The 142965-nt window shown below is 50.1% G+C and overlaps 1 protein-coding gene across 1 annotated transcript; it reads right to left on the reverse strand.

Annotated features, from left to right (window-relative positions):
- Positions 1-3578: 3578 nt before the first annotated feature.
- HS6ST1 (heparan sulfate 6-O-sulfotransferase 1) lies at positions 3579-47867 on the reverse strand. The gene is made up of 2 exons (XM_032354025.1): positions 47013-47867; positions 3579-7090 (listed from the first exon to the last, which is right to left on the reverse strand). The coding sequence occupies exons 1-2, from the start codon at positions 47537-47539 to the stop codon at positions 6382-6384; spliced, it is 1236 nt and encodes a 411-aa protein (XP_032209916.1). The 5' UTR covers positions 47540-47867; the 3' UTR covers positions 3579-6381.
- Positions 47868-142965: the final 95098 nt, after the last annotated feature.

Here is a 142965-nt window from a genome sequence, read left to right on the forward strand (position 1 = left end):
AAAAAAAAAATTAAACCCATGTTAGAGGGAATGGAGACGTGAAGAAGTCAGGATGTGAACAGTTTCTTTACAAAGAGCATGTTTTGGGGCACGTTTGGGCAGTGCCACGTAAATTCCTCTCCTGGGCCTGCCCAGGAGACTGGTTTCTGTCTGAAGCCTAGAGCCACAGCCAAGGAGTCCCCAGGACTGGGTGGGCTGTACTGGAAATGGAAGGAAAGGAGAGGTCCAGCCGGTGTGGAGCCTGGAAAGGCAGGGAGAGATGGCAGGCTGGGGGACCCACCCAACTTCTAGGAATGGTAAACAAGATGGAGCTGACCAGGTGGGGATGGATGGGGTGGGTGGGCAGGGGACCTGGAAAATTGTCACAGTCCTTTGAGGAAAAAAAAGGGAAAGGAGAAAACAGGTCTTAGGTGTGCCTACAGGCTGGGGCCCTTGTGGCTTTGCTCTATGGAGGGCGGCATGGAGAGTGTGATCAAGCTGGTGGTGGGAAGGGTCAGGAGTCTGCACCCTCCCCAGTGGCATGTTCTGGGTCAGAGCTGGAGCTGGAGATAAGGGCCCAGTCTGAGATGTGCCCTGCCTGAGTCTGGCTTTTCCTCTGGAAGCAACCTTCCCATTGCGTGGAGAGGGGCTGAGGGCAGGTCAGTGGTCCAGCTGGAATCCAAACCCTGATCTGACAACAGGCTGTAGGTTTCTCTGCTGCCACAGCAGGGAGAAGAGCCAAGACCAGCTCCTTGTAGCAGGGGGTCTCCTGGGCCATGGCAGTGAAACACTTCCAGCTAGGTCTTGTCAAGAGGGCTGGGTGCCCACCCCAGTGCACTAGGGCAAGAGCTTGTGGTGGGGGGTGGGCTGGTCAGCCAGAAGGGGATGCAGGGCAAAGGGTCCCCAAGACATCAATGCACATGGGCTTCCTCTGGAGGCCTCCTAGGCTTGGAGGTCCCTGAGACCAGTGTGTACTCCCAGGAGGGGACTGTGGGCTGCCATTCCCATGGTGTTGTATTGACCTTTGGCCCCCAGGGAGCCTGTGTATTCTGGGCTGGGAGCATGGGGGGTGGAGGACGGACTCCTTCCTGTGCCATTGTAAAGGGGACGATGCCCAGGTGGGGTGAGTAGGGACAACTTTTCTCCAGGAAGAGAATTGGAGCTACACAGAGCACCGTGTGAGGACAAGTGACTGGTAGAAGGTTTTTGGGGTGAGGATCCAGGGAAACCAAGTTAGTAGCAGGCCTGCCCCAGAAAGTGGCAGTTGTTGGTCCCTGTAGGAGTGTTGGGAGTGAAGAGGGGACAGCAGGGAAAGCAGATGTGGGCTGGATGGGGCTGAGTGGCCACTGGCCATGATGAGGAAGGGTGCTGGTCCAAATCCAGAGATCAGAGGAGCTCGCTCAGCAGTGAGGGAGGGGCGGGGTCCACAGTGGGTAGATGCTGTCTACTTGCTGCGTCACACAGGGGAGGCTACTGCTGTGTACAGGGAGGGCGTAAGGGGCTGGGCAGGACCTAGGAGCCTCCCCAGCTTCAGGGTCAGGAAGGCTTAAGAGGGGTCTCCAACTTTATTTTTATGTATTCTTTCTTTTTTTCACAGAGAGAGAGAGAGATAGCAGTGCTAGGGGGGTGGAGGGAGAGGGGCAAAGGGAGAGGAGGACAGAAAGGATCTTAAGCAGACTCCAAGCAAGCCCCACTAGGGCCTTGATCCCACGACCCTGAGATCATAACCTGAGCTGAAATCAGAAGTCGGATGCTTAACCAACTGAGCCACCCAGGCACCCCAAGGGGCCTCTAACATAAACAGAAGTAGGAAGATGAAAACTTTTTTCTTCACGGGAAGGTATTCTCGGGACTGACTCTGTCTTTGTCTCTCATCAGGACCCTGGTCCTGGAGCGCAGTGGCACTGCCAGGAAATGGAGGTCACTTCCATCCTGTGTTCCCTGATGGGCAAATCAAGCCGCAGGCTCCAGATGAAGTGTTCAGAGAAGGCCAAAGCTGGGGGCAAGGGTGTGGGGGCCATGGGTTTTGGGGGTACGGGGGTATGGCATGCCACACAAGTCTTTCCACACTGGGGTTCCACTGGAAGGGCTCTCTTGTAGGGCTCTGTTACTAAAGAGATGCTCCCTCACAGATTCAGATGGTCAAGAACGCTCTGTTTGGATCTGAAGGTTGGGGTTTTAAGGCTCAGCTGTGTCTGTCCCTCACCGTCTCCCCTACATGGGACATTTCTAGCAACGAGGCAGCGGCCACCTTTGTGTCCTGGGACTGCTGTCGGAATCAGCGGTGATCCCCGTCTCCTGGGTTTCTGTTCCACCCCTCAGCTGCTCAGGGGCTCCTCTGGGGCCAGGGAAGCCTCCGCTACCCTGCCCTTCCCCCTCATCCCTCCCTCTACTTGGACAGGATGGAGGAAGAGTGTCCAGATACAGAATCTGGGAGGCGGGGGGAAGGCCTTGAGGTCTGAACGACAACCTCCAACATGGCTTTCCTAGAGTCTTGTAGGTGAAGTCACTGGGAACCGACAGCCTGCTGGGTCTTCCAAGACCCTCGCGGAAATGCAAAGTTGGTGCACTCCGGCCCCTGGACCTAGCACCATCCAGTGACAGCTAGCTCCCTGCTCTGAGCAGAACAGATCCAGTTCCCTGAAGAAAAGGCAGTGAGCTGCTTTTTACCAGCCCTGTAGTCGCATCAAAACCCAGAAGTTAAGCACGGGCTCTCCCTCCCTGTCTCATCAGGAGAACTAAAATCCATCAGTTAGTGGCCAGAACAATGTTTATTAAGAGACAACTGGTCTATGTTAAAATGTCAGCGCTAAGAAACGAAAAAGTGGGTGGTGCAGGGTGGGACAGCGCGGGGGAAAGGAGACGGGAGCGGCAGGACAGCACAGCCCTCGGCTCAGCAGTCCGGCCTGAAGATATTGTGGGGACAATGGGGAGCTGTAGAAATGGACTGTACATTAGCTGATTTTAGTGAATTTATGTTAAATTTGGGGAGATGATAATGGGTTGAGTTTTATAGCAGAATGTCATTTCTTAGGAGCTATAGTGTGCTGTGGTTAGAAGTATTCTGAGGATTGCAACTTATTTTCAAATATTTCAGAAAATTGTGCGTCTGAATGTATGTAAGAGTGTGGACACCTGTGTCTGGGCTCATGTGTGCACATGTGTACACAGAACAAGTGTGAGTGCAGGACAGTGAAAAAGGACAGAATGTTAATTAAAGCAAATCTAGGCTCAGGGTTGGTGTTCTTTTGCTTTGTCGTTTGTGATCTTTCCAAATTAAAAGTTGAGAAAGAGGTCACCGAGAAGCACATGGTGTCTGGTTCCTCAGCCTGACTTTGAGCTGGGGTCCTGTTTTCAGGTGCGGCTGTGGACTATTACCAAATTGAGCTTTGGGGTGAGGACAGCTGCCTTTCACAAAGCATTGTGTAAGTGGAAAAGTGCGTGAATGCCTCCTTCGGGGTCTGCCTACTCCCGAGGGAGGGCCCCCGCCACCGCTTCCATCCCTCTGCTCAGATGCTCCCTTTGAAAATCAAACCCTGAAGGTCTGGCCACACGATGCTGAACGGATGGCTGTCACCACAGACCACAGCAAACCCACACTCCTTGTCAAGGGTTTATTTCATCTGCTAACATTCATTCTTGACCTAGACAAAAACAATTAGATGATTATGACTTGCTTTTCCATCACCAACTTGTCTTATATGAATAACCAAAAGATTTCTTCTCAACATTTTTTTTTTTTTAATAAGAAGCTATAAATAAATAAAGCTTTAAATGCTCCTGGGTTCAAGTTAAACACTTCCAGTTCCCAACAAGGTCACAGACTCATTGCTCGGACAGTTCTGCTGTCCCTAGTTCCTCCTCCAGGAGGGTATGCTGCAGGTCTGTGTGGGGAGTGGGCTGTTTGCTCACTGCGTGCTGCCTCTGTCCTTGTGGCCCTAGGCAGAGCCCCTGGGTGAGTTGCCCCTTCTGTGGAGCCCCAGCAGGTGACAGCATCGGTTGAGATGCTGCAGGCACGAGGAACCTTCACCTCCACAGAGGTGGCCTGAGTGGAGGTGCTGGACTGGAGGCCCGAAGGGCCTCGGGGCACTGGCAGCTGCTGCTGTCTCTGGGCACCTCAGCCTGAGTGCTGGCCCCGGATGGGACCGGTTTCCAGATGCAGCAAATAAACCAAGGAGAGACCCGTGTTTCCGTGTGAACTGGGACAACGGATCATAAGTTAAAACATTCCAATATGTACAGAACAGATCCTACACCCAAGCCTACATACACAGGAAACCCACCTTGAGGAGGGCCAGGTGCCCAGGGACTGGGGCAGAACACGGCCGAGCTTTCCATGTATGCCCTGAAAATGACCACCTCTCGATGGAGGCCACAGAAAGCCCCCAGCACCTGATGTGCTTGTGCGAGACCCCCAAGTTCTCATGAACGTGTCCCACCCTCCTCCCTGGAGCATGCCCATCTCAAAGGATGAGTGTTGGAATGGATCCCCCATGCTGACCTTCACTACCCCAAGAGAACCACTGTATCTCCTGGATGCTTGCCTGCTCAGCATGATGCACCCACTCTGGCAGTGGTCCCAGGCTGGGTGAGCATGGTGCCTATTCCAGGCTGCGGACCACTGCCCTGGGACTACAAGATGAAGTGGTCGTTGTAGGAAGCAGGAGGTATGGTCACCATCCCACCGCAGGCAGGCAAAGATCAGAGGCTGCTTCCTCTTGGTGGCTACCTCATTTGACAACACATTAGCATTTCTTGTGCTATAGAAGGTTCCCTGCTTCCACACCTCTCTGGTGGGACAGTTGTGATGGCTGAAGACAACCTGGGGCAGGGAGGAAGGCCCCTGGTAGAATCTGCCCGCGAGGCTGCCGCCCTCCAACATGCTAGCCCTGGCCCTCACCACCTTTGTGCCTGCAGGCACGTGTGGGTCCTCTCCTGGAGAGACAGGGCACTCAACTACCTTGGGCGTGGGACTCACACTCTGCTCCCCAGAATCCAGGTTTTGGGCCTCATGTGGGAAAAACACCCCCACAGGAGACAGTGGCCTGACTTCCTAGAGCACAAGAGGGGTAGGGCACGGAGGAAGGGTCTACAACGGATATGGAACATGGCTTCTCCAAACTGTAGGGCTGTCAGGAATAGGGTCTGACCTGCTGGTGGGCAGGGGGCGGGCAAAGGGCAATGCAGGGAGAGCCTGGGGTGGGAAGGGCTGTGTATCTGGGTACTAGGAAGCCACCGAGAGCATTTCTTCCAACTCTAGTTGAAAATCTGAAAGTCTGAGGCCCCTCTCCTGGCCATATAGAACCACCAAAGCCCCAAGATATGGTTCATGAGCAGCAGGTACAGTTTGCTGTGTTCTAGCCAGTGGAGGCTTGATTGTACTTTTGCACATGGGGTTGTGGGAAAAGGGTATGATCCCGGGGCCCAGGGACAGTCTACTGTATCTCAGAGGGTCAGAAAGGTATATGAGGCAGGGGAAATTCTCCTCCTGTGTGGTTGGTATGGCTAGCCATACCATCCTCAAAGGCATCCCCAAAGGCAAGGGGGGTGGTGCTTGGACACAGGTGGCAGCATCCTTGGACACAGACTTCCCACTCCTGGGATGCACTCTGCCCTCAGAATGGGGGGCAGGGCATGTGGGCCTATCTCCCTGCAGCCTTCCTCAGCCTGAGGACTGTGGGAAATGGGGGGGAGGGGCTCCAGAGGTGTGCTTTGATCTCCTGACCCAAAGCGTAAAGCTAGACTATGTGTTTCTACCTTGGGCCAGAGAGAGTGGGCTTCCCAAGGAGGGAAGGACTATAGTCTTCTCGGCTTTAGGTGAGGTGGGCTCTGACCATTGAAGATGGGTGAGCTAGGAGCTCCACTCCTGAGGACACCTCAAGGGGCTGCCTGTGTGCCCAGGGACCAGGGACCAAGGGACTGCCTGGGTGGCCCGAGCCTGGGAGGGTATCTAGAGCTGGTGTCAGGCCGCTGCTGGCCTGCAGTGGGGAGAGAGCAAGCAGGGGTGCACAGTGGGTGTAGGACGCGATCCTGGCGGGGTGAGTGTTGTCTCCACTCTGCTTTTTCTTGTCTTCAGAACTTCGGCCACTGTGAGTGAGTGGAGGCCGGGAAAACACGGACGCCACCTGCCTGCGGCCCTTGCCTGGGGCGCCCCTCAAGCATAGCCCCCTTCTGGAGGGTTGCACTGGTTGACTCCTCACATGGTGGTCTGGGAGGAGCAGTGAAAACTAGCCCCGCTGGCGACACGTCCCACTCGTCATCCTTGTTCAGCACGTATCTGCCTCCTGGTGAGCGCACCTGGGACCCTCTTCCCAGCAGAGGTCTGCGTGGGTTCTCTGTCTGGTTTCAGCTCCCCATCCCACCCCCCGCCCCCAAGGGGGCATCCCCCATGGCTGGCCACCACTACCACTTCTCGATGATGTGGCTCATGTAGTCCTCGGTGGGCACACGGCCGGGCTCCTCGGTGTCCTCCCGCGGCAGCGCCTCCTTGGCGCGGTGCAGCAGACGCTCCTCCCGGCTCTTGAGGCGCTGCTCCCTGCGCTCCAGCTGCCGCTTGTACTGGTAGCGCTGCTGGAAGAGGTCCTTGGCGTAGTCGTAGAGCTGCATGTCCAGATCGTTCAGCTCCTCGATGCGCCGGATGGTGTCCTCGTCCACCTCCACGCCACCCGCCCGCGTGCTATTGTACTGCATGAAGGGCCGGATGAACTTGAGGTTGAACGTCCGCTCGAACAGGTACTGCGTCTTGCGCTGGAACTCCGTCAGGCCGAAGAAGGCCATGCCCCGCAGGTTCTTCTTGGCGCTCTCCAGCAGCAGCTGGGCCCGCTTACCCTCAGGGATGAAGGACAGGTTGTAGCAGCCCACCAGGCTCAAGTCGGCCAGCATGCGCACCTGGCGGTTGTTGGCCAGGTTGTACGGGCAGTCCATGAACTCCTGCAGCGTGCAGCCCGACCAGTCTGTGCCCTCGTAGCAGGGTGGCAGCTCCTCAGGTGTGGGTGTGCGCCCATCACACATGTGCAGAGACGTCTTCCATGTGGCCCCCCGCTGCACGTGCCGCCACTCGCTCAGGTAGCGGGACACGGGGTCTCTCAGCAGGGTGATGTAGTAGAACTTCCTGGAATGAGACGGGGACAGGTGGTAAGGTAAGGACACAGAGGGGGACTGTGTGGAGTACCTGGGGACCATGGGGATGAAGGGTAGAGGAGGCCAGAGTCCCAAAGCTGACTGCTTTGGGTGTATCCTGGGGGGATCCTAGGCACCTCTCATACCAACCGTTATGTCCTCCTAACAGCCACTTTTGAATGAGAAACCCAGGATCTGAGATGTGACTGAACCTCCAAAGGGCACATGGCCATGCTCGTGCTGGCCAGCCATGATGGTCATGGTGTTGTCCCTCAGGCCTCAGTGCCTCCTGAACCCCGGCCCAGGGTCTTCTCCTGAACCATAAGGGTGCCCTCCTGTTTTCACCCTCCTCAGGAAGAACACCCTGTCTTTGCCCTGTGGGGTTGCAGAATACGGGGCCCCAGAGCCAATGCCATCTGGAACCAGGGGTTTAAGAGCTGCTCACAGTGGCCGGCTAGGTGCTACTCAAGGGGCCACTCAGCACAAGTCACTCACAGTCCCAGGCTGCATGTGCAGGCCTACTTGGGGCCTCCAGGAGGCCCATGCCACCTCCTGCTCCAGCGGGGGAGGGGTGCCAGTAGACCACCCAATCCGGGACCACCCCCCCTCCCCCACCGGGTGACCCATCAATTACTATCTTGTCTTCTAGGAACTGCTTCCACTGCAGGAAGTCAGGGATCCCTCCAGATGCCACTCTCCCTGCTGTATGCAAGGGGCATCCGTACCATGGCAGAAATGACTCTCTATATGACAGGCACCCAGATGACTCATGTCCCTGCCCAGCAGGATGACTGGCCTGATGGCACCAGGACACAGTGGGCAGTGGGGCGGCTGCCAGATGTTCCTGTGACGGGCCTGGTGGCTGTGGGTCAATGCCAGAGAGGTTATTCTTGGAAGCCTCTCCTCTAGGGCTGGGGAAGCTCCAGGAAGGAAGTGCCCCCCTCCACCCCCGGTCAGCAGTGTGAAAGCACATCCACAGCACCCCCTCCTCACTGAGGCCCAAAAAGAGCACCCAACTAATCTACTACCCTTCACTCCAGCCTCTGGGAGAGCCCCAGGGATGCAAAGCTCCTTGAGGGCTGCTGACAATGTGCTGATCTGATTGCACATCTCCCAGGGGGCCCTGGGGCACAGGCATGGCGACTGGCAAAAGGTGGTGGGGAACCACTACGGGCCACCCCAGGCTGAGGGAAAAACATCTAGGAAACTGCAGGGGGGCAGCGCTGGAGCACCTTCCTTAGGGGCCTTGGGATCCCCCAAACAGAGCCTGGCCAGAGGGGAAACCAGTCGAAGGCTTGGGGCGGGGGTGAGGGGTGGCAGTGGGCAAGGCGGGTCCTTCCATGCAGACTGCTGAGGAGACAGGGCAGCAGGTAGCCACCTGACATTCCCTGTGGCTTCCAGGGGCTGGGGCTTTGTCACCCCGGCGGTAGGGCAAGGGGACAAGGCAGTGGAGAGCACCTGGGCAGTGGGGTCGGGGCCACTTTCTCAGCAGGGAGTAGAGATCCTGACTGCCAATTCCTCCCTGATGCCTGGGTTCCACTCTGTGGTCTCTGCCTCAGGCCCTGGTTCACTCTGAAGTGCCTTTCCCATGTACGGTGCCCCAGCCCCCTCACGGACCTGACCATTCCACTCGCTTCGGGCCTCTGCAGGCAGCTCACGTTCCAGCTCCCTGTGTCCCACGCCTGACCCCAGCTCCTGTGGAACGCACTCAGTGCCTCTTGCTGCCCTTGGAAGATGCGCAACGGTCCACCTGCACCCTCCCAGGCACTCAGTGACTGGCAGACCTCCTTTTGACCCTCTTGCTGGCTCCTGGGGAGAGACTCCAGGGCCCTGGCACAAGCTGTATTCTCTTCCCTCTCTGCTTCATCAGCTGACTCTGGCTCACCCTTCAGAACTCAGGCAGGGCCACCTCCCAGGAGATCCTCATGCTGCAGACACGACACCCCCTCAGGCTTCTTTCACAGCCATAACTTTACACTGACCTCTCAGCTCCCTTGACCAGAGCCTCCCTCAGGGAAGGGAGTGGGCAGGAAGGAAGCCAGCTCCTGCGTGTGTGCTAAGCAGTCCAACATGACTCCCCGCGTGTGTGCTAAGCAGTCCAACATGACTCCCCAGGGTCAAGACTGTAATAGTCAGAGGAGCCAGGACAGAAGGTGCCTCAGGGAGGTCACCTCACACAGCACCTCAGCCCCTTGTGGAGGACACTCCCCCCCCCCCCCCCCCCCCCCCCCACGGCGCAGCTCTCCTCTGCAGACTCTGGCTCAGTGAGAAAGCCCTCAAATGTGGTCAGTTCATTTAAGGGTCAACTTTCTAGAAATGCAGTAGAAGACACTGATAAATCCTGACCATGTCAAGTGCTTCTGAAGAGGCCTAGACACACAGGGAAGCACCCGGAAACATGTCTATGAACAGAGGCAGCCCCAAATGCAGGTGTCTGTGGACTGCTCTGTTGGGTCCTGCATGTGCCCTTAGGCCCCACGTGGAGGCTGAGGGTTACCTGGACTTCCTCCACTCCTGTGGGGTCCTGACCACTCACATGGAAATGGGCTAGCCTGGTAGTTCCTCCTGAGCACAGACAGGCAGCGTTTGAGGTGTCCATTGCAGAGAGGCTTGTCTACTTGGTGCCACTCAAGGCCAGATGGAGTTCAACATGGCGCCAAGGTGACCTCTGAGGGCAAGAACACATTGTGCGTACAGAGCACAGGCACCCCTCTCAGTGTGTGCCCCCCAGTCTTCAGGCTGAGGTCCTGTGTCAGCACTCACCTCCATCCTACCATGGGGACAGGCTTGGTGGAGCCTTAGCTTCTCCTACACCCTCATTGGTCCCTGTGATGGGAACAGGGCCATCAGTTCTCTCACTGCTGGTGCCTCCAGGTGTGGTCGTCTCTGAAGCCCTTGCCTGTGAGTCTCTCCTGTTGTACTGACTTTGGTCAGACAGCTAAGGTGATGCAGTGACCTACAGCTGCCATCTGGCCAGCCACAACTGATGGGAATCCTGGCCACTGAGGCAGGCCTACCTGCTTTTCAAGTTCCTCTGCTCCTAGCCTGAGAGGGTGTGTGACCTCCCCAGGGTCACACAGTAAGTCATGAGGCAGGAGGAGTTCAGGCTGCTTCTTCAAAGCCTGTGGTACAAGCTGCCCTGTGGCTGGTGAGATAGCTGGGCTGATTCCGGCAGAGATGCCAGGGTGGTGGAGGGCTTAGGGCCCCATGGGTGGGGTCACTGAGGGGTCTCCAAGGGTACAGCATGTGCTCGTGTATCTGGAGGTTCCAGAAGATGCACACGAGTCTTCCAGTCTTTGGGGATTCCTGTTTGCGCTGTCTGGGGAAGCTGGAGAAGCTGACTTCCCCTGAACCTCAGGCTCACGCTGACCCCATGGCACCGTGGGCACCACATGCCCGTGTGAAGTGGAGTCGCTTCTCTCCTTGCTGCACCCCTGGGTGCTGGCCCAGGTGGACAGGAACAGAGGCTCACTGTGCTAGGATAACTCAGAAGGGCATCAGGATGGAGTATGTGACACCTTCTCTGTGCCACACGATTGTGACATCATGACACTGCCATGCCCTGAGCGGCGTGTCCCCTTCCTCCATTCTGTCCTCCCAGACATGGCTTGTGGTGGAGAAAAAGTGCTCAGGCAGATTCTGCATCTGCTCAAGGGGCCAGCAGCCCTGGCCACTCCCCAGCTCTTGTCTGGACAGTGTGAGAGCCCCTGCAGAGGCGCACACCCAGAGTCTGCTGTCCTCTGTGAGCCTGACGCCCACTTCCACCTTGTCCACCCTGGTCCTCACTCTCACTGCTGCCATGACACAGCAGGCACTCTGGCTACAGGCCTGTACCCCGGCCATCCTCTGCCCAGGAGTCCTGCTCCCATCTCCCTCCCTCTGATCTCTGCTGGGACACACTGGCTATTTATGTTCTGGTTTATTGTTGGGTGAAACAGGGAATGGGGGCCCTGTCCAGAAATGAAGAGAGAGTGCAGTGTGGGGCAGAAGAACCCCCACGCCCCCCCCACAGATGACCGACCACACCCCAGATCAGGCAGCTTCCTGCCCAAGATGTGACCTGATGTACATTCTGTGAAGGTGCCAAGGGGCTCATGACTCAGGCATATGAGTGTTTGGCAGGGGCCAAACAACAGTGTGCACCCTCACTGGTATCTCCAGCACCTGCCTTCTCGTGTCCAGACAGCTGCCACCAGGCTAATAGAGACCCTGCTCCAGAGCAAAGTTCTTCTTGCACTGAAATCTGGGGTCCCTCTCAAACAGGGGCTTTCTGCCTATCACTCTCCAGCAGGATCTGTCCATTCAGGTGGTCCAAATGCCAAATGACAAGGCTTCCAGAAAAAGGGAAGTATGGAAGCAGAGGGGAGGAGATGAGGAAATAATGAGAATTGGAGTATATAATTCACTTAGACTGAAATGGCTCCCCAAGTGCCCAGCAAGTGAATGTGGGGACCAGACCCAGGATTAAAAGAAAGATGACCCATACAGTACCTGCACAGAAAAACAGAACACATGCAGAGGACTGGTTGTCAGAAAGGGACCCACTTTGTGGCAATACCATATGCGACAAATCAGTGGCTTCAAATAATACAAATAATGGCTTCAAAATGCTGAGGGAAAACGACCAGTGACATGTCAGACCCCACCAAACCATCAAGCAAACATGAGGGGAGACTGGAGACCTTTATTTTCTATAATCTTATTTTAGAAAGACATTGGACTAGGTATCTTATACAGTAAATAGTAACAACAAAAAGTTTAGCATGGGAGATAGGCACTCCAATCCAGAGAGAGATTGAGAAGGTAAAATTGTACACCCCACTGGGTCTCCCAGGAGGAGACGAGCAGGGGTTCCAGGAAAAAGGGGCATGGACAGATTACCTGCTGTAACAGAACATTTGTGGAAAAAAATTCACTTGGAATAAATTATGAAGATGAAACACAGAGGAAGTAAAAGAAATTGGGCTAACATTAATTCTAGGAAAAAAGAAGTAATATAAAAAAGAAAACAAAGCATTCAATTAGGCAAAGGAAGTAAATAATGCTTTTAGAGACATCATAATGTCAACAGTGACTATTGATTTAATAAAAACTCAAGCTTTTCACTCTACTTGGAGTATGGGTGGGCTACGGAGAAGGATGTGCAAAAGCTTAGGAACATTTAATTTTCATCTACCAAAACATAAAGCAAACAGATAATGTTTAAATCAGTAAATCAAGAAATAGCACCATAAATTATTTAGAAATACAGAAGTAAATATGTGAAGAATACTGAAGAGAGCTTCAAGTGATAATCTGGGGAGGATGGAAAGCAAAAGCAGATTGTTGGTTTTTACTATAAGCCTCTTGGAACTGTTTGTCCTGAAGCCTATATGTAGACTATTTTATTTTATTTATTTTTATTTTTTTAAAGATTTTATTTATCTATTTGACAGAGAGAAATCACAAGTAGACAGAGAGGCAGATAGAGAGAGAGGGGGAAGCAGGCTCCCCGCTGAGAAGGGAGCCCGATGCGAGCCCGATGCGAGCCTCGATCCCAGGACCCTGAGATCTGAGCCGAAGGCAGAGGCTTTAACCCACTGAGCCACCCAGGCGCCCATGTGTAGACCATTTTAACTAAAATATTAAAAATGTAGCAAGGAGGAAACTGGCCAAAAAGCGTATGGAAAAATGCTTCCCTTCATTAGTCATTGAGAAAATGGCACACTGAGCCCCAACGTGATATCCACCAGACAGGCAAAACAGAAGCAGGGCAATGCTACCTTCAACACCTGCTCATGCAACGTGAATTGGGGACAGCTGTTATGGAGTGTCTTCACTGGAAGGCTGAAGGTACACACATATCCTGGGACCCAAGATGCCTCTCACAGGCACAGGACCCAGGAAAACCCTGTTGCAGCATGCTGGAAGGTATGGGAAAGACTGTCCCTAGCTGCACTGTTGGTGACAGCCCCTAACCTCTGCCACAGTGGCCCGGGTACAGAAGCAGCTGTGGAATACTGCCCAGCAATACAAATGGACGAACTGTTTACAAAAACTCTGGTCAATCTGACGAATAAGATGTTGCAAAGAAAAGGCAAATTAAAAAAATTTAAGAGTATGATACTGTTTATAGTTTCCAAATATAAACACAGCCAAAGAAAGTACTATTTAATGATGCACACATAGATGTCAAAATTATTTTTTTTTTTAAAAAAAGGTGATGAGGTGATACAAAAATTCAAGGCAGAAGTCGGCCTCAGTGTGTGCTGGGCTGGGAGGGGTGCTAAGTTCATGGCGGCTTCCAGGGCAGTGATAAATGTCCTTCTTAAGGCAGGCAACTGGGGTGTGGGGGCTTGTTTTTTGTTTTGTTTCTTGCAAATGCTATGCAAATTCCTTTGTATGTTTATAAAACACTGTGATAAAATAGCAGTTTAAAAAAGTTTAACAAAACAAACCCCAAGATTCTCCCTTGCTGGCTTTGCAGGTGAAATAGCATTTCTGCCAAAGAAGGAGGCTCAGTTCCCCAAAGTGTACTAGTCCCCTCTATCTTTGCTCCCATGCTCCCTCTGCCTGCATCCCCCCTGCCCCCCACCTGTTAACACTGCCACAGAGAGTAGGGGGTAGGGGAAGTTCCTGGAGTACCCTGTAGGCATCAACTTTGGGGATGGTGAGGGCGGCCAGTTTTCCAGGCCAGTGGGGGCTGCCTCTGGCTTGCGAGCTAACCATGCATCAGTGGGCTGGCTGCTCTGTGGCCTTTCTAGGAAGGAACCACAACTTCTCCCAAGCTGGAGCATCCAGTTGGTGGTTAGCTTCCCGACCAGGAGGGCCTTAGGGTACAAACAGGGTCAGCTCCACTCTTGGGGCTCCCCTTCAGTGCTGTCAGTCCCAATGCAGGGACCTTGTTTGGTGACTTGGCTGGCAAGTTATGCTCTTTTGGGGTGGCAAGTTTCTGGCACAGCCCTAAACCATGTGCTGGCCTAAGTGGGTGGCCATGGTACCCTGACCTCCAGGACAGGTCTCTATAGAGCACAGCTGCCTGCTCTGCCCTGGGACAGGCCCGGGAAGTTGCCCAGACCCTCCTGCCTATGGCGAGGGAGCAGGGCTGACAGCACTATCACCCCCAAACAGAGCACGTACTGGAACTAGAGGGGTGACGAGGAAGCCCTGCCCACATCTTCTCTGAGGCCTAAAGCACAGGAGGTGCTCACCGCCACTCATCCAGTCAGTGCCCTGCACAGCAAAGACACAAACTGGCAATGCCCCTATGTCCCTCACACCAGCAAGGGCCGCCATGGTTACTGAGGCTCACAGTCTGCTAGGCACAGCCCAGGGGGGCAGGCCCGTCTCCCCTTTCATAGAGGACAAATTCCAGGCTTAGAAGAGGGATATGGCTCTGTTATTCAGTGTCCAAGTGCTCTGGGCTGGGTGGCGTGGGACCCACAAGGACAGTGGGAGGTGACAAATGGGAGGGTGGAGGGCCCTTGGAGGGGCACTACTCCCAAATGGGGGCAGGGTCGGGGGGCTTCTCAGAGATGGTGAGTGACTTGAGGAGGGAGACAGTGGAGGCTCAAGGTGCAGGCAGGGCCAGACCAAGAAGGGCCTTGTTCATCTGTCAGAAAAAAACCAGCTCAAATGGTAACGGCATGGAGTGCAGCATGCACATGGATTTCAAAGATAAAACGCAGGACTTCAAAGAAATTTTATGCTGTGAAGTAATTCTAGTCCGCATGGGCTGCAATCACTCCTGACAGCCCACAGGATTTACTGCCTGTACCATGCATTTTTGTGTTTGATGACTCAGGGTTAGCGCTTTCTGTGCACTTAGCTGGCTCTGCCATTTTTGTGTGCACAGTTTAGTGCATCTCACAATCGTGTAAGATCCTAGTGGGCAAGGAGAGTTTCTCGTTCCTGGGTCCAGACACTGCTGTCAGGCAGTGGCCGACTCTAAAGTTTTAAGTCTGAGTTTTTATAGGACAGCTCTACCTCTGGTCTGGAAGCCCTGCTTTGTTGACAACATAGCACACAGAAAATTCTGCAAGGACCAGCAAATGAGCTTTGAGTACCATCCTGGAGGAGGAAGTGGGGGGCAAGTGGGTGGCAGCCGAGAGGCAGCTCCTGCTCAGGTCCTGCTCTGCTCTGGGGTTTTTGGATCAGGGTGATGGCACCTTTTCACTGTCCTCAGAAGTCATTCCCCCTCTTGCCACCTGCCCGTGGGCATCAGGCCAGTCAGCCCACAACCATCTCTGTATAGCTCACTTTATCAGTTATGTGACAGCTGGGCTCACAGGGGTGAAGTGAATGGTCAAAAGCCAAAGCCCACACCTGCCCTGTTGCACTGGAAGTTGCTGGCAATAAAGCCCTGCCTTCTTGCCCCTCCCACGGATAACACCAGTGGCCAGAGGAGGCTTTATCTTCCTTTTTCTGCCCTGAGAGTATGGGTTTGATCTGAACCCCATGCCTGAACCCACCCACTCCCGACCCTCCCCCGGCAGCCCAGGGCTCTGACCAGAAACCAGACTTTGAAACTGGCTCAGGCAGAGCTGGGTGAATGCACAGGACCCTGTGGCTGGGAGAGGGGCCGGTAGGGCTTTAGCTCTGTGCCCTAACAAGAAGGGCTGGGATGCGGCGAAGCCACTGCAGAATGTTGGCTGCACGTTAGCTACCCAGGACACATGGAAGTCAGGGAGGGAGGAGATCGTAGCTGCCCACTGCACACTGTGTCAGAGCAGAGCCTCTCGGAGGCGAAGATGCGTGGAAGAGCCCTCGCCAATCCCCCAGCTGCACTCCATGACTGCTACTCAGCAGGCAGGCGTACAATTAAGGGGCTGCCTCAGAATGGTGAGGTTATGGATTCTTTCTAGCATTTTATTATAAACATTTTCAAACTCACAGCAAAGCTGAAAGTCTGGGGAACATCCATTCACCTAAATGGGTTACTTTAACATTTTTATAAATCTCTGCATTGTCTACAATGAATGCATGCTGTTGAAATAACTGAAATAAAGGAATGGGGATTATAGAAACATCTCTGCTGCTTGGTACGGGGCGCTGGGGTACACAGAGGCCACAGGAAAGGGCCAGGTTTGTGATGTTCATCCTCTATGACAACATGCCAGCTGTCTGGCATCTCAGAGTGGCAGGCTCACTGCCACTCACCTGCTTCCTGGGCCGTGGGCTCCCATGGCAGGGGTTCTGTGAAAGAGGGCCCAACCCACCAGTCTGTAAACTCACATCCTGAAATAAAGGCAGATTTTTCTAACCAGTGCCAACAGAGCTGCAGCTCCCTAATTGTGGGTGAGGACACTGTCATTTACAGCCAGAATTATAAAGTCTTTAAAAAAAAAAACAAAAAAACGACATACCGCTGTATTACTCCTGGATACACAGTCATTGGAAGAAAATTGATGCCATGGGTCACAAGAAGTGCCCTTGGAGGACCAGCCCCTTTCTCCCTCCTGAGGGTGATCTTGGGGGTGGTCCCAGACTGGTCAGGGAAGCTCTGTGTGGGGTACTCATGCCCCTTTCTACCCCAGTTGTGTACTTTGGCCTCCTAGGGTCCACGAATCCCCCTTCGTGGGGACAGAGGCCACACCATGAGGCCAGGATCTACTCTGAGAAGTATCTGGGAATTCAGAGGGAGGACTCAGAAGAACTTGCTGGGTGGGTGAGAGCTGACCACAGCACTCCAGCCCTCACTCATGGGCTGGCTGGGGCTGGTGTGCCAGGAGACCTGCCTCCCCAAAGTCTTGCTTGATTACTGTCTCACCCCAGGGCCTGTGGGCACAGCAGGCCAGGGCAGCCAGGGCTGTCACCAAGGCCTGGGTCTACATTACAGGAAGGAAATGACAAACTTTAGGGGTGGCCAGAACCAGGAGCCATGGCCTGACCTGCTGTGGTTAGCTTACTGAGCAGAGTCCCATCAGGACTGCTTGCTGCCAACTCTAAGCCAGGTGCTGGTGGCCCCAGGACCCATGCCTGACAGCACCCAGTAGCCCGGTCCTACTGTTCTTGGGGGTCTTGGAAAGGGGTGCATGCGCACTAGGCCAGCTCTGGGGAATGTAGCTCGTGCAGTAAAATGACCCAGCACAGAATCCAGATGGAGGATTTACCACCTTACAAAAATGCAAGTCTGAATTTTGGCTCTGATTCCCCTCGAATGCCCTAGGTGGGGCTGTAACAGGAAGAGGGCTGCAGGTGCAGCTCACCAGGGGGAGCACCTGGCTGGCTGTCAGCTGGGTCACCCTTCCTCTCTGACCCAGGATCCCCACGTGCATCATTAACAGAGCTGGTTGGTGAGCAGTGCTGGCTGAAGGGAGGGAGCCGAGTGCGAGGGAGAGTTGAGGCCCTTTCAGTGCTGGCATGGGCAGCGGGAGGATGGGCAGGAGGAGATGGACCAGTTTCTAGGCAGTACAAGAGGGAACCAGCACCAGGCTCTGGCCATGACTGACCTCCTGCACCATACCCAGTACCGTGGGAGCAGGCCCCACCTGGTACCTTCAGGAGACCTAGATCACCAGATGCTGAGCTGGTGGTGGCAGGCTGGAACCCCCTCTCCAAATGCACTGTACAAAATGCCTGTGGAAGGCCATCCCTTCTAGGGTAACATGTCCACAGAACAGCTGTGGTCAACTCACTCTGTTTCCCAAAATACCAAGGTCTGTGATCAGGGGCTATGTGAGTGCAGGCCAGTTCCCGCCCCTCCACCTAGTACAGGTACAGCCAACAGTTGACATTGTCCTTGGCGAAACACCAGAATATGAGCTCGGGGTTAAGTGAAGTCTGACTGAGCCCCCGCATCGGTCTGTGTGTTGGAGAGGATGGGGAGGGTGTGGCTTACACAGACACAGAAGACTGGCCCCTGAAGGCTGAACTGTGCTTGGGCAGGGACTGAGCAGCAGGGCTTCCACACGTGTCCTGGCGCGCCTGTCCAGCAGGGGGGCGCACACTGGACTGGCCGGCAGTGCCCACCTCCAGGAAAGTGAGGAGGGCCTCCTTGACTCACCTACTGAAGGAGTCTGGCTACAGGGATCAACACTTACTCCCGCCCCCAGATGACTCCTCAGGCTTAGGAAACAGTAGGGAAGTCCTGAGGAGCAAGAAGCCCAGGAACTGTTCTGTAGCCAGGTGTGGCTGTGTGACTAAGTCTGGCCATCAGCATGGGTGTGGAGGTGCCGTCCTTCCCCCCGTTCTCCTGCTGGCTGGAGTGTGGATGTGACTGCAGAACACCAGCAGTTACTTGGGATCATGAGGCAGAAGCCTTACTCTTCGGATGGCAGGACTGACAAAACCTGGCCTCTTGGTGCTTCCTGTGGCTGCACCACCACTTGGGCCTACCTACACTGGGCTCTTTTTCAAAGGGAGGGGAATAATAGGTTCAGAGACCTATTCTGGTCTCTGAACCTAACCTACCTATTCAGGGCCAAAGTGGAATGACCTTGGCGTGATCAGAGGGTAAGCTCCTGGGGTGGGGCCAGCCCTGTCTGGGGTGGGCCCCAGGGATCAGGAGCTCAGTAATGACTGAAATAATTTGATGAACCCTAGTACTTTACCCTGGTCATCCTGGACACTCAGAAGCATCCCACGGAAGGAAGTATTCTCACTTTACAGATCAGAAAACTGGGCCCACAGAGGTTAAATAGCAAACCTAGCCACTGAGCTGGCTGGTGGTGGTGCTGGAGCTCAAGACCAGGCCCACCTGGACCCAGACCGTAAGTGTCTGATGACAACTGACCCCACCCCCCAGCCCCTAGAAGGCATGTAAATGTCACTCTGTGGCAAGACTGGCCACTGGCCACCTGCTGACCACTCACTAAACCACAGCCAGAAGCTGTGATATTTTTTAAAGTGAACAATGAACACAATTTCCAATCCATTCAGTGAGCTCATTAAGAGTCAAGAGTGGTCTCCGTAAAGGAAAAAAACCTATCCAGACCAGCCGCTAGGATGCACCGTCTCCAGAGCTGCTACAATTCACATGGACACTGTGACCATCCTCCTGATACCGTTTCCCTGGGACGTTGGTCACGGGGAACAGAGCCAAAGCCCTGGACTTTGGCCCGGCCTGGGCAGTACGTTGCTGTGGCATCCTGAGAGGGCTTCCTGGATGGGCTCTCCTTCAGTCATACAAGGCCTCCAGCTCCTCCTGCCTGAGGGCAGATGGTTGCTGATACTGCTGCAGGCCCAGAGCTGGGGTGGAGACCTAACCGTACAGTGTCACCTGCTGGGAAGCCAGATGGGTGAAGACCCATTCCTATGGGGCTGCAGGATGCATGGGTGGCAGGTGTGACTCTCACAGGGCAGAAGGAGGGAGCAGTGGGCATGAGAGCAGGGCTGCCATGAGTCCTCACCCTTTCCCATTGCTGTCACACAGTCTAGCTCCCAGGGAGAAGCCCATGCTCTGAAGAGCCCCCATCCGAAGGTGGAAGAGGGCCCCTGTAGAGGCCCTAAGTGTGTCCAGAAAGGCCTCTCTGATCTTGCCCCCACCAACCTCTAGGGCCTCTGGGATCCAAGGTCTTGAAGACAGGCAGGGTGTGTAGGGGAGTGGTGGTAGGGTATCCCCATGCTGGGCATACCTGCACCAAGAGCTGGTTTGCACACCTCAGCCTGGTGCTGGGCCCTTATTGTTAGGAGGAGTTGCCAGAATGAAAGGACCTATAAGCAGAGCTCTTGTATGGGGGTTCCAGCAGGCCAGGGTGAGGGAGGCTATCTGACTAGGGATCAATGGAAACTGAGGACAGGGCCTTCCAGCAAGCTCCTGACAGCAGAAGGACCCTGAGCAGGCCTCCCCTGCCTGCAGGTTCATGTATTAACTCCTCTACCACAGGGGCACCCCGGCTACCAGTTCTTGCCTGCTGCTGGCACAGGCTGACCGAGGCCCTGCACCCCACAGGAGTGGTACTGGGAGCCGAGAGCCCCCACCCCTTCATCGTGTGCTCCCAGGTGGGCTTCCGGGAGCTGGGGAGAGATGGAGCTCTCTGCATCTGAGGCATCCTCATGGACGGGGCCACACCAGGATCAGACTCTGCCAGCTGTCCCCTACCATGAGGCCTGGGGAGAGTGAGGACCCCTCTGGGCCACTCTGGCTCACCTCCTGGACCTCCCAGGCTCCTGTAAAGGCCTGGTGAAAGGCTGTCTGTAAAAGAGAATTACAACCCTGATGGAGAGGAGCCTCTAGTCCTGGGCAGATGCACGGAGCTCAGGCAGGTACAGGAGGTCGGAGCTTGGTGACTTCACCTCTCTGCCTCAGGGCTCAGCACCCCATCCTGGGCTCCACGGTCTCCTTGGTCTTATTCTTTTCTCCTTTAGTGGGGCACTTACTGCATACAGGACGTGTATAGCTCCACCCTCCTTAGTACCTGGAAGGGCTGAAAGAGTGGCCAGTGCCCGGAGCAGAAAGGGTGGGTGCCTTAATCCCAGCTCAGCGTCTGACAGGACCTCTGAGCTGTGACATTGGAGCTGACATCTGAAGCACCTGGAGGAGGAGCATTCCTGACAAGTCTCCAGAGGAAGAGGAGGTAGGATGCGGGAGGGCAGAGCACAAATGCAGAGGGGAGTTCGTGATTTTAGCAATGAAAGGACATCGTTATTAAACAGTGGGAAAAAGAAAATTTCTGTCTGTTTAAAAATTCCAAGTTGTTGACAAAACATGAAGAAAAACAAGTCGATTAGTTTAGGTTTAGGAAATACCTCTAATAGGCCCTTCTTCCTCCCCCAACAACATCTGTAGCAGATGAAAACATTCCATTTACAAACAAGATTAGCCAAGTTTTAGGAGAGCAGAGCAGATGACCTCAGCCCCCTGGCTCTGTGGCGCAGAAACTCTGAGGTGCTGGCTGGGCAGGTACCACGGCCCATACTGGACCCCAAGCACCGCATTTCTGGAGCCTGACGCCCTCACCTTCCTCCTTGGGGCAACTGACCAGGGAGTGGGGCTCTACACTTGAGGAAGCCCAAGTTTTTTTCCCCAAGGCCCCTGACCTTTGTGATCCCAACTGGCCCCTCACAAAGCCCCTGGGAGACCCGTGGGGCAGGAGGGGACTTAGCCGTCAGGTTAGCGTGCTCTATGGGGTGCTGTGGAGGCCATACCCGCCACACCTGCGCTGGCACAGATGGGAGACAGTCCTAAGCCAGGGCTGGGGTATCGTGAGTGGCCCTCCCAGCTCCAGCCTATGTGTCAATCACTCTCCATCTTCCCTGTAAGAGCAACTCAGTGGACACATCTATGACCTCAGGCTGGGGATGCCCTGCGAATGAAGTCTGGGTAGGGCCGCTTTCCCTGGAGATGCACTTCCCAACTATGGGCAGGGCTACATGCCACAGTACATGGTAAGGGTGCACGAGAGCTTCAGCAGGCCTCCTTCTGGGGAGCTGTTTTCCTGAAAGCTCTGACACTGAGGTGCCCAGAGGCTGGGCAGTGATGGCTGAGATGCCAGGCCCACAAGGGCTCCTCCTGGCAGGTGACCAGAAAGACTGTGGCTGTTTGCGGTTCTGGAAGGCCCACCCAGGGTCTCAGTGGGGGCTGCATCCTCCCAGTGAGGTGAGGCTTACGATTGCTCTCCGCCAACCCAAGCATGGTCCTTTCTGGAAAAGGCTTCTCCCATTAGCAAAGGACTGGCTGATGGCATTCTGGGAGAATGCCTGCTGCCCCGACCAACCATGGCTGGGTCAACCCTAGCCCTGGATTCTCGCCTGAGCACAAGTGCTGCTCTGCTCCAGGAGTGAGGACCTCACATCTCCTTTTGCCCTCAGACTCTACCAAGCTCCTGCCTGCTGCTCCTGGGCATTGTTCCAGCAGAGTGGGGGCTGACCAGCAGGTCACTCCAACCAGGACTCCAGACCCCACTGGGCTGCTCACGGTGCTCAGGGGCTGCCCATTCCTCTCTCATGCCTGCCCATCTGGCCCTTGCTGGATTCTGACACCCAACAGGTGAGACTTTTGCCTGGATACACACACTCACCTCGGGTTAAAGATAAGGTGACTGTGCCCTACTCCTTCCCTGGGTGGGGCCGTGTGGTTGTTGACTCAGCCCATGACCTGGCCTCTAGAGCCGTGGCCTCTGCTTGTCATCAGCTTGAATCCCAGCCGTGGGCTCATGAGCTTGCTCTTGTGGCTTCCAGACCTTTGCTGAGCTCTTTCTCCCATATCCACACAGTCTGGACCTGCAGACCTGCCACAGCTGCCTGGACCCAAGGAGGACAAGGTGGGGACCCAGAAGGGAGGTAGGAGGCTGTGTGAGGCCCTGCTAGGCTGCGCAGCCCACGTGTGGGCTGGACCTGCTCCTGCCATTCACCAGGCAATAGCAGCTTCTGGGATTCTGTGCCAAGATATATCCTGCAGCTAAACCCGAGCATGGACAGTCCATGCAGCACAATATAGCTTGGTGGACACGGTTCCTGCCAGGCTACAAAGAGCTCAGGGCTTAACTTAAGCTCAGGGGCACACAGCTTGATACCTGTGCCCAGCAACTCCATGGTAACCGGGAGACGCAGCCCTTCTGGGGACTCTGCAGTGACATGGGAGCATACATGTGCATGATGAGCAAAAGTACCACATCAGAGCTCATGCTACAACTCGATGCCATTCTGGGAAACACTAAACTGGGCACAGATGAAAACTGGGACAGAAATGTAACGGGCCAAAAGCAAAGGCAGCTGGTCCCAGGGCCTGGTGCCCTGGGCTACTTTTTCTTCTCCTTTTCATTTTTCTCACGTTTTTGCTATTTTACATAACAAGGCATGTATTATGAAACAAACAAGACAGCAAGATTAAAAGCCTTTATATACCTGATACCATCTGCTTTTTCTCACAGGAGATGCAGAGTCAAAGGCCTGGGAAGCTAGGGGCCTCCCCAGCAGCCACAAGGATGTCTCCAAGGCCACGAGGCTACCAGCTGTCTGCTTTTCAGGGGGTCAGGAGGGCCAGAGCTGGGCTGAGGACCACTGGGACTCCCTCTAAGCTCAACTCGCTGATCCCACAACTGGCGTCTGGTTCCACAGAGCCTCTGAATGGACAGGAGGGGGCAGATATTCTCTCTTCCATGTGCACCCATCATCTGCACAAGCACAGTGTGCTGGGGAATGACGGCTTTGTGTGTTCTCTGAACACTATCTTTACCCAGACACAGACATTCTGAGCCTAAATGGCAACTCTAGACAGAGTCATCCGATACTCAAATTAACTGCAGTGTCCCACTTTCTTCCCTGCTGTGGTCCCTGTGACCCAGCTCTGCTCTCCCAGGGAGGGTGACTACCTCCAGCTCATGTGCTGGGAGAGTGGTCGTCTCAGCAGTGACCCTTAATCCTGGGGGCTGGTGACACCAACCTGTCTAGAACCAAGGAGCCCTCCATCAAGTGCTTCTATGGGGGTGGAAGTAAAGAGGGTGATGCTTGATGTGAGGAGTGGAGCCTAGTAGGCACTCACTAGCTTTGCTCCTATAAGATCTAGGTAGGTACCACAATAGACCCGCTCTGTGGATGGGCAAACTGAGGCTCAGGAGTGCTTCCTCTGCCAAAGTCTCCTAGCTACCAGGGGCATCCACACCACTGAGAAAATCCCAGACATGGGTTCTCTGAGATGAGCTGGACAAGGCACAGGGTACCGAGTCTGTAGTCTTTCAACCTGCCAAAGGCTCTGCCACTTAGCGGCTGCGTGGCCGACAGGTAACCCAATTCAGGGCCCCTGGACCCAGCCATGAGGGAAGGAGAGAAAGACCTCCAGAGAATGAACAGCCACAATGGACTTACCTGTTCTCGCCAGCCATTAATGGGGGCACCAGCAGAACATGCAACAGACAGAGAGAAAATCCACCCGTCAAATATAAAAAAGCATAAGTAACCCTATATCACCTTAAAAAAAAAAATCAAAACAGTAGTTAAAAATCCTCCTACGAGTAGTCAAGTACTGAGAAATGTCTGTGGCTTACTTTGAAATTGTTCTGCCAAAAAGAAAAAAAGAGCAGACACACACGTAAGTACACCTACACGTGTACGTGTAAGTAAGTATATACACAGATACATGCCGGTACGCGGAGCGAGAGCTCATGTGCACAGGTGAGCCTGCCCAAATGCCAAAGCAGTGACAATCAGTGTGTCTGGTTTTAAGGCTGAAAGCTTCACTACTTTGTAGGTTCATTTTTCAAAATAAAAAGGTGGTGGTGGGGGGGGAAGTCCTACAAAGAAAATGCCAGGCTACTTCTACCAAATTTTTAAACAACAGATTATCCAACCTTATGCAAATGTTTCTAGACACTGGGAAAGAAGGGCATCTGCCTCACCAACCTGTTCTACGAGGCCAACACTACCCCGGCACCAAAATCAGACAAACACAAGAGAAGACAGGAAAACTACAGCCCTTTTTATTCACATTGCACGTGTAAAAAAGCCCACACAAAAATCTTACCAAATCCTACATAGCAAAACCAATGGAAGATACCTCACTATGGCCAAGTCACATTACCCAAGGTATGCAAGGATAGGTTACTGTGAGAAAATTCATAAATGAGACTTATCATATCAATAGATCACACACTGCGGCAGATGTATAAAAGACGTTTGATAAAATGAAACACCTATTCCTGATAAAACTCTCAGTAAAGTAGCAATAGAATGAGAATTCTCTTAAACTGATAGAGCTTACAAAGTAAGCTAGAAGCAATACAGTCCTCATGGAAGAGTCAGATGCATTCCCTCTAAGAAGGGAATGGGATTAAAAATGCCCATGCTCCATTCTATACGGGGTGTCTCACCTCACATGATAAAATGGTAAGATGGAGCCTGTTGTCCATCTCATCTTTGTTAAATATCCATATGTGGGCACCAGGCTGGGGGCTCCACCCTCAGAATCCCAGCTGTGGGACAGACCTACTTCCGCTATCCAGTGCCCTCGTCCCGAGACCCAGAGTGCCTAACAGGAAAAGGTCTGGCTTGTTCTCAGAGATCTGCAGGGTCCGGAGGTTTGGGGAGGCCACACCAAACCAGAGGTATGGGGAGTGACAAGAGGCAGTGGTCTCATCAGCTGGCATCCTCCCCGCTCCCAGCCTCCTGGGGGCCAGGTGTCTGACAGGAAGGGCCCCAGGTACCAGGGGAGCTCAGCAGGTGCATCAGCCAGAGCACCTACTTCTGAGTGAGAGTAGCAGGCTGGCCTTGGCCCCAAGGGGGAACCTCTGGCTGCATGACTTGGGGTCTCCAGGGGCCAATGCCTTGCCTGGAGCAAAGGAGATTGGGAGGGTCCACTCCACATGTAGTCAGGATGTGGGGCCAGGGCCTCTCCAAGCCTCAGTTTCCCTGTTTCACGGCACCAGGCTTTGCCGCCTTACATCAGCTGGAGCCTTCTCCATCTGCAGGAGGTGTGGGTGTGCTCAGGTGGCAAGCAGGACCCCAAGAAAGGCCTCTGGACAGATCTGCAGGAAGATCATCCCTGGAAGGACACGTGCTAACAACTCTGCCCCAGGGCCCTGAGCACAAATGGCCTGGGCCCTGCTCACACTTCTATCTCTGTTAGCCAGTGGCCCATAGCCTCATCTCCTTGAACATGGTTCTTGGTCCTCCCTTTCCTCTGTCCAACTCTCTCACTCCTCCGGGTCCTCCAAATGCACATTCCTCCTGCTGCCCACCTGGTGAACCCCTGCCAAGCTCCTTGATCCCAGGGCAGCTTTGGGGGAGAGGGTCCAGAAGATAACCCCTGTACTCCTGGGTGTGTGTGTGGGGGAGCCAGACCTTGCCTGGGGTAGAGGGAGCCAGGTGGGGAGGAAGCTGCGGAGAGGAGAGGAGAGGAGAGTAGGGGCAGAGCCATATAAGCCCCAGGTGCCAGCCCCCCTCCCCACCCTACCCCCTCTGCCACACTAGCACAGGAACCAGCTTGGGTAAAAGGGGTGAGACAAGGGACCTGAGAGGGATTATTTCCAGAGGCCCTGCCTATTCCCCCACCCCCTTTTTAAAATTATTTGAGAGAGAGAAAGAGAGACATAAGGAGAGGAGGACCGTGTATTCATGAGAGCTAGCGGTGGGGCAGGGTAGAAGGAGAGGAAAAGAATCTCAAGCAGACTCCCTGCTAAAGCATGGAGCCTGATGTGGGGCTCAATCTCATTACCCTGAGATCATGATCTGAGTCAAAATCAAGAGTCAGACACTTAGCCCACTAAGCCACTCAGACACCCCACCTGCCGATCCTTTCTTGGAGTCCAAGCCCAGTAGGACATTGGCTAGGGCAAGGTCCTGGCCTGGCATTTGAGGAAACCTGGCAGCCCATGGGACAGGGATACCCATACCTTGTGCAGACAAAGAAAGAGCCCATACCAGCCTGAACACAGAAACAAGCCAGGCCTCAAGTCTTGAACTGGAGGGGAAGTGTGTTCTGTGCCCAGGAGCTCAGAGACCTTGCTTCCCAAGAGAAGCAGGCAGAAAGGGCCCATGAGCTGGGGCATGGTAATGGGGGTGACAGGGAAGGATGTCAGAGAGTCCAGGGTTGGGGAGATGCCTGCAGGAAAGGACAGTGGCAGCACAGTGGGGTCAGAGTTCCAGCTGTGGGCACTGAACCTGGGCCACCTTGCAGGGGATGGGCCCAACATGTGGGTGGAGACGCTGAAGCAAAAGGAGCAGCTTCTGAAGAAGATTCAGGGCCCTCTGAGGGCTGAAGGCTAGGGCATGTGGTTCAAGGAAGAGGACCCGTGACTCAGTGGGCACATGGTGGGGGGCGGGCTCAGAGGGCAGGTGGGGTGCTGTCAGCTGACGGGCTCCAGCTGGAAAAGATGGCTTGACTCATGCAGGAGGGTGTGTGCAATGTGTGCAAAGGAGATTCTGAAACAGGCCATCTCCCAATGGGGCTGTGGCTGGGCTTCTGCCTGTTCAAAAAAAGGCCCTGGTCACCGGTGCTCCTCCTCCCTGGTAATGACAGGTCCCCAGCACCCACACAATACCTACACTGCCTCCTTGTTGCTGGCAGCACACAAACTATGGGGACCTCCCACCCAGGCTCAAAGACGGAGTGTGCCAGCGTGTGGGAGTTGGGAATGGAGGGCCACAGCCTGCACCTAGCGAGCAGGACACCGTAGGACCCTGACCATGGAAAGTCACATAACCCAGGGCGCCCACAGACAAGACCAAGAGGCTGCAGCACAAAGTTGCCATGCACTGGAGGGAGGGCCCACTATCTCCTCCCCCCAGCCACATACTCCCACCAAGGTTCCCACATGGACACGTGTGTCTCCCTAAGCTTCCAAGTGGGCAAAGCCCATTGCTGGGAGCTCAGGGTGGGTCCAGGGAGAGCCACCCTTCCTGCTGCTGAGCCTCATGCAGCTGAATGCAGGCCCTCTTACCACTTCTGAGGGGCTCTAGGACTCCCAGGAGTTACCTGAAGACATACACCCCTTTCATGACCAAGGTCCCAGCCTGTGCCACAAGTGCCCACTCAGCCCCATATCACCCCCTTGGGAGCAAGGGTTAATACATCAAGGGGGAGACCACACAGCTGTAGCCAATGGTTTCCCTCTGCCTGCCAGGCCTCCAGGGGAGGGGAGCTCCTTAGGGCTCTGAGTCAGACTGACATCCCTCCCCAGGCTATCTTCCTCCTGTTTGGCCCTGAGTTCCCCACACCCACCCACCTGGCCCCATGCCTGACCCTCCCAACTCCGTTCCCACTCCTGCTGCAAATGAACTCCCAAGGCCGTGCTGGGTGCTGGCTCAGGCCTAGGTGTGGGGTCCTTTGTGTGGCTGCAAGTCCCTCCACCTGTGCAAGGCCAGTGTGTCAGTCTTTACAGGTCCTGGCGGAGCTGCTCTCCTCTCCTTCCAGTGCCCCCCTGCACACCTGGCTTCTTGTGAAACAGCACTGTTTGTCCCAGCCTTGTTTCAGTGAACCTCCTTCTCCTCTTTTCTCTCCCTTCAGACACTCCTGCCCTGGCCCACCTCTCAGCCACGGACATATCAAACAATATGGTCTGGCCTGTCTCCCACTGTTTCTAGGGCCACATGGGGCCTGGGCAGAGCAAGACTCAAAGAAAAGCCGGGGCTTTGAGTCTTGGACTGAAACTGACAAGACAGCATGCATTTGCTCCATAAAACCAAGACCAAAAGCAGGCAGTGGTGGCTGTTTTGGTGGCCATCACCCACCTATCAGCCAATCTCCTTGCACAGAGCTGGGGAGATCAGCAGGGAAGCTTCCGTACTTCCCAGAAGCCACAGCTCCAACCCCCACTAGAGCAGGGGGCCTCTTTCTGCTAAAGGAGCAGCAGCAGCAGCAGCAAACCATGGGCCCCAAGGGACCTAGGGATGGATCCTCTGCTTGCTGAGGGCTCTGCTTTAGGGTGTGTGGGCCTGGGCAGGCATGGCACCCAGGCAACCCAGGAGAGGAAGGCCTAGTGAGATGGGGTATAAGTCAGTCCACGCTGCAAAGCAGCATGAAGGCCCCACTGCATGCCCTCCTGGGGCTCTGTAGTGAAGTGCACAAGAGGGGTGGCCTCACCAGGCCCAGGAGGGACTCAGAAGTGGGAACACATACCCCTACATACTTCTAAAACTTCTCAAAGTGGGGGCACAAACACAAAGCCCGAATAGTGTCTAGAAGGCTGGCCACAGGATGGTAGCCTCCACCCTTCCTGCCAGCTGAGAAGTCTCCCCTCTGTCATCCAGGTCCTCATTTGCTGAGCGGCATGCCCAGAGGCAAAGAGGTACCATCCCTGAGCTGACACCAACCTCGGTGGGAATCAGAAAACAGAGCAACATAAAGGCTGCAGGCTGGCAAGTGGTGCCAGCTGGGCTGTAACTATCCTGCCTGTCCTCAGAAGCCCCCGCACCCAGGAGGGAAGCACCAAGTCTCTTACAGCCCAAGACCTGGGAGCCTCCAGAGCCATAAATGACCCTGTGCAGGGCTCCCTCATAAATCCGGGGTTTCTGAGGCTGTGAGAACTTGGCATGCACCCCCAGCCTCCTGTGGGCTGGCTTGCATAGGGCCTACAGGGACAGAAAGGCAGAGAGACCTCGGGGGTGTCTGGCACCCAGAGCCCACATGTGTGCAGCCTTAGGCCATGGGTCAAAGAAGGAGTCTCATACCCCTCAGTATAGACATGGCTGTTTTAGGGCTGCCCACGGGCACTGAGAATTAACAATCAACCCTCTGAGGTGGGAGGCTACCTGGAAGCGAGGGCTCCATGTGGAGGGGTCCGTGGCCATGCTGAGCCAGGCAGAAGCTGAACTGGCCATGTTGGACCTCTCAGGTGGTGGTGCCAGTAGGGTGGGGCTGGGCCCAGTGTGGGGTCCACACGGAGACCACTGCAGGGACAAGCCAACTATGACAGCCCCCGTTCCTCAGCTCTGCCCTGTGGCCTGTGGGTTCAGGCTCCACACCTCCCAAGGGTGGGGATCTACCCAGTTCTCTCTGCACCTGCCCAGACCCTAAGAGCTGTCCTCTGCCTCTGCCTTCCTCAACTTCAGGGCCCAGAGTCTGACCCTGGCTTTGTCTGACTCCTTCCCCAAGACTCTAAGTCAGAGCTCTCTGAGGTAGTAACTCCCACCCCAGCATTATCCACACTGTGCTCTGGACTGTCCTACTCGCTCTGGTGGAGGAAGTAGACCTCTGAAGCATTCCGGGGGGGAATATAAATAGTACACTGGGTCCTCAAGAAAGGAAACATCAAATTACCATATAACCCAGCAACTCCACTTTCAGCTATACAACCAAAATAAGTGCAAGTGGAGACCTGAACAGAAATGCGCACCTGTGTTCACAGCAGCAGGATCCACAATAGCGACAGGCTGAGTCCATCTGCAGATGCGTGCATAAGTACAATGTGACATAGCATACAGTCACACAGTGCTCAGCTGGAGGAAGGAAGCGCTGACACGGGCTTCAGCATGCATAAATCCTAACGACGTGATGCTAAGTGAAGTAAGCTAGCCACAAAAAGGCGAATACTGCAGATTCCGCTTATGTGAGGTCTATAGAGTCATCAAATTCACAGACACAGAGAGTAGATGGTGGTTGCCAAAGGTTGAAGGAGGGGACACTAGGAAGTTAGTGTCTCATGGGCAGTTTCAGCTGGGAAGATGGAAAAGTTCTGGAGATGGATGGTGGTGACAGTTGTACAACAATGTGAATGGACTGAAAACCACTGAACTGTGTACTTTTAAAAAAAATGGTTAGAATGGTAAATCTTATGATATGCATATATGAACAAATTAAAAAAAAAAGGCTCTCTCGTGATAGGGGCTCTGCAGCCAGCCCCGGGCCAGGCAAGTCCTCAAGAAAAAAACCACGGCAGGCTCCTCAGGAGAGAAGTCATTTCTCTGGGTACAGTCACCCCAAGGGACCCTCAGTGACTAGGTGACAAAGAGAGTCCACCCAGTGAAACCTGCCCCAGTGGGAGTATGTCTGAGAAGGGGGGTACTTCCTCGGCTATCCTGGGGAATTGCAGGACCAAAAAGAAGACCTAGAGCACCAGGTGTGGCCTTGGATGGGGCAGAAATGCATGCAGACCCAGCCCAGGACCCAGGGGTGATCTGAGAATCCTGTTTCTGTTCTTTAACTGGACACAGCAGGGGTTCAGCAAGTACCCGTCTCTCACTTTGGGGGCAAGGGAGCACATAGCCCCCTCTCCAGCCCCCATACCACACCTCTTATCACATGTGATGCTGGTGACCCGAATTCCACTGGTTGAGGGGGGCCTCACACCCCTAAAAGCCCTGAGGTGGTGCTCTGCCCCCCTGTCCTATGAATGAATGACAGGGGTGAGCAGGCTCCAGGAGGCTCTGGCTTGGCCCTTGGCTGCAGGACCACCAGCAGGAACCAGCCCTCAGCCCCAGCTCTCAACAAACTGCAAGAAGTCATTACCAACCACAAAAATTGTGAATTCAATCTTATCCAAAACTTGTCATCTTAAGGTAAACAGAATGAATAGCCCTCTTACCCAGGACCCTTCCTCTGGGTTCCAGACACTCCAGCAGGCTGTACTGTCCACTCCAGCCCCATCTGACAGATGAGGAAACAGAGGCACAGATAAGTCACTCTTGCCTGAGGTCTCACACTGCTGAGGAGCACAGTGGGGCTTAAGAAGGGTTCTGTCTCTGAAGATCAAGACCTAATCTGTGCCAGGTCCTCAGCAAAGGGTAAGGACACATAAATGACTCACGGTGGCCCAGCCTGTTTTGAGGGACTCCAGCTGTTGGTGGGACAGAGGCCAGCAGGGTGGGGGCTGTGGGGGAAAGCAGCTCATGGCCCCTCACCAGCTCCCAGTCCTGCAAACACTGTCCATCTGCCAGGCAGAGATACGAGGTCTACAACAGCAAAAACACCAGCCCTCAGCGGGCAGAAGGCTGCCCCACATCTTGGGGCTGGGACCACTAGTCCCTTCTATCCATCCAATGAACATCAGGTTTCTCTTTTAAGGCCCAGGCTGGGACAGCAGGAGATGTCAGGCCCTGGTCCGGGTGAGCTAAGTTCCGCTCTACCAACCTCATTAGGCTCTCCTTCTGCTCCTTATGCAAAATGGGGGACTTTTCCAGAGACCCCCAACAGATTTCAACCCCAAATTTCTGCACAGAGTCACAGACACACAAGGCATGTACCAAGGGTGGGGCTGGTGTAGGCAAGATTGCACAGTAAGTCTCCTGGGTTGGGAAGCTGGGACCCTGGTCCCCAACCCACTTTGGCAGACCCCTAAGTTCCTTAGCTCCCTGGGCTGACACTGGGGTTGATAAAGTGGAAACTGTTGCCCAGGACAAAGACCACCACCCTGCTGGAACCTGGTAGGGATGGGATGGGGCACACTGGCGCAGAGGGTAGGTCCACTCACCCTCTCCACACTGGCCTCAGTGCAGGGCCTTGCCCGTGACCACATGCCATGCCCAGGAGGTATAGTGTTCTGGAGATGCCCGCTCTCCTGACCCTGCATCTCTGGTCTACCTGATGTGCAGTGGTGCATATGGGTCTACCGGGGAGGGGTGGTTTGGGGGGCAGTGGGGGTGCCTGCCTGGGGGGCTGTATGTGGGGGTAGTGGGCATGTGCCTCCCTGAGGGCTGGTGGTGTGGGGGGTTTCTGGGGCCTCTGGTCCAGCAGCTGAGCAGCAACTGTGGCTGGAGGTCTACAGTCCCTGCCCTAGGCCTGTCCCTAGTCACCCCTGTCCTCTTCTTCCAATGAGGGAAGGGAGAGGCAGCTGGGCCTCCAGACACAACTATCTGTCCAGTTACCTGTTTGTATTTATCTCTTCAAGTGAGCCTGAAAAACACCTAAGAGGGGCGGGGGAGGAGGAGGAGAGGCTGATGCAGGTACACAGGGTAGGCTCCATGACTGGAGCCTGGCTTCCTACCTAGCAGTCACCCATGCCCTCAGCCCTGCAGTCACATATGTGCTCCCAGTCCCCCTCAGTGCCAGAAGCCCCCACGGTCACTCCAGGAAGCCACCCCAGGGACAAGCCCCAGGCAGCCAAGGCAGCACCAGCTTCAGCCCACCAATGCAGCAGTCTCTTACTCCATCCCAGCCTGGGGTCCTGGCCCGTGGGCACAACCACTCAGGTTGTGGTGTCTCAGGTGTGGTGAGGGAGGGGTGATGGCAGCCACAGAGAGCACACACGGTACACTGCTCATCACACCTGCTTAAGAAACAAGGATGGCTGTCAAGGTCATTAACAGGAACCCCTTCTCCTGGGAGGGCAGTAAGGAGGAAGGGCTCCCCAAGGTCCAGCTGTCTTAGGAGTCTGGCCTTTGACCCTCGACAGAGCCTCCTGCACAGCCCAGCCCTCCCACCTCTCTGCTGGGGCAAGGGACCTGGGGGGCAGCCTGCCTTGGCTCCAGTCTGCCCCTCCACCCCTCTGCAACGGCAGCAAACCTTCCTTGAAAAGACACATCCTTATCGTCCTGGCCTGCTCTGAGGGGGCTTGACGAGGGATGGCCCAGCTGTGCAGTGGAAAAATTGCTTGGCTCTTAAAGGGGGCTAGTGGGAAGGAATTTCAAATGGGAGGAAACGTCCCAAAGTGCCCACCACTTGTAAGGAAAAAAGGGATTTCTTGGTCCAGAATGTTTCTGAGTCACTGCTGGCTCCACAGCTCGAGCTACTGCCAGGAGTGTGTGAGTGTGGGTGTGTGGCTGTGTGAGTGTGGTGCCTTTCGCAGCCTGTGGTCAGCCTCCCTCCCTCCTGGGGAGATGGTCATTGTCCCCCAGGTCCACACGAATGTAGCCGCAGCCCGAGACTACTGCTCTGTGAGGTGGAGGATGGCCTGTGATTGGCAGTGACATGCAGTACCGGCCACAAAAAAAAGGTCTTCAAACTGGAGAAGGGGCCAGGCCATGTGGCTGGCCCAAGAAAGGCCAAGGCCTCTGCTGTGGTAGCGTTTGCCTGTCACCTCTTCTCCTGGGTGACGTGCATGGCAGGCATGAGGTGGGAGGGGGCTGGGAGCCCAGGAGAGACACTGTGCCCATCAGACCAGCGGCTGCCACTTGTGTGTATAATCTGAGCAGAGGAGAGAGATGAATAAACTTCTCCTGACCTCAGGGACACATGGGCAGGTATGAGGCCTGATGGACTGCCTGCTAGAGCCTGGCCCTCCTGGGACCCTCTGGTACCTATGGAACTTGGGGCTCAGCTGGCCTGAGGGCAAGGGAGGGCAGAGGGCTAGGCTCTCCTTGGTGTTTACTGGGTCCTCTCTGTGGCTAAAGTTAAGCCCCAATCAGAAAATATTCTTGCCAAGGCCACAAAGCCAAACGTGTCCCTGAGGAACACGTGGTGGCAACTGGCAACATATTGGGTGCTGGGAACACGGAAGGCTGCCGGCCCTCCTGACCCCTCACCACATGCTTGCAGCCAGGTCCTGTGCTGTCAGCTAGTGCAGCTGCCTCAGATGGACTCACGGGGGCACAGCAACGGCAGAATGCCTGGTCCCGGGCTCATGACTCCCTGATCAGGTCCCCAGCTTGAGTGTGTACTCCAGGAAAAACCCTGATGATAAATATTTAAGCATGGCTTCCTTGTCTACCACAAAATTTTCCATAGCCTTGAGCTTCCTCTTTGACGCAGGCAAGATGAACGAGGCTATGGATGACCTCTGACCACCCCCCACCCCGAGGCTGGGTGTGTTCCTGTGACTGTCTGCCCTCAGTAAGTGGCTGTACCTTATGGAGAGGACCTGAGCCCATCCTGGACCATCTCTCCCTGAGGACTGGCTCTACAATGACAACTGCCAAGCAGCTGCAGCCATGGGTGTGGCTAGGTCCCAGATGGGCCTCAAGTCCCGAGTCCGCTACCTAAGCTACGTGACCTTCGGCAAGTTCCCTGGACTCTCAGAGCCTCTGCTTCCGCTTCTTTAATGGGAGAATAGTGGAGCTACCTCCCAGTGACCTGGACAGTGCCTACCCCTCCACCCACTGGTTCCTGCAGGCTAGTGCAGTGCCAAGTCCCCGGTGGGTGAGTGGGGGTCCAGGGTGCATCCAAATTAAGCCAGAGCAAGATGTCAAAGGACTGTAACTTGGAGAAAACCCATATCTGGCCTGGCAGATGGAGAGGAGGAACGTCACCCAAGGGAATCAAGGCCCTCATGTTGCCCCTGTTAACTAGAGTGCAAGCCATGGGGTGTGTCTACTGCCATGACCCCTGGGACCTCCTGCATCTGGGCTGCCTGTCAGACACAGCTGGGCAGCCCTGGCGGGGAAAGATGGGGACCACGATTTGATGTGGGTACCCCTTTCAAGACTGCACAGATGAGGGCTCAGGAAAAACCTGCTGAAGAAATTAAAACAACTCACAAGGCTCCAAGTACAAAGCCCAGGCTGGCTAAGGCTGGGATTTCCTGTTATCTCAGCAGGCAACAGCTGCTGGCCCACAAGGATCAGGCTCCTACGCCAGCTGGCTGTGTGGCCTGGTGAGGGCTCAGAGCTGAGGCAGCCTGGGGGAGGCCACACATGTCTGCAGGCCACCACCCCTAGCCTCTCTGGTAACCAACTATCTTCCCAGGGAGCATTTCCTCTGGAAATGACCCGGAATAGCTCACATGATGAATGGACAGGGCACTGTTCTGCAGGAGACTGGCTGGGCTGCAGTGCCACTCCTAACCTGGCCACCCTATTTGTGGCATACTGGAAGGGCAGTGAAATCAACCCTATCTGCAGCCCTAGGACCAGACTTCCATGCCTAGCATCACCACAGGCTCCTCTGGCCTGGCGGGCAGATGGACACAATACCAGAGATGGCAGGGCCCAGGCCGGGAAGCATGCACAGAATGGGGGTGGTGAGAGGGTTGACAGATCCTGCTCAACCTTGCCCTGCCAAGCAAGGCCCATCTCCCTAGCCAGGTAGGGTTCTTTGTCTGTGGGGAGTCCCTGCCAAATGCAGAACCACTGTGCGGTTCAGACTGGGCCTCACAGACCGCGCCTGTCCTCCAGACAGACAAGGCCGCGTGTGAGGGAGCCCAAGGCACTGGCTGCTGGCCTCTGCTTCTCGAGTCTTCTATGCATCTGACAGGCAAAGTGAGGGCTCCATGAGGTCAAACAGGGCCCATAAACCAGAAGAACGTATCAGGGCACCAGGACCTCTAAGCAAAACTCTCATATTCTGGGAGTCTGCTGGCCTGGTGTGCATTCTGTGCCTCTAGGTGAAGCCCTGCCTGATGCCTGCTGAGTTCCCCTTCCACTCAACTACTCAAGGACAGGGGTCTGCTCCTGCTCTGAACAACCACACATCAATCTCACCACCCTCCTTTTATCCACTTGGCTAAAACCTGACTACTTTAACTTGATAAAAACGGTGTTTTCTGCTGAGCACAACTTCCCCTTACAGGACTGGGCTTCCCGACAGCTTGCATCGAATGGGTTAAAGGAGGACTTGGGAGGCCCTGAACTTCCAGGGTTCAGATGGTGGGCCGACAAGCAGCCTTCTGTCTGGACTTGTGTGAGTAGAGCAAGCTGCCCAGACCTGCTTGCCTGCCTGCCTTCTGGCCATGAGGGAACAGAGGAGAGGCGAAAGGGGCCTGTGCTTGGAGCTGTGGTCACTCCTCCTTGGGACGAGGGGCCCTGGAGGGCTGCAGGTAGCTGGGCAGGAAGGAGGGCTGAGGCAAGGGTTTGAAGCTGGACAGGTGAGGCCTTGGCTCTGCACGCTGGGCAGGAGCTGCACGCTCAGCAGTGGCTCACCTACTACTCCCTGGCTTTGTGTCTGCCTGGGCAAGGCCTCTCCTTATAGGGCACATTAGAAACCTCCAAATTTCCCTGGGAGGCCATCTGCTCTGCCCTTCCTCTGTTCCACCTGCCTTTGATCCCCATGGTACCATCTTGGGCTCCTGGGGAAGCCCATCATTGACATAGCCCTGTTACCGTTCACCATGGCAGGCAGTGTGCTGGCTTGAACTGTGCGCCCAGGAGATGCCTGGCTCCCCCTTTGCACATGGGGACCCTGGGGAGGGGGTAACAGGAAGCCCTGGAGCCAGAGGCCTGTGTGCAAATCCCATCTTTGCCAAGTGACAAATTATTCAGGCTCTCTGAGCCATGGTTTCCTCAACTGTGAAGTGGAGCCCCTGAGAATGAGGCATAAGCAAGCACAGCCTGTCAATGAGCAAGTGTGGCAGATCAGTATAGTCACTCTTTGCTCCTGGCCTGCGCCCTTCAGGTAAGGACACCCGCTTGTCCTGCTCCGCAGCTAGCACAGCACACATACAATGTAAGCAGGGTGCACGTGGCACAGCAACTCCACTTCACACAAGCCCCCCTCCGTTAGCTGCAGTCTGGCCGGAGGACCTCTGTCTGTGGCTGCGAAGTTTCCCCCATAGGGAATGGGGACCAGGATTTCAGAGAGAATGCCACCTAGCCTGACTGTTCCAAGACGACACCCCCATCCTGCCTCTTGCTGCTGCGATGCAAACGCCAAACTCGGTGTCTGCTGGTTCTCTTTTTCCAAGGACACCAATGCTCCAGAAAAGTAAATATTTACATGTGAGGCTCTCAAGCTCATAACTCGGCAGGGAGATGCTCACCCGCTGCCCATGTTCGTTCATGAGCCCTGTGGCGGCAGGAGCTAATCCTCAGATGGACAGTGATGCATGGGCCACTCCTCCCAGGCCAGCTGGGGATGCGGTCTAGAAGCAAATGCTTCGTGTATGGGGCTGGGGCCATGTGGAGCTTAGGCGGTTGGGGTACATTCTAAGGCCTGGGGATGACTAGAGAAAGGTGCAGGAACCTCGTCCACAGAGGATGACCGTGCAGGGACTGCCCTTAGCAGATAGGGACAGGCACCAGAGTGGAGGCCAAGGCAGTGGTGTCTGGCTCCTGACCTAGGCCTCGCTCTGGGGAAGCCCTGCCTTGGTTTTCACTGGATGGGAAGGAGGCTCTTGCGACTTCAGAGCAGTGGTTCCAGGCTCTGGTTTCGACTGCAGGAATCTTTCCCCAATCCAATCTCACAGGGACCCCAACAACCAGGATCTATGGGTGTGAGATGAGAGGCAGGAGGACCCCATACTTGTTTAGCTTTCTGGGCTTGGCTTATGCAGTGGCTGCCCTGGGTGCTGCCGAGGGCTTCCAAGGAAGGCCCTCAGGGTATCCCTACTGTAGGAAGGATGGCTGGTTAGTCAGTCATCTGTCCATCTTCTCAGTCTTCCAGGCCTCTGGCTGAGCTCTAATGATAGGGGGTCTCAAAGGGGTTCCAAGGTCAGCAGGTACATTCCCCTCCATTCCCTGCACGTGTACTCGGTGCCATGGGCTGGAGGGCAGAGGCCTGGCTGGCCTGCCTGGCCCACACCAGCATAGTCATCAGTAAACCAAATGCTCACAGTGACTTGCAGTATGGAAGTGGGGAGCACAGAACCCAAAAAACTTCGTACTAGGAGACTGCTCAGGACAGAAAACAGCCCAGAGACACAAACATGTAAGTGGCGGCAACCTTGTAATAGGATGCTTGTCTCACCAGCCACAGGGACAGGCGCTAAGACCACGGCGGTCCATCTCACAGCTGCTGGCCTGGCAAAGATGACAATGTCTTTCGTCAGGCCACATGGTGGGGGCACATCAGGCACAGTGTGGGGGATAGACCTCAGGCATGGCATCATGGACCATCTGCCCTCCAGCCCACTCCTAGGGACATGAGAGGAGGGGTGGCCAGGCCTGGCTACTGCCAACTGGTTTGTGAAACACTCCTCCTGTCTGCTCTTGGAACAAAGCACGCGAAAAAAAGAGATGCGTCTAGACAAACTTGATGTTAAATCCAGCAGTCGATGAATTAAATATGCACGTCATGGAGCAACATGGATAAATCTCAACAACAAGGCTGAGTGAAGAAAGCAAGTTGCACAAGGTCAAGTACAGTCTGATGCAGGTTCTGAAAGGTGCGTAAACAGTGCTAGGTGCTGTTTAAGGGATACATGTCTGCAGGAAAAATATACAAAAGGGTGCTGACAACCATGAAACACAGACAGTGGCGAGGGGGGCAAAGGGGCAGAGGGGAGCCACAGTAGGCTGCCTTGGCGTCCCTGTTTTAAACCCTCAGCCTGCAGTGAGGACAGAGGAACTGGCGCCCCAGGTCACGGCCACCACCAAGTGAAGACATGAGCCTGCCACATCACACCCATCAGCGCCCGTTGGAAGGAGAGCACAGCCCGATGGCTTGCTTGATATCCAGGGAGGAAGCACAGCAAAGCCCTTGATGGGAAGGAACAGGGTGGGTCCCCAGTGCCATAGCCCGGGGTGAACAGGAAACCCCCATGGTTGAAGCACGGCATGTCTCACATCTCAGGTTGTCATGTTGGAAAGCCAGTGATGCTTGGTGGATGTCCCACATGATGGGACCCTAGCTAGCTACCTAGACTTCCAGTGCTGTAAAGAAGCCTCCTGCTGGCCCTCAAGCTGACCACCACAGGTTCCAAATGCCTACCTGGTCCTGAAGGTCCCTTCCCTGTCCTCCGAGAGGGGATGCACTGTGGCCTCTTGTAAAACAGTCTCCAGCACCAGGCACATTCCAACTACTCCCCTGAGACAGGCACTGTCAGTATGCCCATTTTACAGATGGGAAAACTGAGGTCACAGAGCTCGAGAGTGGTAGAACCAGGATTTGACCCAGCTGGTCCGGCTCCAAGCCTGGGGCCCCCACCCTTGCTCTGCTGTCCACCCTGCCCACCTGCTCTTCCTGCTCTCCCACTGGCTTTGAGCTGTTTCCTCCCGCTGGCTTCTTTGCTGCCAGGCTGCCCATGGATGGCCTTTGTCCTTCCAAGCTTCGGTGGGCAGTGAGAAGCTTATGGATCTGGCTACCTGCTGGGGTCTGGTTTGTCTGACGCCTCCTGCTACGCCCAGGCAGGCAAGGGCAACAAGGCTCAGAGAGTTCCAGGCATACCTGGGTCTCAGGCTGGGGCGACTCAAGGGCTCAGACGTTCAGGTGTCCACCCTGGTGCATCGCAGCAGTCTCCAGAGACCCAGGGTCCCTTGCTCCTGCCTGGCCACTGACCTCCTTCAACTCCACAGCTTTATAAACAATTAACTGCAGGGTTTTAATCTCTCTAGTTACCATCTTTCTAGACAATTATTGATTTGCTGTGACCCCTCCTCTACCCCCCATGTGGGCCTTTTAAACGTTCCTCGTGTAAACACACGGAGGCAGCTGTGCTGCTCACATGTGGCCCTCGGAGCTGGGCCAGATGCACAGCTGTTTGGGGCCGCCTCTCACTGAAGCCTCCGCCCTGCCAGAACAGCAAGCCTCACTATGGGCTGTGGCAAGCCACTGACAGCCGCCTTCACTCAAGGGCCTGGGCCCCACTCCTGGCCATGACTTGGATCGCAGAATTCTAGAGGGTTAGAGAAGGGCTCCTTTAAGACCCAAACATAATCTGGGGCTGGAAGGACTATGCAGTCACGGAGGTGATGAACAACAAATCATTGGTTCCTCTGGAGAACCAAATGACAAACTCCATATCCCCATTTTTGAGATGGGGAAACAGGCTGCCTAGGGGGCTCCCCTTTCCTCCTCTAGTTCCTTGTGGAGGCCCCGAGTTGCTGCCTGGACCCTGTGGAAGGAACCCAAAGTGAGTCCTACCTGTCTCCATCCTCACTGGGGCCTCAGAGCCCCGTCTACACACAGAGGACTCATGAGCTTCTGTGGAACTTGGGATGTCAGTCCCCACAGGCAGCCCTGGTGAAAAGAGGCCCCAGGATGGTTGGCTAAGTGAATGAAGGACCAGCAGCTGCGGTGGGGGTGGGGCCTGAGAGTGGTCCATGCGCTCTGGAGGAAGCCTCCAGAGAGGTGGAAGCAGACAGCACTGCAGGGAAGGGCTGCTGGCTGGCCTGTGGGGCTGTGCTGCCCAAGCAGAGCTCCTAGCTCCCAGAGCTGGCCAGAGCCTGGTCAGAGGCTGCGGGTGGCTGTGGGAGAGAAGGGCTGCCCCAGCTGGTTTCTGCTCCCCCATCAAGGAAAACAGGCCCCAGGCCCAGGCTGGGGCAGCACGTGTGTGGTCTTCAGTGGCCGGACAGCCTATGCCCACCATCCTCCCAGCCGATCCTGATGTCCTCTAACAGGTGTCCATGGCGGGCAGCCTGGGATCAACATGCTAACTATCTGGTGTGTGGCTATGTACACGCCACACTTCCAGAATAACCAGCCCTGCAAGCTAGGAACTTGGGACACAGCCACTCAGGAGCCTCGTGGGGAAAACAGAAATTGGACTACAGGTCCCACAGCCCGAAAGTGATGGGCCTACATTCAGGGGCGGCCTGGACACCAGCACCTGGGCCTCTGTCTGAATCCTTGTAGCTGGGATAGCATCTCACCCCAGGGGCCCTGGTAACCCGAACAGAGAGCAAAAACTCAACAGGAAGAAAAAGAGCCAGTGGAGTTCTGGAAGAGGCAAGAACAAGAGTCTGGAGAGACAGAAACCTACCTGCAAACACATCTCCTCATCTGTGAGTGCTGGCAAGTAAGGCCGACGTATAGGCCTCAAGGAAAAGGAGACCAGGGTTGCCAATAAGAAGGGTCCACGTGGTTATAAATAATTGCTGAGAAGTACTTAGAAACCATCTTCTCAGGAGAGAGCCTGAGCACCCTGCCCATTTTTCAACCCCCCCACAGACCTGCTGAATTGTGTGCTGGCGGGAATCACACAACCCCTCCACCAGGGCCAGGTGGTGGGCTGGTGGCTGCAGGCCCTCAGGACCCCTGGGGACAAGTGGATCACATGGGAGGGCATCAGGGGACACTGGCCAGGCTGTGAGGGAGGCCCCTATGCACTGCCACAGACGGCTGCCAGCAGCACCACCGTGCTACCCTGCCAGAGCCAAGGGGATGGTGCCTGATTCTTGTCTCACTGCTACTCGGGCGAAGGCTGCCAGATGTTTTCCAGTAAAGCGGCGACACAGGTCTGCGTGTGAAATTGCCGGGTCTGCCCAGAGTCTTGGAAGCTGCATATGCTGAACCTGGCTGGTCTGCCTGAACGGCTGGCTATTGTTCTCAGCCACAGACAGTCTTCCTGGCTGGGTATGGGGGGCCTGGTGCAGCAGAGGGCTGGTGGGGCAAACAGGCTTCGGGACAGACATCTCAATGTCAGTTCCTAGCTCTCCAGGCTGAGGGACTCTGCAAGTTACCCACATTTTCGGGGCCTAGACTTCCCTAGGTGGGAAATTGGGACAATCATCATATGCTCCATTGTTGGGGTGGTGAGGCCAAATGAGATGACCCATCCCAAGTACCCACTGAGTGCTTGGGGGACAAGAGCCAGCCTCCTTTCTGTACCCTGGCCTCCCCAAATTTGGGTCCCCATAGCCCAGTACCCCTCTCCTTCAGCCCCAAATGGCAGAGCTGCACCTGGCTCTGCACAGGGCCAAAAAGCACATGAGCAGGTATGTGGGGTGACTGGGCATGGCTCCTTCCAAATCCCCGAGGTTTAGACTACCTCTAAGGGTCCATGCACCAAGCAGGACTACTGGATAAAAACCATAGAGAGACACATTTTGCTGATTTAAGAAAGTAAGTTCTTTTCAAACCTACAACACTGTTCAATACCAAACGGGCACCCAAATGTGGCAACATGGTAAGGTGCAGACTTTCCCAAAAGCAACTTCACACTCAACACTGACAGTATTTGAACCTTCAGACCTTTCAACTCAGAAATCCCTCTCCTATGAGCTTACAAAGGAAATCAGAGCTACGGAAAACATTTACACACGAGGACACTCACTCCAGCATTACTTACAGGAGCCAGAAATGGGAAATCTGCACGTTCAACAACACAGCAGAACTAACAAGGCACCCAGAGGGGGGATCGTCTGCAGCTACTAAAATATTAAGTTTTTAATAAGAAAAAAAACAACATTTATGGGGTATTTACATTACGGTTTCAATTATAGTAAAAAAAACCAAAAAACAAAAAACTATCTGTGAGGAATACAGTTTTCTTTTCTCTTTTATGTTTTCCTCCCAATTATCACATAATTACAACAACAACAACAACAACAACAACAACAACAACAAGAGAATGAGATGTGAAAGAAAAAGACTCAGAGTCCCTTAAGGATGACAAAGCCAGGCCTCCACTGACCGCCTGCCACTCCCCAAGTATACAGCAGCTGAATCTCTCATTCTGCCAACTGGGAAAGAAAGAAAAAGACGAGGGGCCTCACAGAACCCAGGGGTAGGAGCTGGGCTCCCTCGGAAAGGCTCTCTGACCCGGGAGCAGAGAGTCTGCAGATCAGAGCTAGCCCATTACAGCACAGTGGTCCAGCCCACTCTGCATGGCTCCAGGTTTTATAAGTGAGGGGCCTAGAAGGACAGGAAGCCCTGGTCTTGCAAGTCCTCAGTGAGTTACAGATAACCTCACAAGCCAGAGCACCATTTAACATAATCGTCAGTAAGCTATTTGAAAGTTTGCCTTCTCATGCATTTGCCTAAAAAGAAGATGTGTTTTGTTTTGGCTATGAATGAAAATCTAATTCTGAACACCTTGACCTCACATTCCCCTCATCTCCAAGCAAGGCTTCCCTGGATGGTTCAGGCCATGGTGACACCTAGCCAGGTCCTTAAGTGGCTGGGCCCCATTCATGGGTTCCAATCATGTGCTCTAGGTAACATCTGCCCCAGTGTAGGCAAATGCAGGCCTTATCCCTTGATCACATATGAGAGAGTAACTGTGAAGGCAAGTTGGAAATTGTTGAGTGCCACAGAAAGAACTGTTAGAAAAATGCCTGAATCTTAAGTCTGCTCAACCAGGCTGAGCCCACTAAGGGGCCCCTGAGCCCCTCTGGGACCAGCACTACACTCAAGGCTGACTCTAATTCTCATTCACTAGAGGACTCATGGAGGGACACAGCTCCTGGAGAGGGTGTGGGGCCAGGAAAAGAACATTCTAGTTGGTGCCAACACGTGGGCAGTACCCACTCCGCATCCGGCCAGTGCCAGATGCTGTGGACATGCCAGGATGGCCAAGGGCATCTAAGGCAACAGGATGCTGCCAGGGAAGTCTTCCTGGAAGAAGGGGAAGCAGAGGCTGAAGGGTGGAGAGAAGCCAGCAGAGGAGTGTGGGGAGAGGACAGCATGCTGGGGCAGAAGGTAGCAAAGGCTGAGCTGAGAGCACTGGCAGACTTCTGGAACACAGAGGAACTCAGCATTGTGGAGGATACATGACCAGAAATGAGGCTGGGAACTAAGAGGGCACAAGCCATTGATTCTAGAGCTCCCACACAGCAGTATCACAGATGCTGGGAACCCACCAGGAGCTCCTGGGGGGCCCTGCTGTAGAGAGGGTCTGGCTAAGCCCAATACCCCATGGAAGTGACCTGGAAGCCATACTGGGGACCCAAATGCTCCTGGTGGCTCCAGATGAAGCCTACACAATTTCAGGAATATCCAGGGCCACCCAGGCTAGACCTCAACCATGTCTCCTCTTCTGTCCCCTTTAGGCAGATGAGGAGAGGAAGGAGAGATTCTGGCCGTTAGAACCATTATGACTCTAACAATTGACACAGAGCATGGGGTGCAGAGACACTAACTGAAGTGATCCTTGACAACAGCTGGGCAGCCACTTGCCAGCTGCCTCTGGGCAGCCTCACTACTGCAAAGTCAGTCCTTCTTGGAGGCCTTTCAAGTACACTGGCTGATGTGAGCAGGTGTGGCAGCCCCCTCAGTGGACACAGGCCATATAACAGGGACCTACTGATGCGTTGCTCACTCACCTTTTTCTCTCTTTCAACTTAGAAGTACTAAACACTGCTAGAAGTTGCAAACTGTATTCCAGGAAGGTACATCTCCCCACCTTGAAGTTCGTCACCACAACACCTGCCCAGCTAGAACCCCCAAGGCTGATGCTGTGTGATGGGGAGGTTCTGAAGCCATGGAAAGCCCCACTCCATTAAGTCATAGGACCTGCCTCTCCTAGGCCCCCCTAGTACCACAGACATTAGCACCAGGAGTTGGGAGAGGCTTTGTGTAGTTTCTAGAAGCACTCCTCATGGCAGGGGAGCATTCGTTCACGCCCTGCAACATGCCTGGCCCTGAGGACCAAGGAGGAAGGAAAGGTCCTCACCCTAAGCCCAGATCCCCAGGGAGCCAGGCCCATCCTCTCCTCAGTTACCCAGCCAAGTGGTCACTCCAGCACTCACAGGGCCATGAGAGAGAACAAGCCATAGTCTTCTGGGAGGAGGGCAAGGGTGACATCTGGGGCTCCTGAAACCAGGCATCCCGTGGAATCTCGGCACTGACAATACTTGTCCAGAGCGGTGCGGGGTCCCTGGGGCAGGTGGGAGAACTGTATCCCTATCTTCAAAAGCACCCTGGTCCAGTCCCAGACTATAGGAACACTCAGCAGGTGAACCTTAGTCAGATGAGCTTATCAACACACAAAGCCTAGATGACCCTGCCTGTCAGGGAAGCTCATCAAAAAAGCAATCTACCTAGTCTCTGGAACAGAAATGAAGGGAGTGGGGGAGAACAGCACAGATGAAGTTCTGTCACCTGCTTCATGGCACAGGAGAGGGAGGGCCTTTTGAGGACCCTGGAAACCCTGCCTCCACCTGGCCTGCATGCTGCTGAGCTCAGCAACATCCAGGCAGAGGGGCTGGCAGCCCACCATAGCAAGAGGCATCCGGCTGACTAGGCAGGCATTTTCTATTCTTGCTACACACGCCCACCCTGAAGAGTGGGTGCTGGGCCTCCCTCGTGCGACACACGGGGGCCCTGTCTGCTGCACTTGGTCTCCCGACTCTTCTCTGAAAGGGTGGCTGGGCTCTTGCTCTGGTGGACAAACTCCAGAAAAGGAAGGTCAGGGGCCCTTCATTCTGGTGACACAAAGGGAAACAGCCTCAGGAGAGAGACCGCAGAAAGAGTGTCCTGGTCTTGGCAGCCCCTTGAACAAGTTTCACACACTGTTACCTCTGGGATTCTCCCAGGCTAATTCCCTCTGGCAAACAAAATGGTACTTACTCTCATCCCCACTCCTGTAGGCAGGGAGGTGCCCCCCTGGGCCTATTTGGGTTGGTCAGTGCCCACTTCTGGGGGACTACAGTCTTGGTGGGCCAGCAGCTGCAAACCCCAGACCCTGGCTCAGTACAGCACAGAGTGGCTGACCACGGGGGCAAAGGGGTGGGAGGTGGGCACTACATCAGGAAAATGCATTCATGCAGAGTAGACCAAATGCTGAACAGGAAGCAAGACTTTAAAGGTTTTGGAATGGTAGATCTGTTACCAGTGGAGAATTAAGAGACCTGTAACACCACCTCACAGGCTCGCAGCTGCCTCTGGGGGCAGGGGGTGGGGCAGCCAAGAGAAAGTAAGATGTCCTCTGACCCTAGCTCCAGCGCCCTAATTTCCTGGCAGTTTGGGCAGACCACAGGAGGACTGAAGAACTGAGCAGGACAGCAATGCCATGGACCACACTTAACTGTGGACTGGCCAGATCCTCAACCTTTATCCCCCAAACACACCAGAGACCCTGCCCCATCTTGACCCAGAAGAGTGCCAACAAACACACCTACTCGGTTCACAGAAGCTCCCCCACCCCCAGCCTGTAAGTGCAGTCCTAAGACAAGTAGATAAACAAAAGACAGGCAAGAAGACCTCATTTCTGGCCCTTCCCAGCCCAGATATCATGGGGAGAAGGCCCCAAAGCACCAATATGAACAGGAATAAAGAGTCCAATTTTAAACTCTAGAAACCCAGCCTGCCCTCTGGTTGTGGTTACAAAGGTTGTGGTTACAAAGGTTGTGGTTACAAAGTGCTTCCCAGGAGAGCTGTCCCCGACACAGGTCACCCTGGAACTCCAACCTCCACAGAAATGGGGGGCAGCCAAGGAAAGTGACTGAATAGGTACCTCTGACCAACTCAGCTCCCCCAATCTAGCAGTCGGTCTGCTTTTGCTTCTCTTTCAGAGAGAGCTTGCAACCGGTTCTGGCCCAACTGGTGAGGGCAGGCAGCACTGCCTCCTCCCTGCCCCCAGCCCCAAGTCACACTCAGGCCTTTGTTCTACCTGCACACGCCGGCAGACTGAGCCCACCCCTTTCCCTGTCAGCTCTTCTCCAGCCCTCTCCAGGCAGGATGGGGGTGGGGGGGTTGCTCACAGGTGCAGGGGGAGAGGCTCTTCACTTCGCTCACTTCCGCTCCGGGTGAGTAAGCAGCTAAGGTAAGTTAACATTCCAGGTGGGCTACACAGGCAAAAGAACCCACTTTCCCGCCAGACGACACCAGGCCAGCCGGACCCACAGCTGGGGCGGGCCAGATTTTACACTGGCCCATGGGACAAGGCAAGTGACAGCCCAAGTTGAAAGGTGAGGAGGTGGAAAGGGTGAAAATAGAGGGCAGGGTGACAACGGGCCGCAGCAGATCAACTGAAAGCTCCGGGCGCCCAGCAGATCGGCAGGGGGTCCAGAGAGGCTGCGGCGAGTGGGGGCCCCAAGAGAAAAGGAGTTGAGGGCAGGGAGGGCAAGGAAGGTAGAGCGGGCCCAGGGCAGCCCAGCGGGGGCACGGTTCCGGGGCAGCCGGCGCCAGCTGGGACCCCGTCGCTCCGGGCGCTCACCTGGGCGTGCGCAACGCGGCGGGGTCGCGACGGTCCAGCACGCCTGGCACGCAGTTGGTGAGCTCGGTCCAGTCGGCGTGCAGCCCGCAGCTCCAACCCGTAGAGAAGCGGGAGAAGAGCCAGGTCTCGCGGCGGTTGGGTCGGTAGCAGGTGCACTTCTTCTGGCCGGGCCGGCAGTCGCAGGGCACCTCGAGGCGCACGTTCTGCACGAGGTGGCGGCCGAAGGTGGTGCCACCGGTCTTCTGGATGTGCAGGAAGACAATCACATCGTCGCCCTTCATGTCGAACCGCAGCGAGCGCTCCAGCTCGCGCACCGGGAAGTAGTACTTCTTTTCGTAGTGAGGGTCGGGTGTGGGGAAGAGGTCCAGGTCGTCAGGCGGCGCGCGGCCGCCGGGCGCGCCCAGGCTCAACCCTGGGCCCGCGTACTGGTACAGGATGAGCATGAAGCACGCTGAGCCCGCCACCACCAGCACGAACTTGCTGGCGCGCTCAACCATGGTCCTGCCGCCGGCGCGCCGCCGCCGCATGTGTCACCATCGCCGGCGGCGCGGGGCGCGGGGCCTGGGAGGGCGGGGGGCGCGGGCGCAGCTGCCTTCGCCGTCGCCGCCCGCGCTCCGGCCCGGCCCGGTTACTCGGCGCCCAGGCCGCCCGCAACGGCACGGGCCCCGGCCCTGCGCGGCGCCATGGCTGCTCTCCGCCCAGCCCCGGCTTCCCGGGCCCGACCTCGGGCTCGGTTCCGGCTCCGCTCCAGCCCCGGCCCCGGCCCCGGCCCCGGCCCGCGCCCCCTGCGGCCCGGTGCCGGCCACTCTGCTCCGCGCAGCGCCGAGAACGCTCTGCGCCGCCCCGCGCGCCGCCGCGTCTCCGCAGTCCGCCGCCGCCCCGCCCCGGCCCGCCCCCGGCCCGCCCCCGCGGCGCCTCTTGCCGTTGTCGCCCGCTCCGATCCTCGGCTCCGCCCCCTGGAGCTCGCGGGGCCTCCGCGGGTTCTGGGATCCGGGTCTGTGGCGGTGGCTGGAACGCTCCGAGGAGGGCCGACGCCGACTGGGAACCGTTTCCTGTCCGAGAGTCGCGGGGAGCGACTAGGGAACTAGGGAACAAGGGTGCGGGCGGCCCTTCTGGGCTAGAGCGGGGCGCACAGCAACCGGCACTCCTGGCACCTGGGTCTTTCTACCCCCGGAAGTCCCGGCTGCGGGTGGAAAACCCCTTTCCGCGCTTCTCCGGAGGAAAGCCACTGACCTTGCACGCTGGGCGCTCTGGAATTCCAAATGCGAAAGGACCGGGCTGCGATTGGTGGGACCTGGGGGCAGTGGGGCCCGGGCGACGGGAAGATAAGGGAGGGCTGGGGGCGCAGAGGTCGGGGCGCGCGCCCATGATCGGTATGCCCCTGCCCCATGGCTTTGGGACAGTGACCCGGAGCTCCCCTTGGAGAGATAATGAGGTGTCCCGAAGAGGTCTTCGGCCCAGCTACAACGCGGTCTTCTTCTTTGAAAGGAATTTCAGCTAGTGTGCTTTTTTTCCCCCTCCACGTTTATTATAAACCTAATGAAAAAAGTTATAAAGAGTTGAGCCAGTATTTCAAATTGTGAACGTCCACAAAAAAATTTCCAATTCGGTCTTTGGGAGGTCGGTCAGAGGGTCTGGCTCCCTGGGCCTGTGCCTGTTTTCGCTGGCGCCCTCGTGGGTGCCTCGGGCTTCCTGGCCCTGTTGTGCACTGCTTGCTTACGCCTTCCTACTTGGGCCAGGTGCCCAGCTCCTCAGCAGAAGGCCCCCCCACCTGGCCCCTGGGTTTTGGGTACGCCACATCCCAAAGTCAGGGCCCTGGCCATTGACTGTGTTGGAGGTTGTGGCACCTCCATGGAGAGGTGAAATGACCTACCAGAATAGCACCTGGGATGGGTTCAAATGCTCCCACCCACCCCCTTTCTTTCTGTGCGGGTCCTGAGAGCATGCCTGGGTGGGGGGATGGAAGGGGAGGGTTGATACGGGCTTCTTGTGTCCAGTATACCTCAATAAACTAAAAAACTACATCAGAAAGCCCTCTTGGAAACAAACCCAGAGAACTGGAAGCACAACAATTAACACCCCAAAACCCGACTAAGAGGGGATCATTTAGTTTTCAAAAGGGGCTGAAGGAACATCAGCTCTGGATAGGCCTGTGCAGCACCCTGAACACAATACAGAGTGGCATGGAGCTGCCGGAGGTGATGTGGGGAGTCCAGGTGTGACCCGGGCCCCAAAGCCCCTGCCCACACTGAAGCTGCTTTAAAACTGACCCTGGCCAGGAGAGGCCAGGGGGCATTTTGGCCCGGCTTCCCCAGCAATGATTCACTTTTTCCAGGTGTGGGGGCTGGCCCAGTCTTATGCCCAGAGGTGCCGGCCTCTGCCTGCAGTTACTTGACGCTTCCCCCCCCCCCCCCCCCCCCCCCCCCCCCCCCCCCCCGTCTGAGGCCTGGGGAGTTTCCCTTCATGGGCCTGAAGGTAGCAGCCCAGATATGGAGGGCAGGACCACCCTGGGTCAAACCATTAGGCAGCCTTACCCAGATGACAGTCCTCTAACAAGTAGTAAATCATAATTGAGAATGCTCTTTATCCAGAACTACTGAGTACTAGGCACTCAATCCCATTGGCAAGCCTGTGGAGTAGACTATAATACCATTTCACAGAATAGAAAACTGAGGTTCAGAGGGGGTAAACAGAAGGTCACATGGCTGATTTGTAGTGACCAGTCACCATCTTTCTCCTGGTGCTACCTCTGCTTGACCTACAACAGCAGGGTGCATAAAGCTTGAGCAAAAGCCTGCCCATGGTCACACTCATCCCTTGAGGCCTGAGTATCTGGGCCCAGCATGGAGGCCACAGGGTGGGCCAAGCCCCTCTCTTATGATAGTCAAAATTCTGATCCTGTGCTGTCTGGCTTCAGAGTCCAGCCCTTATTCACCCCATACTTCTCTCAGCTCCCCCAGACCAGATGCCAAGGCTGATTGGGGGCAGTGAGAGGCCACTCCTCAGCTCCCAGTGACTATCTGCTGCCAGATAGGGATGTGGGTGCAGAGTTTTCAAGAGAGAGCTGAAGTTTTATTGAAAGGCCACTGAACCCATCTGTGCTTGGCCTAGGGTCCCATCTTGTGACAATCTCAGTGTCCTCAGTGGGGAAACTGAGGCCCAGGTGCTTCCATCAGGGAAGCTGTTTAACCCAGCTTTGTACTTTGCCAGGACAGCTGATAGGAAACCACCTATTTAGGCAGGAAAGCTTTTATTCCTAGAATTCTCTTAGGAGGAAGAAAGTTCTAGTTGCCTCCAGGATTTTACTCAGTTTTCCCCTTTGATTTAAGTGCTGCACTGGCACTGTGAGACCCCAAGGCTGTAGATGATTTTCTCATATCTCAAAGTCAAGTCAGATGAGCCACTGATCCTAAAAGTCAGTTGACATTTGGGAACAGGATGGAATGCAGACACTGTCTGGCTAACCCTTGCCGACTGGGGGTTTTCTCAAACCTTCTGTGTGTGTTGTTGAGCCCTCTGTGTCATCCCTGACAAATTGGCAGAAACACACACATTGAAAGGGAGTTGTGGATTCAAGTGAGGTTCCAGCACAGCCGGGACTTCAGTAGGTCCTCTTCCCTTCCTGTCTGCATTCTCTCAGTGTTTGACCAGTGGGTAGCCAAGGTTTCTTTCCCACCCTCCTAAGATTGCATGTGTGTATAGGAAGGCTAATTGTTTGTTGGAGGCAGCGCCCAGCCCTGAATATTTTCAGTGTTCAGGGAAAAGCAATTGCAGCTCTTCTGCTCTGTGACTATCTTTGTTCTCTGAATATCCTCTTTGTAAATTCTTTAATGTACGATCTCTGACTTAATGTTGAAGAAAAGGGAAAGAACACGGCTAGTGGTAGGATGCGATGATCAAATAAAAACAAGTCATTTTACTTCTGCTCCAGGAAAGTGTAAAGCGCGCTACGATTTCGGCTTTGGTAATGAAATGAAATTTCTTTTGAATCTAAAATAGCCTCGGAACTGAAACGCAAGCTTTCCCTCCCTACGCGCCACGCGCCATGCGCCCTTAGAATCTGAGAACCAGGAGATCAACCCTCAACGCTCCTTCCCCCCGGGCGTGCAATCCTGTGGAAGGGCGCGCGGGGGCAGCACAGCGGCCCCTGGCCGGCCCTGTGACCGGCGGCTGACATTGCAAGACGGGGGGATTTTCCACACTTGATTCCCTCGTTCTCTTTCGTCCGGTCGCCCATTGTTGTTTCCGAAGGGGTGGAGGAGGGCAACCGCGCTTGTCCTCAGGGCCTCCTCCGGGGATGGCTCCGATTCCCACGGCGAGGCGGAGAGAGGGGTTTTGTTTAGGGACAAACTTTTAAAGGGGACTTTGGATCGCGGCGGACTGTGTCACTTGCTATTAGACACGCCCGAGGGGCCGGCTGTGGGCTGCTAGCGGCCTGCGCTGACCTTAGTGGCCGACTCAGGGGGATCTGGGAGCGTGCGTGCGTCAGGGCTTTGAGCCAGGCGACTCGTGGCCGCTCTGAGTTAACTTGGGCGCCCTTCTCTGTGGAAGCCCATTTTTCCTGGGGTGTCCATGCTTGCCCCTTGGTGTCCTGCCTTTCTCCCCACGCTGTGCCCGCTGCCCCGGTCTCCTGGAGAGTCCTACCACCTGCCTAAGGTCTCCTCCTGGAGGAGCCCCCCTCCTTCTCACAGCAGACCTATCCTATGACGAGGCTGCCCGTCCTCCTGTAGTACCACCGGCTAGCACCTCAGGCTCTGCGAGGTACTCCGTTCCCCCTACCCCAGCCCTACTCGGAGAACTGCCCCTGTCTTCCAGGGTGGCTGTCTTGTGAGTTGAAGGACTCAGGCTTGAAGAGGCCACCAGGGCAATTGGGAGACCTGCTGCCCCTGTCTCCACTTGAGCTTCAGAAGGGCCTGGGCGGACCAGGCATTATGGAGGGGCGCCCTAGAGAAGCTGTCTCTGATTCTCTGTGCTGTCCTGAGCCCGGTGGCCCAGTTTGCCAGCGGGCAGTGGTGGAAAGGTGGAGCACAGGCAGCCCCAGCAAGATCCTGCAGGTGCCTTCTTTCCAGCTCTTCCTCACTTTGCACTCTCTTCTGCGGGATTTGAAGGCCTCCTGAAACCCTTTTGGGAAGAAGGTGGGGGTATCCATAGATCAGGGAGAATCTGAGCAATTTAGATGGAAACAATGTAGCCCTGATCTTCCACCTGCCCCCAAGAGCAGAGATTTGGGACCTGGCTGTGGCCCTGGTGTGGCCCTTCCACAGCCCCTGCCCTGTGAGGCTGGGGTGACTGTCTACCCTGGCTGCTCACTCATGCCAGGCCTCCTGTGTGAGGAGGGACTGACCGTCGGTGGGTGCAGGGCTGTGCTTGGCCTGTTGCCTAGTGTGGACTCCTTGTCCAGCAGTGGAGGCTCTGTTCTGGGTCTCCCTCCTTCTCTGAATCACAGAGGGAGCAGGGAGGGCCCCCTTTCCCCCTTCCTACTTGGGTGGATTCCTGCTATTGAGGTTATTGAGAGGGCAATGCCTGAACCAGGCAGAGGCAGGTTCTGCCAGCTCGGTGAGGTGTGCACGGGCATAATGTTATCCTGAGGGCATTGTCCTCATTCTTACACTTCGAATGTCTCTTAGAGGGAAACACCTTTAGAAATTCCAGAGCAAAGTCAAGGCTGGAAAGCCTGTGTCACAGGGAGGGGTGGGGTGAGAAGTGAGAGGTGTGTCAGTGTAGGGTCCAACTCCCACTGGGACCGCATCCCTGATTTATGCAACTGTGTTTTCTCCCAACCCAGCTGTGGTGGTGGGTCCACCAGGGAGGGCGGTACTGGCACTTTAGAAAGATGTACCGCTAGGAATACTCCCTGGGGGCTAGTGGCCCTTTGAGGGTTAAATGGTGTAGACTGATAGGAGCCACCAGGACCCTGGGTGCTTGCTGCCTCTGCCCTCCACCCTCGCTCCCCACAGCCATGTGGGAAAGGACATGGGGTGAAGGAGTTCTGCGCAGGGGCCCTGATGCCTTGCAAGGCCGAGATGGGGAGAGTCAGCACCCTCCAGGCGGCTTCATCCTTAAATTACATGAGGGATAGCCCCTGACTCTTTCTCTGTCTCCTGCATTCTGCTGGGCACCTCGTCATTGAGGAGGCCTGCGCCAGCACCTCCTTCTCCAAAACTCACCCTCTGTGTTCTTCCTATTGGGCTGGGTGGCCCTTGTTGGAAGATAGCAGCATGCCCTCTCCTTATCTGGTTTGGCTCTTTCTAACGCGATTCATGTTGACGGTTAGAAAAGATTTGCCATCCTGATAGATGAAAGTTGGCATGACAAGTCAGTTGATTTCTCTGACAGAAGCTGCTTTCCTGGGCAGAGCCACATGGCCTTTGATGGGGTCAGGGCCCTGAGCCTGTGCACAGAAGCAGGGGGTACTGGAAGCTTTCTGGAGAGGGCCCAGGTTTCAGAGAGGCCACTTGGGCGGCCCACCTGCCCCAGTGGCACTGTGGGGAGGGGGCTGTCTGTCCTGGAAACCGGGCCTTGGACAGCGCTGTCCCTCTGTCCCCAGGCGCCAGCTGCTGTGAATCTGGCTGGCCATGGCACTTTCTCCCATCTGTGCACTGACCACCTTTCTTTGTGTTCCTGCCATTCATTTCTCTCTCTCCCTCTTTTTATCACTCTCCTTTAATGGGGAGCTTGTTGTGGGAATTAGACACAGGCCCAGCCAGGCTCTGGTCAGGTCACTCTCTAAGGTCACAGAGCCAGCCGTGAGAGGAGGCATGAATGGAGGGTGAAGAGAGGCCTCTTCCTCCAGCACTGAGGCCTGCCAGGCCTGGAGAGGCTACGCCTGTGGTGAGGGGGACTGGGGAAGAGGGCCTGCAGTGTGGAGCCTGCCATCCATGTCCTGGTCCCCCCGGGATCGAGTGAGGGCCTTCTGGGAGGTGTGTGGCTCCTGACTTTGGCTTTGGGGGTCACTGGGGATTGGGACCCATCTCCCCCCGCCCCCTCAGCTGGCTGATCGCTAGAGGCTCACCTGGGCTAGGGCCCACAGGAGGAGAATCTTGGCCTCAGCAGTATAAAAACAGAGTCAAGGGGAGCTGTTAGGAGCAAGGGGTATTGTGTTCACACACCAGCCCTGTCTACCCAGCTGTGTGGTCCAGGGCAAATTACTTAGCCTCTCTGAGCCTCTAATTCCTCATGCATAAAAGGAGGATAAGAGTAGGATCTACTTTTTGGGGTTGTAAGGACAAGTGAGGCAACTTATATAAAGACCTAAAGATACTGCTGACCTGTGGTAAACACTGCTAACAGTGTATTAGTGTATTAAATACCAGCTGTGCAGATCCTCCAGTGGGTCAGGCCCTATGCTGGTCTCCTCTGCACTATCATTTATTTGGTTCTCTCAGCATCATTAGCCCGTTTCACAGATGGGAAAGCTGAGGCTGAGCAGATATAAGAGGCTTGTCAAGGTTACACTGTCCCCTGCCTGGCAAGAGTCTTGGCTGTCCCACTTCTGGGCTGCTCAGTCCTTGGGGACCTGAGAACCAGGTTCTCTCTGGTTTCTCCAGGCTGGCCTGACTCTCCTTGGTCTGGCCGGGTTTGGGGCTTCTGTGTTCCTACCTGGGACCCTTCTACTTGTGTCCCTAAGACACTGGTTCCCCTCACACAGCCTTCATCACTGCCTTATGGGGACAACAGTTCTTGAAATATGTTAATACATGCATCTCATTTGCATCTCTTGGTCCTGACTTTTCCCTCTTCTGCTGGCGGTATCCTTTCTGCCTCGGGTGGTTTGGGCTTGCAAGAGTGAATATTAGTTTCAGAATTCCACATTGAAGCTTTCTGAGTTTGCACCTGGCCAGTAGGCTTCAAAGGCAGACTTTGTTGAGAGACAAGGATTTTCTAAATCTTTTATCTTTTAGCATTTTCAAGACGGGAGTGGGTATGCTTGAATGTAGAGATGTCTGTAGGGGCCTATTCCTTCCGGAACTGCTGGGTGTATTCTGCTATGCAGGGCTGCCTGCGCCAACAGGGGGAACCCCAAGGAGGATAAAATACGGTGGGCTGTGTGCTCAGGAGGACGCATGGGCTTTTTCTTTTCCTAAGCAGCCTTGGGTTTTTGTGGCCGAGATAGGGCCGAGAGGATCCTGATGCCTCCAGTGGGGATGTGGAAACTGACTGAGACCTGGGCTGAGCAGGGTGGCCTCTGGGGGCAGGCTGTTCCTGGAATGGCCAGGAATGGGGCCTGCAGCAAGGCCTCTGCCCATGCTTGCCCAGGAGGCTCGACCAGCCTCCCCACATTGGTCGGTGGCTGACATGCCCAGCCGCTAGCTTGCAGCCTGCGAATCTCGCCTGCCCTCTTGTTCTGGGGTCTTTTGAAGAATTTTGAATTCTGAAAGAACAAATGTTTATTTGAGCCATGCAAATAGAGAGGAGGCTGTCTGAAGAGAGGGTTTGAGGATCACTCTTAGTTAGAGACTTAGTTAGGTACTTACAGAATTTACTTTAAAATGCCCTAATGGCAGGTGCCTGGGTGGCTCAGTCATTTAATAGTCTGACTTTGACTCAGGTCATGATCCCAGGATCCTGTGACTGGGTCCCGAATCAGGCTCCCTGCTCAGTGGAGCGTCTGTTTCTCCATTTCCCTCTGTCCCTCTCCCCTTCTTTGTTCTCTCTCTCTCTCAAATAAATGAATAAAATCTTTTAAAAAGTGCCTTAGGGGTGAAGAGGTGCATATGTGACATGATGGACACGGACTGCTAGCTGTAGATGCCGGGAAGGGCAGGTGCAGGTTCATTGTGCTACTCTCTCTACTCCTGTGTGCATTTGAACTTTTCATAAACAAAAGCTAAGAAATGAAGGCTTATCAGTTATTAGATTGGAAGGGAGTAACTGGATGGCAAAATCAGGTTTTGTCTGTTGCACATTGGCTCTCAGGCCAACCAGAGCAGATGGAGAAATAAAAAACAATGTCTCTGTTTCTGGACTGGGCAAGGTGGTAGAGATGCATTTCTCCATGCTCCTCCCTTCTGAGTATGGCTACAGACCTTGGAAATGGCACAAGAGAAAAGCAAAGGAGGATTCTGGAAGTTGGAGGAGGAAGGCAAGCTGGTTTGAGACTGTGGCAGGGCTACTCATGAACCCTCCTGACAGAAGAAGGGACCCTGGCCTGGTGTTCCCCAGCCCTCAAGCTAGCAATGTAGAGAGGCCTGGCAGGTTCACTCTTCCCCTGGCAGTGATGCCAAAAATAGGTGAGCAAGAAAGCTCAGCCAGGAGGTCCGATGACAATAAGTGGCCAGGGGAAGAGCCCTCTGTCCCTCCTGGGCCTAACACTCCCCTCTTGCCCCAGAAACAGTGGTACCAGCAAGGGGTACTCTACTTCCACTACTGCCCAGCCTGGGAAGTCCCTTCATCCCTATGGGATGGAGAATCCTTCCACAACCAAGAAGCATCAGTTGGCTGGACCTGAGGCAAACTCATCTGTCCCTTAAGAACCAGCAGGGACTAGCGGGAATCCCAGCAACACTAGGCCAACCAAACAGACAAAAATAGTGCTATAAGTTCTGAAAATTATATTCCATTGGAAACACAGACCACAAAAGTAGGCCAGGACCTGCATGCTGAACCTAAACTGGCAACTGACTGTTAAAATTAAATGTTTAACTGAACACTGTGTCTCCAAACATAATAGTGAAGGATACAATAGAAAATCACGCATTATAGCAAGAACCAGGAAGATTACCACTTGAATACGAGAAGAAAATTAATTAATGCCAAACAGAGATGAATCAGATGTTGGAATTATCCGTCAAGGGTTTTATTATTTAATTTATTCTATTCTATTTTATTTTTATTTCTTAAGATTTATCTATTTGACAGAGAGGAGAGGAGAGGGGCAGCGGGAGAGGGAGAGAGAAAATCTCAAGCAGACTCCATGCTCAACATGGAGTCTGATGGGGAGCTTGATCTCATGGCCCTGAGATTATGACCTGAGCTGAAATCAAGGATTGATTGCTTAGCCTATGGAGCTCCCCAACATGTGCCCCTCTGGCAAGGTTTTTAAAGGTGTGATAATAAAAATGCTTCTACAAGTAATAACAGATTCTCTTGAAACAAATTTAAAAAATAGAAAATCTTGGAAAATAGAAGTAATAAAAACCTTACCTGAAAAATACAATAATGGAAATTTGAAAAAGCCCGTTGAATGGGCTCAATAGAAGAGTGGGGATGACAAAGAATAGAAAATCCATGAACTTCACAGCAGGACAACAGAATTGACCCAATCTGAACCATAGGAAGAAAAATCGACTGAAAACAAAAACAAAAACACAAAATCAAAATCAAAATCAAAGCCTCAGAGACCTGTGGAATGATAACAAAAGATCCAACATGTGTGTCATGTAACGCTGGAGTCCCGCTGGAGAGAGGAACGGAAAGAGTATTTGGAGAAATAATTAAACTTGTGAAAATGAAAGACAAAGAAAAACTTTTAGAAAAAAAAGATTTTATTTATTTATTTGAGAGCACATGAGAGAGAGAGAGCACGAGAATGGAGGGAAGGGCAGAAGGAGAAGGAGACTCGCCCTGAGCAGAGAGCCTGATGTGGGACTTGATTCCAGGACTTGGGGATCATAAACTGAGCCAAAGGCAGGCAGATGCTTAACTGACTGAGCCACCCAGGTGCCCAACAAAGAAAAACTTCTTAATGGCAGTTAAAGGGAATCTTGTCTTCAACCTTGTCTTATTTTCCTTTGCTTCTTTCTGAGATTTGTCTTTTAAAAATATTTCGCCTTATCAGAGAGAGACAAACCAAGAAACAGATTCTTAACTGTAGAGAACACACTGATGGCTACTAGAGGGGAGGTGGCTGGGGGAGATGGATGAAATAGTTGATGGGGATTAAGGAGCGCACAGCATGTAGTATGGAAATGTTGAATCACTGTCTCATTCACCTGAAACTAATACTACACTGTTAACTATACTAAATTAAAAAAAAAAAAACCTTAATAAAAAGTTCTCATTTTGGTGGGTCTCTTGATTTTAAAAACATTATTTCCAAGTTATGTAAATAGAAGGTGACTAAGAAAATTAAGCATGTTATTCAATAAAAAGGATAAAAATTACTGCAATTCCATACAGACATACAGATGGCCAATGGACACATAAAAACATGCTCAACATCACTAGTCATCAGGGAAATGTAAGTCAAACCATAATGAGATATCACCTCACATCTGTCAGAATGGCTACTATCACAAAGACAAGAAATAAAAAGTGTTGGTGAGGATGTGTAGAAAAGGGAATGCTTGTGCTCTTTTGGTGGGAATGTAAGTTGGTGCAACCATTATGGAAAACAGTATGGAGATTCCTCAAAAAACTAAAAATAGAAATGCCATATGATATAGTGATTCTACTACATTACTGTAATTACCCAAAGAAAATAAAAGCGCTAATTTGAAAAGATATATGCACCGTTTTTTGTGCATTTATGTTTATTGCCACATTATTTACAATAACTGAGATATGGAAACAGCCCAAATGTCCATTGACTGGTGAGTGGATGAAAAAGTGTTATAAATATACAATGGGATATTACTCACACATAAAGAAGAATGAGATTTTGCCAATTGCGGCTACATGAATATTGGGTATTATGCTAAGTGAGACAAATCAGGCAGAGAAAGGCAAATACCATATGATTTCACTTACATGTGGAATCTAAAAAAACCCAAACAAACAGACTCATGAATACAGAGAACAAACTGGTGGTTGGTAGATGTGAGGAGTGGGGGGGATAGGTGAAATAGGTAAAGGGGATTAAGAAATATAAACTTCCAGTTAAAAAAATTATTACAACTCCACCACCAAGAAGACACTATCACTAATATTCTGATATTTGTATTTCCAAATCTTTTTCTATGTATATAAATGCATATGAACAAACATTTTAGTTAAAAGGAATCACAGAATACATATCACCCTATAATCTACTTTTTCCATTTTAAAACATGTTATGAACACCTTTACTTGTCAAGAAATGGACAAGTATATCATTATTCTATACAGAATTCCATGGTCAAGAAATGGACGAGTGTATCGTTACTCTATACAGAATTTCATTGGGTGAAGATGCCGTAATTTAAATAACCCAAAATGTTGAAAATTTAGGTTATTCTGTTAGTAATACTGTGATAAACATTAGTGTATGTATATCTTTGTGCGCTCATCTGATTATTGCAGTAGGGTAAAATCAGAAATTTTGAATTTTGGAATCAAAGTGTATGTGTGGTTCAAATCTTTTGTTAAATATTGTTAAGTTGTCCTTCAAAAACTTTCACCAATGAATAGATCTGGTAGCACTGTATGAGAATACTAGTTTCTAGTAATATCAGGTCCCTGACTCCCCTTCTTGTTCCAGACAGGACAGTTTCCCTATTGATACTCTGAGTATGCCTAGCATGTTCTCCTGTCAGGAGTCTTTGACTTGTTGATCTGTCTGCCAGAAATAATTTTTCCCAGACATCCGAAAGGCCTTCATTTTCTTTAGGTCTCTGCTCAGATAACATTTGGTTAGAATTGCCTTCCCTGTTCCTCTTATCTAAAAGAGACATCCCCTCTTCCCCATTATTTCCTAGCTCCATTTCTTTTATCTTCTTCCTCTCTTACACTTACTATCTTGTCTTTCCCACAGTAGCTCTTAATATCATAAGGGCAGAGACTGTCAATTCATTGCTGGATTCCAACTCCCAGGGATGTATACAGATCCTGCATGTAGAAAATGTTAAACAGATATTTATTGAATGAAGGACAAATATTATTTTAAAATTATAGTAAGTCAGTAGGAGAAAAATGGTATTTCACTTGTTTCAATTAGTATGTATTCAATTACTAATTAAAATAAATTGGGCTTTTTGCTATTTATTTTCTTCTTTTGCAAATAACTCCTTTGTTTCCTTAGTTTCTTTTTCTTTTTCTTTTTTTTTTTTTAAAGATTTTATTTATTTATTTGACACAGAGAGAGATCACAAGTAGGCAGAGAGGCCACAAGTAGGCAAAGAGGCAGGCAGAGAGAGAGGGAGAAGCAGTCTCCCTGCTGAGCAGAGAGCCCGATGTGGGGCTTGATCCCAGGACCCTGACATCATGACCTGAGCCGAAGGCAGAGGCTTTAACCCACTGAGCCACCCAGGCACCCCTTAGTTTATTTTTCTATTGAGGTGTTTATCTATTTTATTTTTACTGGTTCTTTAAATACTAATAGTAACCTCTTATATATCATAGACCTTAGAAATAATTTCTCACAGATTTTCCTTTATTTCTTGATTCAGATTTTTTGTTATATAGAAGTTCTAATTTCGTATTTAGTCAAATCCATCCATTTTGTTTTATGTTTTCTTATCTTGGTATTGTGTTTAGATCATCTTTCCATACCACTGGAATATATAAAAGTCATCTTAAATAAATTCTTTTGGCACTTTCATTATATCTTTTCAGTATTTAAATTTTAAATCCATCTAGAATTTATATTATTGTGCTAGATGAGTCAGAAGATAATTTTTAAAAAGTATGTGTCAATTTTCTCCATAATTTTTGTTGAGTAATTCATCTTAACAGTGAGAACAAGTTTAAAGGCACCTACTGAGAACTAAGGTTATAAAGAAACTTAGGGGTACCTGGTTGGTTAAGCGACTGCCTTCAGCTCAGGTCATGATCCTGGAGTCCCGGGATGGAGTCCCACATCGGGTTCCCAGCTCCACAGGGAGTCTGCTTCTCCCTCTGACCTTCTCCTCACTCATGCTCTCTCTCATTGTCTCTCTCTCAAATAAATAAATTTTTTTAAAAAAGAAACTTAAATGTTTCTTAAAAGTTTCAGAAAGTGGAAGAAGCCCATAACAACTTCCATCCCTGGTGCAGCGGGGAAATGGGGAGAAATGTTTTAAATAGGAGTAAGGAGGAAACAGCCAGATACATAGAAACAGAAAAGAACAATTAATAGAAAATAGAAGACAAATAAATGGGATAAAAACAGAATACCACTTGGTCTGACAGAGTGGATTAGAATCCTGAGAAATCCAATCATAGCAGTCTGCACCCTTTTACTAACTAAAGCTGCACTGAAGCCCCACTATAGCTCCACCCTCCACAATAGTGACCTGGCAGCAGGGGGAAGTTCCTTTACTGGGAAGTAAATATCACTAATGTTGATCTCAATGATTGTTTTACAAAGTCTAGTATACCAAAATCCAAACCAAACCAAAGCAAAAAAACTGATGATGTATACAGAGAAACAACCCATGGTCAAGAGAAGAAGAAATCAATAGAAACAGACCCAGAGATGGCCCAGATATTGGAATTATCAGAAAGGGATTTTAATATAGCTATGATACATCTAATAAGGGATCTACCAGGAAAGATAGTTTGTGCACACATAGGGGGAATTTCAACAGAGGTATGGGAACAATATTGAAGAACCAAATGGAAATTCTAGAAATAAAAACTACTTTATAAAAAATGCAAGATTTATTGGCTTAGCTTATGAACAGTAATAAAATAGTAATAAAATTATAAACTAGTGAACTTGAGGATTAAGGTTAAAAGGTTAAGAGAAAATCTTCAAACTGAAATACAAAGAGAAAGGAATATAAAAAAACAGAAGAGAGTATCCAAGACTTGTATCAATATCAAATGGTCCAGTATATATGTAAGTGGAGCATCAGAAGGAGAGATGCTAGAAATTGAAGAAGAAATATTTAGCATAGATAGTAGAGAATTTAACAACATTGATGAAAGTCATCAACCCAGTGAGGCAAGAATCTCAGTGAATCTCAAGCAGTGTAAACACAAATAAAACCGTACTTTGACATGTCATAGGCAAGCTTCTGAAACCCAAGATAAAGATTAAACCTTAATGGTATGCCTCAGCAGCTCAGTTGGTTAAGCATCTGCCTTCAGCTCAGGTCCTGATCCCAGGGTCCTGGGATCAAACCCCACATTGGGATCCCTGTTCAGTGGGGAACCTGCTTCTCCCTCTCCCCACCACCACTCATGTTCTCTCTCTCTCAAATAAATAAATAAAATCTAAAAAAGATTAAACCTTAATAGGAGAAAGAAAGACATTCTATACAGAGGAACAAGGAATGAAAAGAATTTACTCTGACTTTTCAATGGAGGGCAGATGAAAGTAGAAGAACATAAATCTTGCAATAAAAACAAACACAAAAATATAAAACCTTTCCACTCCAGGTCATACAGACATTAAAGTGATAATGAGGGACATTATGAGCCCATGTTAATAAACTCAAAACTTAGATGAAATAGACAAATTCCTTGAAAGTTGTAAATTCCTAAAACTCACACAAGAATAGAAAGTCTAAACCACCCTATGTCTATCAAAGATATTGAACTTACAATTAAAAGCCTTTCTACAACGAAAACTCCAGGCCCAATGGCTTCTCCAGGAAATCAATCACACATTTAAGTAAGAACTAATACCAATTTGACAAAACTCTTTGAGAAAACAGAGGAGGGGATACTTTTCAACTCATTTTATGAGGCCAGGGGACAGCCCTGATTCCAAAATGTGACAAGAAAATTATAAACTAGTTAGGGATTAATAACCCTCCTAGCCACATATGCAAAATTTCTTAACAAAATATTAACAATTGAATTCAGTAATACACAAAACATACAGAATAATATATAATACAAAGTGGGATTTATCCCAGAGAGAAAAGTTCATCTACTATACCAAAATGAAATTTACCATCATAAGGCAGGGAATAAAGAAAACTAAACCAAGGAGAAAAAAAATCTCATTATCTCAATAAGTGCAGAAAAAGCATTTGATAAAATTCAACACATATTCATGATTTAAAAAAATTCATCCAGAAATAGAAGGGAATATCTCCAGTCATATAAAGGAGGTATGCGAAACCCTACATAAATGATATTAAAAATACCTTAAAAATAACATTAAAGAAGATGAGCAAGACTTCCATACTGAAATTGCACAAGCATTGTTAAGAGAAATGAAATAAGAGTCAAGTTAATGGGGGGATATACCATGTTTATGGATTGGAGTTCACAGTATTGAGAAAATGTCGACTTTCTCCAAATTGGCTTGTAGATTCAACACAATCCCAAACAAAATTCCAGCAGTCTTTTTGAAGAAAGCTGATTCTAAAATTTATGTGGAAAAGTAAAAAATATAGAACAGCCAGAACATTTTCTAGAAAAAGAGCAAAATGGAGGAGGTATACTACCTGATTTTAAGACTTGCAATAAATCTACAGTAATCAAGATGGAAAAGCACTGACACGAACATGGACAAATGGATGTGTGGGATAGGACAGAGTTGCAAAATGAACTTGCACAATGTGGTCAATTGACTTGAAAAAAATCTCTCCCATTCTCTTATGGCTCAGCTCTTGGTAACCACTTTTCCACTTGCTATTGCTATAAGTTTCACTTTTTAAAAAAAATGTAAGTATAGCATGTATAAATGAGATTGTAAACTTTTGTACTTATGAATTTGGCTTATTTCACTTATAATGTCCTCCAGGTTCATCCATATTTTCACAAATGGTAGGCTTTCTCTCTTAAAGTTTTAATAATATTCCATTGTGTGTGTGTTATATATTTGTGTATATAAGTATATTTATGTGCGTGTGTAACCTTTTTGTTATTCATTCATCTGTCAATGGATACTTAGACTCTTTCCATGTCTCAGCTATTGTATATAATGCTGCAATGAACATGGGAGTGCAGATGTCTCTTCCTTTCAATTGATTTTTAATCAAGGAACCAAGTTAATTCAAAGGGGAAAGGGAAGCTTTTTAAAATGGGGCCTAAACAAACTGGATATTTATACCAAAAATAAACTTAATAATACCACACAGAAAGTAATTCAAGAGGATCATTCACCTAAATGTAAACCTAGAACCATAAGTTTTTTTTAGAAGAAGATATAGGAGGATAATTGCAATTGAGGGGAAAACAAAGATACTGACCAAACTAGCCTAAAAAACACTATAACAAGACATCATAAAAAGCAAAATTTATACTCAACAGAAGATACCATTAAGACAAAACAAGCAGGAAGACACAAACGAGGAGAACATATTCATAATGTAGATTTCTGATAAAGGATTCATATTCACAATATGCAAAGAATTCCTAAAAAACATTAATAGGCAACCCAACCAAAAATGAGCAAAATTGGAGCACTTGGGTGGCTCAGTTGGTGGAGTGTCTGATTCTTGGTTTCAGCTCAGGTTGTGATATTGGAGTCTTCAGATCAAGCCACTTATTGGGTTCTGTGCTCAGCAGGCAGTCTTCTTGAGAATGCTCTCCCTCTCCCTCTCTCTCTACTCTCTCCCTCCACCCTACCCCTGCCCCTGCTTGCCCGTGATTGCTTTCTCTGTCTCTAAAATAATTAAACAAATCTTTAAAAAAATGAACAAAATACTTGTAGACAATTCACAAAAGAGGGTGTATATATGGCAAGTGAACATGTAAGAGATACTCAACATTAATAAGTATAAGTGAAAACCAATATATACTTATTAGATTATCTATTTAATTAAACTAATTAAAATTAATTAAAATTCAGACAACTGATAATATCAGGTGTGAAGCCTCTGGAACTCTCATACCTTGTTGATGGGCATGTAAAATAGGATGAGAATTCCTTGTAAAGTTAAATATGCACGTATCCTATGACCAGGGAATTCCATTCCTAGGTATTTACCCAAGAGTCCTTAGAAAGGCTTTACACTGATGTGCATTGCAGCTTTATTTAAATAACCAAACATTGGACACATCCCAAATCCAGGCATAGGTGAATGAATGAGACAATTTTGATATATTCAAATAATGGAATACTACTCCACAATAAAAAATGAGCTGTTGACACACAGCTATGTGGTTGAATCTCAAAAATATTATGCTACATGCCATCAAAAAACCTGAAATCTTGCCATTTACAGTGATGTGGATGGTGCTAGAGGATGTTGTGCTAAGAAATAAGTCAATCAGAGAAAGACAATTATCATATGATCTCACTGATAGGTGGAATTTAAGAAACAAGACAGAGGATCATAGAGGAAGAGAGGAAAAAAATGAAACAAGATGAAATCAGAGAGGGAGACAAACCTTAAGAGACTCTTAATCATAGGAAATAAACTGAGGGTGGCTGGAGGGGTAGGGGGGGAGGGATGGGGTGACTGGGTGATGAACATTGGTGATGGTGTGTGTTGTAATGAGCACTGGGTATTAGATAAGACTGATGAATCACAGACCTGTAGCCCTGAAACAAATAATACATTACCTGTTAATTAATTGAACTTAAATAAAAAAGTAATAAAAAAATCATGCTGCATGAAAGCAATGAGATACAAAGTTCATGCCATATGTTTCATTGATATGAATATCTAGAACAAGCAAAACTAATCTCTGGTAATAGAAATCAGAATAGTGATTTATTCTGAATATATGGGGGGGATTAACAGAAAAATAGCCCCTGGAAACTTTCTGGGTAATGAAAATATTCTAAATCTTGATATGGGCCAAAGTTCTTGAACTGAAAAGTGAAACTCTATGCATTTTGTTGTATGTAAATGACATCAATTAAAAAGAACAGTAGTGCGGAGGGAAGTTTATATTTACATATTCATTTTTATTGCTGTTACTAGTATGTTACTTTTTTCTAACATATTTTCTAACTGGTCAAAGCAATTTTATAGTCAAAGTCAGCCAAACTTCCCACAGAATTTCCTTGATGGCAAAACTTGATGAAGTCAGCACTTAGGTGTGCATGTGCATACACAAATGTGTGTACTCCCATAACCACAGGCTAAGTAGACTTTTGAAGTAAATTTTAAAGTAAATTTCCAGACTCGTAGCCCTGGCCATGAATAGCTGTCTTAATTACTCTCAGTTGTTGAAAGCAAATCCAACTCACCACCAACCAAATACCACACAATTTATATTAAAAAATAGAAATAGAAAGGATTTGGAACTTTAGTGGATCGAACCATGGAAATGTAGAAGTTGTAATGTGTTTTCTGACACTGACTTTTAGCATTTTCAGCAAGTGAATTTTCTTCTTGAGATGCACTGGCTCTGTCCTTCCTCTAGATAGAGCTCGTTCTGAGCTTCATCAAAAATCACACTGCATGGGGTGCCTGGGTGGCTCAGTTGGTTAAGTGTCTGCCTTAGGTCATGATCCCAGGGCCCTGGGATGGAGCCCAAGTAGGGCTCCTTCCTTATTGCGGGGAGTCTGCTTCTCCCTCTCCCTCTGCTTCTCACCCTGCTCATGCTCACTCTCTCTCTCAAATAAATAAATAAAATCTTTAAAAAAGAAAAATCAAACTGCTATTTAGTGATCCAATAGCTCATCACTTAATTCCATGCAGGTTTTGTACTCCCACACATCTCAAAATAACCTTGGGTTTTATAGTCAGATTCCTCTGGGGGCTGTGATCTGGACACAAGGTTAGCATGGATAGCTGTTCCTACTGCCAGTGATGCTTGTGGGCCAGCTTCTGGAATTTTCTCATGGTGGTTTTCAGTATCATCCCCAGAATCAGCAAAATCTTGTGACTTTGAGCCAATTCTGGTGGGATTTTTGACAATCCTGGAGTATTAACTATTCATACAATTTTATGACTTCCAAATATGCAGAACTTCATGATCTAATAGCCAATAGTGGACTTCTTACCAGAGACTTTATCTTAAGTTCCCTTTTGTGCAGTCGTTGAATTAATATATATGGTTCATACTTTAGTGGTGATTGTGAACATGATTGAAGAGTGTGCTTTCTTTAGCTGGCATACTATTATCCCCTGCTGTTTTACTTTTAATGACATTTTTTATTTCTTTAGCAGGATCCTAAATTCACCTTTAGTTAAGAAACTTCTGGCCAAACCTCTATTGCCACACAGGAGTCTTCTGGAAGGAAGTGTCCTCAAGAGGAGAAGAAGGGTGTCTCTGGGAGTCAGAGAGGGAATAAAGCATGTGGGGGAGGTTATGGAGGAGAGCATGGATCAGAGCTTCCAGGATTAGTTGTCAAAATGCACAGCTTTAATATTCATTCCAGCCTTGGCTCATCTGAGGGGCACCATATGTTCAGTGCCTTAGTGACTCCATGTGTAGGCTATAGAGCTTGGTGAACACATTCCAGGGGACACCATGGAATCTTGGATGTAGAGCTGGTGGGGAAAGTAGTTTAAAAAATTCCTCCTGGGGGGCACCTGGGTGGCTCAGTGGGTTAAAGCCTCTGCCTTCACCTCGGGTCATGATCCCGGAGTCCTGGGATCAAGCCCCACATCGGGCTCTCTGCTCGGCAGGGAGCCTGCTTCCTCCTCTCTCTCTGCCTGCCTCTCTGCCTACTTCTGATCTCTCTCTGTGTCAAATAAATAAATAAAATCTTTAAAAAAAAATTCCTCCTGGAACTTTTTGCATGGCCCCCATGCCTCTTCTCTCCACCCAAATCACCTGAAGGGGCTATGGTGTGTGTGCCAGAGGTCAGAACTGGGGGCTTGTGGAACAATATTGGTAGCCTACACATCAATACAATTCCCTCTCATCTTTCCTTGCTAAAGAAATCTTGGTATTGTTAGGGTCAGAGATATGTCAAGTTTCAGGTGACACACTCTTTTTCTCAGCCTCCCTGAGGCTGGTGGTGGATATAAATCATGGTTCCCACCAGTGAGACACAAGCTAAGACTTCAGCAAGTGTGATAATGTTGGCGGAGGTGGTGGTGGTGGTGATGGTGGTGGGGGTGATGATGATTTTGGTGATGGTGGTGGTTGTGGTGGGTGATTTTGGTGGTGATGATGGTGGTAGTAATGGTGTTAGTGTTGTTGGTAGTGAGGATGGTGATGGTGGTGCTTTTGATGATGGTAGTAATGTTGATGGTGGTGATTTTGGAGAAGCAGGGACAGATGTAGCTGACCCTCCACCCTTCACATTTCTATATCATCTCCCTCCTTCAATCATACAATATCTGGAGTGACAGCAGCCATCCTGTAACCATGAGGCAGTGAGGATGAAAATTAGAAATGGATTACTAAGGCAAGCCAAGTGAAGGGACAGGAGCCTGGACCAAAGATGCCATAGATAAACAGCTGAACCAGTGCCAACAGAAGGCCCCCTCTGAACTTGTGGTTATATGAGAAAAATCATCCTGGTTGACCAGACCACTGTTGGTCAGTTGGGTTTTCTTTTACTTCCAGTCAAATGGAATACTGATGGAGGAATTCTTCTGGGAAATGAGAAATGCCTGATGTGAACACATGCAGCATTCAACAATTTATCTGAGCACTTGCATTCTCTTTTCACATAATACTTTGTTCTTATAATTTCTATTTCTTCATTCATGTGCTTAGTAATTTTATAAATTTTATAGTAATTATTAGATAATTCCATTTTTGAAGTATTGGAGGCCTAATTCTCTGTTGTTTCTCTTGAGTCTTGCTCCTGACCTCCCACTTCCTCAACTATTTTGTCATTTTGGGAAGCAAGCTTTTCCCATGGTGCTTTTTTGTGACCTGGATTGAGGGAATTGACACTTACTTCTGCCAGATGTCTGTGGGTATGAGCAGTTCAAGAATACTTTTCATGTTGGATTTTTTAGTATGCGTGGTACCTAAGCCATGAGGTACAATAAATTTGAACCCTAAGCCTGTGTAACATGAGTCTTGAGTTTACAAATTCTCAAGGATCATTTTTCCCTCACTTTGTGCAAAAACAGATAAGCATCTTTATCCCTCTTCGCAAGGTGCAATCTGCCCTTTCACCAAATACGGAGAGTCTTCAGGTACTACTGTATGCAGGGATCTCAGTCACAACCCAGCACCTTGTGCAGGCCCACAACCTCTTGTGCACATGTGTAGTCATGAACCCAAGCCCTAAGGGGTATAAGCAGACCCCATCACCCTTCCTACTCGCACCAGGCATCTACTTACCACTACTTATCCTCTGGTTTCCATACCTTTTGCCATTTTGGGTCCCTGGCATTTACTCTCATTTCTTTTTGAACTCAGCTATGCATTTAAGCAGGTGTTTGTTATATTTTTATCTGGCATTGAGCACAATCCCAGGTCAGGCTTTTTGGGCACCAAGAGTTAAGTTTTAGAATATCCTCTGGGACATTATTTGTAACATAACTGCACTGCTTCCCCAAGAGCAAGAATCTGAGTCCCCCCTAAGAGTTAAGGAAAGGTGAGCTCCCTGAAGACTGGACCGGTTCTGATTTCTTTCACCAATTTTTCACTAGCACTAGCTCAATACATGGCACATAGTGAATGCTCAGTGATTTTGTGGTTGAATTTTGAATTAGGAATTAGTAATTTAACTGTTGCACATTCATATGTGCCTTAAGCCACACAAAAGTTATTTCATAGAGAAATATTTAATAAAGTGGGAAAATGTTCTTGACAGATTTTTAGTAACCAAACCAAACCAAACCAGAGAGGCAGCATTAGGTTGTCTTGACAACTGTGTGCAGTTTAAGTCCCATTTGGAAAAGTGCAATGGTGAAAGGAAAACAGAAGGACAAGATGAAAAATATTAAAAGAGGTTATCTGCCAGAGCAGGATTATAGACAATTTTTGTTTTTCTCTTTAGACTTTCATATTTTCCCCAAGTTTTAAAAGTAGAGAATATGCATAACTTTTATGGTAGAACTAGCTTTAAAGGTGGCAGATAGGCCACCTGTTGTCACAGTGACCCTCTGGATCATCTCCAGAGCTGACTGCCCTTGGGAAGACCTGGCTTCCCGCTTCCCCCACTCTCTACACTCTGAGCCTGACCAGCAACACCCAACACCTCCCTGTACACACCTCTAGGCTTGTTCTGCATGGGAATTGGAGCTTATAGGGGAAAAGGTTATGGAAGAAATAAGAGCAAGAAAAACAGTATTACTAATAGTGGTGAACATACACAATGCACACTCTATGCCAGGCACACATGCTCGCTTAAAGATTTTATTCATTTAGTCCCCATGAAGTATTCCAATTTTACAGAAGAGATGAATGAGGTAAATATGTGTTATAATAAAGCATTTATCTAGAAATAAACTGTTTTCTAATATCTTATTGTAGCAGTTGGCACAGGCTGAGATTGCTGCTGTAACACATATTCCCCAAATCTCAGAAACTAAAAGCAGCACATTTCTCCCCTATACTGCATGACCACTGTGCATCATCTTTACTTAAGGTCCCAGGTGCCATCTCTTACCTCTGTGATAGTCAAGGCAAGACAAAAGGGTTATGAAACACCTGTGAATTGGTTCTCAAAACTTCTTTGACTTCTCCCTATCCACAGGGAGTTTCATGGCTATACCTAACTCCAAGAGGCCAGGGGATGGCCTCCTGCCACATTCCTGGAAAGGAGAACCAGACTATTTGTGTGTATGGCACTAATATCTACTGTGGTCATCTACACTGATCCTCATAAAATATAAATATGTTTCTTCCATTTAGATTAGAATGGTGAGGGGCTTCCCAAAGGAACATAGCCAGATGGTGAGCTGGGCATGGGAGCAGTGCCCAGGATCTAAGATCCTAGAGTTTGAGACAATCCCAGCGCATGAGTCATGTTGAGATGGTCCCTACCATTTCAAAAAGAAGGTTCTGAAGGGGCCAAACTTCCCTAGTGAAGGAGTGGTGATCTTGTGCAGCCCAGAGGGGATGAAAGTGTTCAACAGTGCTATAAACCAAGTTGTCATTCAGCTCCATCCTCTCTCTTCTGGTTGTATAAGCCAGGTGAGCATCTACCCCTCAGAGCATCAGTCTCCTCATGTGTAAAATGGACTGTCATGACTGCTCCTACTTCTACAGGTTCTAGTGAGGTTAAAACTGATACAGATAGCAGATGTAGAGAGCATCCTAGTGCCTGGCATGCATGGTCACTCACAGATGCGTTTCTTTTCTTTGCCGGCTCACACAAGTTATTTTCTTGTATATCCCTCAGTTTTTTTTTTACTTCTGTCACAAAACTATTAATGGTGGCCATACTTTTGTCATGGCGGTTATAGTGATATAACGTGAATGTAAAAGTGTTTTAAAAAGCTAAAAGCACTTTAGAAAATGCAAATTTTAAAAAAGTGTTCATGATAAATGCAAATGTGTTGAACTTTTAGAACATGTGTCTTAATTAGTGAGTCTAACATTTTTAAAAATAGGGACCCAAGTTGAGCCAAGTTGGGCTGATATTTTTGCCACCAGTACTAGATGGAGCTGGAGGCAGTCATTCCATTCAGCATGGGGGTGTGTGTGTGTGTGTGTGTGTTTCCCTGAGCAGACCTAGGAAAGCACTGCTGTTCCCTGTGGTGAGCAGAGGACTGGGCTTTGAAGGAATAATCATCTTCTATCAACAGCTTCCCCCAACTGGGGCAGTCCCTGCAGGAGGGCACAAAGGAAGCCAGCTTGCCCAGAATGGAGGCTGTGTGTGTATTCGGGGAGTTGTGAAGAGGAGTGAGGAGAAAGGGGTTGGGGGAGAGGGTAGTGTGGCAAGTGGATTTGGGGCTGTGGCACTTAACCTCACTTTACTCCCTCTGGAAGGAAACCCGTGGGGATGATGGGGATCCCTGGCCCCTACCCTTTGGCTTCTCAGTTGCCCAGCTGAGTCCAGTGTCCTGGTCAGTGCTCTGGGTGATGACATGTCTTCTCATTACCCAAGGAGGAGCCAGCTGATTACCATTCTCTCTCCTGGGAGTTCACATTAGGACCTTTCTGCCACCTCATTTCCCTCCTGAACCCCCTCCTGAACTCAGCATCTGGGAGAGTCTATAAACAGTCTCAGTGCCACATTTCGTTGGGACAATGGAGACTTGGGACCTTCAGGAGGTGCCCATATCACTCCGATTCCCTTCCCTACTAGTGCCACAGTATCTATGACTGTGAAGATAGATGGGGAACTGACTGGTGAGTGGACCCTGACTGTGATGTGTGGACCCCACACAGAGAATGGGTACCACAAAGCCTCAGCACCTCTGATAGAAGACTGGCCTCAGACCACAAAAGAAGACTCTTAGGGCCCAGAGAAGCACCTCTGGCTAGAGTAGACAGTGGCTAGACTCCAAGGGAAGGTGCCACACTGCTATATATGCACTCTAACAGTGCCAAGCCAGGGTCTTGCCCTGCAGGGTGGAGGTTACAAACCCGAAGCTTAGCCCACAAAACCCAGGCTCAGAGAGGTAGCCGGCCCAAGGCTCTGGCAGTGTGGCCCTGGGTGCTGTGCTCCATGCATCCATCCATCCATCCATCCACCCACCCAGCCTGTCAGTCAGCCAGCCTCTAATCTAAGATTAGCCAGAATCTAATCTGCTCTGGGTGCTGGGGATCCAGTGCTGAACAAAGCAGCTGTGGTTCCTGTCCTCATAAGGTCCCAATCTGGTGGGGTGGTCACGGAGTGGATGGGATCCTTATGGCTCCTTATGGCAGACTTATGTGTCTGTTTATAACTGAGGTGGTGCTGTGAGGCTGAGCAGGAGGGTGTAAGAAGTATGGTTCAGGCATCAGACATGGCTAGGGTGGAGGGGGCATGGGGATCCTGAGGCTGGGGGTGTTGTGGGTAGGGACCAGTAATAGACTGAAGGAGTCTATGAGCATGGGGGGCAGAGAAGAACCATGTCTGAGCAATGAAAAGGAGGCCCTCATGGCAGAGCAGGGGAGCAGAGAGGCGGAGGCCTACACATTGTGCCCTGTGAGGATGGGACTCCTTCTGGAGAAGCTGTGCCCCTGAGAGTGTTGCAAGAGACAAGGAAGCCGCCCAGTTTGGCACCCATCCATTTGTTCTTCAAGTGAGAGAGATAATTATAATACTGACAAGCAACCCACCCTTGCACAGAGCAGGCCCCTTGAAGGCTGTCATGCTGTGTGAGGTTGGCATGCAATGAGACCTGCTGAGTGAAGCCCACAGGCCAGCAGTTGTCTGAGTGCAGGATCCTCATCTCAGGACCCTGTCCATCTTCCAGTGCACCATCTTCTTGACAAAAGAAGAAAGGTAGAGCTGGGCACAGAGAGTGTGGGGAGAGGGAGTTTTTTTCATAGAAGGAGTCAGGGAGACCTCTCTGAAGAGAGATACTTTAAGAGAGTCCAGAATTATGATGAGGAGTGGAGAGCAGCCTTTTGAAGACCTCCAGACAGAAGGAGCAGCCAGTGCAAAGGTCCTGGGGCACAAACAAACTTGGCACATTGTTGTGGACCACAGTGAGGGAAAGGGGGTAAGGCAGTAGAGGGAAGCAGGGTTCAGACCCTATGGGGCCTTCCTGGTAGGCCATGGTAAGTAGTTTGGGTTTATTCCAAAGGTGGGGAAGTCATTAGGGGATTTAGGCCAATGGGTAACACCTTGCTTCTCCTCTCCTATTTTGTCTTTTCTCCCCTTCTTCCCCAAGGTCCTTGTGGCTGCTGTGTGGAGACTAGGTGGGGGTGGGGAGGGTGAGAAGATAGGAGTTGCACCCAGTTGGTGAATGGTGAAAGGTGGCCACACAGGGGGGTGCTTGCAGCTGGGGATGTGATTAGACCGGAGACTCTGTGGGTTGAGGGAAACAGAGGAGGCAGTGTGTGCTGGCTCAGTTATCTACAGATAACCTACCTGCCAGTCCATGTTCAGGTCCCGGGCATGCACACAGCCATGAACAACACCTCATGTGGGGAGGATGTACGTGGACAAGTTGATGAACAGCCACCCTTGGTGAAAGATAGTGGTGGGTGGCCCCATATCTGTAGCTCAGGGGCAAGTGTGTCATCAGAGTCTTGTGGGCAAAGGTTGGCATCTTTAAACCTTATGGGCAGCCACAGGATCACCTGGGTAGGGGTGCCTGTGGGTGTCCCCCAAGCTGTGGTGGTCCAGCATGGGGTAACTGGAAGAATCCAACCTGACCTCTCTTCACCCCATCTGCTGGTGCCTCCCATTGGCTAAAGGTAACAGGGAGGGCCTACAGAGGCTGTCCACTGAGTGAAGGAGGCTTGATCAACAGGGGCAGATGGAGGATGCTGGCAGCTGGTTGGCCAACCTGTCTGGCAGGGGCGGTCTCTGCACTCAAGTCCCTGCTTGGTCATCTTCCCCTTGCAGACCCGCTTTCTTTCAGCATGAGGTCTGGTAGGTGGACCCTTGGCATGTGTATTTATACATCTGGGGCCAGGAAGAGAGAGAATTGGAACGAGTGGCTCTGGCTGGGTGTCCGGCCTGCTCCTGAGAGCCCCAAGGGGAGAGGAGGCAGGGGTGTGTGGTCACTATGGCTGGGTAGGACCCCTGTCAGAGAAGGGGCCTTCTGTGGGCTTAGCACAAGTGCCTGTCATCCTTGGTGGTCTGGGCAAATTCAAAGGGCATTGTCTGGGCTCCTGACCCCTCACACTAAGTCCCTTTACCTGCCCAGTGCCAGGCCCTGACCTGAGCTCTGGGCCACAAACTCTGGCTGGTCCATGGGGAAAGCCATGAACTTTAAGGACCAGAAAGTTCCAACAGTGGGGTCCAGAGACAGACAGGAAAAGAGGCTTACACTTTCCCAGTACCACACTGTGGCCACTGCCTCTTTCCTTGGCTTTTCCTGTTTTTGTTCTTCTCCAAGAATATCTCTTCTTCTGCCATGAATTTGGATCACCCTTGACCTCCAAGTTTAGCCAACTTCCTCCATTAGGGTGAGCCTTCTAGGAGCCTGTGTTCCCCTGGCATGGGTGTGAGGAAGGGTCTGAGGCCCTAAAGCAGCCCTTGGCAGGGAGGCCAGGGGACAAGGGCTGTATTTGTTGAGTGTCTGCCTGCATCCATAAGGTGTGGGGGGCCCCTCAGACATGTTATTTCATTGAGTTCTCAACACTTCCCTGTGTTATAGATAAAACAACTGAAATTAAGCACTGACAGAATTTTCCAGAGGTCCAGCTAGCAAGTGGTGAGCAGGGGCTGGAATCCATGGGGGTGGGGGCGTGTGACAGAGTACCTGCCTATCCCTGTCCCTGAAAGCTAGTAGGAATCAGGGCACCCTGATGTGCACACACTCGCCTGTACCCTTTGATATGCGCCCATTCACCTGTATGCCTGCAACTCCCCATGCCTGCCCTGCATCTCATGAGGCTGTTTTCTGAATGCACATGACCCTCAGTGCTGACTTGGCTGTGGCTGGGAGTGGGAATTTGGAGTGCAGAGGTAAAGGGAGATTTTTCCTAATTCGAACCATGTCCAAGCCATTGTCTGCAGATGCAGCCCTGCGGCCACCACATTTTTCACAGACAGTGTCTTGCCAAGAAAAAGAGGAGCTGCTGCCAGCAGTAGAGGGGGAGGAGAAATACCAGGGAAGCTGCGCAGCATGGCAGGCCTGGCTTCTGTGGGCCGCCGGTGGGGGCTCCTGCTGCAGCGTCTGGCAGCCTGGGCTGGCAGGGCTGGCGGGCGATGGCCTCCTGCCCAGGGTGGGCACAGCCTACCCGCTCCTGGGTTCACCATCTTCCTGGCACAGCTGGGGAGCTGTGCCCCTGCAGGCCTTCAATGCCTCATTCCTTCTTTTCTTTCTTTTTAAAAACAACTGTTTTGATTCTGTGAACAGGCGGAGTATCCACATGGCTCAAGTGCCAAGAGCTGTAAAAGGCTTTTGCCCCATTCCCACTGCCTCATTTGCTTTCCTAGGGCAGCCAGTGTCACACATTTCTTGCCTGACTTCCAGAGATCGTTTCTGCATATTCAAGCAGAACGTCTTTGTACCAAAAAGGCACACTCTACACCCTGTTCTTCACGTTGCTGTTTTCCCTCAACAATGTAATGGTGGAGCCCCACCCTGTGTCAGGGCACAGGAGAGTCTTAGGTTTTAAGGCTCCGTCATCATTCATGGTGTGGGGGAATCACAAGTTACCTAACCAGTGATGCACCCAGTTTTCCATGTTCCTGTGTATAGCTCCCACTACACGCCCAGCGCTGATGCCAGGTCTAGAAGGAGGCAGGAGGCAAAGGCCACTGGTTACGATGTTTCTTGAAGAAGGGCAGGGCTCGCTGCTGTACTTCTGCTCGGATGACGCTATGGGACAAATCCCTTGTTTACGTGGACCAGGCCGGAGAGGACGAGAAGACGCAGACAAAAGGGGAACATTGTGGGTGAGGTTGGAGAGTTGTTCTTATCCACTCTCTTAGGAGCAACTGTTGTCATGATGGCAAAGGAATTTTCAGATAGTATGTTTGTAATTTTAGCAAATTACATTAAAAATTTTGGGGCGGCAGGCACCTGGGTGACTCAGCCGTTAAGTGTCTGCCTTTGGCTCAGGTCACGGTCCCAGGGTTTTGGGATTGAGCCCCACATCGGGGGGCTCAGCGGGAAGCCAGTTTCTCCCTCTCCCATGCCCCTTGCTTGTGTTCCTTCTCTCAGTGTTTCTGTCAAATAAATAAAAAAAATCTTAAACAAAATACGGTTGACACTATATTCAATGTTACATTAGTTATAAAACAATGCTACTTTATTTTCAGGTATACAACATAGTGATTCAAAGTACATTTTAAAATATAAGGCATTTGTGTAATGGTCACCCTTGTGACCTCCCTGTTCCTATGGGTATGGGACTGTCCCTGCCCTGCCCCTTCATGACCAAGTCTGTGTGGCTGCTTCATGGGGACTGGACTGGCCACACTGTGATAGGTCCCCATCTTCAGATTCTAATTCCACCACTTGTTATTCCCCCAACAAAGTCACCAGGGCTTGTGGGACTATTTCATGACCCCCTGTGCCCCTCGCTGAAAACCAGCCATCCCATACTTCAGGTCTAGGACTCCCTGTTTTCCAAAGCAGGGGAAAGGGAACAAACCAAGGTTTGAGGAGCATGTACTGGGTGCCAGATTTAAGGGGAAGTAAGGGCTGAATTATAGGGTAAAGTCAGTTCAAGTATTTAGAAATCATCTCATAAAGTCTGACACAATTACTGAAAGTGGGCAGCAAATGTGAAATTGAATTTCTTGGTGGCCAAAGCAGATCAGCTTAGAAACGCACACTTGTGGATATATGCATTCTTGATATATGACAAAACTGGCAAAGCAGTAGGAAAGGAAAAGGTTTTTTTTTTTTTTTTTTTTTCCCTATAAACAGTGCTGGGATAAGTGAGTGTCTAAGTGGAAAAAAAAAACAACCTTGACCCTTATCTCATACCAGACTCAGTGTGGGTTCAGATTTAATTGGGAAAGTCAAAACAACAGTGTTCAACTAGAGAAGCAGAAATAGTAGGTGATTCTTTGTGTGTGTGTGAATGTATGTGTGTAAACGGATTTACTACATGGCTTACACAGTGGTGGTGCTTGGCTAAGCAAGTTGAAGTCTACACGGCAGGCCATCAGGAAGGAAGACCCATTGACTGTTGGAGCCTGCCTGAAGGAATGGTTAAGCCCTTTGGGAAAAGCCTTTCAACTGGCTGAGTCAGGCCCATCCAAGATAGTCTCGCTTTTGATTATCTTCAAGTCAACTGACTTGGGAATTTACTCACATCTGTGAAATCTCTTCTTGGTAGTGTTTGGGAGAAGTTGTCTGTGTCTCCACGGTTGTTGCTTTCCTTCTGTCCTCTGGCTCTCAGGAAAGAATGTCCCTTGTCACCCTGTAGATCCCTTATCTGAAAGCATAACTAGAAAGGGCATTTTGGTGACTGAAGTTCAGACAACCCAAATTTGACACATCAAAAAGCTATCACAATAAGAAAATAACTTCGGGGTGAGAAGAAACTTTTAAGTAGGATATAAAAAGCACAAACCATAAAGAGAAAGCCTGATACATTGGGCTATTCAAAATGAAGAATGTCTGTTCATCAAAAATACAGTTAAGGATGTACAAAAGCAAGCTAAGAGTGGGAGAAGGTATTTGCTGCGTATATAATTGACAGGGAGCTCTTATCCAGAATATATAAGGAACTTATCCAAATCAACAAGAAAACACAAACATCATAACAGGAAATGGGGAAAGAGGCTTGAACAGGTACTTCAGGAAAAAGTTAATCCAAATGGCCAGCAAACACGTGAAAAGTAAACCTCATTATTCACAGAAATGCAAATTAAAACCAAAGTGAAATACTTCTAGTGATTTAAAAATATGCTGACAAATTCTTCAGCACTCCTCTTTTGAATAGGTGGACCTTAATTCCCTTCCCCTTGAGTGTGGGCTGGACTTAAGTGACTCACTTTGAATGACTAGGTTATGGCAAAAACAGTGGTGTGTGCCCTCCAACACTAGGTTATAAGGGACAACATGGCCTCTGTTTCTCTCTTGGTTCACTGGCTGGGGGAAGTCTGATGCTGTACCCTGAGGATAGTCCAGCAGCCCTATGAAGAAGCGCATGTAGTGAGAAACTGAGACCTTCTGCCATCTCATGAGTATGCCATCTTAGAAGCACATCTTCTGGCCCCAGCTTCCCTTTTGGTGAGTACAGCCCTGGCTGACCTCTTGACTGTGACCTTGAAAGACACTCAGAGTTGCTCAGACAGGCCTCTCCTGACTTCCTGACCCACAGAGACCTTGATATTTGCTGTTTTAGGGTAATTTGTTACGCAAATAGATAACTAGGATAGCACCTTTACCCACCAGAATGGTTAACATTAAAAAGACCGATAGCATCTTTGTGACCATCTCAATTCTTGACTTGTCCCCTTGGGCAGTTTCCAACTTTGAATCTCCCAAAGAGCAAATTTCTAGGGACCATTGGATTGCAAAAAAGTGGGGGGCAACATTCACTCAAAGATCTTATATCATTGCCATCCATACTCAACAGTGAGCGGTTATATCCATTTTGAGAAATCTCCATAATTATCAATTTACAAACTTTGTAAAACATATCTATATTTTTACATGTGTGTGACTTGAGTAGTGTTATCAGTGTTTTTGTAACTATTTACTATGTTTTTCTATTTCACTTAATTCTAACAATTTACTTTAATAAAATGTTCTAAACATAAAAAAAAAAAAAGACCGATAACACTAAGTGTTGATAAGAATGTGGAGTAACTGGAACTCACACCCTACTAGTAGCAGTGTTAACTGGTACAAGCATTTTGGAAACAATTTGGTGTTATTTCTATTTCTACTGTTTTCCACATAATTGAAGGCCTCTATTTCCAATGCCCTGTCCCCGGTGATCGAACAATTCCACTTATAGGAATATATCCAACAGAAATGTATATAGATTTGCATATCAGAATATATATATATACACAGAATGTTCCTAATAGCATTTGTGATCACCTCAACAAGAGGTGGGTCCAAAGTCAACTCGCAGTTTGTTCACACAATAGAATACTGTAAGCGATGAAAATTAATGAATTGTGGCTATAGGCAACAACATGAATGGATCTTGTAAGTATAGCTTTGGGCAAAAGAAGCCTGACACAAAAGAATACAAATTGTATCATTTCACTTAAATGGAGCCACCTTTGGTAAGGTGGAGGGGCCCCAGAGACTTCTCGGGAGTTGGCAATGTTTCCTTTCTTTATCCGGGTGGCAGTTATATGGGTGTTCACTATGCTATCCACATGTTTTTTTGTTTTGTGCCTTTTTTCCGTGTGAATGTATAGTTTAAAAAAGATTTTAAAAGCCCCAACAAAACAACAGCATAATAAGAACACAACCCTGGTTTTATGGGCCCATCTTAACAGCCCTCAGCACGGCTCAGCAGACAATCCTGACGGGCCAAACCACAGTCAAGCCTGAGGCTCTCTGAGGGGGGGGGGTGTGATCTCCAAGAGTCCATGGGTTGTGTGTTCTCTAGGCAATCCTCTGTGAATAATACTCCTTGGAGTAAAGCTGGAGAACAAAGTTGGAGGCATGTTCTCTGATGAGAGCCTGAAGAGCACTGGCTGACCAGAAGCTGGTGCACCCACTTTAGGAACTGAATTCCCCCCGGGAGAGCTGGCATCCTCTTCAGATGGCCAGGGAGTCTCAGCCTACTTCTCATCGGAATCCATGTGACCTCCCCACCTCAGTGGGCAAGGGGAGAGAGTCTGGGGGGTACTTACACTGGACATTGCCGAAGCTGGAGTTACCAGTTGCCCCAAGGCAACATGTACGCCCCATCCTGTATTTAAATAGTGTAGTTGGCCCTCTTGAAGATAAGGCTGTGGAACGAGCTGAGGTGACTCTACAGTATGTGCCAGTCATGGCTCCTGTCACCTTTGTGTCCCTCTGCTTATGGAAGCAGTGCAAGCTTCTCAGGCCCAGGGCCAGCCACTGCTTGTGCCACGGGGCCATCTGACCCCAGGGCTGGTTGGTGACCTATGGGAGGCAGATGGACGTTCATGAGCCAAACTGATGAATCCTTCTTCAGTCCTGCCCCTCCATAGCCAGAGAGCCAAGAGCTCTGAGATAGCAAGTCCCAGGGAATTTGGGCAAGAGCTTGAGACTCTGTTCCTTCTCAGAAGTTTGGGGCACGTTGGTCCTTCACACAGCTTTTCCAGGCTGTCCCTTGGTCAGTGGTCATCCCCATGCCTGCTTCAAGAGAAAGCTGACTGTTTTCCTGGCAGGACAGTGAGGCAGAAAGCAGAGTAACGCAGTCCCACCGAGTATCAGAATGGAGGCTTTTGTTTGAAAGAAACAAAATCTACCTCAAATTGACTGAAATTATTGTTAAAAAAATTAAGTTATGATCCACATACCATATAATTCACCATTTTACTTTATTTTATTTTACATTTTTTTAAAAAAGTGTATGATTCAGTGGTATACTCACAGACTTGTGCAATCATCATCACTAAGTGCAGAACATTACATTGCCCTCAAAAAAACCCCTGTACTGTCCACTCCCTATTCCTTGCTTCCCGGGGCCACAGCAACTATAAACCTACTCTCTGCTTCTTTGGCTCACCTCTTCTGAATGTTTCATGCAAAATGGAAGACTTCTGTCTGGCTTCATTCACTTAGCAATAGATTTTCAAGGTTCATACATGCCATAGTATTCATCAGGACCTCATTCCTTACTCCACCAAGCATAGATGTTTGAGTATGTTTCTGAAATCTCAGTTCTGTTCTATTAATCTCTCTATATATCCCTATTAGGGCTTTTTATTCCATTTTGAAATGGGGAAGTGTAAGTCATCCAGATTTGTCCCCCTTCGAGACTGTTTTGGCTATTCTGAGTCCCCTGCTTGTTTATTTATATATTTATTTATTTATTTATATTTTTAAAAGATTGATTTATTTATATGGGGGGCAGGGCCAGATGGAAGAGAGAGAATCCAAGCAGAATCTGTGCTGAGCATGGAGCCTGATGTGGGGTTTGATCTCAGGACCTTGAGACCATGACCCTGAGCTGAAACCAAGGGTTAGTTCCTTAACTGATGGTGTCACCCGAGTGCCCCTCCCTTGCATTATTGTATGAGGATCAAGTTTCTCATTCTGTGAAAAAGAAAGTTGAAATTTTGATAGGGATTGCATTGAATCTGTAGAATAATTTGGAATTATTGACATTTTAATGTTATTTAGATATTTAATGATATTAAGTCTTCCAATCCTTGGATGCCAGGTGTCTTTCCATTCACTTAGGGATTCCTTACAATGGTGTTTTGTAGTTTTCAGTGTACAAGTATTACATGTTTGTTAAATTTATTCCTATTTTATTCTCGATTCTATTATTAATAGCCTTGGTTTATTACCTTCATTTTTGGATTGTTCATTGCTAGTGTAGAAATATAACTGACTTTTAAAAATTGATCTTGTATTGCGAAGTTTTGCTGAACTCAATTATTAGCTATAATAGTGTGTGTGTGTGTGTGTGTGTGTGTGTGTGTGTGTGTATTCCTTAGGCTATTGTATGCTCAAGAACATGTCATCTGCAAGTAGCTAGTTTTACTTCTTCCTTTCCTATATGGAAACGTTTTGTTTAACTTTCTTGCCTAGTTGCCCTGGCTAGGTCCTCAGTAGAGTGTTGATTGGAAGGGCCTCTTTTTGAAAGAAGCTTTAGCAGAAGACCTGCCCAAGAACTTCTTATATACCATTGGCCAGAATTAGTCACATGGTCACTTCTATTGCAAGGGAGTAAGGGAACTATAGTTTTCTCATGGGCGTATTTCTGTTAAAAAAAAAAAAAATCAAGTTTCTTTTACTAAGAACAATAGAGGAAAGAATGGATATTTTTGTAGGCAAACAGTGGTTCCTGCTGCACTGTCTCCTGTAAGTAAAATGCAAGAATTCTTGCTTCATTTCTCTGTGATTCTTCTGTACTCAACTCTACCGCCCGTCCCATCTCAGGTCGACTTCTGCTTGTTAAAAAAATGACTTGTGCAGTTCCAGGCCTCACTCCTGCACAGTTACATGATCTAAAGCTAGAGAAAGCACCTGTCTCTCAGGATTCCTGCAGAGTATCCTGAGCTTTGCTCTAATTGGATGAGTTTAGGTCCCATGCTCATATCTGAACCAGTCACCAAAGCCAGTGGATTGAACATACTGTTTGGATCAGCACTTTTCACGTTCTGGAGCTGAGGGCAACCTGAGACACTGGTCCCTCTAAATCGACTCTGCTCCTGAGAGTCAGGTGTTGGGGCTGAGAACCTGGGGGCTGACTGGTATGAGTGTAGCTGGAAGCCATGCTTCATTCCTTATCCTGACTGTCAAAGCTGGTGGGCTTAAGCCCGTTGCCCAGGGGCTTCTCACCTCACCTCCATAGGAGAGGGTCCTGGCTGTCCCTCCACTGTCCCAGCAATACTACAGTCCTGGGACAATGGTGAGGATTCCCAAGTTCAATGTAAATAGGACAAGCATTGATGGTAGTGCCTTATTTTACCTGATGAATAAATATGTGCCTGTAAATTAAGGAATTGGAGACTGCATGCTATTTTCCCACTTTCCAGCTTTTTCAGCGGTACCTTAGTGTCATTTCTGATTGTGTGTCTGGGAATCATGGGTTCTCACACTTGACCTCTGGGTTTTGGTAGCTGAGAGCAATGGAGTCGGGCAGGCCAGGGGTGAATCCCGGCCTCACTGTCTACCATCTGGGTGACCTCGGGCCTGTTACTTAGCCTCTGTATGCTTTTGTTTTCTGTATATGTTATGGGTGCGTCCTGCTTATCTTTTGGGGGTTGGGAAAAATGGGTGGGATGGTTTGTGTAAAAGACACTCGGCACATTTTAAAGTCAGTAGATAGACTGACGATGACAAAGATGAAAGTGATGCCGTGTCAGACATTCGCTGTTCACTCATTTACTCTCAGACCTGAGAGCTGCTAATTCCTCCTGCTCACTGATCTGTTTTCTCATTTCCCCATTGCTGACTGTCCTCTAGCAAGTGAAAATAGAACTTTTACTTACTGGTCCTTGAAACCAAACAACTGTCACACTGCTCGGGCAGAGAGGGCATTTACTGGCACTTACCTGGGAGAGTCAGGACCTCATTCCTTACTCCCCCGAGCATAGATGAAGTTTATTTCTGAAATCTCAGTTCTGTTCTATTTATCTCTGTATATGTCCTTATGCCAGTACTATACAGTTTTGATTATCATAGCTTTTTACTCAGATTTGAAACTGGGGAAGTGTGAGTGGTCCAAATTTGTCAGGTGAGCTCCAGAGAGGAGGCCTGGCTTCATTCTAGGCCCTGAGCTTGCTTTCCCTTGTGCTGTTCTCACTCCTGGGCTTTTCGTTGCAGTGGGGGAAAATGGCTGTCAGCTGCTCCAGGCAGCCCTCCTCCCAGCTAGCCCTATAGGGAGAGAGTGTGGAGGAGTCCCAGGGCAGAGGGGAGTAATGCGCAGCAAGGTGGGTCATGCCCTTCAGTGGAACTAGAAGTGGAGACCGGGAGAACTTTCTGGGTCCCGCATGTAAGACAAACAAGGACCAGGTCCTCTGGCTCCTCTGGGACAGAAAACCTCATAGCTTGGAGTTTCAAGATGAGAGATCAAAAGGAATTTATACTTTATAACCATGGTCTCCTGCACAGGGTGCTCCTCAGGGCACACCTGGCTGTGGTTTCATCCTCTGTGCCTTTTTTGCCTGATCATGCTCCAGAAGCACAGAGGTCCAGTCTCAGAGGCCGAGGGCTGTTGCACACCTTTGTCATTGCCATTACTTACCCTGGGGCACCTGCTCATGCTCATGGGCATGGGACATCCTTGCTACTCTTTTACAGCCTGGCACACATTCCTTCCTGAACACCCCCTCACACTCCCATTTGAATAATGGAATGACTAATGCCTGTTTTGTGCCCTACTTTCTGTACCCCATGGCCTTCTGGACTCTTGGAGCTTCCCTGTCTGCCCATGAGTTCAAGGGCAGGGCAGCTCTTAGATCAGGACCCAGCCAGTAGAGATGCTGGGCAAAAGCATGGTGGGCAGTGGCAAGATCAGAATGGTCACGGGGCCCACTGGGCCTTGGGCTTGACAGCTCTGCTACGGGTTAGTTCCAGGGTCACTGCACAAACTCACTTCTAACCTGTTTGATTTAGTCTGGCTGCCTTCTGGAGATGTCTCTCCCCTGTGAATCATTATTCAACCACCAGGCTTTCTGCTCTCTATTTGTGTCCCTGCTCAGCCTTCCCATTGGCAGTGGGGCTTGGGGTCTACTGCGAGGAATATGGCTCAGTAGTCCAGGGCAATGGTGCCAAGAGGCTGATCACAGCCAGTTTCATCAGAAACCTGGTCCGTCCAGGAGTGGAGCCATAGACTTCTGGCCCCTACCTAGAGATACTGCTCCCCACCCCTCAAGACTGTAGGGTCCCCATCCCCTTCTCAACCTTCTGACTGACCCATCATTTGCTGAGTCTTCCACCGGGGACTCCCAGTTAGGGTGGAGCTTCTGGAAGGCAGGACCAGGTCCTCTGCCTCTTGTGTCCCCATCCTGTCTAAATGTCATCCTTTGTGTGTTTGGTTAAGGGTGATATGGAGCAGTGGTTCTTAAACTTTTCGATCTCAGTGAACAAGAACTTCAACTCCCTCCATTCTGACCTCAATTTGTACTTTCTAGTTGACTAAGTTCTTCTTATATTTCAAATCAGGCAAATGATCCAGTGGGTAAAGCATTCCCTGATGGGATCCAAAACTGAATATTTTCCTTACATAAACCTAGAAGTATTTTAGCACTTTGGGGATAGTCTTAGGGCCACTTAGCCAGTGTTGGCTTCCTGGAAATCTATTCCTTTCTTGTTTCACCACTGTCTGCCTGTGGGTTTTGTCAGTGGTGAGTGACTGAACTTGGTCTGTTGGGACCCCTGGAGCCCAGTTACATCAGCACTCTTATGTGTTCTTTTTCTTTTCTTGTTTTTTGTAGTCTTTTAAAAAATTTAACTATAATATTTTTAATTTAAATTCAATTAGCCAACATATAGTGTTCAATGATTCCTTAGTTGTATATAATACCCAGTGCTCATCACATCCAGTGCCCTCCTTAATGCCCATCACCAAGTTACCCCATTTCTCCATACCTCTCCCTTTGTAACCCTCAGTTTGTTTCTTGGAGTCCAGAGTCTTTCATGGATGTTCTCCCTCTCTGATTTCTTCCCATTCAATTTTCCCTTCCTTCCCCTATGATCCTCTGTGCTATTCCTTATATTCTACATGTGAGTGAAACCATATGATAATTGTCTTTCTCTGATTGACTTATTTCACTTAGCATAATCCCCTCCAGTTCCATCCATTTTAATGTAAATGGTACATATTCATTCTTTTTGATAGCTGAGTAATACTCCATTGTATATATGGACCACATCTTCTTTACCCACTCATCTGTTGACAGACATCTCAACCCCCTCCACAGTTTGGCTATTGTGGACATTGCTGCTGTGAACATTGGGGTGCAGGTACCCCTTCTTTTCATTACATCTGTATCTTTGGGGCAAATATCCAGTAGTGCAATTGCTGGGTGATAGGGTAGCTCTATTTGTAACATCTTGAGGAAACTCCATACTGTTTTCCGGAGTGGCTGTACCAGCTTGTACTCTTACCAACAGTGAAAAGAGGGTTCCCCTTTCTCTGCATCCTTGCCATCATTTGTTGTTCCCTTTCTTGTTCATTTTAGCCATTCTAACTGGTGTGAGGTAGTATCTCATTGTGGTTTTGATTTGGCTGGTGATGTTAAACATTTTTTCCCTGTGTCTGTTAGCTATCTGTATGTCTTCTTTGGAGGAGTGTCTGTTCATGTCTTCTGCCCATTTCTGGACTGTGTTATTTATTTTTTGGGGTGTTGAGTTTGTTATGTTCTTTATAGAGTTTGGATATCAGCCCTTTATCTGATAAAATGTATCTTCTCCCACTCAGTAGGTTGTCTTTTAGTTTTGTTGACTGTTTCCTTTGCAGTGCAGAAGTTTGTATCTTGATGAAGTCTCCATAGTTTGTTTTTGTTTTTGTTTCCCTTGCCTTTAGAGATGTGTCTTGCAAGAAGTTGTGGTCAAGGTCAAAGAGGTTGCTGCTTGTGTTCTCCTCTAGGATTTTGATGGATTCTTGTCACACATTTAGGTCTTTCATTCATTTTGAGTTTATCTTTGTGAATGGTATTAGAGAATAGGACCACTTTGTGTTCTTAAAAATTATTGAGGACTCCAAAGAGCTCCTGCATATGTGTGTTGTAGCCTGTGTCTCTTGGCTTGGATACCTGGTTGCTGAACATCTAGCAGTGCACTGTGGTTATCCCTGTCTCTGTTCTATCTCACAATTTAAAGTTGAGAACTTTGTAAAACAGGATACACAGTGTACATCTCATTAGCTATGAGAGTGAGGATGTGTTACATGTCAGTGGTCTCTGGAAAACTCCTGGATATATTCATGATAGAATGAGAGTAAAAAAAGAAAATGATGTCTCGGCATTATTTTGAAAGTTTGAAAGTAATTTTGGGGTCCCTGGATGGCTCAGTCAGTGAAGTTTCTGCCTTCAGTTCAGGTCATGATCTCAGGGTCCTGGGATCGAGTCCCATGTCAGGCTCCCTGCTCAGTGGGGAGTCTGTGTCTCTCTTTCCCTCCTCCCCCTCCGCTCAAACTTTCTCTGTCTCTCAAATCAATAAATAAAATCTTAAAGAAATAAACTTCTTAAAAAAAAAAAAAAGAATTTTGACTTTTCAACCCCCCTGGGAAGGCCCTCAGCCGAGGAGACCCTGGGGCACATCACAAATTTTACCATACGGTGAATAGCTGTCCCTTTTATGGAGTGAATGTTTGTGTCCCCCTAAGTTCTTATGTTGAAATCCTGACCATCAGTGTGACAGCATTAGGAGGTGCGGCCTTTGGTCAGGTTGTGAGGATAGAGCCCTCATGAATGGGACTAGTGCCCTTGTAAGAAGAGGCCCGAGAGATGATCTCTCTCTCTCTTCCCCCACCCCTCCCTGCCACGTGAAAACACAGTGAGAAGATAGCCATCAGTGAATTGGGAGGAGGCCTCTCACCAGACACAGGATCTGCCTTTGGGTGCCTTGGTCTTGGACATCCAGCCTCTAGAACTGGGACAAATGAATGTCTTTTGTTTAAGTCCCTACATCTGTGGTTTTGGGTCATAGCAGCCTAAGCGGACCAAGACAGGCCCCTACATGCATACCCTTTATGGCAGCTCTAATGTGATGAGATCACCAGAGTTGCTTTAACTCTTCCAGGCAAATGGAGGAGAGAATCTGAAGCCTGATTAAGGGAGTGCCTATGGAGGGAAAGATAGTCCTCCATGGACCTCAGAGGGCCCTGTATGTAGGGCATGTGGGGCTCCCAGGGTTTGGCTTCCTAAGCAGGGAAAGGATTAAAGTGGGGCCGGCACCTGGGCAGCCCACCTGGAATGGCCAAAGATCGACCTCTCGTGTGTTGGCATTGCCCATAGTATGTGGCTGGCCTAGAGCCCCATGGATTCCCAGCAGAAGAGCTGCACTCTGGGTGGGAGACTGATCAAGCAGTGGGGGCAGATATGGGTAGGGGCAGGGCCCCTAGACCACCTCCCTGAAGGGCACCCACATTTCCAGGAGGGCTTCTGTCTGGGTGCCCCCTTGGAAGGAGTGGCAAGACCTTGCCAGAGAGGGTCTTTCCCTCAGCCCTAATCCTCAGGCTACACTTGTGAGGGGAGCAGCGGTAGTAGATTGAGTTTTATTGAGACTAGATGCATGGATGCTTTTCTTTAGGGCTGGAGTTTTTAATACTTGGACATATCCAAAGAGAGATTTGACACACATGGCTGAGAGTGGTGATTGGAGGAAAAATAGAAACCATTCTGTATTCACACCACTGACCTCAGACTCAGAGACAAGCTCAATATACCAGTTTTCACTCTCCCCTCCCTGGACAGGGATGAGGCGTGCAGGGAGGTCTCTGGTACAGGCAGAGGTGCCAGAGTGATGGCTGGTGTCCAGTCAGCTGTCCTGTCCACTGTATCGTCTGCTGTCTAATCTGCCATGTTGTGTCTGCTGTGTCCTACTTGCTGTCCCCCCGTCTGCTGTGTCCTGACTATTGTCCCTGTTGACTGCCCCTGCCTGCCATGTCCTGTCGGCTGTCTTATCTGCCATGTTTTGTCTGCCATCCCCTATGTTCTGTGTCCTGTCTGCTGTCCCATCTGCTGTCTTCTGTCTACCATGTCCTACTTGCCATCCCCTGTCTACTTTTGGAGACACACCTGGTCCGGGGACAAAATTTATCTTATAGGTGGGTTTCTCCTTACCCCCAATACCAGACTAGTTTCTGGGGGTTTATCATGGACATGTGTCTTTTAGTGGGTGAGTGTTCTTTTTTCTACCAGCCTCTCAGGGAGGGCCCTCTGGATGAGCCGAATTCAGAGGATCCCTTACAGGAAAGGAGTTTGCTTAGTGTCAGGAGTTGGGGGTCTGACTGGGGTTCCCTCCCCACCCCCTTGCATCTGCTTCTTGGATCAGGAGGCTGACCTGGGTGGGGGTCCCTCCTGAAGACCATGTCCTGGGATGGGGTCACTGAAAGCTGCATGATCATGAGTGACAGGGGTCAGCATTCCTCCTTGGAACTGGCCTGCTGGGCACACAGGCAGTTTTAGGGGTGTGTGGAGGAAATCTCCAGGCTAGACTGGGGTTGGGGCAAGAGTTCTTTCCTATATGTGGGAGGGGTGGGGGCTGGGCTTTCTTTTCCAACCCTACTCTCTGAATCCCTGGAGGCCTGGGGAAGCAGGCAGAGGCTGAGACAGGGGTGCATTTTTGGAATTCCAGGCATGTCTGCTTCCTTTCCTGGCCAGGCCCTGCCTAGAAGCCAGGAACTGTGCAGAGCCTTTGGCTCCGGGTTTGTCCCACCCCAGGGCTCGGGGGGCGGGGGGTAGGGGGGTGGGAGTTGCTTTCCAAAATGTTGCCAGATGAAACCTGCTCCACTGGGTCAGGCCTTCCCAATTCCCCACTAGTGTCTGAAAGGGGGTGCAGGGTGGGTGGGGGGTGGGCAGCAGCCCCATCCCCTAGCCTCTTCCAGACCCTGGTTGGGGGCTTCGTCCCAGGGCACATGGTACCAGAAAAAGTCCACAGAAAATGACATCACTTAATGTAGGGACCAAAACATCAAAGGGAGTTCTTTTAAAATGGGTTTACAAGGGACTTGTGTAACCATTGAAGTGTTAAAGATAAACATTTGTAAAAAACCTCGATTTTCCATAGTTTGGGAGGGAGACAAACCATAAGTGACTCTTAATCTCACAAAACAAACTGAGGGTTGCTGGGGGAGAGGGGGGTTAGGAGAAGGGGTGTGGGGTTATGGACATTGGGGAGGGTATGTGCTTTGGTGAGTGCTGTGAAGTGTGTAAACCTGGCGATTCACAGACCTGTACCCCTGGGGATAAAAATATATGTTTATAAAAAATAAAAAAATTTAAAAAAAAACCTCGATTTTACCTTATTTTAACTTTTGATTATGATAATTCCCATGCAAAGATGGTATGTATGCATGCATGCTATTACCGGCAAAGCTGGACATTTGTCTCTTGTGACATGATCACAGGAAGAGCCTCTTTTGAAAAGAAAAATCTGCCTACAGGTCAGTTTCCCTGTGCACCCTGAGAGGCTTGGCTCCTGGTTGGTGGCCTGGTGTTCTTCTTTCTTGCTATGTGTGTGTGTGTGGCCGGGGCGGGGGGGTGGGGGTTGCTTCTCTTTAGCTAGTCGCCTCCCCATTCTGTTGACCCCTCTTTATCCTCTTTACAAGGGTTTGGGGTGTTAAGGGCAGCTGTTCTCCAGTTTCCACATCCTGCATTTTTCTTGCAAAATCTGTCATTTCCATCTGTGAAACGTCTCCCATTGCTGGGAGAGGCACTGGGGGAGGCTGAGGTTAAGATACCCTGGACATCTGCATGCAGTCATGAGAGGTCCTTTGTGAGAGGGCTTTCCTGCACTGTGACCTTGGCTTTCCCATCCCCACCAATGGGGAAGTAGCTGCAGGAGACTTGGATGAAGAGGGCCCGGGACCTGTAGCTCCTCCAGATTCCATTATCTCCACCCTCCTTGCCTGGCCAGATTGGTGTCTGGGCCAGAATGCCACTCCCAAACGCCCCTCTTCCCTCTCCCTTCAGGCCAGCGAGACAGGCCCAGTCCCTACTTGAATGTGCCTGCTCTTCACAACACCTGTCCCCAGGCAGCACCTTCCGTGTGGGAACCTGATGTCCCTCACCTGCCCGTGGGCCTGGGGATGGTTGTCTGCAGCTGAAATTGAGTTTGTATTTTGAGTCAGGCTCTACCCACTCTAGCAGGGTTCAGGTCCTCAGGAGAGCTGCTGTGAGTTCCCTGCAGAGTAGTAGGGCTGTCCACTGGGCTTCTGAATGCTGTCTGTGTGACCCTGCTTTGGAACAGCCCTGCACTTCCAGGGTTCCCAGACTCTGGGTGACATCTCACCCCCTCCTCCAGCAGACTATCTTGCTTTGCTGGACCTACAGTGTGGGAAGTGTGGGACACGGCTTGCCCACTCCTTCCTGGCCAGCTTCATGAATTCTTCCTGCCAGCCTTGACTAGGGAGTGGGAGGGGTCCCTCATGTTCACCCTTCCATTGGTGGGGGCATTTGGCAATTATATCGCCTATCTATCACTGGGTAATAAGCCACCTCAAGATTTAGTGTTTTAAAAATAACAATAATTTGTCTTCCTTTTGAATCTTCAATTTGGGCCACTCATGGCATCAGCAGAGGCATTTCCAAGATGGTGCACTCACATGGCATACTGGTGCTGGCTGTCAGCTAGGATCTTGGCTTGGGCTGTGGGCCTCAGGTATTGGTTTTTCCTAGGCTGCTTGGATTTCTTTAAAGCAGGGCAGTTAGGTTCCAAAAGTGAGCATCTCCAGAAAAGAAAGGGAAAGCCTTTGAAGTTATATCACATCATTTCTACCATTTGATATGGATTAAAACAGTCACTAAGTTTCACCCAAATGCAAGAAATGAGGACATTGGCTCCACCTCTTGAAGGATGAGTGGCAAGGTTCTAGAAGAGCGCGTGGGGTGGGAAGTACTGTTGCAGCCAGTTTTTGGAAAAAGATCTGCCCCAGGAATGAAAATGATATGCAACCTCTGAGATGACTCCAAGAATCATCTCCTCCTAAGATTTGTGCCCTTGGGGGCATTCCTCTCCTCTTGAATGTGGGTTGAACATATGGACTCATTTCTAATGAGCAGAATATGGCAGAAGTGATACGATGTCACTTCTGAGATTGCAAAAAGGCTCTGGCTTCTCTCTTGGGAGCTCTCTGCTGCTCTCTGTTCATCCTGGGGGACACCAGCTGCATGTCATGAAGCAACCCTATGGAGGGCCCACGTGACAAGGGACCAGGGCATGTCAAACCATGTGACAGAGCCTGAAGGCAGAGTTCCCCAGTCAGGCCTTCAGACGAGACTGTAGCTCTGGCTGGCAGCTTGACCACAGTCTCACAAGAGACCTCTTGCCAGAGGCCCTGGCTAAGCCGAGTCCAGATCCTGGCCCATGGAAACTGTGGGGTAATAAATGTGTGTTGTTTCAAGCTGCTAATTTGGGGGGTAATTTGTCACACAGCAGTAGATAACATAAATGGTTTTTCTATAAAAAGTAGCTTGAGCCCATGATACACTCATGTGTCCTTTCAACCAAGAGAAGATGAGGGCCATTTCCTCTCCTGATGTTCTCTTGCATTTTCTTACCTCCAAATAAACATGGGTCACACTGACAGCAGTAAAAATGGTTTGAATGAAGAGTGAAGGAAGGAAGAAAAAAGTATTTTGGTGATAACTTTTCTGTATCAGGAAGGAGGTATTTTTCTGCCAAGCTCCCTGCTCTCCACCAACAGCCTAGTTCATTCACATGATCCACTCAACATCTGCTGGGCCCCATCCCTAGGCTGTACAGTGGTGGGGGGTAGACCCATATCTCTCCAATGCTGGTGGGGAGGCAGATGGACGAGTCTCTCTCATAGTACAGGAGCGAGGGTGCTATAGGTCTTGCCTAAGCTAAGGCCACAGAAGAGAGATGTCTGGTGGGTCTTCAAGGAGGCACAGATGCATGCAGGACTTGGACTGGCCAGGCTGTTCCAGATGCTCTTTGCAGATGCTTCCCCAACTCCCTGGAGTATTCCTTCCCAACTTGTCCCTATGGCAGGTTCAGGTGTCTCCTCCATTCTGAGATGGAGGGTCTCCTACCCTTTCCTCCCAGCCTGGCAGTGTCCTTACCTGCTCTCCTCACCCCCCCACCCCGAGTTTACCTCCCACACTGTTAGGCTTTCTTCCAGACCCAGGGCTTCTTGGCTGGTGCTCATGCCCTGAGGGCCATGGTTAGGACTCCTTAGCCCTCTGCCACATGTCTTGATGTCCCAGCTCTGCTGCACAGACCCTTGGACCTGGGAGCCTACCACTGATTCATTTTGAGGCACTTCTTTGGATTAACACAAAATATTCTGGAAGCAGAAGCCAGCCAGTACTGAGATAGGCCTCCAGGTCTCCTGACTCCCACCCCACTCTGCCTGCAGTGTATGCTCCCTTCTGCCCTTGACATCTTTACTTTGCTTTTTCCTCTTCGTGGTTTGGACCTTGACCATGGGGACCAGTCTCCATCTGAGTCATACCTAGTCTGCTGACAGAGACTTCATATTTTGCAGATCACTGAAGTCCACATGCCTGGGACCTCCTGAAGGGACATTAATTAATATTTGGAAGGATTTCAGGGGCCTCTTGTGGAAAGGTGCTACGTGTAGGAGATATTCTTTTAAAAACTGATTATAGATCCCCTCCTGAGACCCCATAATTAGGCAACTGTTGCTGTACTTGAGTAGCTGCAACTTTAATATCCAACTAGACTGTAATTAAGTCAGGCCTCCTGGAATCGGATGGGCCTTGCCTTGCAATTGGGGAGAGAATTCCACCCGTAGCAACTCATTACAGGAATGTGCTTGGCTTCCAGGAACTTTGCCAATTATTTTTTTCTATAATTCAAATGTGGTTTTAATCTCCCTCTTTGCAATTTCCTCTTAGGTGAATGGAAATGTCTTCTCGTCTTTTTACACTTCTCTGGTATTTAATTGATCAAACGTCCTGTAGCTAAAGCCACATGTGGGGGTTTTAGTTTGAATAGTCTTGATTTAGCCTCTGTCCCAGAAGCAGACTCAGAGAAGATTTTGGGGAAACCCAATAGCAAGATGGGTGGTGAGGGGAGGGGAGCCAGAGCCTGGGCATCTAACCCAGGTGTGGTAAGAACTGGCCTGATGCACCCCTCCCCCACTCCAGTCCCTCTTTCTCGGAACACTTGAACTACATTTCCCAGCTTCCCCTGTGGGAAAGTTAGGTCATGTGATTGTGTTGTGGCCAATGGATGTGGACTGAAACGAGACCTGTGCCAACCTTCAGGCTTGGCAGAACCACATCATATAGGCTTCTCCACACTGTCACTTGCCGGCCAGCATAATGTAGAGGGTTCAGGTGAAGACCCCAAACACCCTCGATGACAGTGCCCTTACTAGCTGGCAGGAACTGGCCAGCAGAGCCACAGACCAGAGCATCTGTATTGGGTTTGGCATCAATTAGAAATAGTTTTCTGGTGTCAGGCCAGATTTTTTGGTTGTTAGAGCAGCCAGAGTTAATAACTGAAACACATAGAGACTCGATTTTCTCACCTGCAAAATGGAAAGAATGACACTTTACGCAGATCACGTCACAGGGCTGTTGAAAAGGCAGACAGTGGATGAAAAAATACTTTAAAATGGGGAAATGCCCTCAAAGAAGGAACTATGTGGAGCCCTTAGAGTTCACAGGTAACATTACCTGTGATGTTACCTGTGCTTTCTTTTCAGAATGGTGCTGTGTGTGGGTGGTAAGGTGGTTGCCCAGAGATCCGGGCTTGGAGGTTGGGGTGGGCAGAAGGTATAAACCTGGGCTGAAGCCCCAGGGTGTGTGGAGATAGAAGTGACTCACGTGTCCTGCGGTGGCGGGGCACTTGGGCCCTTGTACTCCTGGGCGCTGCCCTGTCTCTCTAAGTGCTGGCCATCCCAGGAACTGGGCCTTAGCTGCTTGGGAAGGCTGCTGATGGGAACTCCTGCAGTGGGCAGTTTAGGGCCGCAGGCTGCACCCTCAGAGCCCCTGGGTGAGGGGAGAGCCCAGCCCTGAAGCTTATAGGCTTGGCCTTAATTTGCCAGCTGTATGACGTCTTTGTTGGGGAGAACTTGGGAAGCGTCTGGCACCTAGGCTCATCTTGCTTCTTTCCCTGTGTTCTTGCCTGGTCCTTGGCCCAGCACCCTCCTCACCCAGACACCCTGGAAGCTCTTTCCCTGGAAGGGACTCCGTCCTATCTATTGAGGGGGCTGCTTTTCCCCCTAATTCTCACTGCATCCCTTCTTGGTGCCTGTTTGGCCTCTGCCACGTTTCCCTCCCTGCACCCCTGAGTAGCATGGGTTGATGATTGAGGTGCAGGGAGGGAAGACCCTGTGGCTGGTCTGCCTCCTGCTCCCCATACCATCCCCTTATGTCAAGGAGTGCCCACCTCTTCTGCCCACTGGGCTCTGGAAATGGTGGTTCATCTTTGTTCTCAGATTGCCCACATGGCCTTGGTCTCCTGGAGCCTCAGTATCCTCATTTCCTGTGTTAATGATATCACTTTGCAGGGATCACACAAGCGTTTGATGAGGCTGTGTATGGAAAGTGCCTGGCACAAGAGCAAAACAACAAGGATAAAAACACCTCAGATCACAGAGGGCTGACCTGTGTGGGCATTGCTGTATGTATGCGCTTTACTCCCCCAACTTCCTTGTGAACTGAACCCACCACCTGCAGCCCCATTTCACAGAGAAGGAGTAAGCCTCTGAGAGGGGCAGTGGCAAGGGCCATGGGCACACAGGGGCAGTCACCGAGCCAGCATTCAGTACACTGAGTGCAGCACCCACTGAGTGGCCATTGTTAGGTGAAGTGGTTGCTGGTTGTAGTCAGCATGCAATGGGGAGTGGCTGATGCATCATTGACAGCAGAGGACTGGGGCCCCCACAGATGCCACCAAGCTGCCCACCCATCTGGGAGGCTGGGAACACCATCACCCTGAGGGAAGAGATGGGTGTCTTCAGGATTCTGGGCTGTTCCTGAAGCCTGGGTATGGTTGGTGGGAGATAGGCCTGTGTTCAGAAGCCTGCTAGGAGGCTGTGAGGGTGCAGAGGCAAGACAGGAGTCATTCAGAAGCTCCTCACTACCCTCTAGGTTCTCAGCGACTGTTGAAGGTGTGTGTCCTGCCCAGGAAGGTCATGAGGAGGAGGAAGCACAGGGCAGGGAAGGGACTTCTCAGCATCCCACAGAAGTGACCCCTCACTTGTGGGGGGAAGATCAGAATCATCAGCAGGGACGGCGAGCTATGGGCACAGGGAGTCCATTCCAGAGTCTTGAGTGTCCAGAACCAGTGTAAAAATGGTGTTTGCCTACTTGGGCTGTCAGAACCAAATACCAGAGACTGGGTGTCTTAAACAGCGGACATTTATTTTCTCAGTTTCGGAGGCTAGAAGTCTGAGATTAGGGTGCCAGCATGGTGGGGTTCGAATGAGGAGTCTCTGCAGTTTACAGATGGCTGCCTTCTCACTGTGTCTTCACAGAGTAGGGGAGGGAAAGAGTGGGAGAGAGAGAGCGGAGGGAGGGACGGGGAGATGAAGGAGAGAAGGAGAGAGGGAGGGTCCTCTGGTATCGCTTCTTATAAGGACACTAACCTTATCAAATCAGGTCTCTACCCTTATGACTTCATTTAATCTTAATTATTTTTTATTTTAAAAAACCTTAATTATTTTTAATTTTTTTGAAAAGATTGATTTATTTGGAAGAGAGAAAGCAGGAGCACAAGGAAGAGGCAAAAAAAGAGTCAGAGGGAGAGGGAGAAGCAGTCTCCCCACTGACAAGGGAGTCGAATGTGGGGTTTGATACCAGGACCCCAGGATCGTGATTTGAGCTGAAGGGAGATGCTTAACTGACTGAGCCACCCAGGTGCCCCCATTGACCTTAGTTAAATGGCCCTATGCTTAAATATAATCACTTGGAGGCTAGGGCTTCAAAATAGGAATTTTGGGGACACACATTCAGTCAGTAGCAAATGGTGACATTTTCATGAAAATAGAACAATGAAAACTTGACAAGTGATTTCTGGGCTTTGCCTAAGATCACCACACTGGGGTCAAGAGATCTGGTCTCCTGTTCTGGTTCCACCCTAGACAACCACCTATAAATGGCCTGCAATTTAGGCCCGTTCTGTGCCTGTGGCAGGCATCACTAATTGACCACAGAAGACTTTCATTCTGAACTGACAGGCAGCCTCAGAATCCTTCTCAACATACTGTTCTAGGCAGCTCTGATCAATGAGCCACAGGGGCTTGTGACTTAAAAACGACCTGTTTTTCTTGTGTTAAATAAAGTATGGGTTTGCTCCGGGTAGGGCAGGATCTTCTTGTATTTGTGACTGTGCCTGACAAGGGACAGGTCCTGCAGAGGCTCTGGGGAATGATGAGGTAGGGACTGCTCAGGTTTCTTATCTTCCACGTGGTGGGGATAACTCCTGTCTCGCTGCACCAAATCGTAGGCAGAGTCTCAGGTGGTAATGAAGGAGCAAATGCTCATCATAGTAGCTGCTTCAAGCACAGAGATTCAAGACAGGGCTCCCCATCTGTTTGTTGAAGGGCAAACTCTATTGACAGTGGTAACCATGACTGCATGGGGCACTTACCATGAGACAGAGCCTGCCTGGGCCCTTTTCTCACTAACTCTGCCATACAAGGTGGGTGCTTTTGTTATCCCTATTTACCCATTAGGAAACTGAGGCACAGATTGGTGAGGCTACCTGCCAAGGTCGTGAAGGAAGGTAGGAAGAAGGAAGACAAAGAGGTCAGGGACACCGAGACTTTTGGACTGAAGTGGCAAGGATGCTGGTCTGTCCTTCTAGGCCAGAGCACAGGGGCCAGGCCCAGACTCTCTAAAGCTTGGGGGTAGGGGAGAGAGGAAGAGGGCTTAGAACTGCTGCTGGGTGTTTTGGCAGTGGGAGGGGGGTTGGACGCGGGCAACAAGCCTGGGCTGAATTTCTGGGTTGTGATTGGAATACTGCTTGCGTTTTTCTAGAAGAGGTTTGTGCCTGACCTCAGTGCAGCATTGTTCCTCCAACGAGAAGGGCTTTTTATGTGGGTTCCCTGGGAAATCAGACATGTCCAGTCTCTCTGCTGCGTGTCTGCATTCCCTGCAGGCAGGTGGGAGATGCCTGTGTAGTTCTTAGCACTCCAGAACAAGTTGCTTGAAAACAAAACAAAACAAAACAAAAGCAAAGCAAAGCAAAACAAAGCTTATTGTTTTCTTTTACTCCTTCAATTAAAAAGTAGAGATTGTGCAGAGACTTTGGAAACCTACAGATGAGAATTAGAAGCCTGCAAAGCAGGGGGCAAGCCCACCAGCCTGAGGTGTGTGTTGGGGGTGGGGTGGGGTGGAGGAGCATCCTCTGCTCCTAGGGGCTGAGCTCCCTGTGAACTGGCCTTTCTGACCCACCCATTAGGGAGGCCTGGAGCTGACTGTGGGAAAAGGCTCCCGGGCAGGGCCTGGGCAGGGCTGTATTGTCTTGCGTGCCTCCCACCCTGTAAATCCTTCTTAGTCAGAGCCTGGAGTGTCCTGTGGGAAGATTGATGGGGACTGAGCCTGTCAGCTGTTCCTACCCTGGGACGTGTGATTTAAGACCCTCAACAGCCTGGGGGAGCCTCGGAAACTGCCCCTTGCAAAACAGATGCCATTCCTGACCTGGAGGAGGAGGAATGTGGAGGATTTGGGGTGACCCCCAAGGCAACATGTGAGGTCAGGGATGGCAGAGGCCAGAGTCTGCTCTGGATCAGTCTGCTGGGAGGCATCTCTGCATAATGAAACATTTATCTTCTTATAGCCACCCGGTAGAAAAGGTCAAGGGGCACAGGGTGACTCTCCATAAACATTGGAGGGGGATGAGCTCCACCTTCTCAGTGAGGCCACACCGCCACCCCCCTCCGCGGTCCCCTGGCCTGCTGGCCTCCTGGCCTCCTGTCTGGGCCTTGTGGTTTTGGAAGAATTTCTCAGACTCTCAAGGAATGAGAATGTGAACGTTAGAAATGGCTCTGCTTCTTATCTCTGTTGGGGAGAGGCGAGTAAATAGGCTTATGCTGAAGAAGTGGCTGGTGTAACAGAAAGAGCAGTGTGGCTGGGCTCTGGAGGCTGCTTTCTGGGGAGAGAAGAAACGAGAGACTGCCACGTGCTAGCCCTGTGGGTTTGCACGATCTCCTTCCCTCTCTGAGCCGCAGTTATGTCACCTGTTAAGATGGTAATGCCGACCGTGCTGCCTTTATATGGGAGCCCATCGGAGGCCTTCAGTGACCAGGAACAAGGATATTATCTATGCCTGTGTTTCATGTGCAGATGCAGGATCTCTAATTATCCCATCTGTCCTTCTGTGAGGCAGGAATTCTCAGTCCTGCCAAAAGGATAAGGAAAACTGGGGAGGTTGAGCAGCCTGCCCGAGGTCCCGTGGTCAGGCTTGAACATAAGTGTGGTTACCTAAGGCCCCTGTGGCCTCCTCACGATTTAATATTACTTCTCTGCCTTCATGTCCAGGATTGTGCTGGCCTGTGCGTGGGGCAGCAATTGCCCCCAGTGAGCTGGCATCCTAGGTGGCTCTGCAGTGACCCTGCCTCCAGGCTGACCCGGCAAGAAGACAGGCACCTCTGTCCCTGTTCAGCTACTCCCCAAAGCCAGGTCCTGCCTGCTCGTGCCTCTCCCATGGTCCTGTTACCAGGTGGCTGCCCTCACTCAGACTCACTGTCCTCTTCTCTTCCTGACTCTATACCTTTCCTTCCCTGAGAGTCCTGAGAACAGCTGTCCTGACCGATGTTGGGGCGGGGGCAGGTGGGCTGCTTCTCAAGGCATGTTTTCTTTCCCTCCCCCAGACACATTTCATCCCCACAGTGAGATGGCTCCGGGGGTTGTGTTGTCAGGAAGTATTTGTCTGTTGCAGATCACAGGTCCTTGGGGCCGGGAACATTATCTGGTGGTGGCAGAGTCTCCACCCAGGTTGGCGAGACCTAGGCACAGTGGCGCCCGCTTCCCCTGGCCCCCCAGGGGCTGTGGCCAGTGTGGGGACAGCTGTAGGATCAGCTGACAGTGCTGGTGCTGGAAAGCTCCCCTGGAACCTGGTGTGCCAGGGACCCCAGACAAGCTTTCAGCCTGGTGAGACGGGAGATCCAGAAAGTTCCCCACTGTGCCTTGCTGAGATTCCCTCCTAGGTCTGTGGCTGTGTGTGGCTGCCCATCCATGTGCTGGGAGAGGAGTACTTTGCTTTCTGTTGCCTCTGAGAATGTTTAAAAAAAAAATCTTTTAAAGTAAAATATTTGATGCATGCAAGGGAATACATAAGTCATGACCATGACATAACCATATACCCAGCCAAGCACTGTTACCTGATGGTCACCAGCATAGGAGAAGCAGCTGGTGGAAAATTTGGGTGTCGGTCTATGTCTATCACATATGGCTTTGAACCTCATCTTTACCACTTATCACCTGTTAAACCTTGGAAAGATCGCAGATGCCCAGACCTCAGTGTGTCCAGCTGAAAAATGGGCAGACAAAAAGTTCAGGGTGTCCTGGAGGACTGGGTCCTGAGACTTGTGCAGAGCCTTTCTTATATTTTTCCTCCTCCTGAGCCAAGACTGGTTGTAGGCTCTCTGTCAGGAGGCTGTCTTGCACAGAGAACCAGCTCCGGACCTGTGGGCTCTCTGCGGGTAAGCAGCCACAATGCGGCAGGTGTGGGGGCTGGGGCCTGACGTGGGATTCGTCCACAAAGTATCCATGCTGCCTTGCACCAGGGTCATCGGCCTGGTCATGGTCATGTCCCTGTCCTGGGGCACCTTGGATGCCTGCTGCGGCAGCAAGGGCCATGTGGAATCTTTAGGGGCTCCTGGTGGGCTGGGCAGCCGTCACTCACCCGGCTGGGGCCTGCGCAGCATTCTGGGACTCCCTGAGTCTCCAGGCCACCCGCGCGGGAGCTCGCTTGGCGTGGTGTTCGCAGACATCCGGGCACAGGAAGTGCGGGAAGCGCTGTCTTTGCCCTCCTTTGCAGACAGGGCTCTTGGGCCTCTGGCAGAGCGCCACCGTCCTTCAGAGCCTGCTGGCTGCGCTGCCTTCTCCCCACCTCCCGCCTCCTTGCAGCCATCTCTCCGTTCCTCAGGGGCGCCTTGCCTGGCAATAAATCACACACATATAGTAATTTTGTGAAAATTTATGAACTCCTCTTTTGGCTGTGAACACACAACTTCTTTTTTCCTCCTTTTGAGTTGTGAGACTGGCAGGCTTTGTTAATTCCCGGGATGATGCCGGCAGAACCTGTTGAGATAATTGAAAACCCAAACATGTAGATAAAAAATGGGGGAAGTGTCGCCAAGGCGTGTCTGTGGGAGGTCTTTGGGAGGCAGGGTGTGGGGTGGCTGAGGGTCCTGGAGCCTGGGGAGCCAGGCTCTAGGGCTAGATCTGGGCTGGAACCACCCACCGCTCTCCTGCCTCTCTGCACTTCTGTCCCTCATCTGTGTGGTATCCATCCACACCTAACAATGCCATGAGCTGGTGTGAGAGAAATAACAGCCACGGGCAGGACACTGGCGTGGGGTTGCTGTTTGAACATATTTTTCTTGTCCTCTAGTTGTCAGGGCCACGGAAGAAAGAACCCCTTGTATGGGGGTTTCCTTAGGGATCTGGTAATGACGCCAGGATGGGGGCTGGGGAGGACTCCTCCCTTTGCTTCCCACCTAAGTCACTCACCCCACCATGTCCTTTTGGTTTCATGGTGCTCTTTGGTTGCACCCCCTGAGCTGTTCCTTGACAGTTGCCCCTGTGTAATTCTTCCAGGACCATCTTGTTTGCCTGGGCCAGGAGAAGCCTCGGTGGATGGCACAGGATGGTGGTGTTTTTGCTCACTGCGGTCTCCCTGAGTGCTCAGGGGCATGCCTGTGCACAGCAATTGCTTAGTAAACATTTACTGCCTTGGTGTCAGAGGATGAAACTGTTTCCTTGGACAACACACACAGGGGGCTCCCCAGGTCTGCAGGGCCCCTCCTGATGCAGAGGGTCATTCCCTCTGCACGTGGTCTTACCAGTCTGCATGGTCTTACCAGTCTGCATGGTGCTGGTGTCTAACTGCTTCCGTGGGACCATGTGTGGGAGACCATACGGAGGGAAGGTACAGGCAGGCCTCTGTGGAACATTTTTCAGTCTTTCAGGCCCTTCCCCAGGCCCGTTTCCCACTGTCTCCAGCATTTCCTCCTAGGGTCAGTTCCTCCAGCCTTCCATGGCTGCCCCAGGGCTGTTGCAGTTGGAGCATGTCCCTCCCCCAGGCTCACACCTTGGCCCTCACTGCCTTCATGCTGGTATCTGTGTTTTCTTCCCAGCCATGAGTTCGCCCCTTCTCATGCCTTCTGCTCCAGCCCAGCAAGCTGTCTGGGCCCCCCTGACCCGGACACTGTTCCCTGCTCTGATCCTTCCTTCACACCAGCCTCTTCCTGAATGCTCTAACCTGCAGACTCCTCTCCCATGCCACCGTCTCTGGGACCCCTCTCCTGTCCCCCAAGCAGGCCGCCCGCCTGCCTGCTGTCTGGGCACCAACAGAGCACACAGGCACATCTCCTCACTGGCTGGCCTTTCCCCACGGAGCTCTGGGCAACTCAAGGCATCAGGCATCCCTGGAACAAGCTGTGGAGTTGACATGCCCTGTTGCCGATGAATGAATGTCCTGGTCTCTCCTTCCCTTCTGGCCTCCCGTGGGAGTGGGGGCGGAAGGCCTGGATGGTGTGCCCCCTCCATTGTCCAGTTAGATCTTCCACTGAAGATGCAACTATGTAGCTATGCTGAGTGTGGGCAGGCGCGGGGAGGGCACCATGAGAGGCAATCAGGGAGGGGAAGTTTGAGTGGTTTGGGGCTGCACGGCTCTGGCATGTGCAGAGGAACATTTGCGGCTGCCGTGGCTTGTTGTGAGGGTAGGAGAGGAATTGCAAGTATGTGTGTTGAGTAAACACCAGGTCCATTCAAACCTCCTGCAGGTCTGTGGGTGCCTGGTGAGACTGTGTTCTCCCTCTCTGTCTCCCTGCCAACCCCAGGGGAAATCTAACCCATACCCCTGGCTCAGAGAGCAGTGGCAAATGTGGACAGCCTTGCTTTCCAGAGATGCTGGGCATCTGGAGGGAGCTGGGAGTGCTGCCATGGCCTTCTGAGCCCCTGCTTTGGATGGACAGACATCCCTGGACCCCATTGGGAATCCCACATTCTTACCCTGGGAGAGGGAAGCTCATAAGTGATGGGTACAGGATTTGAACCTGATTTTGCTGTTTGTTAGCTCTGAAGTGTTTCCTTTAGACCATTCTACACCTGGCCCACAGGGAGCCGCCTCTGAGCAGGGGGCACTGTGGTCACTCCGGTGCTGAGGCTGACCTTTAGTGGGGAGGCACAGCTGCTGGCCAGCCAGGCCTGCCTGCATGAGGGCCCTGTGCAGGCTGCACAGCCTGGTGCTCCCGTCCTGTCCTGGGACAGGTAGAGGGCCCTCTCATTCTAGGGCCAGGGCCAGGGCCAGGAGGAGTAGGGCTGAGACATGGGACAGGGTCAGCACATCAAAGATATTAGGAGGACTGCTGGCATGGGACTGGGGGCCAGGAATAGCAAGCTGTTACTGTTCACCCAAGCTCACTCCATTTCTCTGTGCTGTGCAGATTTTCTCCTTTTCACTCCAGACTCTTTCGTTCCTTCCCTTTCACCGTGTTGACCGGGTCCAGATCGTGGCATCTGGCAGCCCTGGGCCAGGGCCGAGGGAGGCAGGGCAGAGATATCACAGGCCCAGGAAAGCCATAAATAAATCATGGCGACACACTTTCCATCTTGAGGAATTTGGAGGAAAAACAGATGGTTGTAGCTGGGCGACATTTACTTTACTGTCTGTCAATATTTGAGAGGTTTTATTACTTTGCAGTGCCAGGTTTTAGAATAAATTAAATGGCTAATGGAAATATTAAAATAGAATTAATTTAACTAAACAAATAAAACTTGGAGGGTTGGTATGATTTGTTTAGAAGTTACTAAATATATTTTCAAAATGAAGCCTCAGGGAGTGAGTAATTCCCTACTCACTGGGTAGGAGCCTGGCCAGTCAGACTTCACCAGTTGCTCTCTGGGTGCCAGGGCCTGGGCTGGCAGTGGTGCAGAAGCCAGGCAGGCCGGGGCACGTCTGCCCCTGGAGAGCTCACAGCAGGGCAGACTGATGTGTGGGAGACAGATGTGCTGGCCAAACATTGCCTGTGATTCCTTTGTGTGTGCAGGGCTGGTGGGGGGAGGGCTGGTGGAGGAGGACTTCATCTGCTACATCTGTCCCTTCATCCAATCCCTGGGCACTTGCTCAGTGCCTGGCAGGAGGTTAAAGATTCAGAGAATGATGGGTTATATACTTCTCAGCAAGCTCACAATTTAGGGAGGAGAGCAGAAAAGATAATGGTAACAGGTAAATAACTTCTAAATAACATGACGCTAGAGATACCCTCAGGGTGTTCGGGGAGAGGAAGGCAAAGTCTTTAATTTTAATTTTAACTAATACATTTAACAAATGGTGCCCATTGAAAGAACTATGGAAACCATTCTTCCCCAGTTGCATTTGACTGTCTCATGGCCCTGCTTTTTTGCCAGAAATCACATGATTAGAAAGTCTTTTCTTAGACTAGAGCGTTTATATGTCTTTGACAATGCAGAAGGAGAGACTCTCAGTGCCCACACCCTAATGGCTTTCCTCAGAAACAGAGGAGTGGGCCTTTGAAGCTGTGGTCCTTGACAGCTGACCTTTATCAAGGAAAGCCCACAGAATTTTTTAGTGCTCATGACAAGCCGGGAAGGGCCTGGGTCAGGCGGATGTTGAAAGGCCCATCTCACCTTTGGGTCTCTTTCCACATGGCTGGGGGTCCTGGGAAGGATGGGGTCTGACCTGTGCTTTAAGATGACTGGTTGGGCCACATGAGTGGGTGTGTGGAGGGGCCTCTGTGGCCACCCTGGCCAGGGGAGCCTGGATCTTAGCCGGTGTGGGAGCTGGAATGAGGTAAGCAGAGTGGGCGGCAGCTCAGCTGTGCACCACTCCAGGTGGAGGAAGAGCGACGTGGATCTGTTGCCTTTGAGATATCTGTGAGGGAGGGTGAGATGCTGGGGGAGGAGAGGAAGGAGTCTGGAGGGACGCGGGGTACGCATGTACTGGGGAATCTGCACACACAGATAGGCCTACATGGGAGCAGGGAGGGCTTGAAGAGAGAAGACCAGGCTTTGGAGTAAGCCCCAGTGCTCAGAGGAGGAGACCAGTAGGCCTGCCCAGGGAACTCAGGACCAGACGTGAGCCGGGTCAGCCCACATCCTGCTCCGAGAAGGCAGTGTTGTGGCCCATTCCCAGAAGCAGTTCTAGCAACCATCCAGGGCCTGGACACTGCCATTTCCCCAGCACACACTTACCTGAGTACGTGGCTTGCACACACAGATAGGCCTACATGGGAGCAGGGAGGGCTTGAAGAGAGAAGACCAGGCTTTGGAGTAAGCCCCAGTGCTCAGAGGAGGAGACCAGTAGGCCTGCCCAGGGAACTCAGGACCAGACGTGAGCCGGGTCAGCCCACATCCTGCTCCGAGAAGGCAGTGTTGTGGCCCATTCCCAGAAGCAGTTCTAGCAACCATCCAGGGCCTGGACACTGCCATTTCCCCAGCACACACTTACCTGAGTACGTGGCTTTGGGAGCCTCTGGGGATGGACCAAGGAAGTTTACCGAAGATCCTGCCAGTGTTTTGGGGCCTTCCTCCTGAAGACTCACCCTCTCCTGCAGTCTGTAACTTCTGGATTGAAGACTGGCTTAGGACCTGCCATTGGGCAAAGGGTTGGGGCATCTCAGTGGAGATTTTTTTTTTAAAGATTTTATTTATTTATTTGACAGATAGAGATCACAAGCAGGCAGAGAGGCAGTCAGAGAGAGAGGAGGAAGCAGGCTCCCCGCTGAGCAGAGAGCCCAATGCAGGGCTTGATCCCAAGTCCTGGGATCATGACCTGAGTCAAAAGCAGAGGCTTTAATCCACTGAGCCACCCAGGCACCCCTTCAGTGGAGACTTTGCCCTCAGTCTCCGGGCTTTCAACCCTGACTTATTCCAATGGTGTAAATTGGCAACCCGCTTGTTCTTGGCCCATCTCTCTGGCTCCTAGAAACTCTACCTTCTTTATTTCCATCAGCCACTACTTGGAGCTTGTTGCATCTCACGCTAACCTGCACACCCAGCTTCTGATGTTCAGCGTGGCCCCCTGGACTCTGTGGGGTGGGCTCTCATGTCTCTACAGTTCTGCTGCCACATCTTTTGTGTCTGACCCGCACGGACAGCCAGCCCTGAGCTCCCCAGGGCTGCTGGGACCGCTCCCCATCGCCGTCCTCCCCACCAACAGATGAGGCCTGCCCAGGTCTTCTTGGGGAACATGTGGTTGTCCTTCTTACGCAGTCAACCCTCTCCAAGAGGCCCACCTTTTGGAGTCCCTGTGCTGTGCCCCTTGGCCTGGTACCTGCACCTCACCTAGGGTGGGCCACCACTTCCTCCTGCAAGCTTCCAGGAGTCTCGTGTGAGCCCTGCTCTTCCAGGTCCCTGACAAAGCACTACATTCCAAACTGCAGGAAAGCCTTCCCAGGTCAGCACCTCCTCCCCGTCCAGCTTCTCTCTCCCTTGCTGTGGCCCACCCCAGTTCAGCCACACTCCTGCTGGGAGTAGCTTCTGCTGGAGTGTGCGGGCTCCAGCAGTCAGGGACCACACCACCTGTTTCTTCCCTGCCACGCCATGCATAGTGTGGTCCTAGAGTGTGGGCTGGCCCCCAGGAGGGAGGTGGGCACATTCCTAGGGGGAGGCACTGTCCCGGTGGCACCCATCTCATGAGAGCCATGCAGTGCTCCCATGTGGTGGGGGGGCACTGTCTTCTCAGAGGAGAGTGGGCAGCTCTGGCAGGCTCAGGGACCTCGGAGTTGCATCCCCAGAGCTCCCCATCCTGAGACTGGGGTCCCCTTCATTGCACACTGAACTTGGTGTGGGGGACTGACCAGGGCTGAGAAGTCCACCTTCTCAGAAGTTTGCATTCTTAGGTTAAGTACTGAGCTTGTTCTGTGCATAGCTGCAGGAAGTTATAGTTTCCTTAAAAGCAGACAGGGAAGGGCCCCTTCACTCTCACAGATTGCCCTGAGTTGGTGATTAATCACCCCAAGCTGTCATTTTCTTTCTTCAACAAATCAATGGCCTCAGCAAGTGCCACCACCCATTCCCTAGACCTTCCGCTTGCGGCTTCTCCCAAACTCTCAAGGGCCTGTGGTCCTCTTCCACAGGCCTGTTCCTACTCACCATGAGCAGCTCACTGAGTCTGCTAGCACAGTGTGCCTAGTGTCCACACTCCACCTTCCATTAGCGCTGGTCTAACTTCAGGTGCTGGCCAGAGAGTGGGTGCAAATTCTGCTTTAGAATCTGTCTTCAAGGACTGTGCCCACCACCAACTGTTTTGGGTCCAGAAACAGATTCTGAATGAAGAGCTGGGTGTTTATTGGGAGACACATCTGCAGAGGAGTGGGAGGCAGAGCTGGGCATGGGGTGCTGCTGATCTGTGGTTGCTGCTGGGGCCTCTGCTCTCAGAGCTGCTCCAAGTGGAGGTAAGTGGCCAAGCCTCTGGACCTCCTATCAGTGGTCGCTGCCGGCAGACTAGTCCCAGAAGGGGGTGCAGGTAGAGTGGGGTGTGTCCCCTGGGCTGGGGGCAGTCCCAGGGAGGGGTGCAGCTCTGGGCCCATCTCCCAGCGGCTGGCTGGGCACGCTGGCTCCAAGCAGGATATTTGTTTCCCAGATGCTGGGACAGTAGTATGTTTCCAGAAGGAAGAAAGGCCCATCTTGTTTACTGCTGTGGAGAGCCAGCTGTTCTCTTGTCACAGGGGGTGGTGGGACCAAGCACCCGAGTGGAGGGGGTGGAAAACCCATCAGAGCTTGGGTAAGCCATCCTGGGCACTAGGGATGGTGGTTTGTCCTCAGAAGAGCTTGGAAGGCCAGCTGTGGGGTGTACCCATTGTGTGCTGTGTGGGGCCTTCACCAGGCCTGGGCTTCAGGGGACAGGACAGACATTTTCTTCTGTCTCTGTCCTCTGTTTTCCACCTTACACATTCCAAGGAGGTGAGGGAGGAAGAAAAGGAAGAACCAAACTGCCAGTGCTGAAGGAACCAGCATGGAGAAGTGCAGTGGAGTGGCCGTGGTCTGGTCATTGGGGGCAGACGGCTCGCTCTCCCTTCACTGGCCATGTCCCATCTAGCCTAGGAACAGTGGCACAGCTCCAGCTTTTATTAAATCAAGAGAGGAAAATATTTTTGAAAGAGGCTAAATAGAACTTAATTTTCCATGTGGCTAGAATTAACGGGAAGCCTCCCCACCAGTCTTTGAAGGCTTTGGTGGCTGATGAGGCCTTGCTCTCTCCTCTTTGGGCCCTGGTGTGGTTCAGAGCTGTGTCACCAAGATCTGTGGATGGTCCCTGGCTGGCCCGGAGCCCACACAGCACATCTTGGGGAGGTGTTGGGCTTCAGTGGCTGTGCCCCGGGAAGCCTTCCTCTTCCCAAGCCTTCCCTGAACCCAGTGGGAGGCTGACTTGAGGCTCAAATCCCAGGGGATGCAGATGTTACCAGGGGTCCAGGGATGGATATGCAGGGCAGAGGAACTCACTGGGGCTCATCTTGCTTCTTTGGTCCCCCCTTCCTGCCGTTCAGGTCTTGCTCCCAAACAGCTGGTTGCCGTCTGTCATAGGGAAAAATGTACGCGATGCAGCGAAGGACACACTGTAGAGAACATTGGTCTCTGTCATTAAAAATCATTAAATAATATTTTAAAGTCTGCATAATATTCTGTGACCCCTCTAACGCACTGATAAAGCCCCATCATTGGATCTGGCTGCTTCAGTACCTCTACAGGCAATGTCCCTCAATGGGGGCCTGCTGGGCTGGCCATCGACAGGTTGCACTTGGCACACTTCACCATGGTTGCTGGGACCTATCCTCACTATCCCCAGGCTCCCATCGACGGGGGCCTTTTCTGCAAGTGTGGTCCCTATTCCACTCTTGAGCAATCTTGCTGGGTAGCCATTAGCAGGTTCCTATCCTGGGACCATCCTGCCCCCGGCCCCCAGCCCCCCAGCCTCATCTGTTCCTCAGAAGAGACACACCATGCCTCTGAGCCACAGTGGTCCCTGGAAGAGGGAGTTCTGTGCGCTCCAGAGCCCTAACAGCCTGAAGAGGATGGTACTCCCAGGCCTGGATGACATTACAGACTCCAGGGGCCCACCTGTCAGCAGAGAAGGATCACGCCAGGCTGTGCAGCCCCCTGGAGGCTGGTCTGTGCTCCTGCTTTCTCTGTACAACAGTTTGGGGGGTCTTTTGTACCCTAGCAGGGGTCTGACATCTGCAGAGGCTGGAAAGCAGCAAGGACCCATGTCACTGATGACATATCAGAGTGAAAGTGTGATGGGAAGCCCCCTTTCCTCAGGGTGTGTGTGTGTTACCCACAAATGCAGTTTGGCCTCTCACCTTGTGCCTGCCTCAGACTGTCCACAGTATGCCTGCTCCCCTGTGGGCTCTGAGGGGAGAACACTGGACCCCAGCCCTCTCTTCCTCCCGTTCACAAGACACCTCATCCTAAATGAGGTTCCAAGCACCCAGCCGTGGACTGGTGCCAGTACAGGCAGGGCCTGGACCCTGACATGTGATGCCTAGAGGGGCCCCAGATGGTGTCCCTGCTGAGTGCAAGGAAGTGAGCCTGGGGTGGGGGGCAGGGGATGAGTGCAGCAAGGACAGGCACCCAGACTGTCAGGTTTGGGGACAGGGCACATTAATCCTGGCCTGGGCAGACTTCTGAATCCAGGGAAGCTCTCCTCCAGGGGCCCATTCAGACCACCCCTGTAGGTGACTTGTTTATTCTTGCCAGTGTCTGGGGACCAGGCTTGAGAAGTGGGGGGCAATGCCGTCATTGGGGGGTCAGGACTCCAGCTCCATCAACACCAGTGAGCAGGGCGAGACCTTAGGCAGGAGAAGGGGAGGAGCCCCTGCCGAAACAGAGCCTCTTATTCTGGCTTTGTGACTCCAGCCCTGCGGCTTCTCATCAATGAAATCCAAAAGACACTCGCAGAAGAACTATGTGACAGGGGCCAGGTGTGGGAGAGCCCATCTCCCACTCCTCCCTGCAGTGACTTCTCTGGGTCCTTGGCAGTCTCCCATTTCTCTTTCCTCTGCCTGGTACCTGGGCTCACCCACGGTGGCTGTCCTGTCTTATGGAGGCTGAGCTGCTTAATGGCTGTGCCTGCGGGTCCCCCCTGGCTCTGAGCACGTGGGCCTCTCTGGGATTGGGGTGAAGGCCTATTAGACACAGAGAACGGCTCTGTTTGAAAACAGTAAGCTCTGCACTAAATAAGCTTGCCCTCTTCCTACAGCCACTGTGTGCCTGCACCACAGAGACTCCTCTCATGCATGACATTGTTAGATTCAGTTCCCACTACCATTTGACCATGTATCTATTATCCTCCCCATCGCATGGTTTAGGGAACTCAAGTCCAGGGAGGTTGAAACACTTGTCCAAGGCTGCACAGCTACTCCCAGGTGAAGATAGGATTTAAGCAGTTTGTCGCCATCCGTCAAGATGCTCCATGGTGAGCTCCAGGGAATATTCCACCTCTTATCTCATTTACGCACAGTGCTGCCCAGTGTCTGTCACCTTCAGGGTGCGGGCTCTGGCCGTGAAGAGGTGGATGAGAAGTCTGCCTCCCACCACTTGAGTCACGTGGTTGTCCACTCCCCTCTCAGGTGTCACTGCTACTCATTTCTCCTACTTCTTTCCAGAAGTATTCCATTCCTCTGCAAGTGAATGTGGTCTTACCCCATCAGGTGGCCACATCTTGGGTTTTCACTCCTCAGTGCATCGCAAGGATGGTTGCCGGTTGGCACCGGAGGAGTGATTCCTGTTTTAGTATTGTCAGGATTCCAGGCAGGAGTTGGCTGGATGATTTAATTCACCTGTCCTGTGGATGGCATCTAGCTTGGTGACTCACTCCCAGATCATAGCAGCCTAATCCAGGGACAGGCATGTCTCAGGCACGGAGGTCCCCAATAGCATCTAGGTCAGTGGTTGGCTCAGGGCCTTCCACTGGCAGCTGTGCCATCGACCCCATGCAGCTTCTGTGGGAGGTCTCGGGAGGATTGAGTATGGGGATCTGGCATAGGCGCATTTTAGGACCACCCAAGTGGCACAACCAGTGCTGTGGGGGTCACTGCCTGCTGGGAGATGTATCCAGGTCTGGCTGGGTGCCCAGGGGAAAGGGGCATGTGTTGGAAACTGATTGTTTCTCCCATCACTTGCTTCCATCCTTTGCTCTAAAGCCAAGGCTGCAAAGTGAGACGGGAGCACCCCAACTTCAAGCATGCAGCAGTATTCCCTTCTTAAATTTGAATTTTTATTATTTTTTTCTTCAGATTTTATTTTAAATTCTAGTTGGTTAACATAGATTACAATATTGGTTTCAGGAGTATAATTTAGCGATTCATCACTTACATACAATACCCAGTGCTCATCATAACAAGTGCCCTTCTTAATACCATCACCCATCTAGCTCATCCCCACCCAGCTCCCTCCAACAACCACCAGTTTGTTTACTATAGTTAAGAGTCTCTTATGGTTTGCCTCTCTCTCTTTTATTTTTTTCCCTTTGGCTATGTTCATCTGCTTTGTTTCTTAAATTCCACATATGAGTGAGATGATATGGTATTTTTCTTTCTCTGACTGACTTTTTCACTTAACATAATACCCTCTAGCTCCATCCATGTCGTTGCAAATGGCAAGATTTCATTTTCTTTGATGGCTAAGTAATATTCCATTGTGTGTGTGTCTGTGTGTGTGTGTCTGCCACATCTTTTTTATCCATTCATCAGTCAATGGACATGTGGACTTTCTCCGTAGTTTGGTTATTGTGGATAGTGGGAGCAGCGATATTCTAATTAATTTAAGTAGTGAGGCTGCACCAGAACCCAGCCATGGCTGTGGGCCTGAGCTGTTGCACCTGCATCCCTCTGCTGGGTTTGCAGAGCAAAGCATGCAGACCCCATATGTTAATGTCCTTTGCCACCCGAGCATGCTGGCTGCCGGAAAGAAATGGGTTCTACTCAGGCCCATTTGCGCTGGGGTTCCAGGGGTTAGTGCATGGACCTCCTCCAGCCTGGGAAGCCTGGTGTTAATCAGGCTTCCTGGTTAACCTGAGACCCACAAGAAACCGAGGTGTGTTTGCAACAGAGGGGAAATAGAAAAGCACAGTTCTGTCTCTCTCTAATCTCCTCTGACCTGACCTGACCTAATCTAAGTCATTATTGTTCTGGCTAGCAGAAAGTTTCTATGTATAACGTAAAATCTAGGCATGTAGGCACTGAGGGTGAGTAAAAATGTAACTGCTCTTCACAAGCTCGTACTTCATGGCCACTCTAGGTACGTTAAAATTACATGGGTGTTCACAAAACAGGTCCCCCTCCACCACACCATCCACCCCCTCCGATACATTGACTCATGCACTTGGTTTGGGATGGGCCAGGGTTTTGGCATTTTAAATGAGCCCCTGGCAATGCTAATGTGCAGCCCAGGCTGAGAACCACTGCCCTGGGGAGAGAGGCAGACACAGGCTGTTCCGCTTCAGAGCAGGTAACTGGGGTTGTTATAGAGACAAGGTTTCTGAAAAGCCCAAAGCAACTGGCAAGGTGGGGACAGGGACAGTGCTATCTGCTGGATATCTGCTTTATGCCAGCAAGTTTATATATTATCTACTAAATGCGCGTCCCAAGGGGGCTACCTCAGTTCACAGAGGAGTGAACTGAGGCTCCAAGAAACTCTAGGACACATCCTGTGGCTCCTGTCCAAGGCGCTAGTCCTTGGTTCTGCATGCTTGGCCCTGTGGAGGTGGCTGTAGTGTGGTGGCATTTGGGCACAGCTTTGCAAGGTGGACTGAGAGACTCAGCTCAGAATCACTGAGTGGGAGAGGACGTTTGAAATCCTGGAAAATACAGATTTCTTGGCCCTCCTCTGGCTCTGCTTCTGAAGGTTGGGCAGGAAAATCTACTCTAAAGCAGCTGGTGTGCTGACTTGCACTCAGATCCCTGAGATATTCCTGTGTCTGGAAGACCAGTGTACATTAGTAACAGTCTGAATCTTGTCCTGGGACAGTATCTCCCTTCCATCAGGGCTGATGGATCACAGTGGTGGCCCCACCCTGGAGTCCGAGGGGCGGGCAGAGAGCAGGGGTTGGGGAGAGGAGGCCACGCAGGGCTGCTAAGCACTTGCCAGGAGCCAGGGGCTGGCCCCACATCTACCATGCTCTCCTGCATGGGACCATCATAGCAGCTCCACAAGGAGGATGTTATTTCTCCCCAGTCTCCTGATGAGGACTATTTTCTAGTTATTCATTGCTAATGAACTCACTTCAGAACTTAGTGGCTGAAATGGATTGATCACAGATCTTATTCAGGAGTCTGCCCTTGGGTGGGGCTTGGCCCCGGGATGGCTCAGCTCTGTTCATGGGGGCTTCACCAGAGTGGGTCCACGGCTCAGCCGGCTTGAGGGGTGGCCTTACGGAAGAGCCTTCTTCAGGGAGCCTCTCCATGTGCTGTGCGTGCTTCTCCCCTTTTCCTGTAGCTGGTCCCCAGCGTGAAGGAGCCGAGAGCAGGCACGTTCAATGCCTGGCCTCTTCATGGTGCAGCTTCGGACTGTTGCTGAAGGCGGCTCAAAGACCTTCCCGGGTTTATGGGAGGGAGGTGCAGACCTAGCGCAATCCGATGGGAGCAGTGTCAAGGTCACAGGGCAAGAGGAGCATGTGGGGCTGGAGACGGCGCTGCAAGCCACTTTTGGAAAGTACAGCCTGCCACAGATGTGAGCATTTGGAGATGTTACTGGCTGTCTAAAGCTACTGCTCAGGGAAGGAAAGCACTAAGGAGATGGGAAGCTGTTCCTGCTGAGCTCCTTGGCAGAGAAGGCCCTGGATTCAGTCAGTCGGAATTCACATTTTTATGATCCATTTCTAATCTACGATGTGCATGCCTATATTTCCAAAGTTAATATTTTCATTGGGAAGATGGGTTGGTAATGCCTGTTCTCAAGTGCTCGACTTCCTTAGAAAAACAAAGGGGTGGAGGTGGGGGTGGGGATGACTGGGCAACAGGACTGGGAACTGTCCATTCCCTAATTTGCAGCCTTTGGCAATGTTTGAATTCAGCCATGACTGATTTCAAGCTACTAATGGTTTAACAACAGGCTTGTACAACTCCTGAATATTTAACATTTGCTGCCAATAAACCACTGGCTTTTATCACTGTAAACGAGAATAAAACCATAACCTCACACTCCCATCCCCTCCCCACAACAGTGGGAGGTGTCCCTGAACACGCTATACTCTTTGGCCTTTGCCCTTCCTGTTCTCTCTGCCTGGAATGCCTCCTCCCTTTGTCCTCCCATCCATATGGCCCAGCTCACATGCCACCTCTGCGGAAGGCTGGCCTGGGATACCCTCCCTGCCTCTATGTGCCTTTCCCTTGGAGAACTGAGCACACCCTCTTTGGTGCTTGCAGCATTTGGGTGGAAAGTGTTCTTGCACGTCCATTACTACTTCTTCAGTGCTTACTGTATGCTATGCGGTGTGCTGGGTTTTTGGAAACAGCTGACCCCAGGGGGATTTATTGTGTATGTGTTGTGTGCCAGGCATCATCTCAGTCCTGGGTCAGCAATGGTAGGGCTGTGTGTGAAATGACAGGCCCTACAGATGTGGCAGAGGCGCCTCACTGAGATGGGGGAAGGGGCTCTGGAAACCTGAGGGCAGTTGGCAGAGCGGGGATGCTCCTTGCTGGGGACAAAACTAGGGAGCCTGAGTGTCTGGAGCGCCAAGAGCCCAAGGAAGGCACAGCTGGGGGCTAGGAGAAGCCACATGGAGGCGTGGGGTTAGCTTGGGGTGCAGCGGGCAGACCCGAGGGGAGCCTGTGGTGAGAGAGCTCCTTGCTCCTGCTTGGGACCAGGGTGGATGGGGCAGGGTGGTGGGCATAGGGTATCCAATGTGGAGGCAGATGCAGCTGTCTGAGGAGAGGCAGGGCTGGTGGAAGGGGCTGTGGCAGGTGTGGCTTTCCAGTGTCCTTGAGGTCCTGGCCTTTCCTTATGATGACTCATAGTTTTCCCGAACTATTAAAAAAAAACAGCACCGCATCACATTTGTTCATAAGGCATGGGCTGAGGGAACTGCGCTGTTCACTAGTGTCCTTTTGTTACCTGGTAGAGGCCACCCATCAGGGAAGTTTGCATCTCCAGGGCTGCCTAGCCGGGCTGCCTCACTCCTGGCTCCCATTACTGTCCTCTACTTTTGAGCTTTACTTTATCTGTTCCCACTTTATCTTATATGGTCGCATGTCATGTTATTCTCTGCATTTTTGTGAACTGACTGAAATCCTTTAGGCTTTATGAGGGTGAAATCAAATCAGTTAAAAATGTCAGCTGTTTGGTTCACTGACATGTACTGGGAAGGACTGGGTGTGAGTGTATGTGTGTGTTTGGGGGTGTGCTTCTGGCTCTGGGGTGTTAAAAGGTAGCAGGAACAAGACTCAGTCCTCAGCTGCCCTTGGATCGGGTGGTAGTCTCTAGTGACATTTGTTTGCGTTACTAAGAATCACGCAGACAGCTGCCTTCTGTGCGCTGCTCACACAGCCTTTCCCGCGTGTGTGTGTGGACCCAGAGCAGGCTCTCTGGTGTCTTTCTATAAGAACACTGAACCCATCATGAAGGCCCTACTCTCATGACCTCATCTGGCCCTAATTACCTCACTGAGGCCCCATCTCCAAATATCATCACTCTGGGGTCAGGGCTTCACCCCATGAATTTGGGGTGGGGGTGTACGCATGCACAAATCAGGGCTAATTTCAGCAAGCACGGCAGTGTGAGTGGGCCCCACTGCCGCAGGAGACCACCGCTTGGTTGCCCCTTGGTGCCGGCACCATGTGGGTGACTGGTTGACTACATGTTTGCTCTTACACAAGCACAGAGTTCTCTCATGTTCCACACATGTACACTATTCCTGTCCTGCCAGCTCCACACTGTGCTGCCTGCCACCTCCTAAGCCCAGGTGTCCCGGGTGGTGGCACTGCCTGGCTGGGTGTCTGCTCATGCATGCCATGTTGCTCTGAGCTGCATCTCTCACAGGGGGTGTGGGGCTACCCAGGATGGCAGGCGCCCCAGGTGGAAATCCCCTGTCTAGATGCCCTTGGATGGGTCTGTTGGGGTTCTGTTTGTAAGGGCAGAGGGCAAGTCTGCAGGACACTGTCTAGTCTTCCCTCCCCAGTTTTGTTTTGGGGTGTGTGTGTGTGTGTTTGTGTGTAAAGATCCCACTGCTCACAATCTTTCAGACTTGGGCCTGTGTGTGTAGGGGGTGGATTTCCTTTTTCAGTTTGTCCAAGCCCTGGTGGAGTTTATGAGCCTGGGACTAAAAAACAGAGCCCAACTTCAAGTGAGGAGTTTATTCTTGCAAAAATGCATTTGCGTCTTCCTCGAGAAGAGTGCTAAATGACTTACAAGAGGTTAAAAAAAGAGCTTCATGGATGTTAAAAATTCTTGCCAAACATGTTTGTAGTGATTTGTAAATTAATAAGAAACAAATGCATAGTATTTTCGCTCCTAGACTGAAAATTAAAAAGAAAATATAAGAAGGGTCTTTGGGGAAATCACAAGTTGGGGGAGGGGGTTGGCCTTTTCCATATGCCTGAGGATCCCTGAGGGTTGCCATTTGGTGTCCCACCCACCCTGCATCCTAGTCAGTGGGGACTTGGCTTGGCTGGCCCCAGGTGGTTTCCAGCGCACAGCAGACCCTGAGTGAATGGGTGCTAAGGTTCTCCCTCCCAGTGAGGTGGTGCTCTCCGCATCCTTTGTTGCTTGTCTCTCTGGGCCAGGGATGACCCTGGACACATACAGTTGGGTTGAACACGATGGTGTCCTCAAGCAACTCACAAGGAGTCTCTTTTCCAAGCAGAGATGCTGTCTTTAGAGGCCCTGAACTTTAAGACTGCATGTAAGCCATGGGTGAGGGGCTTACCAGGCAGACTTGGACTCCCTGTGAATGGGGAGTTGGAAACATTCTGATGTTGTTTCTTTATGCCTGGCAGTGGGTGACGGTCACCCCATCTTCCCTCGGGGTGATGGAGACCCTCTGAGACCCTGGATTCCTCCCCTCAGGGTTCAAAGCCCCCCCTATGTCAGCCCTCCCTCTGTTTCTCTGACCTGGTCTTCCCTGAGCCTACCGACCCGGAAGTCCCTGACACATGTGGAATGCAGTTTACCTTGGAAAAGGAGACCCACAGGGCCTCCCAGCTCAGAGCTTACACCGCATCAGCAGTTAGCAAGAGGGACTTACTTTTCACAAGCAGGGACGCTTTCCACTGCTGTACCATGACAGAAGCAGATGGCCTGCCAGACGCACCAGCCACACTGTCACTACTGGCAGTGTGACCTTGGATGGCTTATCTACCTGGTCTGAGTCACAATGCAGCCCCCTGCAGGTGTAGTGTAAAATGAAATGAGACAATGTATGACAGGTCCACTGGAAGGGGTGGCTCACACAATGTGTTGTAATGCCATGATTACCATCTCGGAGCTATGATGCCTGTAGTTAGAGTAAACTGCCTCTGGCTTATTGGTCGGAGCAGCTGGCTGTTCATAAACCTTTTCCAGGCAGACACAGCACCTTTCAGTATCTTACACTTGACCCAGAACTCCCAGCAGGGAAGGGTGATTACCCCTCCCAGTATCATGATGCTGATTTACATAATCAGCATATTATTTAGACAGTCAGTGCTGGAACAGTTAGTGAACTTCTCAAGCACTTTCTTCTTGTGCCATCACCTTCTTCTGGCTTTGGTTTTCTTCTTCAAGGTCTTTAGTGTTCTCTCAGTGAGTCTGTGAGTAGTAGGAAACTCTCTCAATCCATAGGATGATTGATATTTTCTCTTGGCACTCTGAGAGCATTATTTAATTGTCCTCTGGCCCTTGTCATTACTACTGTGGGGTTGGCTTTTTGTCTAATTCTTGCTCCTTTGTGGGTGATCAGCCTTTTCCCTCTAGCTGCTCAAAGGAGCATACCTTTGTCTTTCAGTTGAGCAATTCCACCTCATGTATCTGTGGCAAGTTTTTTATTTATTCTGCTTGGGGCCCTGGATTCACTAATAAGTACATTAACATCACTTTGTAATATTCGCAGTCTTTATTTCTCAAATACTACCTTTCTGTCATTCTATAGGTTTTTAATGTCAGGGTCTTTGCTTCTTGTTTGCAGCTGTTCTATTTGCTTATCTTTTTTTTTTTTTTTCAAATGGATCTGTTCTTTTAAAAAATAGTCTTTTGGTTTTGGGGCACCTGGTGGTTCAGTTGGTTAAGCATCTGACACTTGATTTCGGCTCAGGTCTTGATCTCAGGTTGGTGAGATTGAGTCCGGGGTCAGGCTCCTCGCTCAGGGCAGAGTCTGCTTGTCCCACTCCCTTGCCGTTCCCCACTCTGTCTTAAACAAACAAACAAACAAATAAATGAAATCTTTTAAAAAATAGTCTTTGGGCTTTGAATTCTTCTTTTGCTTCTTTAATAATTTTATTTTATAATTCTTATCAGATTATTCTTAAGTCTGTACCTCTTGGGTTAATAGTCTAGTTTGTGGTGTTTGCTGACTCTCATTCATGGTAGGTGATCCTTATTAAATGTGATTATATTTTTCATTGTGAGCTTATCTTTGTAGTAGCTACATCTTTGAGACTCTCATGGACTTAGCTGAGCTCATATCCCTCTAGACTCAGTCTTTCTTTTTGCCAGGTGCTTCAGGGACATTCCTGGCCTGTAACTTAATTTTTATCTTAATTTCTCAGATTGGTGGTTTGTGGATCATGAGGTTAAGGCAATCTTAAAAATCTGAAATGTCTGAGCCCTGGGCTCAGGTGTTTAATATTTTCAGGAGAGGATTTTATTTTAATTAATTAGTTAGTTAATTAATTTTTAAAGATTTTATTTATTTATTTGTGTGTGTTTGTGAGAAAGAGAGGGAACACACTCAAGGGGAGTGGCAAGCAGAGGGAGAGGGAGAAGCAGACTCCCCCAGAGCCTGCTGTGGGGCTTGATCCCAGGACCCTAAGATCAGGACCTGAGCAGAAGGCAGGTGTTTAATCAACTGAGCCACCCAGGCACCCCTTGCGGGAGGATTTTAAATCTGTTCTCAGAGATCAGGAAGAATAGACAGTTTCCTAGTCATTGCCCTGTGCCCGTAGGTGGGCTTTTCCCGAATTCAGCCTTCTGTGGGTCTGCAGCCCCTTACAGGCTTGACCTGGATCCACTCACTCAGTGTGAGCCTTCTGTCCTCACTGCATGCTGACTCACTGCTGCACTTCCAGGCTTCCCCGTGGCAGAGCTTTGTTTCCGTATTTCCGACTGAATCCATTTCTGTTCTGTCAGTGTGTGTTAAGTACCGACTGAGTCACAGGAACGAGAGTGACCGAATTGGTCCTGTTGGCTCCTGCAAACATGTGGACAAGCCCCCAACTTTGGGAGCACCATGTTCCCACCCTTCCTCTCCCTTTGCCTCTGAGGTAATCCCCGAGTTCCTTCACATTTTTACATCCTAACTGGAACAGTAAGAGAGCAAAGATTTTGGTCAGACCATGAATCTCTCTTTACTTCAGTGGTGTGACTTCCTCTGGTTAATTCTTTTCTTTTCTCCTTAGATTTGTAAGGAACCTTAAAAAATTTGGCCTAGCTCCTTTCCAGGTTTGTGAGGTAATAGGAGTCCACCGTGCCTATTAGGATGTTATTCTGTTCTTTTTATAAAGATGGCCCTAGAGCCACAGAGACCTGGTACTTAACCAGAACCCCACCTTAGTAGAGAGAGAGGACATCAGCATGCTAATGAAACTAAATGGAAGGGAGGATTGAACCAAGTAAATAAGCATTTCCTTCACCCTGGGTTGCAAGCCAGAAGAATCTAGAAGCCTGAAATCCAATGCCTGGTTTAGTTTAGCTTTGACTTTTGTTCTCTCTGTGGCAGTCAGGGCTCCATTACCTGTTATAGTAGAGCTGAAGTGTTGGCCAGCCTGTTGCCGTCAGTGGGTGCTGGGGACAGGATGTTAAGGGACTGCGCAAAGGCAGGTCTTGTGACAGTGGGAAACATGGTCTGAAGGCCACCACTTTGCTGTGTGATCTTGGGCATATCCCTTAACTTATCTGAGCCTGGGGGTTCTGTCAGGGAGGTTTCATAACTCCTGCCTTGCAGGACTGTTGTGGAGTCAAATAAGAAAGAGTGTTTTGGGGACCAGTTCATAGTGTTAAGAAATGTGAAAGGGTCTAAAGGAACCTGATGTAATTTGAGAAGACTTTTTCATGAAAGCGCTTTCAGTGAAGGACTGAGGTGTCAAATGGTCACTGGTCTATGTCAGGCTTTTCTTTGGAGCCTGGTGCTTCTTGAGAGTTTTTCTGTGGGAGGGACTTTTCAGCTGCTTAATTTCGATTATAGATGTACCCAAAGTGCAGTGGATTCATCTCAGTCAAGCTGAGAGAGTAAACAATCATCTCCTTCTTTTGCTGGGAGCTGAGCATGGCTAACACTGCCCAGCCTTGGGTGACAGGCCCCCCTGAAGAAGCTGGGCTGGGTTTGGCTGCACATGAAGGGAGGGTTTCTCTGGAGGGTAACAAGCACCAGGGCTGCTTTTTAATCTGATTTGGGATTCCTCATGCTGGGGCCTAACTGAGGGGCAGACAGGCAGAAGTTCTTGGTTCACACAAGCTTTGGAGAGGTAGGCCAGAAATAAGAATTTAAGATGTTGGCTCAAAGCTTAAGTGCACCTTTAATACTTCTGATAATTATTTCATTAAAAGCTTTGGTTAGAAAGTGTATAATTTCATCTTTTGAATATTCTAAAATTGGGTTCCTTTGAAGTTAGAGATGTCAAGAGTCCTGTAGGGCTAAAATGCTGGGGGTGTTTTTGGGAGTGCATGAGTGGGTGGGCCCTGAGTGGCCATACTTTCTTGCTCTTTCTCCCAGGACCAGGGCCGCGACCACCAGACAGGCCTTGGGAGGCTGAGGGCCTTTCCCCAGTCTATGTTCTCTGGCCTCAGGATTCTCCTCTCTAAAGCCGTGGGATTAAAATACCAGCCAGAGCGGGTGCCTCAGTGCCTGAATGCTGCTGGATGAGAGAACACAGAAGTACAGTTCCAGGAAGTGCTTACTGCCCGTAAATGACTGCCACCAGCATGTGCTGGGGTGTGGTGGAACACTGCATTGTGCAACGGGTGTTCTCATCATTGCTGTGTTATGGGAAGGAGGGATGGCCAGGCCACACAGCACTGGTCCATCTCTGCCAGGATCTGGACTCAGATGTCCCCTGCACAGGTGTTCCTGCTCCTCCCACCAGGTTACCCCCAGGGGCAACTGTGGGCCTCCGTGTCTGAGCCCCTCCCCATGCCCACAGCTCCCCGCCCCCAACCGCTGCCCCCCTCCTGTTTTCTGTGGAGCAGCTGCTAATGTCCCAGTGGCTTGCACATCTGATCAAGTTCTAGCCCATTTCTCTCTCAACAAATGGTAGGTAGGAAGCACAGCATCTTTTCTCAAGCATTCTTACGACTGCACTTGAAACTTACTGGTGTTTTTCTGGGGACAGATTATTAATTTGCACAACACACAGTCATGGAAAAAGGATCGAGAGTGCTGTGGAGGCTTACTAGCCCTCTCAACTGTCCCCTATCTGCTGAAAGCATGGAAGGGCATGGACAGTCCTGAGACCGGGACTTTGAATGGCTTCTGTACTCCCTCCTTGCATTTCCTTCTGCCCAGTGTGGCGCTGTTCATAGAGGGGCTCTTTCATTCTCTTCATTTCTAACTTCCAGTGGGGGAACAGAACCTCACGGCTGGGGGTACAGAGCAGGTAGTGACAAGGAGACCTGATTTTGATTGTGCATCCCCAGTGGCTGGTGGCATCAAACATCTTTTCATGGCCTTATTGGGCATCTGTATATCCTCTTCTGTGAAATGTCTTTTCATGTTTTTTTTTTTTTTTTTTTTTGGGCCATTTTCTAATCAGTCTGCTTGTTATTTTTAATAAATTAAATGCAGTGTTCTTTTACCCTGATTTATTCCTTCATACCCATCACTACTCTTTGAGATTTTTATTTTTTATTTACTTGATTTTTGTCCAAATCCCTCCAATCCCTCACCTTACCACTACTGAAAAAAGAAAAACTGTTCATCATACATTCGAAGCAAGCCTTTGTCACATATGTGGTTTATAATTATTTTCTGCCAGTCTGGCTTGTTTTTTCATTAGGGTCTTTTACTGAGGAGAAGTTTTAAATTTTGATCAAGTACAATTTATTGATTTTTCTCTTTAATGGGTATGATTTGGTGTCAAGTTTAATGGGTTAGCAAGTCCTAGGTCCTGAAGACTTTCTCCTATGTTTTCTTCTGAAGGTTTATAGTTTTATGTTTGCATTTAAGTCAATTTTGAGGGGCACCTAGATGGCTCAGTTGGTTAAGCGTCTGACTCTTGGTTTCGGCTCAGGTCATGATCTCAGAGTTATGAGGTTGGGCCCCCCCTTGGGCTCTCTTGCTCAGCAAGGAGTCCGCTTGAGATTTTCTTTCCCTCTCCTTCTGTTCCTCCCTCTCACAGTTTGTCACTCTCAAATAAATAAATCGCTAAAAAAATAATAAATCCACCTTGAGTTAAGTTTTATATAAGGTGTGAAGTTTACGTTGAAAAAAATTTTTTTTTTTTTTTTTGCCCATGGATTTAGAATTGCTTCAGCATCATCTGTTGAAAAGACTTTTCCATCCCCTACTTTTGCACCACTGTCAAAAATCAGTTAGCCATATTTGTGTACATCTATTTCTGATTTCTCTGTTCTGTTCCACTGATTTACATCTGTCCCTCTGCCATACCACACGGTCTCGACACTGGGAGCTATATAAGTCTTAATGTTGAGCAGAGCGGTTCCTCCCACATTATTTTTCTTCTTAAATTTGTTTTAGCTACCAGTTATTTAGTCCTACTTCTTTTGACTTTCCATATAAATTTTAGAATAATCTTGCCTATGTCTCTGAACATTCTTGTTGGGATTTTGATAGAAGTTGCATTAAGCTTATGGATCCATTTGGGGAGAACTGACATCTTTGCTAAATTGAGTCTTTTGATTTATGAACATTATACATCTCTTCATTTTATATTTTGATTTCTTTTATTGGCATTTTGTTGGTTTTAGCTCCAACTCAAGTTTTATTAGATTTACACATATTTTATTTTTTGTTTTGCACTGTTGTAAACAGTAATGTATTTTTAGTTTTGGTTTCCATGTGTGCATTACTGGTATGTAGAAATACAGTTGGTTTATGTATGCTGAGCTTATATTCTACAACCTTGCTGAAATCACTTAATTGTTCTTTGAGTGGTTTTGTACATTCCTTGGGTTTTTCTACCTGGACCATTACATCACTCGCAAGTCACTTTATTTCTTCCTTTCAGAGCTGCATACCTTCCCTTCCCTTCCCTTCCATATTGTTGCCTTGTTGCTCTGGCTAGGATTTCCAGTGTCATGTTGAATAGCAGTGGTGAATGACCATCCTTGCTTTGTTCCAGTCTCAGGGGGAAATACCCTACTCTTTTAATTTAAAGTCTAATGTTAGCTATAGGGTTTTTGTAGATGATCTTTGTCAAGTTGAAAAGGCTCCCTTCTATTCCTGGTTGTTTAAAAGTTTTTATCCTTCATGGGTATTATATCAGATTTTGACAAGTGCTTTTTTCTGCATCAACTGATATATGAGCATGTGATTTTTCTTTAGTCTGTTAATATGTTGGTTACATTGACTGATTTTCAAATATTGAACCAGCCTTGCATATCTGGAATAAATCCACTTGATTGGGATGTATAGTTCTTTTTATTGGGTTTGTTTATAGGTTCCATGAGTTAATCCAATGTTAAGGATTTTTGCAACTATGTTCATGAGGGATATTGGACCATAGTTTTCTTTTTTTGTGTTCTTTTGCCAAATTTTGTTATGAAGGTAGGACTGGCATCATAAAACTAGTTGGGAAGTATTCCCTCTTTCACTTCCCAGAAAATACTATGTACAATTTGTGTTAATTATTTTTTTTAGGTTTGTGGTAGCATTTTCCAGTGAAATAATCTGGACCTGGAGATTTCATTTTTGGGGTGTTTTTAGCTTACAGATTCAATTTATTTAAGAATTACATAATTATTCAAATGATCTATTTCATATGAAGTGAGTTGTGGTAGTTTGTGCTTTTTGAGGATGTGGTCCATCTTCTCTAAGTCATGTATTTATGTGCTGACAGTTGTTTACAACATTCTCCTAGCCTTGTGCTGGCTATAGTTTCCAGCCCTGTGGTGTAGCCCCTGTCACATTCCTGATATTGGTAATTTCTCTCTCTCTCTCTTTTGTCAGTCCGTAGAGGTTTGTCAATTTTATTGATCTTTTCAAAGAGCTGGATTTTGCTTCATTGCTTTTCTTTATTGTTTTCTGTTTTTAATTTCATTGACTTCTGCTTTTACCTTTAGTATTTCCTTTCTTCTGGTTACTTTGGGTTTATGTTGCTCTTTTTAATTTTATCTGGTTTCTGAAGGTGGGAGTTTAGTTTACTGATTTGAGTCTTTCTTTTCTAATGTAAGCATTTTGTGCTGTGAATTTCAGTCTTTGGTATCAGCATTTTACTAGTTTAAATGAAATGTGGAACATTTTCCTTCTGTTATGTTCGTTTATGCTGGCCCATTTATAATATAATTCTTACATATTTCTTCTATGTACATATTGTGAACCATATCAAACTGTGATGTAAGTCTTGCTTTCATCATCAAACATAAGTTAGGAAACTCAAGAGCAGGCAAGTTTATTATATTTCCCTATATTTTTACTTTTTCTGTTGCTTTTTCTTTCCTGATTATCCAAGATTCTTTCATCATTTTTTTTTTCTGTTTCCAGAACTTTCTTTAGCCTTTCCCTTAGGATGAGCCTGTTGGTTCAAATTCTCTTGCCTTTCCTTTGTTTAAGAACGTCTTGCTTTCCCCTCATGTTTTTGCTGGGTATAGAAATTTGGTTGACAGTTTTTTCCTTTCATCCCTTGAAATGGGTCATGTTACCTCTTTCTGTCCTCCATTGTCTTTGAGGAGAAATCTGCTCTCACTCAGACCAGTTATTCCTTAAGGTGAGGTGTCGTTTCAATCTTGTTGCTCTCAAGATTTTTTTAATTTGTTGTTAATTTTCAGAAGTTTGATATGCTTTTCCTGTTAGTTTAGCTTCTTTTTTCTAGAGGTTTATGTATTTTGCCAAATTTGTGTAAAATTGAGCCATTATTTCTTTTAATCCTGTTTTAGTCCCATCCTTTTTCTTCTGGGGCTCAGATGACACAAATGTTAGAACTTGTGTTGTAATCCCTTGTTCCCTGAGTAATCATTTTTTTCACTCTACTTTCTCTCCATTGTTAAGATTGAATAATTTTTATTCTATCTACAAGTTCATCAATACTTTCTCTGCCTTCACTATTCTATTTTTGAGCCTACCATTGAGATTTTTAAAAAATAAGTGTACTTTTCAGTTCTAAAATTTCCTTTTGGTTCTTTTTTGGATATTCTGTTTCTTTGCTGAGATTTTCTGTTTTTCACTTATTTCAAATGTGTTCAAAACTGCATTTCTGTAGCATCATTGTAACATTTTTATCATGACTACTTTAAAATCCTTGTCAGGTGATTTGAATATCTGTGTTCTAACAGGATTGGCATCTGTTGATTGTCTTTTCTTATTCAAGTTGAGATTTTCTTGGTTCTTGATATAATGAGTGATTTTCACATGAACCTGGGGTATCACAGATATTATAATAGGTATATATGGATCTTATTTAAAACTTCTGTCTTTGCAGGACTTGTTTGGCTCTGTGCCAGAGGGGAAGGAGGATGCTGCCTTATTACTGTTGGGTGGGGATTGAATCCAGGTTCTGCATGTGGCCCCCATGGATATTCTGGTTAGGAAGGGTGTCTCATCATTGCTGGCAAGGGAGGGACACCTTCTTATGACACTGCAGAGCAAGGGTGGAGGGTAAGATCTTCACTGCCAGCTTCTTGCTAGGCCCCCTCTGACACATTCTAGCATAGAGGGTAGAAATACCTCAATACCGCTGGGCAGGGAGGTAGAAATCCAGCATCCCCACGTGGACGCCAAGGACACTGTTGGGAGTAAGGTGGGTGGACTCCTTACTACAAGTGATCATGGAAGTCCTGAGTCTCCACTAGGCCTTTGCTATTGGGAGTGGGGTTACATTTTTTTTCCCCCTCTTTGTTTGGAGTAAGGCAATTACAGTTTCAAAGTTTTCTGTTTTGCTAGGTTGCCCTTTCCTGGTCCTTTGGCTAGAGAGAACAGGCTTTCCTTAGGGACTTGTTTGTCTGTGCCTTTTGGTACTTCCAGGTGGCTCTTTCTTCCAGCACCCAGTTTGGGATATATGCAGCAAAAAGAAAATCTTGGAACTCTTGAGGAGCACTGCCATGTTGTTCCTCAAATTCTCTAGTTCAGCAGGCTTCTTTCTCCTTTCCAGAGTGTTCTTATGTTTGGTGTTTGGTTTATATGTAATATCCAGGGTTTTTAGCTATGCTTTGTGGGCAAAATAAGGAGAAGTGTGTTTACTTCATCTTGTCTGGAACTGGAATGCAAATGGGTTTTAAAACCACCACATGAGGGAAACTCCCTGTTGTTTCTAATTACCTTTTATGGTTGTGTGTGAAAACTCATTCAGGGGGCTACTCTGCTGCCAAAGTTAGGCAGGACACTCCCATCTCCTCCTATTACCTGGCACAGGGCATCCTAAGGTAGGCATGACTTGTATACTCCCCCAGAATACTCACTGAAAGGTAGAGGACGTCTCTGTTGTAGACTTCTCTTTCACACCTGGCCTAGCACCTGTGACTTCCACAGGGTTTCCCATTTTTGATAGCCCAAGACAAGATACTCCTTCCTCTATGCTGCCTGCCTTGTATATATGCACTATGCATCTCCCTAACTCTTTACCCATTTGTGTGCCCATGACTGGGGAGATATATTTCCTTTTATGACCAAAGCCCAGCCCAGCTCTTACTCAGGAGCCACAAACTGAGCTAGGTAGGGCTGGACAGGCTGGGAGGATTCCAGGGGCTCTAACTAGGTTTGTGTGGGGACAGTGTTGCTGGGAACAGAGACTTGGAGGCTCACAGTTTGGCAGAGCATGTGTGAAGTCATTTGGCTTCCTAAGAGTGACATGGAGGATTTCCCAAGGCCCCAAATGACAGAGATCTAGAGAGACTTTTATCATGATCAAGATAATTAAAACTTCTATCTTTCACCCAAGTCTCAAATTCAGGGATTGCTAAATAAAAAAAGAACAGAATTCAGGATTAAAGTAAATAAATGAAAGATTAGCTTCTGTTTGAACTACCTGGGTGATTTGAATATTCAGCTCTTCTCAGTAGAATGTCAGAGGATTTTCAGGAAAAACAAATGAAGATTATCCACATGTGCAGAAGACCTTAAAATAAGTTTGTTAAACAATTATGTTCATCTCTCAGAGGCTGGAGTGGCATAAATGAGGGGGGAAGGTGTGGAGTAGGATGTTTCTTTTCACCAGACAGCATGGCTAGGGGACATGAGGTCTGGGTCTGAAGTCAGGGGTTTTCCTCTGAGTCCTTCTGCTGTGTGATGTTGCATGATTTCTTGCCCTCTCTGGGCTTTGGCCTCATCACCAGCCATCTAAGGCAGTTGGACATGTAGTCCTCAAACCTAATGTTTTGGGAGCCTTAATGTTGACTCACTTAAAATTCTTCAGAGGATCCCCATGAACACCTGAATCAAGTCCAGACTGTAAAGAGCCTTCTGGTAGTTCAGAAATACACCCATGCACATATGGTTAACTAGTCTTTGATGAGAGCATCAAGAACACACAATGGAGAGAGGATAGTCTCTTCAATAAGTGGTGCTGGGAAAAAAATGGATATTCTCATGCAAAAGAATAAAACTGGACCTTATCTTACACCACTCACAAAAATGAATTTGAATGGATTAAAGACTTAAATGTAACATCTGAAACCATAAAACACCTACAAGAAAACATACAGAAAAATCTCATTACTGTCTTAGCAGTGATTTTTAAAAAAAATGAGACATTGGAAGAATAGATAACAGAAACAGAAATAAACAGGTTGGACTGCATAAAACTAAAAAGCTTCTTTGTAGTAAAGGAATCCACCAAGAAATGAAAAGACAGCTTATGGAATGGGAGAAAATATTTGTAAACCATATATCAGATAAGGGCTTAATATGTTAAGTACATAAGGAACTCAAACAACTCAATAGTGAAACAAAACCAAAACAGATAATCTGATTAAAAAATAAGCAAAGCACGAAAATAGACATTTTCCCAAAGAAAACATCTAAGTGAAATGGCAGCACTATTCACTGTAGTCAAGAGGTGGAAACAACCCACGGTCTACCAATAGGTGGGTGAATAAGCTAAATGTGATACATTATACAAGAGAATATTACTCAGCCATAAGGAAGGAAGGAAAAGTAAGGAAATTGTTCTGGACCTGGAGGTGCTGGTGCTTCAACACCAAAATCGGCCAGGGTTGGCCACACCTCTGGGCCTTCATGGAGCTGTTCTAGTTGCCTAGAATGCACTCCTCAGCCTGCCATATTGCTAATACTGACTTACAGCTAGTATTGAGGAGGTGTCTCCTCTTCCAGGAAGCCCTCTCTGGCCTCCCCTCCCTCCAAAGTATCCTCTAGTCTTCCAGGCTTCCCTCTGACATGCCCTTATGATGTTTTTGCTACTTATCTTTGCCTCTGGCCAGGGGCCTCCGAGTTGGGAGAGGGGCTGTGTCTTGATCACCCTTGAACCCTGCATGCCCAGAACCAGTCTGAGGAGGGGCAATGGTGGGCGTGGCAGTGGTTTGAAATGGAATTGAAGGTGATGTGGGGCCACTGCCTATAGGGATAGGCTGACCATTCTGAACCAGACTGTGAGTGAGGAAGTGGCCAGAAACTTTTTTGTCTGCTTCTCCAGACCTAGTCTTGTTGATCCATTTAAAAGGAATGGACCTAACATCATGTTTTCTGTTACCAAATCTTCGAATGAACTATTATGCATTTTCCAGCTCTTTAAAGGTGGTTGGAAGGAGGGTCCTAGGTAAACCCTGACACTTGGTCACCTGACAGTATGAGTTACTTGGTGAGGTCTCTTATCTTCCTCTCCAAGGGTCCAGCTTGCTGTGTGAAGAGTACGGTTAGCAGGAAGGAGCTAGGGGATAATGGTACTTTGTGAGGGCATGGGCAGGTCTGGCTAGGTTCCTGCCAGTTATGTAAATACATTTTCTCTTCCTTATGATTTTCTTAATAATATTTTCTTTTCTCTAATTTACTTTATTGTAAAAATACAGGATATAATACATGTAACAAACAAAATATATGTTAATGGACTATGTTATCGGTAAGGATTCTAGTCAATAGTAAGCTACTAGTAGTTAAGTTTTTGGCAGGTCAAAGTTATGTGAAGATTTTTGGCTGTGTGGGGGGCAGTTTTCCTAATCCCCAGTGTTGTTCAAAGGTCAGCTGTAACCTCAATTCAACTCCAAGAACCTCAGTTTTCTAATACTCAAAATGGACATAAAAATCCCAAGTCAGTTTGGTGGGAATTTTCAGTGTGCTATAAATAAAGCCATTGGCGTGAGGTGGTCCTAACAAGAGCTTCTACCTCGGGTGCACAATGGGGTCTAGCCACTATGGTTTTAACTCTCAAATCTTAGGGATTGAAGCTTAAATGATTCCCAGCTGACAGACCAGAAGACTGGGGCTCAGGGAGGCTGAGGAATCTCCCCAAGGTTACTGACATGCAGATGGCAGGGCTAAGCGATTGCTCAAATGCCCTGGGGTTCGTGTCTGTTTCTGATAGTAGGCTCCCGAGGCTGGCCAGGTATACATGTATGGTGGATTTTTTTCCTAGACGAGGCCTCCCCACCAATGTTGGGTAATCTTCTGGGGAGCCTCTGGCTTGATCCTCTGGCCTAGGACAGTGGGAACAGTTAGCAAAGCCAGGGGCCCACCCTGGGTGCCCATTCTACCTATCTCAGGGCTTTATCCGAGTTGGGAAAAAGGGATCCAATAAGGCAATCAGGCAGTGATTCTTTCATTCTGGCAAGGGTTCCTGCAAGCATCAATTCACGCAGGGGTGCACTCACTAATTTTGCCACCAGCAAATATATGGTGCTCCTAGGGAGAGGAGCACCCAGGATTACCTGCATGGGGCAGTCAGTGAAGGTTTCTTGGAGGAGGATGCATTTGAGCTAAGTCTGGGAAGAGTGACTTTGCTGCTGGGTGAGCAAGCGGCCATTCTAGCAGAAAGGCTGAAGTCATTGTGCAAGCGTGGGAATCTAGGGACAGTTTGACAATGCTGGGATTGAGGAAGTGTGGCAGCAGTGTGGTGGGAAGGATGTCATAGGGGTTCTGTGGCCTCAGGAAGAGGCTGTGGTCATCCTAGGGTCATGAGCGGTCAGAGCTGGAGAGTTCTGAGCAGTGACAGCCAGCTTTGTGGGTTAGAAAGGCACAGTTGGGATTACTGGGGAATGGTCTCCAGGTGAGGGATGGTGAAGGACAAGAGCAGAGCAGGGCAGGGTCTCAACCTCTCCCTCCCCTGCTCACTGCACAGTGTTCTTGCTGGCCCCAGAGGGAGGGAAGGGACAGGTCTGGCCTCAGGCCCAGGGCCCAGAGTGGGGGGTGGGTGGAGGGGAAGATGGGAAGAGATGTGGTGGCAGCTTTCTGGGTAAGGGGAGTGATGAGGACTGGGTTTGAATTTGGAAAGACACTTCCCCCCTACCTTCAGCAGAAGGACCAAGTGCCTTTCAGACGCCCTGACAGCTCTTCATCCTGCTGTTTTGCACAATATACAATTTCTTTGCATAACAGACAGAATAATCTCATTTTCTCACTGGCTACACAGCTTAGCTTTCAATCAATTATTCCAAATATATTAAAAAAAAAGAAGTCTCTATGTCACTTCTCCGCCTGTTCCGTGCTCCTTTTTCCCTGTCAAGGAATTTGCAAATCAATTGCTTTAACAATACTTTCCACAAATTACCTTCAAATGCCTGTGATGTCACCCACAGTTAATGTGCTTCTGATAAATAATGCATCAGGAAGTGGGGAGGCTTTTTCTTTCTCCCGCCTCCCTGAGATGCAATAAAAGAACCAGCGTGTTTTGTGTTGAGCAGCCTGGCTTCAGCCCTGGGGCTCAGGCATGCATGCAGTTGAGTGCTGGGAGGCCCTGGTAGGTGGGGAGGGAGCCAGCTTGCTGTGCACCTGCTGTGTGGGCTGGGCTGCAAGAGACCTTGCACCTCCCTGCACCTCCCTGCACATCAGGTTCTGTGCTTGGAGGGGATAATCAGTCTTGTGTCCTTCCAGCCTTATCTGGAGTCCAGATAGCTCCAGTCAGCAGCTTGCCTGTGGGAGGTGTGGGGATGGCAGCTGTTCTCACTGTGGTGCTTCCGTCCACTGCAGAGGGAGTGATTTTGGCTCCTAGCTCCTGAGAACCATGGAGAGTGGCTGGGAAGCAGAGGACATTTTCCTGAACTGGCTAAGATCCCAGCCCAAAGAACCCCATTGGTATGCATTCTTAACCTCACTGTCCCATGTGCACGGCTACTCTGGAAAGGCCTCTGTGCTCTGAGTGGGGCTGTGGACCTTGAATGCAGGCCTCAGGAATGCCTAGAGGAGCTGTGGCTTTGAGGGAGAGCTGTGTGGTCTGGGAACTCAGGCAGCCCCTGAGCTGGTCTTTGCTGGGGTTGGGACGACAGGAAGGTCTGGGCCTTTGGCTGGGGTTTATGCAGTTCGTTTATTATATGTTGTGTGCAGTGTAAACTTGTGTGCATGTATTTGGGGGGGGGGGAAATGTGTGTGTGTGCCATCACTTTATGAATGACATAGGATGGACACTGTGCTGAGGCTTTTCACAAGGAGCAACAGGATGCTGGCAAGGCCATCCTCTGGGGCTGCATATTTACTTACAGGAATAAAGTTTGTTCTTTCCCCCTGAATGACTCTTACTACTGCTGGTGTCTTCATAACTATAAGTGTATTTTGATATTGCAAGCGAAAATGTAGAGTTTTGGTACAGTTAAATAATGACAACCACAACCAAAGATTTGGAAGTGGCCTGAGCTCCCAGGCACCTAGAACAAGGACCTGGTTCCAATATGACCTGTCACCCCCATGTGTGAGAGTTGGGCTCCTGCATCTAACCAGGGCCCTGTGTGGAATAGACAGTGCGTCTCTTAATTAAACGATTGCAGTGTGTCTAATTCATGTAACTGCGTGCAGAGCTGCCAAGTTGAGAAGGAAGAAGGGCCTGACCCTGCGAAGGGAAGTCGGAGGGGATTCCAGAAGGAGAGGACTCTGGGTTGAGTGGGAAGTGTGATGGGGTGTATGGAAGTGTGAGGTCCTAGGATCTGGGAGAGCACCTGGCATTTGGGGAGTGTTATCTGGAGCCTCCTGGGTGGAGCCGTGGAGATGGGAAAGGTTCGGGTGACAGATTGAGGAGTCTGTGTTCCCTCCTGTGCCGTGACTTTCTCTCAGTGTGTGTCTTGAGATGTGAAGTCTGAAGGGTGCACTTGGGGGGGCAGCCCACAGGGCCTCGGTGGTCCAGGAGGTCTGTGAATGCTGCCCACCGGGCTGCGTGCCCTGGAGGTGGTGGTGTCGGTGCAGCATGAACAAACCTTTTTACAAATTTAAGGAGAAAGGAAGAGTTTTATTGGAGCCCAAACTAGGACAGCTGCCTGGGATACACAGTCCGCACAAAGGAGAGGATGCTCCGAGGTAGGAACATTTGGTGCTGGATTATATACATTTTTTACACCAAGAGTTACAAATCCTCAAGACAAAGGACATTCCAGAAAGTTACAGACATTATCTTCTGTCTTGAGTGTGTGCAAGGCTGTAGGACTTTAATCTTATGGGGACCAGGGAAGTCTCTTTCTTTTTCTCATCTTGTGTTCAGAATGCTCCTTTCTGCTCATTTATTCCGTTATTTAATGAAGCAGACATACAGTATGTGCTCAGAGCAGAAACAGAGCCCGTGCTCTGAGGTTTTGTCCAGTCACTTTGACCTTGGTAAATGTTACAGTTTAGCTCCCCTGGGAGCCCAGGAACAGGATCCCAAAACACTGAAAGTTGAAAATGTCCTTTATCAGTGGCACATGGGGATAGTCAGAGGCTCTGGGAGGTCCTGAAAAATGTCCCTGAGACACAGGGCCACCAAGCCACTTTTATTTTGTGATTTGTATTAATGTAACACAGAAATAGGTTTTGTGGAACATACTCTGGGAAGTACCATGTGGGCAGTGAGGAGCCAGTGAATTGTGCCTTGTTTCTCTGTTGCTCCTCTGGTTGGATGCTGGTTCTGTGAAGGATCGGGTGCCTGACGCCCTGGCGCCCAGGTGACTCAAGGCGACCCAGTGCCTCTGGGCTCCCACAGTGAGGTTCTCTGATGACCAGCAGTGTTCGGGGGCAGGTGCACATGGGATCATTTGTAGCCATACCATCCTTGTCTTGAAGCCTTCTCACGGAGGCACCTGATCTGCAGTTTCTGAGCCAATAAGGTGGGCAATGGGGAAGAAATAAAACTTGAAATGCATCAAATCAAGATTCTTTTTAGGCCTTCATGAAACCTGGACCTACCCTGAAGGGTTTGGGGGTCACCTGGGGGCCACTGGGGAGGAGTTAGCTTCCATGGGCTCTCTGCCTTGATGTGTGCCCTCCTTCTCCTTTTGAAACTCCCCAAACTCTCTCTGAGGGTAACCAGTCAGGCTGGCCAGTCCTGCTGGGACAATATGAGCTCAAAACCAAAACGGAGGAAGCGATGATGAATCTCAGATGGCTAATAGTGGAAGAAAAGCTGCTCACCTGGCCAGGAACAAGACAGACAGGGAGGTCTCGCTTTCCGCCCAATCCATAGTGGAGGTTAGAACATCAGATAACAGTTAGATGTGGAGAGGTGGACCCCATGTGTTCTGCTGGTGCAAGAGCAGTCTTAGACTGCATGGAGCATGGGACCAGTGGTCCCACACCTGGATCAGTTCTAAGAGATCTGCTCACATCAGGGGAGGGGATAAGTGACCTGCAGCAGTGCCCTGGGTACCATCCAGCAGTGGATGCCATGGCTGGGCATATGTAAGCATCTCCTTTGGTCTGAGAACCGGGAGCTTAGTGCAGAAGTCAAGGACAGGAGTGAAATTTGCAGTTCAATTTCATTTATGTCAATTACAATACAAATACTCAAAAGACGGTTTCGAGGAAGCCTCCATCTTCCAGGAAGTCCATCCACATAGGGCAGTAGATGCCTCCAGTGGGAAGGAGGAGGACAGAAGAAAATTTAGGCAAACACTAAAGTGATGTCTTAGCCTGGGTTCCCTAGGAAGCAGAGCTTGAGGCAAGGATTAAATATTAATGCTTTATTTGCGAGGATGAATGGGAAGGTCAAAAGGGAGCCTGGGCAGAGGTCCCCCTGTGCAAGGTCACCTTGCTGGCCTTTGGCAGCATCTCATCTGTGAATCTGGACATGGCAGGGGGAGTCAGGGACTTTGGGAGCATAATCCATTGGCTGCAATCGTTGAAACCACAGTACGACTGGGCACACTGGTGGCCAAGGGGGCAGGAGGCTGAAGATTAAGAGAACAAGAGGCCAAGAGAGACTGAGAAGATGCTCAGGAGGAAGCAGTCAGCTGACAACAGAGCAGGGCCATGGACTTGAAGGCTGAGTCTCCTGAGTCTCCTTGCCAGATCATGTACATAAGAATGTCTTAGATCTAAACAGTCCTGGGTCTGAACACTTGAGCAAATCATGTGCCTGGTTAGCTTGGGTTTCCATGTAGACAGGATGGATATAATGCGAGAGTTACTTCATGAGGGTTTTGTGAGTATAAAGTGCCCGGCATGCTTGGAACTCAGTAAACATACTCTATGTCACTACCTGGGGTGAGCAGGCCTGTTAGGTGGCACTCAGAGGCTCAGTTACCTGTCTGAAGTGGGACTGTCACACCTCCCAGCTGCGAGGGGTCTCTTTTGAGCTGTGACAGCCTGGCATCTGCAGCAAGGCACCCTTCTTCCAGGGAGAAAATCCAACCAGAGCAGTCTCTCCTTCATAACCAAGGGCAATTTATTTTTCTCCTTAGGTTTCTGTGTTTTGACACTTGATTACATCCAGCTTCACACTCAGAGCTCTCTGTGTACCAAACACTAATTATTTTGTGTGCCCAAAATAGAGACAACAAAATGCCACTTATTGTGTTAATTGGGATTTGTTTTGCCCCTGAGATTATTGTTCTGCACATAGGTTTTATTCTACATTTGCTTATTAATTCAGCCATCCAGTCATTAGACATCTTTCGAGGGCTTGCTACATGCCAGGCATGGTGTGGGCACTTGGGTTCCAGAGGTAAGACCCAACTCTGCCTCCAGGTTCTGCAGGTCATGGGTGGACAGATAGGTGAGACACAGTGGGATGACCCCTTGGGAGGGCCTGAGGGAACAGGTGAAGTGTTAAGGGGTCCCTGGGAGGTCACTGCCCATGGAGAGCCATCTGATCTGAGGTACAAGCATGGGTTGGATTTCTTAAGGTGGCAAAAAAGGGGCTTATTTGGTGTGTGTATTGATGAGGTGCCTGGACTTGGAGTGAAGTGTCCCTGGGGTGAAAGAAGTAGCAGGAAGTGAAATTGGGACCTGATGAGGTGGGCTCTGAATGCCAGGCACAGGTGTCATTCTGTTGAATATCAAGCAGCTGTGGGCAGGCTGGGAGGTGGAGTGGGGTACAGGGTGGCAAGCTTGAGGGTGGGAGACAGATGGGAAGCAGTGATCACAGACTGTAGCAGGTCCAAGGAAGGCCTGGCTGTGTACACATATTAGATGTCCCTGAGTCATTAGGTGTCCCTGAGACACCCATGACACCTGGTACCTGGGAGGCACCCTGGCTTCTGCCACTCTCACTGGGCACAGTTTGTTCATCGTGGGCTCTGGCTTTGCTGCTGTGATCGCAGTGTTCGGAAGGGTGAGATTTGCTTATGTAAATCCAGCTTTTTGGTCTTTCAAAATTTGATCTCCTTTTATTTTAAAGAATATACTTATTTTATAAAATGTGACAGATTTTATGTGTTAATGCAGTGTACTCAATATAAAACAGAAAGTTTCTAAACAGGAACTACATGAATTACTACTGAGGGCTGGGATGAGGGTTGGCTATATTTCCCTGGATCTGTCGTGGTCCTTTGCAAAGATGTGTCCACTTTGGCTTGTCCCCAAACAGCAGGTGACCCTCCTGACCAAGAGATGAAGCTGGGCAGAAGCTTTGGTGGAGCAGCCTAGAGAGATGGTGTGGGTGACCCTATACGGGGACAAAGGCTACACATCCAGTGTGAATGAACAAGAGTTGTACTGGAAATGGTGTGCAGGGGGCAACCATGTCTCACTGGACAGCCCTGCAGGTCTGCTATTATGTGTGTTTTCCAACCTAGAGAGAGAAGGTTGGCTACCAATAGCCCACACTCTGTTTTTATAGAACATTCATAACTGCATATTGGTTATGTAAGATTCATGTAATTCTGGTGTTTTTTCTTACCTACAGATACTAGATACTAGGAAGCCTAGGAAGACTCTAAGCATTAGTAGTGCTGAGGTGTGTGAGGTGTGGCAGATTCACCTGGGATTTCCTGGTGTTCACAGCTGCACACTGTGTATCATGGAGTAAGGCAGCGGGTGAGATGAGTATGTGGGTCCTCAGGATCAGGAGCTCTGGGTCATCCCTCTCAACAAGGGCCTTCTGTTGGTAATGGGATATGGGTTGGGATGGTGACAGGAGGGGATGGGAAATGTACATAGGGTATGAACTCCTCAGTGCTGAGCAGAGGCATCATGTCTCCCACAGGCTGATGGGCAGTAGAAATCAAGACCATGTTCTGAGATTCTGCATGTTCGACTTCTGTCTATTTCTGGCCCAGTGTTGGCCCCTGGACATCAGAGAAGTCATGGCATCTGACAGGGTAGGAGTGGCCAGAGGCTGTAGCCTGCCAAGGGTTTTCCAGAGCTTAGTAAAGGAAGCAAACCCTTAGATAAACCAACTGATAAGAATTGGTGTCTTAAAGTAAACTCTGGGCAGAAGCATTGAGTGGGTTTGAGAATTATTTGCAAATTGTTACAAGACATGACACAAACTGAGCACAGGCCAAGAACTGTAAGAGACAAGGAGAGAATCCGGAGAATCTGGTATGAGAGGTACGCAGACTGGCCACATGGTTCTAGATGCTGGTTTTGGAATCTTCTGTCTACCCTTCATAATGGCTGCCATTAATGTAGGTCAACCATTCATAGATCTCCCCAGGTAGTGTGTCTCCCAGCAATGCCGAGTAATCCCTTGGTTGAATGCATTGATTCCCGAGTTAAAAAGCCTTCTAGATGGATAGTTGGTTACCCACAGTCAAGACTATGGTACCAAGAGCAGCCAAAGCCTGGGGCGCTACTCTATCTTGCATGGAGACCACATAGTCTCTCAAAGCATGGAGATCTACTCACGAGAAAGCCCTACAGTTGGAAAGGGCACTGCGTGGGCAGTCAAACATTTGCTTTTGTGCTCAGCCATTCAGGAGCTGAGGTCCCTTGGACAAGTCACTGCCCCTCTCCGGGTGGCTATTCACTTACACATAAAAGGGGGGCTTGAGTGGACTCAATGAGTTGTAAGGTCCTTGTAATTTTGAAACACTTTGATTCTAGGCTGTGCCTCCTGGGAGGTAGGGATAACATCTTGCCTTGGGCCTAGCTTAGGTGCTTAGGACACTTAAAAAAATTTTTTTTTTATCTATTTATTTATGAAAGAGAGGGAGAGAGAGAGGGGGAGAAAGGATGTGTGGGGAGGGGCAGAGGGAGGGGGAGAGAGAAAGAGAGAGAGAGAGAGAAAATCTCAAGCAGACTCCCTGGAGAGCAGGGAGCCCAATGTGGGGCTCAGATTCACAACCCAGAGACCATGACATGGGCTGAAATCAGAGTCTGACACTTAACTGACTGAGCCACCCAGGTGCCCCAGGTACTTGGGACACTCTTAGCAGACCCAAAACACCTGGTTCTCTCTGGTGGGGGCCTGCATGGGAGAGAGCAACCAAACCCACTTTCTTGGAGGGTCTCAGGTCTTTGGTGGACAATAGACGGTTGTGGGCAGGAGTGTATGTCTTGCGGCCATGTTGTTTATTAGATGTAGAACAACTGGCTTGGACCAGGTATTCAGACTCCAAACCTAGTGCTCTTCTGCAGAATTCCAGGGCCTACCCCTAGGGAGAAGTGAGGTCCCTGTGTAAGTCAGAGTGAAGTAGATAAGCCTGAGTGCAGTGGCTAAGTGAAGCAGGTCTTGCAGGGTCAGTGCAGACCCCTTGGGTTCTGGTTCATAATTTAGTTCACCCCTGACATCTGGGAAATGGCTGGTGGGCCTGCCATGAGCTATGTTTGCTACAATTCCAGTATGACTGGGAGAGTCATTTCCTGTGCCTCCTGGCACCAGGTCTAGTCCATAGGTGATGGGGCTAAAACTCCCCTGGAAGGAAGCTACAATGGCCATTGTAGATGGTGGCAGATTATGCATCTTAAAATGTGATTGCAAAATCAGTCAGCCAGTTACAGTAGTTAAGTCTTCACCTTTTCAGAGCTGCTTGCGGAGCTGAGCTGCTTGTTGCTCCATCAGGTGGCTGTGCGGCCCGGACTGCAGGGCTAGAAGGGGTTGGGAACTCTGCATAGGAGTCCTCCTCTCTCTCCTTTGGGAGCCCTGCCCTCACTCTCTGGACTCCTCTGTGGAAAAAGAACAGTTGCTAAAAACTCCTTTGCATTTAGGCGTTGGAGATGGGTGCGGAAGGTAAAGAATATTTTTTGAGCTCCTATGGTGACTTCACATATCACCATTACATCTTAACAACCCTGTGAATTAAGTGTTGGCATCATCATTTCACACAGAAGGCCCATCGGTTTTCTTTGTTACAGAGCAAACCCGTTCAAAACTGAGTGTCTTGAAGAACATGACCCTGTCTATTTGGCTCACAGTTCTACTGGTGGTTCCTTCTGGTCTGGCCTGGGCCAGACTGATGCTATTAAGTGGAGAGGGGCCTGCTGGTCCCGAGTGGCCTCATTCCCAAGTCTGGAAGTCAGCTGGCAGTTGGCTGGGGTTGGGGCAGGGGTGACAGTCCCTCTCACTGTGGCCAGTGAGCTTGAGCGTGTTCCCATGCCAGCAGAGAGTTCTGAAAGCAGCAAGCATGGAAGCCACAAGGCTTTTTTTAGGTCTAGACTCAGGGTGGATACCATATCACTTCTGTCACTGGCCGTTGGCCAAAGCAAACCCCTGGGGCAGCCCAGCATGATAGGAGGGGCTTCCAAGGATGGTGGCTGTTTCTGTAACCCACTGCATGGACAAGCTGAGGTTCTGGGACTCGAAGCTGCCTGGCCGGGCCGTGCGGCTGGATTGGGCACCCAGCCTGCACTGTTCCAATCCCACATGTGGTGTGCAGCTCCGGCAGGGAAGCTCTGCTCTTGAAGAGAGAGCAGTGCTGAGCTCAGATACAGGAGTCTGTGGTGTGCAATTTGAGGCAGCTGTGGCTGATGGCGGGCGGGAGTTTGCAGACAGAGGGTGAGTTTTTAAATTGCTGAGTATGGAGGGCATCCAATGTTGTATGGCTATTGAGCCCTCCTTGGCTGTTACCCTCATGGACCCCTGAGAGGAGGGCTTCTGTATGTGCTATGTTCTCCATCAACCTCCTCCCCTGCTTCCTCCGTGGCTCTGTTATTCTTCCGGCCTCACTTGCCGTGTGGGAGGCATGTGGGTGTGTGTACGTACCTTCCGTCAGAAGTCATGCTTCATCTTGTTGAAAGTAATGGGGCTTAAAAAGACAAGTTCATATCAAACAGATTTTTGTTTGCAATGCTGATAATTACTTCCATATTTTGAAATAATATGCTGATACTGCTATTTCTTGATTAATCGATTATAAGCATTGTCTATTGACTGCAATGGTAGATGGTGATTTAGCTCTGTACACACTTCCTTGCGTTGGCCCTTCCTCCATCCTTTGGTGTACTTTTAATCACAACTTTTGGTTAAATCAATAGTATTTCTGTTCCTAGGACAGGACATTTTGCTTACTGCTAAGTGAAATAGACTATGATGATGTTTCCTGGCCTTAGTATATGCCTGTTTTCCCTTTATTTGGTTTTCTATGTTCCTCTATTTATTTCTCCTAAATACTTAACCAGATCATTTTTTAAAAAGATTTTATTTTTTATTTGAGAGAGCGAGGAGCAGGGGTGGGCAGAGGGAGACAGAGAAGCAGACTCCCTGCTGAGCAGGGAGTATGACGACACAGGGCTCAATCCCAGGACCCTGTGATCACAGCCTGAGCTGAAGGTAGACACTCAACCAACTGAGCCACCCAGGCGCCCTTGCCAGATCATTTCTTTGTGAATCATTATTATATTCCAAATAGTCAAATTGACGTTCTACCAACTTCCTTTATTCCCAGGCCCTCCCATGTGGGATTTCTGACTCTATATTTTTCTGAAGATCCCTGAGCAGCCTGTCTTCAGAGGGCTTCCCTATGCAGCCCACGCTCTGGATGGACTCCTGGGTCCCATGGCTCCCTTCCCTGCTTCACACCATCATTTTGCTGAAGCATGTCCTCTAGTAGCTCCCTAAGTTATAAGAAGTAAATTTTTAGGGTCCCTAGATGTCAGAAAATATTTCTGGGACATGGATTTGTGTGAAGATGATTCATTAAGAAGATACTCCAAGGAGCAAGTGGGAGGCGTTGGGGAACGCAGGGCAGGGAGGAGGAAGCCAGGCCAAGTTCAGTTTCAAGGGGAGTGCGCAACTCAGCCTTGCCAGGGAGCCCTGGGGTGGATACTACACTGCAGATGGCAGAGTTTGTCCTGTGAAAGGCAGGGGCGGGGTTTAGGGGCACCTTCACTCCAGGCACTCTGCCTGGGCCCGAGGGTGGTCACCTGGAGACCAAAGGAACCCAGCACACAGTAGCTGGTGGCACAGGCCAGGAGAGGGAGGCTGGGGGAGTCAGGGACAAGGTCACCAGGGCCGCTGGTAGGCGTGTCCTCAGGGTCCAATGCTCAATGGAAATAGAAATCGTGATAACGGTTCACACCATTTTTGGAAAGGCTAAAGAAACAATTTCTAGGTAAGCCCTCTTGGGAGGATTTTCAGGATAGTACAGAACTGCCCACTAGGGAGCTGCTCCCCACGAGATAGCCAGAGCACAGACCCTCAATTCTTCCATGCAGGCTGAGTCATAGAGAAAGAGGCCACCTCCACCTCTGCCATAGCTTGGTGTCACACCAAGAAAGCAGCAGGGAGGAATCTGGGGCCCTGTTCAAGGAACGTGAGCCCCTTCTTAACCAGGATTGACTGCCAGAAGCCTCATGAAAATTGCTTCCCCCTAATGCAGAACCCAATTTATATCCAGGACAGTGGCTATGAGCAGGTCTGGGAAACAGTTTTATCTGTCTAATCTTTACAAACAGAAGGAGGGTAAGCTGGAGATTTAAAGAGCAATACAAATGTCATACAGCTAGATATACAATTCTAGATTAGACAATTTCCTTTTCCTGAGAATTTTGAAAGCATTGCTCCATTATGTTCTAATTTCTGGTTTCACTGTTGAAAAGTCTAATGCCATTCTCATTCCTTTATAACCAACTTTCTTTTTTTCTTCCCTCTGGAAGTTTTGTGGATCTACTCTTTCTCCCTGGAATTCTAAGATGTTATGAGGATGTAGTAGTGGGTGTGGGTTGTTTTTCTTGCATTTTGCTGGGAGCTCAGTGGACCCCTTCAATCTGAACCTTAAGACCTGTGCTATGGACTAAAATTTGTGTCCCTCTCCCTTCAAATTCATATTTTGAAACTTAATCCTCAATGTGATGGTGGGTCCTTTGGGAGGTGATTTGTTCAGAAAAGGAAGCAAGGTCCTTATAAAAGAGGCCCCAGAGAGCTCCGTCATTCCTCTACCATGTGGGGACACAGTCAGAGAGAAGACGGATGTCTGTGAATCAGGAAGCGGGCCCTCACTGGACCCCAAATCTGCCAGGGCTGTGGGCATGGACTTAGCCTCCAGCACTGTGAGAAAAAGTGTTTGCTGTTCATGGTATTTTTGTTACAGTCATCTGAACAGACTAAGATGATCTGCAAAATATTTAGTATCATTTCTTGATAATTTCCCTCATTAACTTTTTTGTTCTCTCTTTCTGGATAATATATTAGACTGAATATTTTCTGAATTGACCTTTTCAGTTTCTTGTCTTTTCTGCTTTCCATCTCTTTCTGTTCTAATTTTTTTCCTACTTATTTCAGCCATTATTATTTGAATTTCCAAGAGTACTTTGTGCATCTGTTACTTTCCCTACAGAACTCTATTCTTGTTCTGTGCCTGCAGGATCTTTCTGATTTAAATTTTTTCCTCCCTTTTTTTTCTATTTTGGTTTCATTTTTCCTGTGTTAGAAGATTGCCTCAAATTTTTGGTGATTGCTGGCTGCCAATTCATTTTTAACAATGAAGCACTCAGAGTGAGTGGGGAGTCCTTGGAGTATGGGGGTGCTGGTCAACCAGAGGCCTCGCTGTATGAGAGCAGCTGGCAATGAGACCTTGTCACTGGGGATCCCTGAACGTGAGAATGTGGGGTCTGCACAGTAATCCTTCTGTGTCCCCTCTCTGGGTGCGAGCCAGGAGCAGGCGGGGTGGTGGTGGTTCCGCTGTTGGAGTTCAGACTTTCTTTCCTCCTCTGTTTTCAGTCTGCATCTCACACCCACCCTCAGTTGTGCTTGGGTCCCCCCACCCCACCCGCCCCACTGGAGGCTTCTGGCTTAATTTCTCCAGAAACAAACCTTTGGTGTCCTGAGTCACAGGTTTGAAGAGGTCCTGGAGAGCCCCTGAGCCACCAGTCATCCATCACCTTTTACCAGTCCTGGGATTTTCCTCCCCAGGCCAGTGCACGTTTTGTCTGTTGCTTGGCAGAATTCCTGATGGTGGCCCTCCTGAGGTGTCCCACCTGGGATAATAAAGGTGGCCTCTTCCCCATACTTCTTTCTAGCCTCCAGGTATGCCCTGGGCGTCCCTATCCTGGGCTCTGCAGGGGTGTTGGGGCCAGGTAACTGCCTTTCCTGTGCCCTGATTCTGCCCTTCACCAAGGGCAGCTTCCCAGATCCTCCTGGGTCAGTTACTCTCTCGAGCCTTTTTCTAGATTCCAAAACATTCCTGCAGTTTTGTATCTGCTGCTGTCCCCTCCCTCATTCTCTCAGTCCTTATGGATTCAGATATTTAAAAAAAAAAAAATCCACTGATGTCATTTTAGCAGAGTATGGTGATGGAGAGCTGGTGACCAGTGTGATCAGACCACACATTTACCTGCAGTCCGGAGGGGAATGCACAGCCTTTAGGAAGAAACGTGGTGGACGCCACAGCTCCTGGGTGAGC

The sequence above is a fragment of the Mustela erminea genome, chromosome 8, assembly GCF_009829155.1.
Source record: "Mustela erminea isolate mMusErm1 chromosome 8, mMusErm1.Pri, whole genome shotgun sequence".
NCBI classification, from domain to species: domain Eukaryota; kingdom Metazoa; phylum Chordata; class Mammalia; order Carnivora; family Mustelidae; genus Mustela; species Mustela erminea.

Coding starts and splice junctions, on each gene's coding strand:
- HS6ST1 (XM_032354025.1), bottom strand. CDS start 47,539: ATGCGGCGGCGGCGCGCCGGCGGCAGGACCATGGTTGAGCGCGCCAGC. Junction 7,091..47,012: donor GCCGCGTTGCGCACGCCCAG/GTGAGCGCCCGG, acceptor GTCTCATTCCAG/GAAGTTCTACTACATCACCC.